This window comes from Trichosurus vulpecula, chromosome 5, assembly GCF_011100635.1.
Source record: "Trichosurus vulpecula isolate mTriVul1 chromosome 5, mTriVul1.pri, whole genome shotgun sequence".
NCBI classification, from domain to species: Eukaryota; Metazoa; Chordata; class Mammalia; order Diprotodontia; family Phalangeridae; genus Trichosurus; species Trichosurus vulpecula.
In genome coordinates, this window is record NC_050577.1 from 210,335,132 (window position 1) to 210,479,310 (window position 144,179).

Here is a 144,179-nt window from a genome sequence, read left to right on the forward strand (position 1 = left end):
CCACCCCCCCCCCCCAGCTCTACAAAGTAATCCTTTGGTAAATTAATCAGTATGGCACTGAATAAACAAATTAATTAGTATTGTCATTTTTATTATATTGGCTTGGCCTACTCATGAGTAATGAATATTTTTCTAATTCTTTATAACTGTCTTTATTTGCATAATGAGTACTTTGTAACTACATTTACATAGTTCCTGTGTGTCTCTTGGCATGTAGACTGACAAGTGTCCTTATGATAAGTTTTTACTGATATTGGACAGACTTTGAGAGAGAGTAGAGGATAGGTCCTGGTGTGCTACTGAACAACAACAGCAACAACATTGCTAGTCACCTCCACTTAGCCTGTGTGACTATCATTAAAGTAGGTGAGCCAAGTATTATTCTCCTTATTTTAAATAGGAGAAAGCTGAGGCTCATAAAAAGGAAGTTACATGCTAAACGTCATATAATTAGTAAGTGTTAGATGTAATACTCAAACTTACATCTCTTGTGAATGAATTTGAAAGAATTTATTAAGCACTTAATATGTGCCAGGCACTGTGCCAAGTACTGGGGATACAAATACAAGCAATAAAGTTCCTGTCTTCAAGGAACTTTATATTAAATAGGAGGCTATAACAAATATAAGGAGTTGTTTTGAACATGAAAATCCAAGGGAATGGTAATTGAAATCACAGGGAATTATTTGACATGCCATTTCCAGGAATGGTAGTGTTGATTTGACTACTGTTCTGCAAGTTATAGTTGGAAAGGGATAAAGATGGGAGGAAGATTGCATAGCATGGAGCTATCCACAAAGCAGTATGGTAGACCTAAGTCTGGCCAATATAAGGTTAATATTCATCAACCAGAAGTCCATGTTCCTAGAGGTGGGAGCTTGAGTTCTAGATTAAAGGTGGAAGCTGGCATGCAGCATAGCATGGAGATTAACAGTAAGTGACGTGGTAAATTCTCTTGTAAAACTCCCATCCTCTTTCCACTAAACCAACTTCTATGCTACCTTTCCATTAAAGATGAACATTTTATCTTATCATTTCAACATCTCCTATTCCCTGTCCTATTTTCCAGAAAAGGCAGTGAATGGAGGGGCAGTAGTGGAAAGACTGAATAAGAAGTCAAGAAGACTCAAGTTCAAGATTTTTCTAACTCATACTAGCTACCTTACCATGGGCAAATAACCTAACCTTTCAGTGCCCTAGGCAACTGTCATGGGTCTAGACCCCACTCCTCAAAAAAGAAAAAAAAAATTAAAAGAGTAAAAAGAGAGAAATATATACCTTAAATTTGTACAGTTCTTTGCAGACTTTTGAAGTACTTTCCCAACAATACTAGTAGGTTGACACAACATTTCGCATTTTACAGGTAAGGAGACTGGGGCTGAAGATATTAAATAATCTACAGGCATAGTCACTGGTCCATTAAAATGGGAGGAACACAGATGCTGGGATTCAAGCCAATGGCAAAGTGATATTTGAAATAAATTACTCAAATATTTTTAATATGATACCATTTCTTGCTTATAGCTTTATACCTATACTTTGGAAGGATTTCACTTAATCAATGGAACAAATTAATAAGAGAGAATTGGAAATAACTGAATGTAATAACCCAGTGCTCAACAAATACTAAAACATAAATGATGTAGCATTTGATAAGAACTCCTGTGAAATTCCAAAAGCAGACTGGTGGAAAATTGGTCTAACCATATTCTACATTATAGCCATAATAACCATATTCTTTTAACTGTATTCCACATTAAGTTCCACATGCACATGTGATATGAATATTAAAGATTATAGCATAAAATAGAAGAGAAACAGATCATATATCATGCACAGCTGTGTAAAGGGGGTGAATTACTAATCAAACAAAAGATAGAGATGATCAAAAAATACAAAATGCTAACTTTGATTACATGCAAATGCAAATCTTTTGCATGAACTGAATTCATACAACTAGAATGAAAATGAAAATATTTGATTGAGAAAAACCTACATCTGATGTCTTTGATAAAAGCCTGCTATCCTACACACACACACACACACACACACACACACACACACACCTATTGTCAACCTGAAAGTTTGGCTAAAGGAGGCAAACAGACGAGGTGATTATAAATTCATATTGTTTATTCCCTTAAAGCTAGCAGATATGTGCTGTATGGAGCCAAAACACAAGTTCTGACTGTCTGACAAAAGAATGAACAAGTTTAAATACATTTCAGGACAATCACAAGTCAGGATGTTTGTGTATCTCAGACTTGTCGTCTCCGAATGTCTTACAAATTGACAAGATAATCGACAAAGTAGTGTCAATTGGAAATTACATCCCAGGATGTCTGTGTCTCCCCTACACAAGCATACATCCCTAGGATACCAAGATAAGAGAAGTCCCACTATTCTGCACAAACAGGAAGAATGATCCTTGTCAACCTTATCTGATCTTTAAAGTTGCTGACACAGGAAATGGCATTTTTAGAGCAAAGCAAAGCAGTCTGATTGATTAGTTCAGGCTTTGGATCTTATTGGGGGTTCAAATCATCTGAAGTGATTGTCAGTACACACACACACACACACACAGACAGCTAATAATATTCAAGATGAAAAGACATTTCATAATAGATAGGTAGTCAAAGGATATGGGAGAAAACATTTCTAAAAAGAATTGCAAATTATTTACAACCATACAAAAGAATAGTTTAAATTGCAAATAATAAGAAAAATGAACATTAAAACATTTACAAGATTTCACCTCACACCAAGCAAATCAAGAAGGATGATCAAAGATGGTAACAGTCAATGTTGGAGAGATTGTAGAAAGGATAGGCACACTAAGACATTGTTGGTGGAGCTGGGAATTGGTACAACCATTCTGGAAAGCAATCTGAAATCAATCAATCAATCAATAAACATAAGTGGCTATCATATGCTGGGCACTGTGCTAAGTGTCAGGGAAACAAAAAGAGGCAAAAGACAACCCCTGCCCTCAAAGAGCTTACAATCTAATGGGGGAGACAACATGCAAATAAATAAACACAAAGCAAGCTATATACAGTATTGGAAATTCTTAACAGAAGGAAGGAACTGGATTTAAGAAGGATTGGTATTTCAGTTGGGACTTAAAGGAAGCCAAAGAGATTGGAGTGAAGAAGGGAGAGCATTCCAGGCAGAGCGATAGCCAGAGAGAATGCCTGGAGCCAAAAGGTAGTGTCTTGTTCATGGAACAGCTAGGAGGCCAGTGTTACTGGACTGAAGAGTACATGTCAGGGAGTAAGGTATAAAAATACTTTATTATGTTATATTATATTATGTACAATATAATGAATATAATACTTATTTAATCAACATTACTTAATGTAATCTTTTTTCCACTCCAAAAAAAAGCTCTTTTTTCAAAACCAAATTTGAGAATATCTCACTAGTCCGTCTGAATTAGTACCACAGAACAGGAATATTCTAAGGGGAATAGTATTACCTTTATTTCTTAATTCTAAGGGGAATAGGAAGGGAATATATTATGAAGGACTTCGAATGCCAAATATAATATTTTGCATTTGTTCCTGGAAGACTTTCAAGAGAGAGAGAGGTCATACCCTTCTAGACTCTCTTCAAATCCCTGAAGAGAAATTAAAGACTCCAGGAAGAAGTCCACATGTAGAGAATGTCCCTATTCCTAGCTTACTACACTAGACACTTTGGGGATTTTTCCCTTTGGGTGAAATTGGGAAATATCTCTTTTGGTTGAGCTGAGCTATTTCTCTTGCAATGGGAAAGTTCATTCATTCCATGTGTTGTTCAATATATATTCTCATATGTATATTTCTATGATCTCTATTTTACTGTTGATATAGAAAAATAGTTTTATTTGCTATTTGCTGTGTGTTCATTGTGGAACTGACAGTTTAACTGAAAATTTATCTCTCCAAATATTTTAGAGAACACTAAACCCTAAACTCTCTAAATATTTTTATCAGCAAGGAAAGGAATCAAGCCTTGGACATATAGGTTGGGATACTCCATTAGGGGATAGCAATCAGGAGTGCAGCTTGAACTTCAGAATTATTTCTCCTAGAGTAATAATATTTAAGGGAACAGATAATTCTAGCCCAGGACCCTGCAGTATTTATATGATCAAAGATCTTCCCTACCCATACAATAGGCCTCAGGTGGGGCTAGGTGGGAAAGCTTGATTATACTTGTTTGTAAGTAGGCCTAAAGCCTCTACTTACCAGGTACTAAGCAATTTGGGCGTGAAGCCCTCAGGGCCCTAAGGGGAGTTGCTAAGACCAGAGCCAAAGGTATGTGCACTGAGTTCTAGTCAATCATGAATTCAGTCAATCAGAGATCTGAGTTCTAGCTAGGCTGGCTAGGACTGCACATAAAGAGAGCCCAGAACTGAGAGCAGCAGAATCTGCAAAGAGCTACAGGAATCAGAATTCAGTCCAAGGAGAAGGAGCAGGAACTTGGAGTTGACTGAGCTGTAGAGACAGCGCAGAGCAGAGAGTGGAAACCAGGGGACTGCAGAGACCAGAGAACTGAGGGAGAGAGAGAACATAGGCAAGAAGTTAGGATTCATGAGTGTTTACAGGGAAGGCCCCAGCATGGGGGAAGGTTATAGAATGACTTCGTTCCTTGCCGTAATACTATTATAATTTCCTTGCTGCTACATTGAGGTAGGCTTACTGGTTTTGAAATATAATTAATGCTATATCGAATTGGAGTAGCTGGTCTTGGGATTGGATCCTCTGGCATCTAAATAAATGTTATACTTCCTCTGCCTTCTACCTAGAGAGTTTTTCATACTTTGCAATCTGAACCATACAGGTATGTTCATGGTCATCCTTGAGGTCATGAATCTTGCCTTACTGCTACAGACCCTTGTCTCTGAAGAGAGCAGACTGGCCAGCCTCTGCCCTTCCCCTTCACACCCAACCTCTTGCTTGCCCTCCTGGCAGGAATCAGACTTCTTTGGAGAAGGGTGGAAGTAGAAGATTCTAGAGATGTCTATTTCTACCTATCTTACAACCATGTCTAAAAAGACCCATGTAAACAGACTTAACCTAGACAGGCAGGACTTAACGTGGAATACAGTTAAAAGAATATGGTTATTATGGCTATAATGTAGAATATGGTTAGACCAATTTTCCACCAGTCTGCTTTTGGAATTTCACAGGAGTTCTTATCAAATAGGGAATTGCTAGATCATTTATGTTTTAGTATTTGTTGAGCACTGGGTTATTACATTCAATTATTTCCAATTCTTTCTCATTAATTTGTTCCATTGATTAAGTGAAATCCTTCCAAAGTATAGGTATAAAGCTATAAGCATGAAATGACATCATATTAAAAATATTTGAGTAATTTATTTCAAATATCATTTAATTTATAATAAATAATGAGGTACCCTGGACAGCACTTTTTGTATGTGTTAAATAGTTTTTAAGTGGATTTTTATAGATATTTTAAAATATCTACTGTAGCATGTGCTTTGGCTCCACTCTCTCAAATCCAAGACTGCAATATCTGCCCTCAGGGTTTTAGAACATCTTGTGGGGGTTTTGAATTCTTTTTTAATGAATTTTTCAATCAACCAATAAACTTGATGAGATAACAGAGAAACAAATATTTGGTGGCATCTGAATGACATCTTTGCATGAGTGTATGGGCATGCACCGCAGAACCTTGTTGAGTAGGCATGTGAGCAGAAGGAATTCCTCTGCTACTTACTGAGGCCTCCAAGACTGTGACTGACTGAGATGAAAGAATACAGAGTTCTGCCAGAAAATCTGCCCCTCTAGTCTACAAAATGAGCCCTCATATACCAGCAGCAGTGAGACTTGCTGCATAAGAACATGCTTACCCAAGTGACATGAGGAAGAAGTTCCTAGAACTCATGTTCCTGGCTGCCTTCTTCCTTTTTATTTCCTTTTTTTTTTTTTTTTTTTTTTTTACCATGAGTCTGCAATAGGGAACTGGCTAGTAGGTCCCCTCAACCCAAAATATTGCTGCAAGAAGGACAATGAAAAAGTTCATACAGAAGTGGAAGGCAAGGGCAGATGTGTACCTACTCAGTTCATATTGTCAGTGAACTCCAATTCCTGCATTAGAGGAGGGATCACATTTTTAATTCCCTAGACAACATGATCACAGAATCTTGGTTTCTAGTCAGAGAAAGGAGATTTCTTCAGTAGAGCCTCCAGTTCAAAAGCTCAGCAAATCAGTGGAATTTCTTGATTCGGTGTGCTTCTTGGAAAAAGACTTTCCTATGCAGTGTTCTACTTGGAAAGCAAAGCCACTGAAGGTCTGATGGTAAGAGAGTTGGTTTGTCAGCAGTCCCCAAAATAATGTTTACTTTCTAGAGAGAAATCTAAACCACGGTATAATACAATGAGAGTGGAGTTCTATTCAGAACTCTGAATGAAAGAGGGACTAATGGAATGTACCCTGGGGGAAAGACCGGAGGCAGCATGTGCCATGTAAGTCAAATTTCCACTACTAATTTGACCAGTATCTCTCCTCAGACTGATGGAGACTGCCCAGGACTATGAATCCAAGAGTCTTGGGAACAGAAGAGTTCCCTAAACCACTTGATATGCTTCTAGCTCAGCTCCTGAAGCCATCATTGAGGAGAGAAATGCATGGGGGAAAGCAGCTACCTGCCTCATCACCAGCATCAACAACTTGCTGACTAACTGCAACCAATAGGCATATAGACACAAGAGCCCTGGAAGTGGCAGTGCCACTCAGATCACTGGTCTTGCTTTCACGGGCATCATATTGGGGAGCAACTCCTGTGAAGAGGGGGCCAGCTATCACCACCAATTGACAACCAACTACTACCCAGAGTGAAGGCAAGCCAGCCTACTGAAGAATCAAGGCACCTGAGGGAGAGAGAGTGAAGGAGCAACTCAAATCATCACCATTAACTTGACCACTTTCACTTCAGGCTCTGATGGCAATGGCAGAGGATTCTGACCCAAAGAGCCTTGGGAATACCAATGCTTCCAGCCTAGTGACTTTAGTCATTATCCCAAGAAGCAGTCCCTGGGAAGATGAAGCCTAGCCACTGCTTCTGTAGGTGCTACAGCAACAGCTATTGAGGACACAGGAAAAAAAAAGGTTCTTGCTACCAAAGTCCTTAGCATTGTCAAATGATTCAATATCAAAAATTGAGATGATTTTATCAGTGGAAATGAGATGAAAGAAGAGGCATTACCACCTGCTTTTGCAGATGTGAAAGCAACATTTTACACCCTAAGGACCATAAATTTCAACCTGACTTGCAGCTTAAACCTCTTATATGTTCTCTCTTTTTCTCATTAGAATGTGAGTTTCTTGAGAGAAAAGATTGTGTAGCTTTTTTCTTTGTATCTCTAGCACTTATCACAGTGCTTTACACATAGTAAGTACTTAATAAATGCTTCATTCATTCTTTCTAAAAAGTCTACACATTCTCAAGTTTCTCCAAAGCATTTCCATTTCACATCATTATGACTCTCCAAAAAGGAGTGTCTTCTGTTTCTCCAGTCCCTCCACATGGGAAGATATAGTCAGAATTATTCTTTCAATGTGCTAGTTCTTGTTACATGCAGGGACTGGGGACTTCTTTTAAGCACTTTTTTGAGTACTGCATTTGGAGATACTGCTAGAAGAAATTCAAGTATGAGCAACAATATTTTGGAGTATATGCAGATTTTCTTCTTATCCATGGGTTCCTCAGGGTAAAAGTTCAGTAATGGAGTTTCTGGTTCAAAGAGCATGGGCATTTAGTCCCTTTATTTGAAAAATTCCAAATTGCTTCCCCAAATAGCTGTACCACTGCACAGCTCCACCAACAACAGTGACTATCCTTCCATAATCTCTCTAATATTGTTGCCATTTTTGTCATTTTAGCTAACTTGTAGGGTGTGAGGTGAAACCTCAGAGTTGTTTTGATTTGCAATTCTCTTATTTGTGGTTTGGAACATTTTTCATGTGGTTGTGAATATTTTGCAATTCTTCTTTTGAAAATTATTTATTCATATCATTTGACTATCTATTAAATAATAGCTATCAATCTTAGTCATATTTACTAATTGTTTATACATCTTGGATATCAAACCCTTATCAGAGAAATTTGATACAAAGATTTCCCCCCATTTGACTAGCTCCCTTCTTATCCCAGATACAGTAATTCTGTCTGTGCAGAAGCTTTTTAGTTTCAATAAATCAGTCATCTTTTTTGTTTGTTTATTTTGTAATTACTTTTGTCTCTTGTTTGGCTAAGAATACATCTTCTTTCCCTTGCTGTGAGAAGCATATGATCTGTTTGTTTTCCAATTTTTAAAATATTATAATCTTTAACAGTAGGGCTGTATATCCTTTAAGAATGCATTGTAGAATATGGTGTAAGATGTTGCTCTAAGCTTAATTTCTGCCAGACTGTTCTGCAGTTTTCCTAGCTGTTTTTATTAAATAAGGAATTTTCTTCTAAGTAATTTATGTTTTCCACTTTATTAAACTCTGGGTTATCGTGTTCTATTGTTTCTTAATCTTCTTTGTCCAATCTGTTCTATTGATCTATCTCTCTGTTCTTTAACAAATACCAGATGGTTTTGATGACTGCTGCTTGAGGTTTGGAGGTACTACTTTCTCTTCATCCCTACTTATTTTCACCACTTCTCTTGACAAACTAGATCTTTTATAAGTAACTTACTCTCAAATTAAGAGTGGATTTTGGCAGGGAATCCATATTCTAAAAATACTTTTTCCATAACACTTCAGTAACAGTAGATACGTTTTAGTTTCTGTTTTAGCAGTATGTGTGTGCATCCCTGATGAAATGATCAATTACTACTGAGATATGATTCATATTTTTACTATTTTCTTCCAGGGATAGAAAATCAATGCAAGCAATTTTCAAAGGCTTGCTGATACTTATGTGCTCCAAATATGCAGCATAGTTTCTACAACTTTTATTTGCTGCATCCCACAAGGATGCCATAAAATAGACCTTCACTGCTCCTTTTCTTTTACTCTGGCTCCAAAATTTGGGCCTAATGGTATTTGTTTGCTTTGTACTTTTTATCCTCAGTATCCAGCACCTTAGGTGATCCTCATTAGACCTAAGAGTTCAAGCCATGGTGATCTTGGAACCAGGAATGCAGGCAGGATGGTGCAGCTAACCAATCTGCCATAGAAGCCCTAAGAAGCCAGGGTACTTGGCACTTGAATATGAGGAAGATTTTGGACTTGGAAATAGGACTATACTCTATAGAAACTGAGCTATCTATGAACCTAATAATCCTCTTCACATCCCCAGAGACTGAGCTGGTATAAGATGTGGAGGATTATGCCTCCCACATGTTGGAGGTAGTATCTTTGTATACTTTTTGAAGTAAGCATATTCCTTTTTAAATGTTCTGTGTTAAATGGGTAAATTTTTTCTTATGTTTTCTGGCAAAAACCACACCCACAGGTAGCCCCCCCACCCTTGGGCTATTTCCCAGTGAACTCTGGGTAAGACACCTGCGCAATAGATACAAAAAGTGCATGTTCCTTTAAGAACTGACCACTCCTTAATCACGCCTTAAACACTCCCTAATCTTACCCCAAAACACCTAATTGACAGGTTTCATCCCTAAATCTTGTACTTAAACTTTCCCTGTAGCCCTGTATGGTTGCAGGTTCCCTAAGAACTCTTGCCTGCTTTATTTATGTAAAACATAATAAATCTTTGCCTCCTTGACTTACAGAATGCTTGGGTCTGTGAATTCATTCTAGGTGACCTGGGAACTTTGGTTTGGGATTCCTACATCCCTGGGTTTCATTTCTCCCTCAATACCTCGGCCCTCACTTTTTTAGGTGTATATACATACACACAAAAACAACCTTAACCCATGTTATGTGTGATTGTCCTCTAGAAATTTCAATAGTGGTTGTTGGAGTAACATTTTAAACTTATTTTCTTATTTTAAAATGAAAATTTTAATCTGCTTCTTTAAGTGCATTTTTGTCTCTAGATACAGCTTTTAAAATGTTTGCAAGTTTATTAACATATTACCCATAATGCCAGGATAATATTTATTTAACTCAACAGCAACAAATTTCTAATGGTAAAAAAAAAAGGATTTTGACCATCATTTAAAATGAAATAAAAATTGTTTTGGAAGTGATCTTAACATAATTTCTCCATAGGAAGACTGATGGATCAAATGGTCTTACTTCTGTTTGTTTCATAGAGAATGCCAAAAAGTCATTGTCCTCTTTGAGTAAGTATTAAATTCTAGAAAACTTTCTCTTCAGGCTACCAACATCCTATTAATATTTTTCATAGCCAGCTACAGATAGCAAGGTATTTGAATATTTAAGCATATTTCTATACTATTACTGCCAAGTAGGAAGCAGACTGTCAGCTTCATCTCATCAGAAAAGACTTTCTGTTCCAAGGGCTCATGGAAGGTTCTCATTATTATTCTTACTTGGACTGAATTTTAAAACCAGGCTTTAAAATGAGGGTTTTGCAAGACATGTTGCAGTTCTGGATATAATCCTTTAGATTTTGTTCTTGTTATTTTTTTTAACTTGGATATTCTCAGATTCAAGGGCAGTGAATTAAATGGAAAGGCTACCAATACCACGGAATAGTTGTTGTTTTGGTACATTCACCTTGTAGTGATTTATTAAGAAAGGCTGAATAAAACTGATTAAAATGCATAAACGGTTCTGAACAGTAAACAACCATTTCTAAGAATGGAAAAATAGGACTTACATGCTGTGCATGGAAATTGCCCTCAACAATTTGGCCTATTGTTGTGTAAGTAGGAAGTCAAAAGTTGTCTGTAATCAAATTTGAAGTTTCCCATCATTTATAAAGGCAATATAATTACTTGGGCAAATATTTCATTTTGCTGCAACTCAGAATATCATCCTGACAATTCTCAGAGAAAGTAAGTGTGTCTTTGGATTGTCCTAGAAAGAAAAAAAATTAGATGGAAGGCCACAGAGGTTTTTTTTTTCTTTTTAAAATTCAAACCAATCAAATCAGAAATAACATCTGAATGGGAAAAATATAAGTGTACAAAGAGTTTGAAATGATTCTTTTTTGTGTTCCATTATAGTAGGGAAAAAAAGTCTATGTGTGGGTGAATCAAAGAATTCTTTTTTTTGAATAACTTTTTTCAATTATTTATTTATTTTCTCCTGCCTACCTTTCAGTCACTGAAGAGAAAGAGAGAGTGAGAGAGACAGAGAAATATATAAAGAGGCAGAGACAGAGGGAGAAGGAGACAGAGACAGAGAATGAGAGACAGAGAGATAGAGATGGAGGGAGGAAGGAAAGAAGGAAAAATAGAAAGAATTTTTGAATAATATAATAATCACAGTCAAACAAAACAAATTCCCATATACGCCTTTTCCAAGAATGTATTTCTTATTCTACATGATGTCCATCATCTCTCTACATTGCCAGTCCTCTGTAATCATGTTTGATCTTTATATTGATTGGTTTTAAGTCTTTCAGAATTGTTCATTTTTACAATTTTGGTGTTATGGTATAATTCGTCCTGTTTTTTTTTAAATTGACTAGTTAATTGCATAATAAGTGTGCTAAATTAAAGACAAAAACAGAGGAAAAATAAAACTAAAATTCAAAAGACAACTGAGATATGATTTGTAAGTGGAAAAGGATAAAATTAAAATAACAACTATATAATAAAAGGGAAAATGAAATATTGTCAGTATACAAAGAGGATTGCAGTAACTTGTAGCAGATCTAGCCTAAATTGAGAAACAAGCTATTGGAGATACACAAAAATTAATGGGAAGATCCAAGTTTAAAAAAATTTTTCACAAAAAGCTAAGAATATTAGTGGATGTTAATTAGTTAGCCAGAATTAATTTCCTTTTAGAAAGGGTATATTTACTAAGAAGTTAGTATGAAACATTCCTCATCCTCACCAAACTGTGATAATCTCCCACCAGTACATTTAGAATCAAAGGGAAAGTAAGCTCAAGGTCAGAGAATACATGGCAGAGGGATCACTCACATCTTCTAGAAATTCATTTTCTAGAATCTTCAAGATGTTATCTTTAGGTTTGGGGTAACTTTTCTCTTGGGTTCTTTGTAGAGCTTTGGATTAGCTTTCCTCATCTTGTCTAGTCTGCTCTCAGCTACTTATGCAGAGAATTCTGTTAGTTTCTCTGGTGACTCTTCTGTCTTTTTCTTGGCTCCATTTACTGCCTTAAAAACATGCACATGTCCCCCATCCTGAAAAAACCCTCACTTGCTCCCTCCACCCCTTCTAACCATCATCCCATAACCATTTGTGGCCAACCTTGAAAAGGTGTTTATATATCCTATAATATGTGCCTCCACTTTGGCTACTCTCACTCTTCTTTCTTATTCTCCCTCATTTTCTTCCCTTTGCAATCTGGCTTCTGATCCCATCATTTCACTGAAACTTGTTGTCTCAAAGTAACCAATGACTTCTTAATTGTGAAATCCAGTTGTCTTTTCTCAATCCCCAGTGTCCCCAACATTCATTAGCCATTGATACTGTTAATCACCCTCTCCTCCTTGATATTCTAGGTTTTTGAAGTACCACTCTCTCCTATTTCTCTTCCTACCTATTTTACCTACTTGATAGCTCCTTTTCTGTCTCCTTTGTTGGATCCTCATCCAGATCATGCCCTATAACCATAGGTATCATACCTGGGCCCTCTTGTCTTCTCCCTCTATACTACTTCAGTTCACATGGATTTAATTACCATCTTTATGCTGAAGACTTTCGAATCTACTTATCATGCCTCAACTTCTCTGGCTGATCTCCAGTACCACATCTCCAGCTGCTTTTCAGATACCTCTAGATTGTCCAGCAGACATCTTAAACACAATCTGTCTAAAATTGAATTCATTATCTCTCCCCCTAACTGTCCTGCCCCCTTCTACCTTCCCTATCACTGTAAAGCTCAACACTATCCTCTCATTAATAATGGGACTTATAAAGGGAGGCAATATGGGAAGAAAAGGGAAAGATGGACAAGCACTTTGTCAAAAGTAAAGGGGACAATCCCCTTTGACAACACTTTGACAAAATCAAAATGAGTTTCCTCCCATTTAATTTCTCCTTTAAGAATTCAGATGCTATGTACAGCCTATATCTGAAAGCATACCATCTTGAAGAGGGGGATTGGGAGGAAGGGGGAAAAATTTAGAACTCATAATCTTATAAACCTGAAAATTAAAAATAAATAAATAATTTAAAAGAGGATTTTCTTTTTTTGTTTGTTCAATGGAGGAAGGGGAGTAGTGGGAAAGGGAAAAGAAAGTATTGTTAACTGAAAAAATAATGAAATTAGATTTAAGCATCAAACAAAAACAAAAGAATTTGGATGCTACACCACTTGGTGCATAGATGTTTAGTATTGCCAATACTTCAATGTCTATAGTGCCTTTTCCCAAGATGTAGTTTCCTTCCTTATCTCTTTTAATTAGATCTATTTTGGCTTTTGCTTTGCCTGAGATCAGGAGCATTACTCTTGCTTTCTTTTTTTTTAACTTCAGCTAAAGCATAATAGATTCTGCTCCAACCTTTTACCTTCACTCTGTGTGTGTCTCTCTCTGACTCAGATGTGTTTCTTGTAAACAACATATTGTAGGATTCTGGTTTTCAATTGACTCTCCTATCCACTTCTGTTTTATAGGTTAGTTTATCCCATTCACATTCACAGTTATGATTACTAGCTGTGTATTTCCCTCCATCTTATTTTTCTCCTGTTTATACTTTTCTTTCTCAGCTTTCCCTCATCACCTCTCTCTTGTTCCTCTTCACCAGTGTTTTCCTTCTGATAACCACCTCCTTCGATCTGCTCTGCCTTGTGTCAGCCCTTCCCTTTTTCTTGTCTCCTTCCCCTACTACTTCCCTATAGGGTAAATAGATTTCTATACCCAACTGAGCATCTATGTTATTCTCTCTTTGAGTCAAATTTGATGGGAGTAAGGTTAAGTGATGCTCACCCCCCTCCCTTTTTATCTTCCACTGTAATAGGTCTTTTGTGTCTCTTCACATGAGATAATTTACCCCTTTCTACCTCTCCCTTTCCTCTTTTCCTAGTAAAATCCTTTTTTTCACCCTTTAATTTTTTTATATCATCTGATTGAAGTAAACTTATACCCATACCCTCATTCCATGTATACTCCTAACTGCCCTAATATTGATACAGTTTTTAAGTTACAAGTATCATCTCCCTGTGTAGTGCTGTAAACAATTTAACTTTTTTGAATAATTTATGTTTTCTTTTTCCTGTTTACCTTTTGTGCTTCTCTTGAACCTTGTATTTGAAAATAGAATTTTCTGTTTAGCTCTGGTCTTTTCATCATGAGTGTTTGAAAAAACTCTATTTTATTGAAAATCCGTTTTCCCCTGAAGGATTATGCTCAGTTTTGCTCAGTAAGTGATTATTGGTTGTAATCCAAGCTCCTTTGCCTTTTGGAACATCATGTTTTAAGACATTCAGACCTTTAATGTAGAAGCTCCTAAATTCTGTGTAAGCCTGACTGTGGTTCCTTTATATTTGAATTATTCCTTTCTGCCTGCTTGGAGTATTTCCTCCTTGATCTGGGAGCTCCGAAAGTTGGCTATAATATTCCTGGAAGTTTTCATTTTGGTATCTCTTTCAGGAGGTGATTGGTGGGTTCTTTCGATTTCTATTTTACCCTCTGGTTCTAGCATATCAGGGTAGTTTTTCTTGATAAATTTCTTGAAATATGCTTTGAGGGTTATTTTTTTTTTGATCATGGCTTTTGGGTAGTCTAATAATTCTTAAATTATCTCTCCTGGATCTATTTTCCAGGTCAGTTTTTTTTTCTCAATGAGATACTTCACATTTTCTTCTTTTTTTATTCTTTTGATTTTGTTTGATTGATACTTGATGTCTCATGGAGTCAATAGCTTTCACTTGCCAAATTCTAATTTTTAAGGAATTATTTTCTTCAGTGAGCTTTTGTATCTCCTTTTCCATTTAACCACTTCTACTTTTTAAGAAGTTGTTTTCTTGAGTGAATTTTTGTACATCTTTTCCCATTTTTGTGCTTCCCTTACCAAGCTGTTGATTCTTTTTTTCATGATTCTCTTGCATAACTCTCATTTCTTTTCTCAATTTTTCTTCTACCTCTCTTATTTGATTTTAAAATCTTTTTTGACCTCCTCTAGGAATTCTTTTTGTGTCTGAGACCAATTCATAGTTGTCTTTGAGGCTTCACATGTAGACATTTTGACATTATTATCCTCTTCTGAGTTTGTGTTTTGATCTCTGTCACTATAGTAGTTTTCTATAGTCAGGTTTTTTTTATTTGTTTGTTTTTGTTTATTTTCCAGCTTATTTTGTGACTTTTAAAGTTGAGCTCTGCTTCTGGGGTACGGGGGCCACTTTTCCAAGCTTCTTGCATCAGAGGTTGGGGGCCTAGCTAGTCATCTTTTATGCCAGGGGCTAGAAGCCTCACAGCTGGCCTGCTGTGCCACTGGCCTGCTATACTGGGGTTGCATGGCCTTAATTGCTGGTCTGTGCTTGGGCTAGGGGCCTTCCATTGATCTATTCTGGCACTGCCTGCACTGGGCTGTGTTCCCCTTTTACCCAAGTGAGACAGACCTTTCCTGCAATGTTTCTAAGTTTCCCTGGGCTGGGAAACAATTTCTCCCTGTACTTTTGTGGGTTATGCTATTCCCCAACTCATTTTGAGGCATGATTTAAAATTGTTTGGAGGGGAATTTGGGAGAACTCAGGAAAATGCTTGCCTTTTCTCTGCCATCTTGGCTCCAGCCTCCAGTAGGAGTTATATTTTTAACTAAATGGGGTAGGGGAGGGGATTTTGAAATCCAAAATGATAAATTTGATGACTCAAAACTGAAAAGCACAGATAACATTAGTATATCTAGGATAAAAAGCAAAGTGGTCAAATGGGAAAATCTTTGTATCAAATTTCTTTGATAAGGGTTTATCTAAGTGTGTGTGTGTGTGTGTGTGTGTGTGTGTGTGTGTGTGTGACAGAGAGAGAGAGAGGAGAGAGAGACTAGTAGCCATTCCCCAATAAATTGTCAAAGGATATGAACAGTTCTCAAAAAAACAAAAAATAAAAAGCAATTACAAAGTGTTTACAACTACATGAAAAATGTTCCAAATCACTAATAAAGATGAATGCAAATTCAAATAATTTTGAGGTTTCTCCTCACACCCTGCAAATTGGCAAAAATAACCAAAAATTTCAACAGGTGGAGCTTTGAAGTGGTGCAACTATTTTGGAAAGCAATTTAGAATTTTGGAAATAATGGGACTTAAATGCCCATACCCTTTGAACCTAAGGCTACATTACCAGGTTTATACCCCAAGGAAGCCATCAATAAGAAATAAGTCCACATTTATTCCCAAATATTTATAGCAACAATTTTTGTGATAGCTAATAATTGGAAACAAAGTAGCTACCCACCAATTGGGGAATGGCTAAACAAATCGTGGTATATGAATGTAATGAAATGTTATTGTGTTATAAGAAATTAAATGTGTGATGAATATAGAGAGCATGGAGAGACCTATATAAATTGATGTAAAGTGAAGTAAGCAGAGCCAGGACAAAGCCAAATACATCAAGGATAACAATGTAAATGGAAAGAACAGCTACACACCAAATAAAAAATCAAAAGTAAATATAACAAAATTATAAAGATCAAGAGGAATTTTAATGAAGAGATATGAGATGATACTCCCTACCTATCCCTTCACGAAGGTGAGTGATCCATAGGTTTTATACATTGAACACATTTTATGACTTTTTCCAATATATCAATCAGTTGTACTGAATATTTTTTCTCTCCTCTCAAAACACTATTCATCATATGGGATACTATGGTGATGTAAGAAACAGAAAATATCCATAAAAATCTTTCAAAAAACAATTTTCTGGCAGACAAAAATTTGCCCCAAATGAACCAAGAGGTGAACAAAAAAGCCATATCATTTTATCCCAGTTACCAGTTATGAGAAATATTAGGGGCATCAGAACTCAGTTAGTACATGTTCAGTGTTAGGAAGTACTAGAAAGTCATTAAACAGTTAACAAATGCAGGTTTTCTAGCTCTAATACAAGAAGGATTGCAGTGAAGATACAGAAGATACTTAGCTTCTATAGACTGCATCTCCTTCATCTCCATATGGAAACAAATATGGTCAGCAGGGTATGGTGCTTCACCTGATCTTCAGACAGCTGCCAATTTGGAGGGGGACCTGTTTCTCCAGAGGTGTGACTTTCCAAAAATTTATTTTTAGTTTTCAACATTCACTTCCATAAGATTTTGAGTTTTTAATTTTCTCCCCCTCCCTGTATCTCCTCCTCCCCAAGACAGTGTGCAATCTGATACAGGCTTTACATATACATTCATATTAAACATATTTTCATATTAATCATGTTGTGAAGAAAAATTAGAATCAATGGGAGAAACCATGAGAAAGAAGAAACAACAATAACAAAAAAAGAGAGCAAAGAGTATTCTTTGATCTGCATTCAGATTCCATGGTTCTTTTTCTGGATGTTGACAGCATTTTCCATTATGAGTGTTAGAGCTGTCTTAGATCTTTGCATTGCTGAGAAGAGCTAAGTCTATCAAAGTCAGTCATTGCACAATGCTGCTGTTACAGTGTACAATGTTCTCCTGGTTCTACTCACTTCTCTTAGCATCAGTTCATGTAAATCTTTCCAGGTTTTTCTGAAGTCTGCCTGCTCATCATTTCTTATGGAACAATAGTATTCCATTGCACTCATATACCACAACTTGTTCAGCCATTCCCCAACTGATGGGCATCCCCTCAATTTCTAATTCTTGGCCACCAGAAAAAGAGCTGTTACAAAGATTTTTGTGCATGTGGGGCCTTTTCCCATATTTATGATTTCTTTGAGATATAGACCTAGAAGTGGCATTGTTAGGTCAAAGGGCATGCACATTTTTATACTCTTTGGGCATAGTTCCAAATTGCTCTACAGAAGGGTTAAATCAGTTTACAACTCCACCAACCATGCATTAGTGTTCCAATTTTCCCACATCTTCTCCAGCATTTATCGTTTTCCTATTTTATTATATCAGTCAATCTGATAGGTATGTGGTGGTACCTCAGAGTTGTTTTGATTTACATTTCTTTAATCAATAGTGATTTAGAGCATTTTTCATATGACTATAGAGAGCTTTAATTTCTTCATCTAAAAACTGTTCATATCCTTTGACCATTTATGAACTGGGGAATGACTTTGATTCTTATAAACTTGACTCAGTTCTCTGTATAATTTATAAATGAGTCCTTTATTAGAGATACTGGTTGTAAAAATTGTTTCCCAGCTTTCTGCTTCCCTTCTAATCTTGGTTGCATTGGCTTTGTTTGTGCAAAACTTTTCAATTTAATGTAATCAAAATTATCCATTTTGCATTTTATAATGTTCTCTATCTCTTTAAGGGTGGCACTTTTTGTGATATTAATTGACTGGGTAGCTGTGCCATTGGAGACAGGGCTAATCAGGTCCCAAGAACAGGTTTGTTCATTTCAAGGGAAAAATAATCCCTAATGTAAGGAAATGTGAGAACACTGGTCCTATCATCAGCCCTTATGACTTTGTAAGACTACTGTTTCTGGGTCTCACTGTTCATTAATATCATGCTAAGTGGAACTTTTGATAGGCACCAAGAGGTGGTGAAAATAAATGACCACTAATCTTCTGAAACTTCCTTAACCTGACCACTTATCATACAAAGGGTTACTCACTGCTCACTGGATCCTAGTTGCGATCGCATGACACAGGGTCATACAATTCCCCTTCATTCAGTTGTCAATTGTGGATTAGATGACGGAAGATCACCCTTCCAACAAGATATAGAGAGATTATGAGGTTTCTATTGCTAAAGGGAAATGAAACATTCAAGCTCATGCTTGCCTGGTGCCCTCAGTTGTTAGATACCTTCACAGAAAGGTGGTAATTATGCTTGAGATTGAGATCTTTGGTCCGGGCCTTGGAACACTGCCTCTTCTGTTACCCAAGTGGGTGCCCATTTAAAAGTACTTGACTCCTGAGGAACACCATTTTGCCTAATGGACCCATGGCATGATGAGACATAAATAGAATTTATCAGCCACTAACCTGGTGTATTATGAGGGCAGAGTTTATAATTTCAAAGAGGATCATATATATGTCTGAAAGGTTTGGAACCACCGGATATAAGGAATTCTCAAAGTAGGAGGCAGAAGAATTAAAGCATGTATTTAAACTCCAGAGTAACAGACCCACAAACCACCATCCCCATTTTGATATTTGGATCAAAAGCCTCCAGGCCCAATAAGTCCGCCTTACAAGAGCAACCAGGAGGCCACAGAGAAGCATGATGATATAAAGCAAAATCATATATATGCTTCCCCTCCATGGTAAAAAGATTACCCTCTGGCCTCAAGTCCTTGCTCAGCACTCCTCGATCCACACGTAGGTCAGCTCTGCTACCGGCAGCTCCTGCTTCAGCTTTGGCTGTAGCTGTAGCTGTGTCTGGCTCCAACAGAAGCTGTTTTTAACCATCTGGCTAGCAGTTTCTGTGGGGGTGTAAGGTACGGTGGGGAAAGCACAGGTTCTTTCAATCTGCTTAAGCAAGGTGAAGGGGTTGACTGGGAAAGCACAGGTTCTTTCGATCAGCTTAAGCAAGGGAAGCAAGGAGAAGGGGCTGACAAGCTTACTCCAATCCAACATACAAACAGCATTCAGTTAGTTCAGGGGAAAAAGTCAAACTATTCAAGGGCACTTGTTGACTAAGTGCTAAGGAGCCCATTTTTGGTTACCAACACACCTGGTAACAGGGAATGCTTTAGAGACTGGGGGTCCTGGAAAATCCTTCTAATAGGCAGAGTTCCTGGTTGCATGGCTAGCAAGTGAGAGAAACTTAAAGTTGAAGGAAAGAAGATCTTAATTTATAATAATTCTTGTGCAGTAGCCATAGGTTTGGCCAAGTGGTCTTGGGTCTGGAGAGTACAGCATGATCAAAGGCCCCTTTTGGAGTTAGGACCAATGGAGGAATTTTCCCACTGCATTTGTGGTGCATGTCGCCACCCATCTGAATGTCCATATTGGAGCTTTCACAAGTATAGCAGAGGTTGGGAAGTGGGTCCATTGACAGAATGAACATTGGAGTTGTAATGTAATGTTGTGCTAGGCACAGGACTCTGCTTTTGTGCCAGTAGGATCACATATCTGACCCAAATAGTCACCTACCTATCTCCAAGTGGAAAAATGGTTCTCATTTCAGGTCAAGAGGTTTGCCTCCTCCTAATAGCTGCACCATTATGCACCCAATTGCCCACATCAGGCATCCAACATCTTAGAAGGCTTGTCTATGATAAATCTGTACCATGCTTGGAAGGGGAGCATCAATCTATCTCTGGGATCCAGTCTCTAAGAACGGTTAACTGATAATAATGGACTGCATTTGGATGTAGTTTGAGTTAGCCTCTCTAGTCTATCTTTATTCCTTTCCCAGCACAGAGTTTTCTTGGCCTCAAAGTCCTTGCCCCTTCAGAGAGCTCCATAGACCTTGAAGGAATAGCTCAGGTCCCCTTTATACATCAGGCTTCCTTTCCTCTGGGATAATTTAAACAACTCCTTCCCAGAATGGGCTTGGGGACCAAGGGGTGGTATTATTGCTTTCTGGGCAGTTAGGTGGTACAGTCGATAGAGTGCCTTGCTTGGAGTCAGGAAGACTCATCTTTCTGAGGTCAAGTCTGACTTCAGACATGTAATAGCTCTGTGATCCTGGGCAAGTCACTTAAATCTTTTTGTCTCAGTTTCCTTATCTGTAAAACGAGCTAGAGAAGGAAATGTCAAACTACTCCAATATCTTTGCCAGGAAAACCCCAAATGGGGTCATGAAGAGTCAGATATGGCTGAAATGACTAAATAACAATATCTAATTTCTAAAAATATCTAATAATTTCTAATATCATGGGGAAAGTAAAATTATTATCATGTAATGATGATAAGTGAATATATGTTTACTTGGAATACCAGGGATCTCCTGGTTAACTTGGTGTTAATTCCAAGACCCTGGATAGGAGGGAGGATTTGGTCTTTACCCCCTGCAGAAGGAAGAATTAGCCCATCTACATAGGATCACTACCCAAATATTGAATGGGTGGTGGTTTGAGGAGAATCTTTTTTTTTTTTTTAACTATTTATTTATTTATTTATTTTTTTCCTTTATTTATTTTTAGTTTACCACACACGGTTCTACATAGTTTTGAGTTCCAGTTTTTCTCCCCTCCCTCCCCCCTCCCTCCCCAAGACGGCATGAAGTCTCATATAACTGTCATGTATAACTTCGCATTGAATTATTTTATGCTCTAGTCAAGTCGTGGAGAAGAATTTTGACCAATGGAATGAATCATGAGAAAGAAGAAACAGAACCAAAAAAACAAAACAAACAAAAAAAAAACCCCAAAACCAAAAACAAAAGAGAAGCAGAAAAGGCGAGCATGTAGTGTGCCTCAGTCTGTATTCAAACTTCGCAGTTCTTTCTCTGAATGAAGATAGCATTCTCCATCGTGAGTCCCCTGGAGTTGTCCTTGCCCCTTTAGGTTGCTGAGAGAAGCGCAGTATGTCAGGGTTGGTCCTCACGGAATCCACATATCTGTGGCTGTGCACAACGTTCTCCTGGCTCTGCTCCGCTCACTCAGCATTATGTCGTGTAGGTTTTTCCAGGTTGTTATGAAGTCTGCATCATCCCCATTTCTTATGGCACAATAGTATTCCATCACCTTCATATACCACAGCTTGTTCAGCCATTCCCCAATTGATGGGCATCCCTTTGCTTTCCAATTCTTGGCTACCACAAAGAGAGCTGCTATAAATATTCTTGTACATATGGGTCCTTTTCCCGCTTGCGTGATTTCTTTGGGATACAACCCTAGAAGTGGTATTACTGGGTCAAAGGGTATGAACATTTCTATAGCCCTTTGGGCATAGTTCCACACCGCCCTCCAAAATGGCTGGATCAGCTCGCAACTCCACCAGCAATGCAACAATGTTCCAATTTCCCCACATCCTTTCCAGCATTTATCATTCTCCTGATTTGTTATTTTAGCCAATCTGACAGGAGAGATGTGGTATCTAAGAGTTGTTTTGATTTGCATTTCTCTAATCAGCAGCGATCCAGAGCATTTTTCCATATGCCTGTAGATAGCTTTAATTTCTTCCTCTGAAAACTGCCTGTTCATATCCTTTGACCATTTCTCAATTGGGGAATGGCTTGTATTCCTATATATTTGGCTTAGCTCCCTGTATATTTTAGAAATGAGGCCTTTATCAGAGATACTAGTTGCAAAGATTTTCTCCCAATTTTCTGCTTCCCTCTTGAGGAGAATCTTAATATCAACTATGTCCTCTTAGCTACTTTACTGCAGATGATCCAGATGTGTGATGAATTGCTGACTGTGTCAGAAGTGTCTTTATCTGTGCAGTGGCCCTGAAGTTCTTAGTGGTCCTCTTGCCTTATATTTCACTGCCTCATTATCTCTTGTGCCTTCCCTTCCCCCTGCCCCACAACATACAATCCAACATATCTAATTTTTTGCCAAGGCCTGTTTTCACTTTTGCTTCATCTCTCACGTATGCTCCCTTATCTCCTTTGATACTACCACCATTCTGGTGCAGGCCATCATCACAACAGCCTGATGGATCTGCCTGCCTCAGGTCTCTCTTCAGTCCAATCCATCTTCAATTCAGTCACTAAAAGAGCAGATTTTCCTAAAGAGAAGGTTGGACCATGTCACTCACCTACTCAATAAACTCAAGGTAATCCTTGTCACTTCCAGGATCAAATATAAAATCTTCTGGCACTCAAAGCCTTTCATAACCTAGCTCCCTCATACATTCCCAGTCTTCTTATACCTTACACTCTGCCACATACTCTCTGATCCAGTGACACCAACCTTCTGGGTGTTTTCAACAAGACATTCCATCTTTCAGCTCCTGGCATTTTCTCTAGCTGTCTCCTATGCCTGGACATATAGGAATGTGGGCTAAATCAATGAACAAGAGGAGGACAGAATATAGTCCTAAAGTGCTCGTGCATTTTCCTCAAAATTTTTAGTATTCTCAGGTTGAATTTTGGATTGGACCAAGCAGCGAAACAGTTACAAATGATCAATGAATAAGTAATGACAAAGTAACAGAATGGCCTAGGAGAAAACTGGAAGGGCTCCCAGCTTTAGAAGAGAAAGTTAATAAAAGTGACAGCCAATATGGGATTCAGAGCACAGAGATGAATAATTAAACAGACATCTCAAGTCAGTACACATACAAAAACCCCAAAACAAGCAAAACAAGGTAACAATAACAAAAACATAGATCTTGGCAGAAAAGACATAAGCAGAAAAGTAAGATAATAAGTGCAAGATACTTGCAAGACCTAGAATGAAGACAGGATGATAAATGCCTTTCAGAGGTGATTCAGAACTTTTAGAATCTATTTTGAAGATCCAAGGTGATTTGGAGGTTGGAGAAATGGAGAAATATTTGAGAAAAAAGTAAATTAAATACAGATTCATTGATAAAGTATCATTTAAAAACCTTTGAATATATTCTGACCCTTGGCATGAAGCTTTTACCTTTAAGAGGATTTCCTTCTGTACAGACTTTGGCGAAGCTTCTATATTCTGTTCAGGTTTTTATGTTCAAGTCAAACTGAAACTTGTAGAGTAGAGGAAAACTCCCAGCCTGTTTAACATAGTGATTTGGGGAAATTTATTCCCCTTTATGCTCCAATATGGAGATAAAACAATTCTTTATATGGTTGTACTTCTCAGTACCATAAATTTAGGAATGGAACAGCCTTTTGGGTCATCTAGTCCAGTTTTCTCATTTTATAGGTGAGGAAACAGACATGGAAATGTTAAGTGATCTGCCAAAAGTCACAAAGGTGACCAAAATTATCTTGGCAAAGCCACCTGAGTGTAATATAAAACCTAATCCCACCACTCAGAAATCAGGATTAGAAAAATATTTAAACCAAAGAAATATCTTTTAATGGTGCTTTTAGATTTTATGGCAGGAAAATATTTTGGGACAGAGAATTCTTTTGGGTCATTTAAGCTAGCACTACATAGGAAGCAATTGTACTAACTTCATGGAGACTCAGAATGTTGGAAAGCCCTTTCAATGTTCAGTGGGGTTCTCCCTCCAAAAGAGCATGTTATTATATTATCTATTTGCTTCTGGTGACCAAATTGGGAAATTGAGGGGCGAGGGGAGGAGCGGAAAATGCCTCATTCTGCTCTTACCAGTACAATAGGTCTGTGGAAAGAGTGGTTCACAATGGATCAAAAATTAAGGAGGCAGCTTTCTATAATGAATACTGCAGAATTTCCTTGATTTAAAGTTGTAGTCATAATTGTAGACTAGAATGAGGATCTGAGGAGGAGGTACTTTGTTTATCAATGGGGAATGATCCCCTTGATTTAAAACTCTGATCCTTAATAAGTCAGTTAGATTGAAATGAGAGTTTAATTTTCTCTCATGATCTCCTCAGTTCAAAATTGACCCTGCCTTTTGAAAAGGGACACCAACTACATTGACTTTCAGATAAGGAAGACCTTTGGAATGTAGGAAATAAGATATTATTATGCTTTTGGGGAGCAGGCCAGAATTGTTGTAAGAGCACGAAACTCAACAGAAGCAGAAATAAGAGGACTTTAAGACATATATCTTCTGGGATTCATCTTGATCTTGTCATCTTTTCTTTCAGCTGTAAACATAAAAGTAGAAGCTCCTCTGCCACTTGTTCAGGAGAGCAGAATCTCTAAGCTTATGTTTTATCTGCCTCTCCTACCTATGTAAGATGAAACACTAGGGAGCCTGGTGGTTCTTCAACTTCTCTGTAAGTGGTGGTAGATAGAAAGATATTCTTTGGTAAGTAAAGGAGTTAGCATTGGTCTTTATCTCCTTTTCCTTTTTTCTTCTTTCTTTTAGGAGGTGGGAAGTCCTTGTGTTAAGATAGGCCCAAATGAGCACAGAGAAGTAATTCTGTGAGGTTCCCATTGGAACTGCTCAAGACATTCAAGTGGATAATAACTGATCCTTTCACTGACTCCAGAGACTTTTCAGAAGTTTAGATGTCAGCAAGTGTAGACATTGATTGGCTGAGAACAGGGTAGGGGGCTACATCAGTTTAAAAGGAGAGAAAACTTTCAATTTCACTCTGGAGAAATATAACTTTTTTTCTGCTGGAACAACTAGTGAGAGGTGTGTGAATGGCCCCTATGGAGAAGACCTAACGAAAGCCCCAGGTTTCTTTACCCCAACTCTTCCCCACCCTTACCTAGCAGAAATAATGGCTGTTAATAGATGGCAGCTATACTACATGTACTAACCTAAAGCAACCTTTAAATGCCTCTTTTACTTTGTGTCTGTTTATGTCTCATAAGTGAGAAATCCTGAGTTGGACATTCCTAGTGTTCATGGCAGCCTCCCAAATTCCCATCATACGGAGTGACTGATTCCCTCAATAGGAAGCAGGAGCAATTTCCTACATTAGAGAAGATGACCACTGACAGAAAAAGGAACCCAAGCTCTGAATTAGCTGGCCCTTTGGAGTTTTCTGAGCCATCAGTGTAGTAGACTACCTGGGAACAGTGACACTGGCAGCAGACAGCAGAGCCCTGGTACAGGGGAACAATTCTCAGATCAGTACAGGAGACAATAGGCCTTGGAATAGGGGAGTAGCAGATAGAAGAGCACAGGAAGGCAGAAATCTACCCCTGGCATAGAAGCAAAGTGGAAATACTTCAATGCTTTGGATCAAGAACAAGGGGGCCATGGCAGTACCCATGGCAGTGCATGGTCTGACTAGATAGTCAACATTCGGAACCTGGAATATGCTGCTAACACTCAGTCCTCAGCACAGGGTTATTTCTAAGCCCCAGTGTAGAGGAGCATTGCTTAGACATTGGCATCAGAGGGCATTTTTTTGCTCTTGACACAAGGGGGCAGTTCTGGACATTGGCACATGGGGACATTGGTAGCAGGCAGCACCCAGGAAGAGCAGGCAGCTCAGGATCTCAGTGGAATGGGTTTCAGCAAAATGGGCCCAATAGTAGCCAATTGTGTATTGTAGTCTGGAACTGATAAAATTCTACTTTGCTGCCTGAAAAATCTTCTCAGAAAGGATTTGGAGGACCAAGGAATAGAATGGTTGGGAGATGTATTGTTTTCTAGAAACAAGAAGGAGGTGAAACTCAACCTAGCCCTTAAGGAAGAAGAGCAATCTCTCATCAGAGATCTCTTTAGGGGTAAATAGTTGGTATTCTTTCTTGCCATGGGGCTCACGGGGGGAGGGAGTTCCTAGCAAGTGAACAGAGGAACATCGAATGGGTGGTTGTAAGAATGATTCTCAGTGTTTATCCTAGAATGGGAATAGGGTGCGTAAAAAAAGGATAATGACTTCTTGACTACATGTGATCCTGACCTACGATGAGGATCAGTGACTATAACAGAAGTGACATTTCTAGGGCCACTGCCCTGATGTTTCAGGTGTTACTGCTGCTCATGGTCACTTCTTTACATCAAGACTCACTGTATGCTGCAAAAATTCTACATTATGGATGTCATGGATGTCATATGGATGAGATCACTAATATTTGGGACTTAATACTTCTAAAGGTAGAAGGTAAAGCCTGAGATTTCTGCTTCTTGTTCTATAGATTCTTTCAATCATTCAGGCGCTTGCTACATTATTCATTGCCAATTGCTATCTCTCTTTGTTCATCTTTTGGCTTAACTAAGCTCCTCTTTCAGTGCTGCCATGGAGCACTTGGTAGGCTTCTCACATACCTGGGATTAGGGTTGTCTAGCAATGACTCTAAAGTCACTAAAAGTGGTGGAAGTTTCTTTAGAAGATATTTAAGATTTTGCCTCCAAGGGGTGGAGTATGATAGGAGCAATATCTACTAGGGTTTCTGCCATGTAGGATAGGTTTGTTTTTACTAAGGCCCTGTCATGTAAGCTGGGGTAGCTTTTCCTGAAGCCCTATGCTTTAGAACCAGGGGGTGGGGAACCTGTGGCCTCAAGGCCACATAGACCCTCGAGGTCCGCAAGCATGGCCCTTTGACTGAATCTAAACCTGCAGTCTAGCCCATTTAGGATAGGCAAGTTTTTCCCTAAAAAGGACAGTCCTTGATAGTTAATTGGTTCAGTGGGCTAGAGCACAAACTACTGAAGTGACTTCCTGGTGGCCTAAGTACATTAGAAGGAGAACAACTCCTAAGAGTTGCTTGCTCAGTCTTGACTGGCTCCCCAACATGGCCAACACAGAGTCAGGGAAGTTACATTCAATAAATCAATGATGTTTCCTTGCTGAATATCTTTTCCATATTATGTATAAGTAAACTTGTCATTAATTTCTAGATGGTCTGTGAATGTCTTAATTCATTCTAATATCAAACCTAAACTAAGCCTGAACCAGGTCTGGACTACTTAGGCAAGAGAGGCATTACTGGAAGCCATTAGTCTTTAAAAAATAGTTTTGGATGTTTTAGAGGACTGCAAGTGCAATATGAAAAAATATGATTTATCAGGTTAGATAAGAGTATAATAGGGTGAATTTAAAACTGTTGGAATGCAAGAAATATAAGAATCATAACTGTGAATGGGAATGGGATGAACTCTCCTATAAAACAGAAGCAGATCGCAGAATGGATTAAAAACCATAATCCCATAATATGTTGTTTATAAGAAATACATTTGAAACAGAGGGATACACACAGGGTAAAAAGTAAAAGGCTGGAGTAGAATATATTATGCTTCAGCTGAAATAAAAAAAAGCAGGGGCAGTAATCCAAATCTCAGACAAAGCAAAAGCAAAAATAGACCTAATCAAAAGAGATAAGGAAGGACACTATATCCTGCTAAATGGCACCATAGGCAATGAAGTAATATCATTACTAAACATATATGCATCAAGTGGTATAGCATCCAGATTCTTAGAGGAGAAGTTAAGAGAGTTACAGGAAGAATTAGACAGCAAAATATACTAATGGAGGACCTCAATCTCCCCCTCTCTGAACTTGATGAATCTAACCTCAAAATAAATGAGAAAGAAGTTAAGGAGGTGAATAGAATTTTAGAGAAAGTGTATATGATAGACCTATGGAGAAAATTGAATGGGGATAGAAAGGAATATACCTTTTTCCTCAGTGGTACATGGCACATACACAAAAGTTGACCATATACTAGGGAATAAAAACCTCACGATCCAGTGCAGAGAGGCAGAAATGGTAATGCATCACAGATCATAATGCAATAAAAACTATATGTAATAAAGGGCCATGGAAAGATAAACTAAAAATTAATTGGAAACTAAATAATCTAATCCTAAAGAACAAATGGGTCAAATAACAAATCATAGAAACAATCAACAATCTATAACTTCTTTCAAGGGAATGACAACAATGAGACAAAATACCAAAACTTAAGGGATGCAGCAAAAGCAGTTCTTAGGGGAAGTTTTATATCTCTGAATGCTTACACGAATAAAATAATGATAAATGAATTGGACATGGAACTGAAAAACCTGGAAAAAGAAAAAATTAAAAATCCCCAATTAAATATCAAATCAGAAATACTGAAGAGCAAAGGAAAGATTAACAAAACTGAAATTGAGAAAACTACTGAACTAATAAATAAAACTAAGAGCTGGTTTTATGAAAAAAAAAACCATAGAATTTGATAAACCTTTGGCTAATTTGATTAAAAAAACCAAATTACCAGTATCAAAAATTAAAAGGGTGAATACACCACTAACAAGGAGGAAATTAAAACAATAATTAGGAATTATTTTGCCCAGTTGTGTTGCCATAAATTTGGCAATCTTAGTGAAATGGATTAATATTTACAAAAATATAAATTGCCCAGATTAACAGAAAAGGAAGTAAAATAATCCCATCTCAGCAAAAGAAATTGAGCAAACCATCAATGAACTCCCTAGGAAAAACTGGCCAGGGCCAGATGGATTTACAAGCAAATTCTACTAAACATTTAAAGAACAATTAATTTCAATACTATATAGACTATTTGGGAAAATTGGTGAAGACGGAGTCTTCTTTTTATGATACAAATTCTTTTTATGATACAAATATGTTACTGATACCTAAAGATGGAAAAGCCAAAACAGAGAAAGAAAATTATAGGCCAATTTACCTAATCAATATAGATGCAAAAATTTTAAATAAAATATTAACAAAAAGATTTCACCAACCTATCATGAGAATAATGCACTTTGATCAGGTAGGATTTATACCAGGAATGTAGAGCTGGTTCAATATTAGGAAAACTATCAGCATAATTGATCATATCAACAACAAAACTAACAGAAACCATATGATTATCTCAATAGATGCAGGAAAAGCTTTTGACAAAACACAACACCCATTCCTATTAAAAACATTAGAGATCATAGGAATAAATGGAGTATTCCTTAAAATGATAAGTAGCATCTACCTGAAGCCATCAGCAAGTGTATATGTAATGGAAATGAGCTAGATGCAATTCCAGTAAGATTGGGGGTGAAACAAGGATGTCCGTTATCACCACTGTTATTCATTATGGTACTAGAAATGTTAGCTTTAGCAATAAGAGCAGAAATAGAAATTGAAGGAATTAGAATAGGCAATGAAGTAACTAAGTTATCACTCTTTGCATATGATATGATGATATACTTAGAGAATGAAGTAAAAAACTACTTGAAATAATAAACAACTTTAGCAAGGTTGCAGGATATGAAATAAACCTACATAAATCATTTGCATTTCTTTTACTAACAAAGCCCAACAGCAAGAGATAGAAAGAGAAATTCCATTTAAAGTTACAGTAGACATTATAAAATATTTGAGAATCTACCTGCCAAAATAAACCTGGGAACTATATGAACACAATTACAAAACACTTTTCATACAAATAAAGTCAGATCGAAATAACTGGAAAAACACCAGTTGCTCATGGGTAGGCCGATCTAATATAATAAAATGACAATTCTACCTAGCTGAATTACTTATTCAGTGCCATACCAATCAAACTACCAAAACATTATTTTATAGAGATAGAAAAAATAATTCAAAATTCACCTGAAAGAACAAAATGTCCAGAATATCAATGGAATTAATGAAAAGAAATGCAAGGGAAGGTGGCCTACCCATACCAGATCTTGAATTGTATTTTAAAGCAGCAATCATCAAAACTACTTGGTACTGGCTAAGCAATAGAGGAGGAGATCAGTGGAATAAGTGAGGTACACAAGACACAGTAGTCAATGATTATTGCAGTCTACTGTTTGATAAACCCAAAGACCCCAGCTTCTGGGATAAGAACTCACTATTTGGCAAAAAACTGCTGGGAAAACTGGAAAATAGTACGGCAGAAACTGGGCATAGACCAACATCTGACATTGTATATCAAAATCAAATGCAAATGGGTACATGATTTAGATATAAAGGCTGATACTATAAACAAATTAGGGGAGCAAGGAATAGTTTATCTGTCAAATTTATGGAGAATTTATATCTGAACAAGAAATGGAGAACGTTATGAAATGCAAAATGGATAATTTTGATTACATTAAATTGAAAAGTTTTTGCAGAAACAAAGCCAATGCAACCAAGATTAAGAGGCAAGCAGAAAACTGGCAAAGAATTTTTACAACTAGTGTCTCTGGTACAGGCCTCATTTCTAAAATGTATAGAAAACTGAGTCAAATTTACAGAATATAAATCATTCCCCAATTGATAAATGGTCAAAGGATTTGAACAGGCAGTTTTCAGAGGAAGAAATTAAAGCTATCTATAGTCATATGAAAAAATGCTCTAAATCACTATTGATTAGAGAGATACAAATCAAAACAACTCCGAGATACCACATTACACCTATTAGATTGGCTAACATGACAAAACAGGAAAATGACAAATTTTGGAGAAGATATGGAAAAGTTGGAACACTAATTCATTGTTGATGGAGCTGTGAGCTGATCCAACCATTCTGGAAAGCAATTTGGAACTATGCCCAAAGAGGTATAAAACTGTGCTTACCCTTTGACCAAGCAATACCACTTCTTGGGCTGTATTCCAAAGAGATCACAAAAATGGGAAAAGGACCCACATGTACAAAAATATTTATAGCAGCTCTCTTTGTGGCGGGCAAGAACTGGAAAATGAGGGGAATCCCATCAACTGGGGAATGGCTGAACAAGTTGTGGTGTATGAATGTAATGGAATACTCTTGTACTATAAAAAATGAGGAGCAGGCAGACTTCAGAAAAACCTGGAAAGACATATATGAACTGATGCTGAGTGAGATGTGAGCAGAACAAGGAGAACTTTGTACTCAGTAACAGCCACAGCATGTGATGACTGATTTTGATAGACTTAGCCCTTCTCAGCAATACAAGGATCTAAAACAATTCCTCAGGATTCATGATGGAAAATACCATCCACATCCAGAGAAAGAACTATGGAATCTGAATGCAGAGTGAAGCAGACTATTTTCTTTTTTTGTTTGTTTTGTTTTGGTTTTGTTTCTCATGGTTTCTCCCATTCATTTTAATTCTTCTATACAACATGACTAATGTGAAAATATATTTTATAGGAATGTATATGTAGAGCCTATATTACATTGCAGGCTATCTTGGGGAGAGGGGGGAATTTAAAACTTATGGAAGTGAATATTGAAAACTAAAAATAAATAACTAAAAAATAAAAAATAAGTGACTTAATAAGATTAAATAGTTTACATTCCTACATGGGAAGATCATATTTGTACCTCATAAGACCTTTCTCATTATTGGGGTAGTTAGAAGGAGTATATAATAAGAAAGAGGGTACAGGTGTGAGCTGAATATGAAAGGATGATATCTAAAAAATGAAATTAAGGAATGAGAGAAGAATGTAAGGGAGGGCAAGGAGCGGAGGGGAAGGGAGATGAGAGGTGAGGAGAGGAGAGGAGAAGAAAACTTGAAATAGCAATGAGAAGAAAAAAGAAATTGAAGGAATCAGAATGAACAATGAGGTAATAAAATTTTCTCTTTTTGCAGATGATATGATGATATACTTGGAAAATCCTAGAGATTCAACTAAGAAGTTAGTAGAAACAATTAACAATTTTTAAAAAGTAGTAGGATATACATAAACCCACATAATCATCAACATTTCTACATATCACCAACAAAACCCTGTGAGAAGAGATAGAGATATTTCATTTAAAATAACTGTAGATAATAAAAAATATTTGGGAGTATGCCTGCCAAGACAAACCCAGGAACTATATGAACATAATTATAAAGCACCTTTTACACAAATAATGTCTGATTTAAATAATAGGAGAAATATAAATTGTGCATAGGTGGCTTAGCCAATATAATAAAATGACAATTCTACCTGCTTATTCAGAGCCATCTAATAAAATTACCAAAAATTTATTTTATTGATGTGGAAAAAATTCATTTGGAAGAACAAAAGGTTAAGAATATCAAAGAAATTAGTGAAAGAAAATGTAATGGAAGGAGTTCTAGCAGTGCCAGATCTTAAACTGTATTATGAAGTGGTAATTATCAAAACTGTCTGGTACTGGCTAAGAAATGGAATGGTGGAGGAGTGAAATAGAGTAGATATATGATACACAGTAGCAAATGATTATAGTGATCCTGTTTGATAAATGTACAGATTTAAGCTTTTGGGATAAGAATTCACTATTTGACAATAATTGAGAAAACAAGGAAAGCAGTCTGGCAGAAATTAGGTATAGACCAATGTTACACCATTTATAAAGATAAGGCCAAATGGATATATGACCTAGACACAAAATGAGGTATTATAAGTAAATTAGAAGAACATGGAACATATTACCTCTCAGATTTATGGGTAGAAGAATTGATGAATAAACAAGAGATGGAGAACATTGTGAGATGTAAACAGATAATTTTCATTAATTAAATTAAAAGGGGTTTGTACAAATAAAGTCAAATGTAGCCAAGATTAGAAGGAAGCAGAAAATTGGGGAAGTTTTTTTATAGTTTCTCAGATAAAAGCTTCATTATCTCAAATATATAGAGAACTTATAAGAATATGAGTCATTCTCCAATCAATGGATGGTCAAAGGATATGAACAGGCAGTTTTTGGATGGGAAATTCAAAGCTATATATAGTTATATAAAAATACTCTAAATTATTATTGATTAGAGAAATGCAAATTAAAACAACTTTGAGATATCTCACATTTATCAGTTTGATTAAAATGATAGAAGGAGAAAATGACAAATGTTTGAGGGCTTGAAGAAAAATTGGGACACAATACACTGTTGTTGGAACTGTGAAATCCAACCATTTTTTAGAGAGCAATCTGGAATTATGCCCAAGGAGTTGGAAAACTGCGTACACCCTTTGACTCAGCAATGCCACTACTAGGTTTGTTTCCCAAGGTGATCAGAGAAAAGGAAAAGAATCTATATGTTCTAAAATATTTATAGCAGCTCTCTTTGTGGTGGCAAAGAACTGGAAATTGAGGGGACATCCATCAAGTGAGGAATGGCTGAATAAGTTGTGGTATGTGATTGTGAAGGAATATTAATGTGCTATAAGAAATGTGGTTGTGGTTTGTCCTTCATTCCCGAAGAGGACCATGACATCAGGGAGATGATGACATGACTTGCAACTGACTTTGATTGGAGTGAGGGAGGGCTGTGCAAAATCAGCAGCCTCACTTTCTCCCCCAGAGTCATCTGGGTCCAGTGGCCAGATTCTGTAAGAAATGACAAGAAGTTTGGTTTTAGAAAATCATGGAAAGACTTGCAGAAAATAATGAAGAGTGAAAGGAATAGAACGAAGAGAAAGATATATACAGTAACAGCAATATTGTTTCAAGAGTAACTGTGAATAACTAAGCTATTTTGAGTTATATGAATATTCAAATCAAGTACAAAGGACCTATGAAGGAAGATGTTATCTACCACCAGAGAAAGAACTGATATGTGGAAGTATATATTATATGATTTCTCTCTTACATATACACACGGGCACACACGCACACACACATGTGCCTGTGCCTATGCATGTGCATGTGTGTATGTGTGTGTGTATCTCTGTCAAATGTTGGCCTTCTCTAGTTCAGGACTGGGAGGGATAGAGGGAAATAGCTTGGAACTCAAAATGTAACAAGAAATAAAATAAATATTTAGAAAAAGAAAAAATAATAGGGAAGTATGGAAAAGAAGAGGGTTTTTTCTTCGGTAAATTCAGTAAATTTCTTCAGCAAATTCTTCAGCAAATTATCTTTTGAACATTTTGAGTTTGAGATGCCCATAGGAATCTTAAAGTTAGAGATAATGTAGGCACTGTTAGGCAGTTGGTAATGTGCCACAAACTCTGTTTTGATATAAAAATGTGGATAGAATTGTCCATTGATACCATAAGAGCTGATGAGATTACCAAATAAGATTGCACAGAATGTAAAGAGAAGGGAACCAGAGACTTAAATCAACACACATTAGTAGGTGCAGCCTGGATGAAGAACCAGTAAAAGAGTAAGTATCAATCAGAAAGGTACAAAGAAAATAAGCAGAGAGCAATGTCACAAACCAGAGAACTTCCAGAGGAGAGGGCAATCAATTGTGTTAAATGATAGAAAATGGTCAAGAAGGATGAAGACTGAAAAAAGGGCCATTTGATTGGGCAATTAAGAGATCATTGGTAACTACAATAGCAAAAAAAAAAACCTGATTAAGGGTGAAATTTATTTTTAAACTATGCCAGAATGTAAAAGAGGCCCTCTTAAAGTTGTATTGCAGTTGGAGGATCACCAATGACACGTATAAGAGCATGTTTTATAATTTTCTTCATTTATTCGCCTGGCCTCACATGACTGCCTGATAGTACTAGATTAAATAAGTGTCTTTAGTTTTCAAAGTGAAGAAATGACAAATATAACCCTTCCAAAGTAATACAACAGTCTTCATTTTTCTATGAGGAGAAAACAACAAACTTTCCAACCTCACTTTTGTCTGCTGTTCTAGTAATGCCTCTCTCCGATCATAAATTTGAGAAGTTTGTGAACAAGCCCAATCCAAGAAGCTCTGCCTTCATCAGCTCTTTAGTTTAGAAAGTCAGCACTTCTAGGGCAAAGGCACTAGCCAACTTTCAAGATAGCTACTACAAATAACATTTGAAACATACCCAGAAATGAACCACAGGAAGCCAAAAGACTCTATAGTAGGGTAGAGTGGACAGGAGTGGTGGGGGTGGTGGAGAGACCAGCTTCTTCTCTAAATGAAAGATTGTTGTTGTTTGCCCTTCGTTCTCAAAGGAAAGCTCTTCAAGGATGAGAAAATTCAAATAGTAGTGCGTTTTAAAAAGCACTTTTTTTTCCTGTGGGGTCCAAACAAAGCAGTTCCCTTACAAAGGTTCCTTGGCAATTGAAACTTTTACAAATCATTAAAGATTCTTTTCTATTATAACTTTCCCAGTCCCCACATTGTGTCTGTACTCTGTGCTAGGAGTTTTCCCAAAATGGGCAGCGCCAGAGAACATAGTCTGGCTCTAAGACATAGCTCCATGCAGGCTCAGCACCAGAAACTTTACTTGGGGTTAGGACATACTGTTCTGTCTCTGTTCTCTCCCGGGCGAAAAGTCGCAAAATCAGCGTTTGTCAAACTCACTGTGTAGAGTGTAGCACTTTCTCATTTTGTTTCCCCTCATCCCATTCCCAACTCTTTCTTCTCCTCCTCTTCCTCTTGTACAGACTCTTGGAACCAAATCTTATTGTTGGCTGGATCTACAATTTTGTAGAGTGACATTTTTATAGATGGGTGCTACACATCTTCCAGTCCACAAGGGAAAAAAAACAAACAAATCTTGTTTAACATAGAAAATGAGAGACACCCTCCAAGTCCTTAGAGTTATTTCCACACTGCCTGAGAAACCTGACGCTTTGCTCCTCCCTTCTTAAAAAAAAAATAAGTCAACCCAAATAAATAATAATGATTCGTTTCCCCAACCGCCTCTTCCCATGGTCCTTAGTCCCCTCTCCCTCTTTCTCCACCCTCTGTGCTCGCTTTAGTTCCATGGGAGGCTGTGGCAAGAGAGCAGAAGGTAGCTGCAGAGTCTTAGACCAAGTCCAGCTGCAGCTGCCCGGCGCCAGCAAAGAGTGGAGCAGAAGAAAGTGTGGAAAAGACTGAATTGCGTGCGTGCCTGCCTGCTCTTCTTCACTATGCTTCCCAGTGCTTTATCTGCCCGCACTGGAGTGCACTGGGATATACTGGGCTCCCCTGCACTACTAGACACAACTCCAGGCTTTGGGAACCTGGGAAAGAGTTTCCTAATTGAGAACTTGCTGCGAGCCAGCAATGACTCTTCACAGTGTCTTCCAGCTCCTTTTCCCTTAGCTCGGTCAGTAGCAGCAGCCACTGACACCGCGGCGGAAATCCTGGAGCATCCCCTCTCATCCAACCTCGTAGCCCTCAAGTTGTGCCCAGGAGCAGAACAACGTACTTATCGGACTCATTGGGCTTTTCAAGTGCTTAACTCTTCGACTGACTGCAGTCAGCTGCCAGGCCAAGCTCTCGGAGATCAAGGTGGCGCTTTCCAATTTGCTGTGCCAGGTGAGCCCTCTCCTTCCCTGCAGTGTAGAGGCTGGAGAAACTGCAGCTCCGGGGGCGCGGAGTTTCTGTTACTACTGCTCTTAATTTGTATTGATTGGAGAGGACATCAGCTTTAGTGTAGTTGCCACCTAAAGGGGTCATGGAGGAAGGAACAAAACGTTTTTCTCTTTTCCGGAGCTCTCCTTTTTCCGTCCTTTTTATAAATTAACTAGCGATCAGGCACACTTTAATTCTGACCTTTTGGGGTGTTCTGATGTGTCTCTGCGCTAGTAGAAGGGGGCTGGGACAGAGTGAGACGTAGGCTTTCCATAGAAAGCTAGCTCGGGTTGGTACTCGCTGATTTTTGTGGCTTGGTGGTCCGGCTAGCAGACACCGTTTAGCGTTCTCTATCTGTTTGGTTGTGTGTGTGTGTGTGTGTGTGTGTGTGGCTGTGCGCGCCCTGGATCGAAGCTGTGTTTCTGGAAACGCTTGTCATTGTAGCACGGAATTTTTTCATATAGACTCTCTCTCTCTCTCTCTCTCTCTCTCTCTCTCTCTCTCTCTCTCTCTCTCTCTCTCAACTCTCTCTCTCTCTCTCTCTCTCTCTCTCTCTCTCTCTCTCTCTCTCTCTCTGTCCCTGTGTCTCGGTCTTTGTCTCTCTGTCTCTGTGTCTATGTCTCTGTCTGTCTGTCTCTTTCTCTCTCCGTTTTAACTCTCAGTGAGCTTAGTTGGAGGTGGGGAGAAACATTTTAAGTTCCAATCCAAGTAGGAAGTTTTCCCGCAGAGTTTAAAAATAACTCCCCTCAGAATCATCTTTGTGATGGATGTTTCCAACCTCATTATCTATTAACGGAACCAAAAGAAAAGAGTAGACTATCTTCCCCACCCCCCACTCCCACCTCCGCCCTAGTTTGTGAAGACATTAGAGAGATCCAGATCCGGGTGATAAAGAGTGATTTTGGAAGTAGGGAGATAACTTTATAACCATAATAGACCATATACACATTGAACTACCTAGATTTTTAAAAATGGAAACAATATGCACTAATCATCAATCCTTTCGCTGTTTCTTTTCTGAACTTATTTAATAAAGTCTTCTGCGGACCCTATTGTGGCTACGAGCTCCTAGAGCAAATTTTATGTTAATGACTTCATGTAATTTTGGTGAAAACGTAACCATTTCTTTCAGTTTAAAGTGGTTATTGATGGAACGGGGACAGATATCAAGTTCCAAAGCCAATCTCTTCTTTACGCCAACGATAAAATTCTAATTAATCAATTTTGTCCCTTGGAAGGTAAGGGGATGACGATTCAGGTAACAGTGTCGTTTTCGTTGGTTTTAAAGGTCACTAGTCAGCTTCAGTATCGATCAGGGTATTTGCTACAAGGGTTTCTTCGCCCTCTCTTTTCTTCTAAAGGAAGAGAAAAAATACTTGTGAAATGAAAACAAAATTTTATATAAAAAAGACATGTATAAAATAGTCAGGGGAAGAGTAATCTACCCATTATGAACCTTGCATATGAAAACAGCAGATAATTAACATTCAGAATCTCTTTTGGATAATTTGGCCTGTAAACATTCTTGACTACTAATTAAAGTATTTGTAAATTAATCCTGCCCAGGTGTGGTTATACAATGGCCACACAAACTCCTTCTTCGAGGAAATAATTTTTTAAAAATGTGTTAAGTTTAACGAATGCTATAAATATGTACATATTTAAAAAAACTAAAACCATTTCCAATATGCATATCAAAACACTAAGTTGGCTAGGACATTTCCTGGAACTATTTAAATGGTAAGATAAGAGCAACAAATCTTTTTTTTCACATTAAAATTTTAAAATATTAGCTTTATGTGTATTTGAAAATGTGTTCCCTTCATTATTACTTAATATGTTATTAGAAACTTCTTGATGAAACTCGAAAAGGAATAAAAAACTAACGGTGAACGTAAGCAATGTTGGTTACACATTTATACTGTTTTAAATCACAGGGTAGACAGAGAGGAGGATGATTTCCTGAAAATCTTGCAAACTTTATTAGAGAATAAACAGATTTTTTCTACTTGTTAATTTTATAGAACTTTTGTTAGAATAAAAATAGGATTTAGGTAGCATTTTGAAGTTTACTTATTTTAGTGTATTATATAAACCTATAATTTTCACTTTAGCTAAGAAACAGGCCAAATAATTTTAGTTAATACATAGAAATTAGAAAGGGATATACATTGATATTGCATATATATTATACAAGTGATTGATAGGCTATGCTTCAGCTATCTGAATTTTGATTGAAAAAATTTATTATTCTTTTAAAGAATTACTAAATTAAGTAGGAGCACCAATTTTTTTTATTTAAATGTTTGTATATATTGCTTAGTTTTTAATTTTTCTTAAATTTTTAAAAAATAAATGTCGAATATACCATTCCCAAAGCTTTAAAAGATGGACATATCCTAGAAAATTTTTTTTTAAATCAAAATCAATCTATTGAATCAGGGACACAGAACACACTGTAGAACAGAAGATATTTCTAGTCACTGATTGTTTAACATTATTTGAGCAATTCAAATTATTTTCATTGTGAGGATTAGTTAAAGCTTTATGTCATGCATAATGTTGCAGAGATTGAAAAATTCTGCAGTTTACTAATAAGATGATTGAATTAGGTCAGGTTCATATTTTATATGAGATTACCTAGAGAATGATTAAAATAAGCTTTACAAATCTACTATAATAAAGCAAGTGAATAAAGAAAGGGATGTGACAGTATATGAGTGTACACACGGATTTAATTAAAAAAAAGTTTTCTTTATTTCTACCATAAGACTTCTCAGTAGTTGTGCCCATTTAATATATCACAGGATAACAAATCAAACCATGTGCATATTTTATGCTATTCTCTTCTCTCCAGTCCCTTGCACGCTATTCTATGGAATTTCTTGCCTTGACATATCTCAGCCATGCGTTATTCCCACCATCCACTGTCTTCATTCCTTCTTATGTGATATCATTAGTCCTCTTCTGAAACGAAGGATGAACAACAACTCATCTGCTACTAAATGAAACTGGAGAAAATCTTGAAATTGTGTTAATTCTTCTACAAATTTATTACATAATGTAAACTGGGTTTCTTACTGGGGCAAGGCAATCTGTTACACCTCCCCAGTTTATTGGCTATCCTGTAGTTGCTTTTTCAGACCTTTTTAACCTTTCTGAAAGCACCCTGACTTTCTCAGCTGAGAAAGGAAAGAGGGAGAGGAATAAGCATTTATGTAACATGTACTCTGTGTCAGGCACTGTGCTATTACAAATATCATCTCATTTGATCCTTACAACAACCATGTGAGGTATGTGTTATTACTATGCCCATTTGACAGCTGAGGAAGTCAACACAACTATAGGTTAAGTGATTTGCCCAGGGTTACACAGTTGGTAAGTATCTGATGCCAGATTTGAACTGTCTTTCTTACTCCAGGCCCAGTGTTCTATCCACTGTGCCACCAGCTGCCTCTGAGAACCTTACCTCATTTTTCACTTAAAAAAAGGAGAATATTTGCTGAAAATTCCCTCTTATCTCCTTCTCATCTCACATTGTTCAGATGTCTTCCACCATCTTTTTTACACCTGCCTCACATAAAGAGGTGCTTCTTTCTCCTTGACAAGGAGCCTCTCTACATGTACAAGTGATCCAATTCTGGTCTGTCTTCCAGAAGATGACCTTCTCTATCATCCTTCTTGTCATTTCTCTTCAGTATCCCTCTGTCTTTCCTACTGTTTACAAACACACTTGTCTCTTCCATCTTCCCCAAATCCTTACTTTATCTATCTATCCCAGATAGCTATCGTACTATATCTTTCTTTCATAGCTAAACTCCTCGAAAGGGCAATTTATAATTAGTGCCTTGAATTCTTTTCCTATCAACTCATCATTCAACTGAAATTGCTCTCTCCAAATTTACCAATTATTTTTCAGTTGCCAAATCCAATGAACCTTTTCTTAATCATTCTTCTTAGCCTCTCTGCAGTGGTTGACCCTATTAAATACCCTCTTCTCTTTGATATTTTCTTCTCTCTTCTTGCTGCTGCTCTCTTAGTTCTCTGAGGTTCTCCATATGTCTGACCACTACTTCTCATTCACTTTGCTGGATCTTCAGCCAGGTCATGCCCAATAACAGTGCCTTCTCAAGTTCTCTTCTGAGCCCTTTTCTCTTCTCTTTCTATACTATTTCATTTGGTGATTTCATCAGCTCCCATAGATTCAGTTATCATCTCTATGCAGATGATCCTGGCATCTTTTTGTCCAGCACTCTCCTCTTTGCTGATCTTCAGCTTCACATCTTCAAGTGTGTATTGGATCTATTTAACTGGGATGTCCCCTAGTTAAACTCAATAGGTCCAAACCTGAACTCGTGATCTTTTCCCAAAACTCTTCCCTGTTCCTAAGTTTCATGTATCTAATGTGTTGCAAAAGTTTTTTGATTTTGCCTTCATTACATCTCTCCCCTTCTCTCGTCTGACACTGCTACCACCTTGCTATAGGCCTAGACTATTGTAATAGCCTTCTGATTGTTTTTTCTGCCTCAAGTTGCCTTCAACTCTTTTCATTCAGCTATCAAATAAATATTCCTGAAACACAGATCTGACCATGTCTCACTCATCTTCAGGAAATTCCTCTGGCTGTCCATTACCTCCAGGATCAAATAAAAAATTTTATTTGGCTTTGAAGGCCTTTCATTATCAGATACTTTCTGCTTTCCACTTTTCTTACACTTTATTTCACTTGCAATGACATTGGACTTGCTGTTCGGTCCACAAGACACTCCATCTCCCTACTCCTGGCATTTTCACTGGTTGTTCTCTATGTCTGGATGCTCTTCATTGTTATCTCTTTCCCTGGTTTCCTTAACATCTTTAAAGTTTCAGCATTCTAGCTTCTGCAAGAAGTTTTTCTCATCCCTCCGTAGTAACCTCTCTTTAAGATTATTTCTAATTGATTCTGTATATATCTTGTGTGTATATAGTTTGTGTCTTGTCTTCCCCATTATACTGTGAGTTCTTAAGGCCGCATAGATAATAAACAACAGGACCAGGAGTTTAATCTTGACCCTACAGACCATAAATCCAGCCTCCTTCCAACTTTATCTGCCAGCCTCTGATCTATGCAACTGCAGTAGTGGTATGAAAGATTGGGTCAATCTTATTGCCTTGCATGTGTATATGCCGCAAAGATAGATATTTCTATTGTTTAGTTTCTGTTGTTTGAACTCTCTTATGGATTTATGTTGACAAAATGAATCCAAGAAATCTTTTGGTTAGACTAGGAGTAGGCAAGCTGTTGCCTTGAGGCCACATGTGGCCCTCTAGGTCCTCAAGTGTGGCCCTTTGACTGAATCCAAACTTCACAGAACAAATCCCCTTAATAAAAGGATTTGGTCTGTAAAACTTGGTTTCAGTCAAAAGGCTGCACCCAAGGACTTAGAGGGCTATGTGTGGCCTCAAGGTTCCTGTAATGGCAAGCAAAGTGGGACTTTTCACTATTTTTTCTTTTGGAGTACTTCTTGGCACTAAAGCAATCAAGTGCCTTTGATTGAGCCTTGCCTTTGATTGAATCAAGAGTCTTTGATTACCTGTTTAAGCCACAAGGAAGACTAAGTCACATGAGTTTGAATCACATGGTAGTGACACCCTCTGACCCTGAATAAGTGTATATATACTCTGAGGTTAGCTTTTTGCTTTCTCACTCATTGGAAAAGTGTTTGTGTGATTTGGCCAGAGGAGATTCTGGGTAGCCATTAAGGAGCCCCCCAGCTTTGAAAACCTAGATATTGGTGCTATATATGTATTGGTATGGACAGACAGTTAGAAGCCCTGTCAGCTGATTTGTGTTATTTGCTCTGTTTATATAATTTCTGCTTTTAATTTCTATTTGTGTTTTCTCTGGAGTTCAGGATGCTGGCTTTTCCCCCTGAACTAAATGAATGATAATGTATGTTTAATTACAGTGAGAGTGTAAACCCCTTAAAGTTGCTTTCCTTAGAAAAGCAGAACAAAGAACCTGTGCTAGCAGCCTACCTATGTGCTGATGTTATTGGCCTTATACCTCCACAGCAGCTGCTAGTAACATTATTCTTATACTTCCCCACCCCTGGGTTATGATAATTCCGTTAACACACAGAGAGCTACCCTTATAACTTATATTGTAGAAAGAAGAGTGGATTAGGGGTTTCACATACTCAATGAATGTGAAATGTAAAAGACCTTAGATATAATCTATTTTTATTTATAAAATGAGGAAACTGAAACCTAGACATGTGATCCTGGATAAATCTTTTAGTTCCCCTCAGTTTCCTCATCTTTAAAATGAGGAGATTGGATTAGATAAACTGTAGGGTCCTGTCAGTTAAATCTATGATTCTCTGGCCTGGTTAGTAAATGGTACACTTATCGCTTGAACTCAATACATCTATAATATTATATTTGCCATTCGTTTCTAGGGCTACATCTGCCTCTCACTAATTTTATGACTTGGAAAAGTCACTTTTCTGAGACTTAGTTTCAGTCAACAAGCATTTAAGTACTTATCTATGCATAAGGTAATGCCTTAAGCAATGGGGTTATAAAGAAAGGAAAATTGAGGTCTTCACCCTTAGTGGGGGAGCACAACATGCAAATAACTATTATACATACAAAATAATATAGAGTATAAATAGAAATTAATCTTCAAGGGAGGCATTAGAAATGGGAGGGACTTGGAAAGGTTTCTTGAGGAAGTTGGGATATGAGTTGAGTCTTGCAGGCCAGGGAAGCTAGGAGGCAGAGATATGTAAGGAGAACATTTCAAGACTAGGGAACAGCCAGTTAAAAACACAGAATGTCATACACAAGGAATAGCAAATAGGCCATTATGATGATTTCCAGGTATAATATTCCAGTTCAATTTAATATTTAACTAAAATAAATTTAAAAATTTTGACTAAAATTTTCATGTATACATCTACACATACTCAAACACACACATATTTTCTTGTTGTTCAGTCATTTCAGTTGTGTCTGACTCTTCATGACCCCTTTTAGGGTTTTCTTGGCAGAGATAGTAGAGTGGTTTGCCATTTCCTTCTCGGCCTCATTTTACAGATAAGACCAACAGGGTTAAGTGACTTGCCGAAGATCACACAGCCAGAAAATATCTGAGGCTGGATTTGTACTCACAAAGATGATTCTTCCTAACTCCAGGCCCAGCACTCTAACCACTGTACCACCTACAGGTGTGTATATGTATATATACATATATACACCACATGTGTGTGCATGTGTGTTTTGGTGACCTGATTCTACATGTATTTCTTCTTTCAAAAAACAAAAAACAAAAAAACAAAACCAAGAATATAGAAGCTACCTAAGCGTTGGTGAATTGGAAACTTTTATATACTAAAATCTATCTTTAGAAGTTCTATGACGAATGATAAAAAAAAAGTACCATGCTCCCTTATGGAGTTTATTGATGGATAAAACCCCACATGTGACTTCTATTTTTAAAATTTTTCAAATTTATTTTTTATTTTTAGTTTACAACACTCAGTTCCACAAGTTTTGGTGTTCCAAATTTTCTTCCCCTTCCTCTACTACCCCCTCCCCCAAGATGGCATGTAACCGGATATAGGTTCTACATATACTTTCACATTAAACTTATTTACACATTAGTCAAGTTGTAAAGAAGAATTATAACCAATGGAAAGAATCATGAAAAAGAAGAAACAAAACCAAAAAAGAAGGGGAAAAAAGAGACAAATAGTTTGCCTCAATCTGCATTCAGACTCCATAGTTCTTTCTCTGGACCACATGCGACTTTTAAAAAATTGGTGTTCTTGTTTTGTTTGTTGATCCTTGTCATGCCTCTGTGAAGCCTAAAGGTTCCTGAGTAATGCTACCTACCTGAAGACATTATTTTAACTACTCTTGCATGCTGTAAAAATATGGAGACATATATCTTTTTGCTTTTTCATCTATTCAAATAAACAAACGAAAGTAGACATGAAATTTCGGGAAGAAAAGATCTGGATTGTAGATTATATGGATGGGAATAGTGTAAGGAGCCAGAAAGGTAGGAAAGGACCAGATTGTGAAGGGCTTTAAAGCCTAACAGAGAATTTTATATAATCCTGGCAATAACAGGGAGCCATTGGAACTGATTATGTCAGCATTGGGGGGGGCGCTGGTTTCCTACACTTTAGGAAAATTGCTTTGGCAGCTGAGTAGAAGTTGAATTGGCATGAGGAGAGATTCCTTTCCTGTCTTAAGTAAAGATAAATTTGGAGGGGAAAAAAAAGAACTCTAGCAGAAATATCAAAAAACTCTTACTAAGCAGAAGCGGCTCCTGGACCTCATGAAGAGATATTCTAGACTACAGAAATCATAAATTTGTTGGGAAATATCTCTTCATCAAAGAGACCGGCCCGAGTTTGGTAATTATTGGCACTGATACATTACAGTTTCTCTGCTTTAACCTAAAAGCAGTTGCAATTCAAATTTAAATGGAACAATAGTCATGTATAGCTTTATATTAGTTAAATTAGGAATACTTTGAGGTTCTTTGGAATGAAATATGCTCTATACTTATATTGAAGTCAAATATGAAATTTCCACCCAAAAAGTCTTCCTCTTTTGCAAAAGGACAATGTAATTCCCCCTTTCCTCCATCACACTTTACTTTTCCTGCTGTAGCATCCCATGGCTGACATACATAATTTGGCTCCCTTTAAGGTGTATTTCAAAGTTACTTAAAGTTCCTAGGATGATTTTTACCCCAATTTCTTTTTAGCTTAGTATGGGCATCAGGCAAACCTTTCCTTAATTGCAATGATTTTTTGCTTTCATGATGTGAATGTAGACCTTTAATGTCAAATAAATCTAGTTCAGTTTGTTATTCCTATGAAAACTGAGATTGCCAATGTCTTAAGAATGACAGAAAGAAAAAAAAATCCTAATTTTTGCATCAGAATACTTGTTGGATGTTTGTGCAACTCTATATTAATTTTATTGTTTCTCACAAAATTTTTAAAGACATTCAGTTTTTGCCTTAACACAGAGACATAATTATTAACCTGTTTCCATTTCAATTATTTAGTTCCAGTTTTAGTAATGTTTCCATTTTTAATGAAATCTTTTAATTTTAATTTAAATATTTGACATGGCGATAAAGTTGGTTTTACTTTTAAGAATATTGTCGATTTTGATGGCTAGTTATTACTTGCAATAATTCAGAGACAACTTTTGGAGATGTTATATGATTGGTCAATTTGGGCATTTATTTTCTTTCTGAAATAAAAGATGAAAAACCTTCAGATGAAAAAACTCTTAAAACAGTTAATCTTTTGGCAGTTTTCTATTTTCCTTTCATTTAATCCTAAATTACTACCATAGATATGTACATGCATATATAACAAAATATATGTAAAGTATGTACACATGCATATATTTACATATATGAGTTATATGCATATTCACAATGACATATAAGCATATCTAGACTTGTCATTTCTTTGGTAACCTCCTCTACCAATGCAGATTAGCACCTTTTCTGCAATTTTCAGGCTTAGAAGTTCCTTATGTCACCTAGTAATTTAATGACTTCCCCGAGGTCTTTCATATGCTATGATAGCTTCTTCTTTATAAATATCCAAAATACCCTCTAGAGTGGTGATTCACAAACTATTTTTATCACACTTATTGATTTATAACTAATTACACATATGGTATGTTCATTATGAAAAATATACAAAAATACATTTTAGATGATGAGATAAAGATGAATTAAGTAATATTTTAAAATAATTTTTACTTTGTAGTACAAAAATCTTTTTTCTCTCACAAAAATTGTAATTTCTTCTTAGTAATGTATTGAATATGTGTCACTATTTGTCAAAAATCTAGTTCTTATATTTTGTGAAATGGTGTGTTGCTAATGTGATCAAAGATCTTCCCCAGCCATTTAGTAGGCCTCAGGGGGAGCTAGTTAAGGGAAGCTTGATTAGGAGAGGCCTGTTTGTAGGAAGGCCCATTTGCTAAGTAGGTGCTAAGCCCCAGGGCCCTAAACAAGACATATATGCCCTGTGGGTAGCCATTAAGCTCAGACTAGAGAGCTTTGAGGAGAAGAAGAAGATGATGAAGAAGAGAGAACTGGAAGGGCTCTGAGAACTCCAGAGGCTTTCAGAACTATGGGAGGAGGGGACACAGGCAAGCAGACAGTTAGGATTCCTGAGTGAGTGTTTATGGGAAGGCCTTAGCAGAAGGGAAGGTTATAGGATGGCTTTGCTCTTTGCTGTGATACTGTCTTTTAATCTCTTTGCTGTTACATTGAGGTGGATTTACTGGTTTTGGGATACAATTACTGCTATGTCCAATTGGGGTTATTGGTTTTGGGATTTGATCCTCTGGTGTCTGAATAAATATTTTACTTCTTCTGCCTTCTATACAGAGAGTCTCTTATACTTTGCAATTCCTAACCATACAGGCATATACATGGTCACCATCGATATCGTGAATCTTGCCTTACTGATACAAATGGTAATTTGAAAATCTGCTTCCAAGTTCAGTTTAATTCAATATTTGATCTTAAAGGCAGTGGATAAAAACAATACATCATAAAGATACATAAATCTTAATGGAAGTTTCCAAGAAATCTGATGTATTTGGATTGAGGTGGAGAAAATCATCATCAGATCGTAGATTTAAAAACTGGGAGTGGTTTCAGAAGCCATCTAATCTGATCTCTTCATCTTACATATGAAGAATTTAGACCCAGAGAGTTCAAAAATCACACAATTAATAGATTTGTGTAAGTAATGGAGCCATGATTTTAATCCAGTTCCTCTGATTGCAATGTCAGTGTTTTTTCCACTGCCTCTTCCCAAGTGGAAGAGTTAAGAAAATTGTATACTTTACTACCTGGTGCATGTATGTGTGTGTGTGTATGTGTGTATGTGTGGATATTCAACACTGTTTGCTTTCCTGTTCTCCATCCTATTCCATTTGCTGCTGCTATAGTCCTTACTCTCATGGAGTTTGCATTTGTAGAACCCCAATTTTAATTGTGAACCCCAAAACCAGAGTTTGTTCTAAGAAAGAGACAAATGATTAGGTCAAATTCATGTTTTTATTTCTCTCAAGCTGGCTTGACATTCATTGCATGGGAGTTCAGTCCAAAACTGGGCCCTGCTAAAGGGGCTAGTTCAGAACTGGTTTGATTTGGGATTTGGAGGTACAGGGTTATATGCCCTTCAAAGACTAGATGTTCCTAAGGGGATCTATCAACTCTGACTGGTCAACACACTGAGAGGTGGGCTATATTAAAATGAGGTCTTGAGTACATTACTTAGGTCACTTAATCTTGGTCAATAGGGACTGATATCACCCACCATTATTCTATTGTCAGAGGAAATACTTGTTCTATAAGAACCCCCCCATCATATCAGACTACTCTCACTCTTGGGCTATCTAGGCAGAAGAATCTATTTCCACTTAAACCTAAGAAGATTAAAATCAATTCAGGCCTGAGCTGGAATTTGACCAGGATAAGAAGATTCAATGCCATTTCATCATTAGTAATGTAATGTAAAGGAGAGACTTAATTTGTAAGGGGAGGTGTGAGAAATAATCGTCTTACCAAGCATTCCACCTGGCCATGAGTGAATTTAGAAAAAAAGATTTTTATTTCATGTCATGGTGACTTGGCCTTTAACCCCTTGTGAAAAAGGGTTACTTCGTAGGTGCAAGCTCACCTCAAGACAATTATAAAATTCTTTTATAATCGTCCTGATTCAAATTTTCCACCCCACATCTCATTGGTCATCATTTCAGAGTTCACAGCCTAACTGAACACCTAAACTCCACCCCTGATTACATCTTCTCATTTCCACATTTCAATCCCTCCCCCCTTTTCATGCTCATATACGTTATTCTTTATTTAATAAAGAAAATGCCAAGCCAAAAAATCCTTTTAGTCTCCTCCCCATTTGTCTGCATCAGATAGCATGAGGAAGGACTTTTCTCAATTGCTAAGAGAATTGACAAACGTTTGAAGATTTGATTCCAGGATATCCATGATAAAAAGTAGAAGAATCTGGGTTAATGGATCTCATCTTTTGTGATTGACACTCAGCCGGCAGTTCTTTTGATATGCAGAAAAAGACCTCAGAACAAAGAAAAGGAATCTGCTCTTAGATATGCTGATTATCAGGTGGCCAGCATCCCCCCACTCTACAAGCAGTTTTATTAGCCATCAAAATGCCTTCAAATACTGTTCCATATCATTTCTGTGGAAACAAAATTCAATCATCCCTTACAGAGGGGATGTGGGGAAACTTTGAGTCTCCAAGACAATTATTACTAAGATTTAAAATCATTTTTCACGCATTCTAATTGGAGTATATAACACATACAAAGATCATTGACAGTGGGTTATTATCTAGGAGAGGGGTGAGGAACTAGGTCACATGTGGCCCTGAGGCTGCAGGCTCCTCACCCTTAGTAGGTAATCAGAGATTGTGAGTGGAGTCATAAGGTAGAATATTTGATTTTTCCAATAGAAGTATTGCTTTATCTTAAAAGAAAAGAAAGGAAGGAAGGAGTGGGGAAGGAGAATGTGGTACAGAGTCAGAGTAGGTCAGATAGAAGGATGCTCAGGGTAGGTTGGTCCTGATATTTAGTGGATAGACATCTGCTGACACGTGTGGGATATGTGAATCATGGTCTCCATTCAGCTAGATACAGTAAATTTTCACTCATCAGCAAGGAGAGTTTGGACTTTGGGTAGAGCTCAGGCAATTGAGTGGATTAACTTCCCACCCTCCACCAAATTAATCTTTTCAGCTAGAGATTCCTGCAGATTTAAAAGAATCAGTATTTTTATTAATATTAAGTACAAAGAAAGCAGACATAGAGCTAATTTTGCCAGAGCATTAAGAATTTTCTTATTCTCTTTGAAATTCTCTTGAATGACTGATTGAATGAATGAATGAAAAAACATTTATTAAGTATTTACTATACGCCAGACACTATGCTAAGTGTTTAGGAAACCATTAAAAAGCAAGCCAGAAAGTTCCATTTGTTAGTGCTTGGCTGGAAAATGGCTTGGTGGCCTTGAAAGTAGGAATAGATATAGTGAAATCTCACCAGTAAGATTCCAGGGTTCCAGGGATGGGGTATAAGCTCTGGGCAGAGGAAAATATCTTTTTTTTTTTTGATGTGCATAAATTTAGGCGTTTTAGGAGGAGATCATAAGTGCTGAATGGAATTGAAATATCATTTAATTGCAGAATCAAAGTTGAAAGGGACCTCAAGAAATCTAGTCAAACTGGTACTTGAACAACAACCACCTCTCCTAAAAGTTTTGACTTGACATACCTGTTAAATGGTCATCCTACTGATGGGGTACAGGCCGAGAGACCTTTTCTTCCTAACCCCCAAAAAAGCCAATTTGTCTTTAGAAATTCTCCTTGACTCTTTCCTGCTTGATTCGGTTTTAGCTTGAGGCTATAGCCTCGCATTCTTATTAGGCCTAGATCTCTCCCTCTATTGTTACTTTAGACATGCATGCCTTCAGTTACTTCCCAACCTTGACATTCCTTCAGAAACTTCCTGCCCTTGATCCCATTCTCTTGGATCCTGGACTCTGGCTCTACCTTATCTTCCTTAGACTTCCCCTCAGGACCATCCCAAAAGCCCCCCACCAGTCACCCCAGACAACCCCTCAATCTTTCCCACAATCTTTTATGTATTTAAATCCCATCCTGCCTTCACAAGGCGCTCAGATTCTTTAGGAGTCTAGCCTATGGCGGGGCTGCTGGAGGATCTGGCCAGTGTAGCTGGTCCCTAATAAACTTTGTCTTTTTCTTTGGCTAAGAAGGCTTGAGTCGAATTCTTTCGGCAGGACCCGGTGCGTCAATACTTTGGGGTGTCAAGCACCCCTCCACCTTTCATCTCTTCACTACCTTTGCATAAAGATCACCTTCTTTGGAATTCCACTTAGGGATATCTCTAATCCCAACTGTTGGGAAGCTTTTTTCTTACATCAAACCTAAATTTGTTTCTTTCTAAACTTCACACACTGCTCCCACTTTTTCCCTCTGGGTCCAAACAGTAAGTCTAGTCCTTCTTCCATAGGATAGCCCTTCAAAAAATGATGACAATTATCATATTCCCCCAAAGTCTTGTCTCCTCCAGGCTAAACATTCCTATATGATCCTCATGTAGCATGAATTCAAGATCCTTCACTATTCTGGTTGCCCTTCTTTGGATACTCTCCAGCTTACTAATGTCTTTACTTAAATGGCACCAAGAACTTAACACAATATTCCAGATGTAGTGTTGTACCAGAAGCAAGCGAGACACACCACAGAGTATAAGTTTTAAGTGGAGAATTTATTAGCCGGCGGCCATCGGGGTACAGCACCACAAATCAATGGCAAATGTGTTGGGGTGATGGCTTGGCTTATATGGGATATGGGGGTACAGAGTAGGGGGGAAGAGGAACAAAGGTCCTGGCTGATCAAAAGATTCAATCAGGTTATCGTACTAGCGGGATAATCTCATTTACATTCCTTGGTGGAGTCACGGAGTCCCAGGGATATCTCCCAGGAAGGGTCTGTCAAGTTATCTCTCAGTGGGATGGTCCTATCTATTGAGATTCCTTGGTGGAGTCATGGAGTCCCAGGGGGTTTGCTAAATGCCAAAGATATCTGAGTCCATTCTTTCTGGGGGGGCTTGTCAGTAGCTAGGGGTTACTCAGGGGTTCCTAATTTTCCTTGTATTACATAGTTTGTCCAAGAAAAAATATAGCATCTCCCTCATTCCTGAAAACTTTTCCTCTCCTCGTGTAGCCCAAATCAGATTATCTTTTCTGTAACAAACTTTTGACTCATTGGTCTTGAAAGGGTAGAGAATATGGACTTTTGCTGATTGAAAAAAAAAAAAAACTCCACCAGAATTTAATTTAAAAAAAATACCAGATGGGAAAGGCCAGGAAATCCAATCTGAAAAAAGCCTGGGGAATTATCTAGTCTTTTCCATACTGTATTTTTAAAAACTAAATTCTTTTTTTTTTTCAATCAGCAAAAATCCATATCCTTTCCCCCTAAAACAAATAGAGATAGTCAAGTAAAACAGACCTCTATATTGGCCATATCCAAGGGAAAAAGAGTCTTATTCTGTGCAGTGTCTGTGTAATCACATCTTTGAAACTACACTTTCATACTGGGACGAAATGAAGCAGGTCACTGAATATTAAACAAAGGGGGAGGTTGACTTTGACCTAACACAGCAAGGATATGTAACAAAGATACAGTGCCACTTAGCTTCTTTAGCTTCAGTCCCCCTCATCTCCATCTGGAAACATATCTGGTTATTTAGTCATCAGAATCTGACAACTCACATGGCCTCAGGCACCCACCAAGTCTGAGAGACCCCAACAATAACAGGAAGTTGCAACAGGGAAGCTGTGGCAACTCAGGTTGTATAAGAAGGTGGAAACTGCATCAGGATCAGGGAAACTATGTCAGGAAACTACTGATTCTCACAGAGTCTTTATCAAGTCTCTTTCAAATGGTGGGTATCATGAGCCCTTTGGAATGATGGTTGATCATGATCAGAGTTCCCAAATCTTTCAAAATAGTTTGTCTTTACATTATTGTTGCCATTATAAAAACTGTTCTCTTGGTTCTATTCACTTCATGCTGTATCCGTTCATACCGTTCTTCCTAGGTTTCTTTGAAACCATCCCCTCCATTATTTCATATATCATAATAGTATCTCATCACATTTCTATATCATAACCTATTCAGCCATTCCTCAATCAATGGGCATCCCCTTAGTTTCCAACTCTTTGTTGTTAATCCAATCCAATAAATTAACATTTATTAAGCACCTACTATGTGCCAGGCACTGTGCTAAGCTCCAGGCATACATTTAATAGAAAGAAAGATAGTCCTTGCAATCAAAGAGCTTACAATCTAATGGGGGGAGACAAACCACAAAATGAGGCAGGAAAGCAGGGGGAAGAAAACAAGACTGCCTGCTGCATGAGCATTTCATTCCATGTAAATGAAACCAGGCAGAGCAGCAGATGTAAAGTGGAGTGAGTTGAGAGTCCAGTTTCTGCCCTCTATAAAGAAAGGCATTGTAAGGCATTTGTAAAAAGTGCTACAAATATTTTTGTACATGTTTAGTTAAAGTTTGTTTAGCGTAGTACTAATGCCTCCCTTAATCTACCTTCCTTCTAAATCCCCCTTTTCCCTTTCCGTCCTGTTTTCTTGTTATGTTTTGTGAAATGTAGTTTTATACTCTACTGTTTGCAAATTCTTCCTTTCTCTGACCAGTTCAGAAGAGAATGAAATTTTCAAGTGTCAACTGCTGTCTCTCCCACCCCATTCTCTTTGTTGGTATAGACTTGTGCACCTCAATTTTGTGAGATAATTTTCCCTAACTCTCGTCTCTCCTCCTCAGTGTATCCCTCTTTTTCTTTTTCTATTCTTCATTTATGATTAAGACATAAAAGAACCACTTTCAGACTTCCTGTCTAATTTGACACTTTCCCATACTAGAGTATGAACAGTTTATTCTTATTTAGTTCCCTCATGATTGTGTGAGAAATAATTCATTTGAACCCCCTACTCTATTCTAATCAGTATTAATCAGTTTGATAGGATTCCATAGGGATAGTGATTATAAGTTCTGTATATTAGAGCAGTGAACTGCTGGTTGTAAGTTCACTTGCTTAATCATAGGAAGCTAACTAGACACCCTCCACCCTTGTTTCTTAGCCCAGAGTGGCGGAAGTGATTCAATTACATGGAAAGTCCTCCAACTTATTTTTGTATCTTCAGACCACTCTGTCTTGTCCAACATGAGCAGGTGACCATCTTATGACCATCTTATGACCACTTAGTTAGTGGAGATGCCCCATGTTTTGCCCATCTTGAGATGCCTGCTGACATACTATTTCTAGCTGATGCATAATTTTTTAGCCCTCAAAGCAAGGTCTATCAACCAATGGGGTTATGTATTTTGTGTAGCTCCTCTAGAGTGTTCAAGTATCAAATCTGGTATTAAGCCTTATAAAAATGCAGCCCTGGAAGAAGAGGACATCTCAGATCATGAGGAAGATCTGAGGACCACTTCATTAGAGAGACCATGGACCCTTTTATGAAATGCCGTTGGTTCAGAGCTTTGTCTCAGTGGTTTTTCTTACAGATCAGGCAATTAAAATCTCCACAATTGCTTGCTCCTGTTTATCTTTTTTATGTTTCCATGCAGTTTTGATTTCTTCATCAGGAATGCTTGGAAATCCTTTGTTTGATTCAAGGTCTAATTTTACCCTGTAGATTAAGTTATTCTTGGTTATAATCCTATATCTTTTGCTTTCTAGAATATCATTATTTCAAGCTGTATGCTCCTTCATAGCGGTGTATGCTAAATTGTTTGTGAACCTGACTGTAGTTCTTTCTTTCTGGCTACATGAAGTATTTTTTCTTTGATGGAAACTCTGGATTTTGGCTATAATGATCTTGAGAGTTTTCATTTTGGGGTATCTTTCAGTCAGTGATGGGAGGATTCCCCCTCTTTCTACTTTGCCCCCTGGTTCTAAGAAATGTGGTCAATTTTCTTTTATGAATTCTTGAAATATGATGTGTAGGTTTATTTTATTTTATTTTATTTTGGTCATGGTTTTCAGGTAGCTCAGTGATTCTTAATAATCTCCCCTCTATCAGTTTACCAAGTTTTGTTTTTGTTTTTGTTTTTGCTGTGAGATGCCTTATATTTTCTCATATTTTTCAGTCTTTTGGACTTTGTTTTAATATTTCCTGTTGTCTTGTGGAGTCATTGGCTTCTATTTAGTTCACTCTAATTTTCAGGGAGTTTGTTGCTTGGGCAAGGTTTTGTACTTCTTGTTTCAAGCTGTTAATTACCTTTCCAATTCTTTCTTCGATAGTTCTCATTTCTTTTCCATTTTTTTCCTTTATTGCTCTCATTTTACAGAGAAAAACTTTTTTGTTTTTACTCTTGCTTTATCTGTTCCAAAAATTGTACTAGAATTTTTTGCCCAAGCTGAGATTTCTTTGAGGCTTTGCTTATTGAATTTTATAGGTTTCTCTTTTTATGGGCTTCTGTCTTGAGCTTCCTGGTCACCTAATGGGTTTTCAAAAGTGTGATCCCTTTTTGTTTGTTCATTCTTCCAGTCAACTTCTTGACTTTAGACTTTGTTAGGGCCAAGCTCTATGCACTTCTGGAAGGAAGGTCTGGACTTGGCCTATTGTTGCTTTCTTGACAGCGTTGAATGTTTTGTTATTCTAGAATCTCAGGGACAATTCAGAGGAGGAACCTGAAAGCTTTCAGTGCTCTCAAAGTGATGTGATCCAGGGCACAATCTGATCATTGAACCATGACCCACTCCCCTCTGAGATCTATCAGTTCCAGATCTGGATTTGGTTCTGAGCAACAGGCCTGTTTCCACCATTAGGAGTTTCTGTAGACTGCTACTTTACTCAGCTACCATCAACCAGCTGGGAAGTGGTACTGGTTCAGAGTGATAGAGTGGTAGGTTTCCTTTGGATCTGGGCTTCCTGTCCTGGTTTTTCCTTTGCAGGCTTTAGGCTGGGCTTAGAAGCTAGAACTGAGATACTGCTCTATTTCTGGGGTCTGAGCCACACAGCTGCTGATTGGCATTCAAAGCCCTTCATGATCTAGCCCTCTCCTTTCCAGTATTCTTATACCTTACTCCGCCCACCATGTACTTTTTGATATAGTGAGATTGGCTTCGTGGCTGTTCCACAAACAAGAATCTCTTGGCTCCTGACATTTTCTCTGGCTGTCCCCCATGCTTGGAATGCTCTTCCTCATCATGTCTACCTGCTGGCTTTTCTGGCTGCCTTCAACTCCTAGTTTAAAATGTAATCTTATACAGGAAGCCTTTCCTCCTTCCTCTTAATTCTGGTGCCTTCCCTCTTTTGATTGTTTCCTACTTATCCTGGATATAACTTGTTTGTACATATTTGTTTGCTTGTTGCCTCCCCCATTAGATTGTGAGCTCCTTTTGCCTCTTTTTTTAACCCCCTGTGCTCAGCATTGTGCCTGCACGTTGTATGTGCTTAATTAATGTTTATTGACTGACTGACTGAATTCAGTTGAAAAGCTTATCAAATTCAACTTACTTACTCCAGGCAAGTTAAATAAAACAATGGTAGGCAGCTGAGCTTTTTCCTCCCAGATTTAGGCATTCAAGACAGTCTTAAGGATATTGTAAAGATTGACTATCAGGAAATTAACACAATAATTACATTACCTATTATGCCATATTTATTATGTTATATTATAAATATATCATATTAATTAAATTACTTTAACATAATAACAATTATTATTATATTGCTTAATAATAATAGTTCTTTACTTGACCAGTTATAATTAAAGGTTATTTAACATTGTCATACTCACTCAAACATTTTCCTGTTCAAATGATTTCATTCCTTGGAAGGTTCTTTTGGTCACCTCTCTGAACACTGCTTCTATTTGCTCTAAAAATTAGTTTGAACTTATTTGGCTTTCCCTCTGATATCCATTCTCTAGAAATTCAGAATGACATATTTAAATATGTTTATGATTTATTCTCTTTTGACATTCAAATACCTCTAATCCAACCTTGCTATTTTAATCTTTGAATGGAAGTAGCTATCAGAAAGTACTTAATAAGGGGGGGGGCAGAGCCAAGATGGCAGCTGGAAAGCAGGGACTAGCATGAGCTCCCCACTGAGTCCCTCCAAAAACCTATAAAAAATGGTTCTGAACCAATTCTAGAACTGCAGAACCCACAAAACAGCAGAGGGAAGCAGGGCTCCAGCCCAGGACAGCCTGGATGGTCTCTGGGTGAGGTCTATCCCACACGGAGCTGGGAGCTGGGAGCTGGGAGTGGAGCAGAGCCGAGCCCAGTGTGAGCCACGCGGACCCACCAGACCAGGAGCTGGGCGGAATGTGCCCTACCACCCTGAATCAGTGAACTGCAGCAGTTACCAGACTTCTCAACCCACAAACACCAAAGACAGCAGAGAAGGTTAGTGGGAAAAGCTGCGGGAGTGGAAGGAGTTCGCGGTTTGCTACCAGCCCCGTGGGGCAGCTACAGCTGTTGTTGCTCTGGGCCCCAGGCCCACCTGGTGGGAGGAATTAAGTGGCAGATCAGAGCAGGAGTGCACAGCCTGCTGAAGATCTAAGCCCAGTCCAGGTTGGGGGTTATTGGGGAAGGAGGAGTACTGGTGTGGCAGAGCTGGCACCTCCCCCCCAAACGTGGAACATAGAACTCTGTAATCTACAAGCAGTCATACCCCACTGAAAAACTCAAGGGTCAAGTTAGTTGGTTGGGAATATGGCCAGGCAGCGAAAAGACACCCAGATTCAGCCTCAGACTTTGCATTCTTTCTTTGGTGACAAAGAAGACCAAAAGAAGACCTAAAGAAGTCAACAAAGTGCAAGAGCCTACACCAAAAGCCTCCAAGAAAAACATGAACTGGTCCCAGGCCACGGAAGAGCTCAAAAAGGATTTGGAAAAGCAAGTTAGAGAAGTAGAGGAAAAATTGGGAAGAGAAATGAGAAGGATGTGAGAAAACCATGAAAAACAAATCAATGACTTGCTAAAGGAGACCCCAAAAATACTGAAAAATATGCTGAAGAAAACAACACCTTAAAAAATAGACTAACCCAAATGGCAAAAGAGCTCCAAAAAGCCAATGAGGAGAAGAATGCCTTGAAAGGCAGAATTAGCCAAATGGAAAAGGAGGTCCAAAAGACCACTGAAGAAAATACTACCTTAAAAATTAGATTGGAGCAAGTGGAAGCTAGTGACTTTATGACAAATCAAGATATTATAAAACAGAACCAAAGGAATGAAAAAGTGGAAGACAATGTGAAATATCTCATTGGAAAAACCCCGACCTGGAAAATAGATCCAGGAGAGATAATTTAAAAATTATTAGACTACCTGAAAGCCATGATCAAAAAAAGAGCCTAGAATATCATCTTTCAAGAAATTATCAAGGAGAACTGCCCTGATATTCTAGAGCGACAGGGCAAAATAGAAATGGAAAGAATCTACTGATAGCCTCTTCAAATAGATCCCAAAAAGAAATCTCCTGGGAATATTGTCGCCAAATTCCAGAGCTCCCGGATCAAGGAGAAAATATTGCAAGCAGCCAGAAAGAAACAATTTGAGTATTGTGGAAACACAATCAGAATAATCTAAGATCTGGCAGCTTCTACATTAAGAGATCAAAGGGCTTGGAATATGATATTCTGGAGATCAATAGAGCTGGGATTAAAACCTAGAATCACCTACCCAGCAAAACTGAGTATCATGCTCCAAGGCAAAATATGGATTTTCAATAAAATAGAGGACTTTCAAGCTTTCTCAGTGAAAAGACCAGAGCTGAATAGAAAATTTGACTTTCAAACACAAGAATCAAGAGAAGCATGTAAAGGTAAACAAGAAAGAGAAATCATAATGGACTTACTAAAGTTGAAATCTTTTGTTTACATTCCTACATAGAAAGAGGATGTGTATGATTCATGAGACCTCAATATCATAGTAGCTGAAAGGAATATGCACATATATATATATGTTTATGTGTATATATATATAAGTGAATGTGCATGTATGCATAGATGTATGTGTGTATATATATATATAGAGAGAGAGAGAGAGAGAGACAGCAGACACAGGATGAGTTGAAGATGAAGGGAAGATATCTAAAAGAAATAAAATCTAATTAAGGGATGAGAGAGGAATATATTGAGAGAGGGAGATAAGGAGAGATAGAATGGGGTGGATTATCTCGCATAAAGGTGGCAAGAGGAAGCAGTTCTGTGGGAGGAGGGGAGAGGGCAGGTGAGGGGGGAATGAGTGAATCTTGCTCTCACAAATTTGGCCTGAGGAGGGAATACCATACATACTCAATTGGGTATCTTATCCCACAGGAAAGAAGAGGGAAGAAGATAAAAAAAGGGGGGGATGATGGAAGTGAGGGCAGATGGGGGTGGAGGTAATCAAAAACAAACACTTTGGAAAGGGGACAGGGTCAAAGGAGAAAATTCAATAAAGGGGGATGGGTTGGGAAGGAGCAAAATATAGTTAGTCTTTTACAACATGAGTATTGTGGAAGGGTTATACATAATGATACACATGTGGCCTGTGTTGAATTGCTTGACTTCTTAGGGAGGGTGCGTGGGAAGGGAAGAGGGGAGAGAATTTGGAGCTTAAAGTTTTAAAAACAGATGTTCAAAAACAAAAAAAAAATTTTTGCATGCAACTAGAAAATAAGATACACAGGCAATGGGACATAGAAATTTATCTTGCCCTACAAGAAAGGAAGGGAAAAGGGGATGGGAGGGGAGTGGGGTTACAGAAGGGAGGGCTGAATGGGTAACAGGGCTACCAGAATATACGTCATCTTGGAGTGGGGGGGAGGGTAGAAATGGGGAGAAAATTTGTAATTCAAACTCTTGTGAAAATCGATGCTGAAAACTAAATATGTTAAATAAATAAATTTTAAAAAATTTAAAAAAAGTACTTAATAGCATCAGTCTATTGATGTCAAATGTGGTAAAGAACATGAAAATATCTAGCTTGACAAAATCTTAGAATGAATAAACTGTTTATTTTGAGAGCAAGTTAAAGCTAATTTTTTCATGTCAGTCAAAACATAAGGATAAAAAAATTAAAATTCCTGTTAAGTATCTCTGCTACTACTACTACTACTACTACTACTACTACTACTACTACTACTACCACCACCTACCATTTAGATAATGTTTTATTATGTCCAAAGCACTTTACAAATATAACTTCATTTTATCCTCACAATAACCCTGGGGGTGAGTTCTATTATTATATCTGGGTATTTGGTCTACATGATGACATGTCGTTTTTTGAACATTTTCATTTCTTGTGTCTACAAGGCTAGTAATTTTTAACTTTTCATTATGTTGTTTTGGTATATTGTTCTATTTTCAATTTTTGGTTGTTAGTTCATAGAATCATACCTTTATTGATTGTCTAAACTGAAAAAAGTGATGAAAAAAGTGTAAATAATTCAGGTTAAACTTAAAGAAATCTGTCATTCTTGGTTTTTTTCTTCAGAGAACCAGGTTTTAAACTTTCACCAGCACAACCCCAGATTCATACCTCTAACTGTAGTTTTAAAATTCATTTTATGTGCAGCGGACTTTAAATTCTTTATTTTAATTTTTTCCCATTTAGAAAAAAGTGAATTGTTTCCAAGTATTTGAAAATACTTTATAATTTTAAAAATCTATTTCAGTTAAATTTTTTTTGTTTTGTTTTTTGGCAGGGCAATTGGGGTTAAGTGACTTGCTAGTACACACACAGCTAGTACATGTGTCAAGTGTTTGAGGTTGGATTTGAACTCAGGTCCTCCTGACTCCAGGGCCCGTGCTCTACTCACTGCACCACCTAGCTGCCCCTCAGTTAAATATTTTGATATCACTTCTGAGTGACTACTTTCTAGACCCAGTCAACACTATCACAATCACTAACTCAAACAGACTGTCCCTTGAGTAATGTAAAAGTGAAAGCTCCTTTTAAAAATGGTATGCTTAAGAGCTTAAGAAAGACTTTAATACTAAAATAAGAGAGGCTGAGGACAAATTAGAAAAAAAAGAGTAATATAAGAAAATTATGAAAAGGAAGTCAACCAATTGGAAAAAGAGATCCAAAAATGAAAACAACTCCTTAAAGCTTAGAACTAGGCAAGAGGAAGATAGTAATCTTATAAGGCACTAAGAAATAATAAAGCAAAATCAAAAGAATGAAAAAATAGAAGAGAATGTGAAACATCCCATTAGTAAAACAACTCACCTGTAAAGCAGATCAAGGAGAGACAATATCAGAAATGTTGGACTACCTGAAATTTATGATAAAAGACAATGTAGATATTATACTCCAATAAATTATTAAGGAAAATTAGTCTGAAGTTTTGGAACTAAAGGGTAAAATAGAAATTGGAAAAAATTCACCCATCATTAACTGAAAGAGATCCCAAGATGAAAACTTGCAGGAAAATTACAGTTAAGTTTCAAAGTTCCCAGGTTAAGGGATTATAAGCAACTAGAAAGAAACAATTTAAATATGGTAGAGTAACAGGATAACTCAAGATTTAGCATTTTCTGCATTAAAGACTGAAGGGCATGGGGCATGATATTCTGAAGAGTAAAGAAGCTGGGTATGCAAACAAGAATAACTTACAGAGCAAAGGTGAGTGTAATTCTGTTTTGGAAAAAATGGAAATTTAACGAATTAAAAGACTTTCAGGTATTTGTGAGGAAAAGACCAGAATGGAATGGAAAATTTTACCTAAAAGAATCAGGAGAAACATAAGAAGGCAAACATGAAAGACCAATTATAAGAGATTAATAAGGTCAAACTGTTTACTTCTTATATGGGATCTATCTACATAGATAGAAAATTTCGGGTTGAATTGAAAATGATGGAATGATTCTAAAACATAAAATTGAGTAGGGAGAGGTAAAATGGAGCATTTATTTCAGACAAACAAGATACAAATGGAAGAGTTGCTACAGTGGAAGGTAGGATTTGCTGGAGGTGTGGTAGTGCTAGAACCTTATTTTCATCAGAACTGCCTTAAAGAGGGAATAACGTATACATCTAGAAGGGTAAAGTCCTCTTAACTTACAGAGAAATAGGAAGGTGAAGGTAAAGGATAAGTGAGGGACTCAGAAGGGCATAAACATAAAGAAATAAGAGTGCAAAGGGATAAGATAAGGGAGGGACTCAGAAGGGTGTGCAGAGCAAGAAATAAAAGGATAAAGGGAGAGGATAAAGTACGGACTCTTAGAAGGCTGGGTAGATTAAGGAATAGGAGGGCAAAAGGAGAGAGTAATGGAGAGATTCTTAGAAGAGGTGCAAATTAGGGAGACAGTAGTCAGAAGTAAATGAGATGTCTGAGGAGTGATAGGGTAAAAAGAGAGGTGAGGATAAAGAAAAAAAGAAATGGAGGGAAATACACAACTAATAATTTTGACTTTGAATGTGAATGGGATAAACTCACCCATAGAATAGAAAAGGATAGCAGAATGGAGCGAAACCCAGAACCAAGAAATATGTTGTTTACAAGAAAAACATTTAAAAATGAGAGATACATACAGAAAAAAAATAAAAGGCTGGAGTAGCAGGGGTGGCAATTATGATTTCATACAAAGTTAAAACTAAAATAGATTTAATCAAAAGAAATAAACAGGGAAATTACATTATGATAAAAGGTACCATAGATAAAGAAGTAATAAACCTACATGCACTAAATGCTATAGCATCCAAATTTCTAAAGGAAAAAGTTAAATGAATTATACAAGATTATAATAGTGGGGGACTTCAAACTTCCCCTCTCAGATCTTGATAAATCTAACCAAAAAATAAATAAGAAAGAAGTTAAAGAGATAAATAGAATTTTGGATAATCTAGATACAATACATATCTGGAGAGAACTGAATGAAAATAGAAAATAATACACCTTTTTCTCAGTTGTATAAGGCATCTTTACAAAAATTGACCATACATTAGGGCATAAAAACTTTATAAGTTAAATGCAAGAAAGCAAAAATATTAAACACATCCTTTTCAGATCATGATGCAATAAAATTATATTTAATAAGGGAACATGGAAACAGATAAAAATTAATTGGAGACTAAATAATATAATCTTAAAGAATGGCTGGGTTAAAGAAAAAGACATAGAAACAACAAATAATTTTATTAAAGAGAATGATACTGAGACAAAACACAAAAAAAAACCCTATGGAATGCAGCAAAAGCAGTAATATGATACCTCTAAATGCTTGCATCAGTGAAATAGAGGAAGAGCAGAGCAATGAATTGGATATTAAATTAAAAACTAGAAAAAGAACAAATCAAAAATCCCTAATTAAATATCAAATTAGAAATCCTAAAAATTAAAGGTGAGATTAATAAAACTGTGGAAAAGTTGGGGGGTCCCCACCCTGACACCAGGCAGGAACACCAAGACATCTCTCCAGGAGAGCCAATCCCCCAGAAAAGGCACAAACATCGGGCCTTGATGAGCAGAGCAATGAATTGGATATTCAATTAAAAACTAGAAAAAGAACAAATCAAAAATCCCTAATGAAATATCAAATTAGAAATCCTAAAAATTAAAGGTGAGATTAATAAAACTGAATGTAAGACAAACATTGAATTAATAAAACTAGGAGTTGGTTTTATGAAAAAGCCAATAAAATAGGTAAACCGTTGGCAAATATGATTTTAAAAAAGAGAGAAGAAAACCAAATAAATAGTATAAAAATAAAATGGATGCATATTCCACTAATGGAGACAAAATCAAAGACATTATTAGGAATTATTTTGCCCAATTATATGGCAATCAATTTAACAATTTAAGTGAAATAGAAGGAAATTTACAAAAATATAAACTGCCTAGATTAACAGAAGAGGAAATAAAATGGTTAAATAAACCAATTTTAGAAAGAGAAATTGAACAGTCCATAAATGAGCTCCCTAAGAAAAATAGTATCAGGACCAGATGGATTTACAAATGAATTCCACCAAACATTTAAAGATCAGCTAATTCCAATATTAAAAAAAAAACATTTGGAACAATAGACAAAGGAGTTCTACCAAACTCCTTTTGTGAAACAAATATGTTGCTGATACTTAAACCAAGAAGAACAAAAACAAAAAAAAATTGTAGGCCAATTTTGTTAACAAATACATATGCAAATATCCCAAATAAAAAACTAGCTAGGAGACTACTACCATATATTACAAAGATTATACGTTGTGACCAAATGTGATTTATACCAGGAATGCAGGGATGGTTTAACATAAGGAAAACTACTAACATAATTGATCATATCAGTAACAAATACAAGAAAAAATGTGTGACTGTATGGATAGATGTAGAAAAAGCTTTTGACAAAAACACAACATTCATTCCTATTAAAAACAATTGAAAACATAGGAATAAATGAATTTTTCCTTAAAATGATAAGAAACATCTGTCTAAAGTCACCAGCAGGCACTGTTTGTAATGGGAATAAGCTAGAAGCCTTCCCAATAAAATCAGGAGCAAAGCAAGGATGCCCACTAACACCAATACTATTTGATATTGTATTAGAAATACTAGCAATAGCAGTAAAATTGAAGGAATCAGAATGAGCAATGAACTAGTTGAAACAATTAATAATTTTGGCAGAAAGGTATATGTGTATGTGCATATATCATATATGTGCATATATATATATATATATGTATGTAGGAACTGGCAATATTCTGTAGCATAACTATCTGTTGTTGAAATAATAGAAATGTCTCATGATAGAATTTGAGCACAGAAGTGATTTAACTCATGTTAAATGTTTCTGAATCCTCAAACTTTAATTTTTGTTTATAGCAAATATACAATCCATGCAAATTATTCCCTAAGAAAATCAGTCTGTTCAGTTGTAAAAATTTTTCTGCTCTTGCCCAATTAACTGAAGTTAAATCTTGCCTAAATAAATGAAGATCTAGTCTTAGTGATCTTCTTTTATCCCCTTTTGGGGAAGGGGGGTAGGGTGCAGAAAGGAATGGCAGTTATAAAGGCAGGGGAGACTACACTAAAGAATATTTGACAGATTTTTTTATATGGCCAGCACTGAAAAATTAGTATAATCTGCTTTAAAAATCACATATAGCTCTAAATCACTATTGATTAGAGAAATGCAAATTAAAGCAACTGAGGTACCACTTCATACCTATCAAATTGGCTAATATGACAAAAAAGGAAAATAATAAATGTTGGAGGGGATATGTGATAATTGGGACACAAAAGCATTGTTGATGGAGCTGTGAACTAATTCAACCCTTCTGGAAAGCAATTTGGAACTATATCCAAAGGTTTATAGCTGTATACACTTTTTGATCTTATAATACCATTACTACGTCTGCATCCCAAAGAGATGAAAAAAAATAGGGTTAAGACCTATTTGTGCAAAACTATTTATAGCAGCTCTTTTTGTGGTGGCAAAGAATTGGAAATTGAGGGGATGCCCATCAATTGAGGAATGGCTGAACACATTGTGGTATATAATTGTAATGGAATACTGTTGTGCTATAAGAAATTATGAGCAGGCCAATTTCAGAAAAAAATTGGAAAGATTTACACAGACTGGTGCAAAGTGAAAGGAGAAGAAGCAGGAGACCATTTTACACAGTAACAGCAACATTGTACAGTGATCATCTGTGAATGACTTAGCTATTCTCAACAATACAATGATCCCAGACAATTCCAAAGGACTCATGGTGAAAAATATTATCGACATTCAGAGAAAGAACTTAAGGAATCTGAATTCAGATTGAAGCATATTATATTTCACTGTATTTATTTTTGTGTTTTTATTTTGGTCTGTTTTCTTTCACAACATGACTAATATGGGAATATGTTCTGCATGATTGCACATAAAAAAATCTATATCAAATTGCTTACTGTGTCTGGGAAGGGCAAGGGGAGAGAAGGAGAGAGAGAATTGGGACTCAAAAATTTTAAAAAATAAATGTTAAAAATTGTCTTTACATGCAATTCAGAAAATAAAATATTTCAAGTAAAGTAAAATAAAAATCACATATAGCACAGTTGGTATAATTTTTGTTGTTGTTGTTGTTGGTTTATGCTAATTATTTGTGAGATTTCCCTGCTTAGCCTTTCCAGCTAACATGATCTGTGTTCAATTCATACAGATTTATAGAAAACCTTTTTCAGTTTTTCTCTTCTTAAAGGAAAAAAATGCCAACCAACATTGCAGCTATACTTTTAATTTTCTATGGAATGTTAATTCTGAAATTCATTGAAATGTCTGATTAGAAAGTGTAAAATAATGAATCACATTTTGCTCTTATACATATATCATCCATCTTCATATAACTAACATATAAGGGCTATCCTTTAGGACACCAGAATATAATTTGTGATCTTAAATCGAAGTGAATGAACTTATACTTAAGCCACTACATTATTTCTAAGAATAGTTTCTAATAGCAACTTGTTCCTTGTACTGGTGTCATCTACTAGGCTTCACCTTCTATACATCTGCATTTGTCTTCATCTTAAGAAAATCAAGATTAAAATAGACATTTTATGATTTGATTGTACAATCAGCAAACACTCGTGACTGATAGTTGACAGTTCTAGTCTAATATCATGTTACAAAGCACAAGTTTATTTTTTAAGTAATTAACATTAAATAATTAACATATAATTAACATCCCATTTCATTTGACAACATATCGGGTTGTTGAGGGTTCAACTATTGTCATTTTCAACCCAAGATAAGTGCTAGCCACTTCCTACCCTAAGTTTCCTTATCTATGAATGGAGGTAGAGGGATATGAATGTGTCATGTGTCACATTATAATTCAGTTTAAATATTTCCAAAAATAATGTTACCTCTTTTGAATCAATGGCTGAAAATGTAAACAAATAATAGCCCAAAGTTTTAAAAACACAAGTGTTATATATGCTATATTTTCAAGTGATTTGGTTTCTATATGTTTTTTCTCAAGCAAAATAGCTTTATTAATTCATAGATACTAACATATTGCTAATGTAATCAGAAATATTTGATATGTATTTCTTACTCACTGAGATATAAAATACTGTGTTATAATGTTGGTAACCATGGAATCTGACTATATATTTTAAATAGCTTCCTATAAATACATAGCAAAATATTTTATTTTTTTTAAACCTGTGTCTATACATGTAGCAAACATTATTTCCTGATTTTCAGGGTATCCAGAACATGTTATATTAATAAATATGACTACATGATTGAGGGTATGTTATATGTGTGTATGTATGTTCATTGTTTCATAATGTATTTTAATTCAACCTGCAAAGTCCATGAAACCTTGCTAACATAATCTAGTAAATATATTTGACAGATCATTTGGCTAATCATGCCTTTAATATTAAAGGATTGCTATTTGATGAGAAAAAATGGGGTTCAGAAGGCACTATTTAGTGACTTTTAAGCAACTGGCATTTTGTCTAAAATAAATGTATAACCAATGAGATTGATGTTTTATCTGCAGCTTCTTCCAAACTTTTTTTTCTGAGATCCCCACAATTCTACTCAACTTGCTGCGGTGGGTCCTGTCAGCACCCTGTGTCCCCTACTGCTTTACCCAGTAAGTTTTTATGCTTCATCAGTAATGCTTGAGTTATTCTGTAAACCAAAACAGCAGGATTTAATGTGTTCTAGAAAACTAATTGGTAATGCAATGTCAAGGAGCTAATTTCTCAGTAAAAATCACAGCACCCATTCAGGAGGTTTCCAAGGTTTCATGGTGTGTCACAGACACACTGTGCAATTGTGCAAGGTTTCTAATGGCACAAAGTCCTGGAACTCTGCTAGCCAAGTAAAACTGTCTAGTTTTGATCTAATATTAAACATCTCTAATGAATCAACTTGGCTATTACTGAAATGTATAGCAATAATATTAATAAATTAAATGAAAATGAAGGTATGGAGAAAGCATAAGCTGGGTATAAATATTTGATCCTCTTAAATTATGATTTAGAAAATTGTGATTTATGAAAAGTATTTATATTGAATAAATTTTTTTCTGTAAGGAATTAAATGCTTCTCATGCTTTCAAAAGAAAAAAATGTAACAGTGACCTTTTAAGAGCTATTTTGAAAAGCATTTGGTCCAATACTCGGAAAAAATACTTTGATATTTTAAGATAACTTTTTTTTTCCCATGTGAACTGCTAAAGTCTCTGACTAAAGCTAAACTTGATCTTGAAATGTATAGGTAAGTTAAAGTTCACCATTAGGGAATTTTTAAGTTTATAATTAAGGAAGACTGGTGTTGTTTACATTATTATCTTGGTATCTCAAGAAAACACTGGACCATATATTTCTCTTTGTATCTCATCACGCTTATATGAAGTATTTTCTCAAGTGAAAAGTGAGATCAAAGTTCAGTTTTTCTAAAGCATATTGTTATATCACATTTTAATGTAGACATATGCTAATTATGAAGATGTGGTTTATGAATATGACTGGATAGCAGTTGCTAAACAGAATGATTCCTGACAAGTGAGGCAGCAAATGCTGGCAATTTAATGAGCTGAAAGTTTCTGAGCACCTATTTAAGAGTTTGACACTTTCCCACAGAGCATTTGACATGGTCCAGGCTCAATAACAATGGCAGAGAGAACCATGACTAATCATCATTTTTGCTTTACTCATCCACATGTGACCTCATCACAATTTTTCACTATGCAGATGAACTTTAGGAGCTGTTTCATATAGAAAAAAGTTTGGTAAGGGTCAACAGCCCTTTTGTATGGTCATAAAGCAATATTCTGTGTGCCAGTCTTTTCTCCTGTCTCACATTTCAGATGAATTTCTGTACATTTAAAGTACTTGACTGAAAAAAGCAGAGTGAATGAAACTGACTTTTATGGACTCATTCTAGCTCATCTTTCCATACAACCCTGTCTACCTGAAAAGAGATTTACTGGATGACCTGAGTGTACACAGGGACTTTCTGAATACTTAGGGTCCATAATCAACTGAGGGGATTGTTTGTTAATCAGGATAATACATTATTACTTTGGAAGTGACCTATTAGTTGCCCACTTAAATACATGTCTTCAATTGGAAAAAAATTAGAAACTACGATTTAACCTCTTTATTTACTCCTTTAAGGTGGTCTTCCATGCAAATAAATGAAAACTGTTACACATCTTAGACTTAGAATGACATTTATCGGCATATATAAGAGTATTGGAAAGACTTTAGGAAAAAAAATCTTCAAAATCAAATATTTGTTGCTAAATCAATGATAATATCAGTGTGTAATTAAATCTTCTGGAGTGTAATATAAACTGGAGAAAGATAAAAAGAAATTCCAAATTAACTTCATTTAACTTAACTGCATATTTTTCTTTTTCATGTTAGTCTCTTTGGCAAAGTGAAGCAAATATATAAGCATATTTTCAAACACTCAACACAATTAAATGTTATGTACTTCACATTTATAGGTGATGTTATTCGAGCCATTGAGCTATTTGTACCATCTGGGGATTTTTCTATTCTGTCCTGTATTTTTATTTTTTGTCCTATATCCCTATTTTCTAAACATATTCTGTCCTTTATTCTTGACTATTACATCTTGACTAGAACTCATTTTTTATCTCCCATATATTTCCTAGTCCAACTGACTCTTGCAGATAAAGAACCAAGAATGTTGCATATGATTTACAAATCCCCTTCATTATGAGATAGAAGTAAACTGAAGTATTAAGTTTCAGATTAGACTCACAGTGCAAAGATTCATAAATAAAGTGCTTTATATCTGAATGATCAGGATGTCTCATCATCACTTCACAATACTAATTTTACCCTTTTTCACTTCTTTCTCTGTACTATGACTTCTGATCCCTCAACCTCTCAAATCTCTCCCAGGCCATCTCCTCTCCACTTGCCACTCTCTACTCTTTTCCTTCTTTTGACACCTTGGTGAACCAATTCAATTTTACATTGTCTTCTCCAATCCCTAACCCACTTATCATATCACTAATTTGTACCCTGCTCAGCCTCAGCCTTAGAAAACTCCTACCACCCACTGTCTTTGATCCTACACACATGCTGCCGAAAGAAAGTAGAGAAAATCAAGCAATGGCTCTGGCTGAGTCCACCAAAACTTATGTTACACAACCTCAACTGGGCCCTGACTGGTGCTAGGGAATCCTACTATACCTACCTCATTAACTCATTATTCTCTTCTCCATAGTGGCTCTTCTAATCCTTTTCTTCTTTCCTCAAACCTCCCACGACTCTACCTCTCCTCAACCTCTTAGCTGAGAACCTTCCTTATATTTTACAAAAAAAAAAAAAATTGAAGCCATTCATTGGGAGCTTACTCTGTTCCTTTCTTCCTCATATCATATTCATATACCTTCAGCCACTGTCTCTTCCTTTACTTGCATCTCACATAAAGAGGTGGCCTTACTACTTATCAAAGCTCACCCTCCTGTTTACATAAGCAATCCAATCCATCTGAGCTCCCCCAACAGATTGCCCCCTTTGTCATTCCAATTAATCACTTTTCTTTAGTCTCTCCTTTTATACTGGCTCCTTCCCTACTGCCTAAAAACATGCTTATGTATCCTCTGTCCTGAAAAACCCTCACTTGAACCTTTTATCCCCTCTAACTATCATCCTATATCTAGTCTTCCCTTTGTGGCTAAATTCCTCGAAAAGGCTGTCTCCACTTTCTCTACTCAATCTCTTCTTAGCCCCTTCTGATCTCATCATTTCATGAAAACTTTTCTCTCCAAAGTTACCCATCATCTCTTAATTGCTAAATGCCTTTTCCTCAATCTTCATTCTCCTTAACCTCTCTGCAGCCTTTGATACTATTGGTCACTTTCTCTTCCTTGATACTTTCTTCTTTGTAGTTTTCTGGAACACCACTCTGTTAGAACAATCTGGCTAGCAGCTGCTGTGGGAGGTGAAAGACCAACACAAGCCCAACAACAAGGATGCTGCCAGCACAGCTTCTTTTGATCTGCTTTACTAAGGAAAGCAATGTTAAGGGGTTAACAATCTTATTTCAATCCAACATACCAATATCATTCACTTAGTTCAGGGGGAAAAGCCAGCACCCTGAACTTCAGAGCAAATACAAACAAATTACAAACAGATATTATAAACAGACCAAATACAATTCATAGTTACCAAGTTATCAATATCTGGGTGAGCCGGGAGGCTCTTAGAGGGTCTGCCCAGACTCCTGTGCCTCCTGGAGTGAGAACCTCTCAAAATAGCTCTGTTCTCTCTTTTTATACACTCTTTAGCCATCATCAAAGGTTATCTGAGCGACCAGAACTTAGGCTTCTACTATTGGCTCTGTTCATAGCAACTCCCCTTAGGATCCTGAGGGCTTCACACCCACATAGGCTTAGCACCTAGTAGATAGGGGTTTAGGCCTATGGCTTTGCACCTGGTAAGGCTCCATCAAAGACACTTAATTTATCATTCTAAAACAGTAAAAAAGTCCCAGCTTAATTGATATTACACACTCTCTCCTGGTTCTCCTCCTACCTATCAAATTATTCCTTCTCAGTCTCCTTTGCTGAATCCTCATCCAGATCATGCCCTCTAACTGTCGGTATCCCACAGGGTTCTGTCCTGGGTCCTCTTCTCATCTCCTTCTACTTTACTTGGTGATCTCATTAACTTCCATGCATTTAATTACCATCTCTATGCTGTTAATTCCCAAATTCTACCTATCCTGCCTTATCCTCTGTGCTCTCCTCTCATCTATCTCTAACGGCCTTCAGACATCTTGACTTGAATATCCAGTAGATATTTCAAATTTAACATGTCTAAAATGGAACTCATTATCTTTCCCTCAAATCCTGTCCCCTTCCTAACTTCCCTATTACTGTCTAAGGCACTATCATTCCCTCAGTCATTCAGGTTCACAACCTAGGTGTTAGCCTCAATTCATCACTCTCATCTCACCCCCATATCCAATCTATTGCAAAGGCCTGTTGATTTCCTCCTTATAACATTTCTCCAATATGCCCCCTTATTTCCTCCAACACTGTCACCTCTCAGATATAGTCCCTCATCACCTCACACTTAGACTATTATAGTAGACCCTTGGTGGGTCTGCCTGCTTTAAGTCTCTTTCCACTCCAATTCATCCTCTGTTCAGCTACTACAGTGATTTTTCCTAATGTGCAGATTGAACCATGTTCCCTTCTACTCAATAAACTCCAATATCTCCCTTAAAGGAGTGATAGAAAGTGCTCTGTTTGGCATTCAAAACCCTTTATAATGTAACCCTCTCCTACTTTTCCAGTCTGCTTACATCCCACTCTCCACCATCAACTCTGATCAAGTGACCCTTCCTGGTCAGTTTCACAAAAAAGACACTCCATCTGTTGGCTTCAGTCTTATTTTCTGGCTGTCCTCCATACCTGGAATGCTTTCCCTCCTCACGTATACCTGCTGGCTTCGCTGGCTTACTTTAAGTCCCAGTTAAAATCTCATTTTCTATAGGAAAGCTTTCACTCTTCCTCTTAATTCTAATGCCTTCTTTCTTTTGACTATTTCCTATTTATCTCTCACTCTCACCTGCGGGTCCAAGAAGCTGTAGCATGTGGCCACACCATGGCAAATCTGCCACTTGAGCTAAACCAGGCTGGGAGTAACTGAGGGGTCTCAAAGCCTTTTGTGGAAGGCTTCCCATGGTAGAATAGGCAGATGAATGTTCCAGTGCCTGAAACAGGTGCTTTGTTGCTCTTAGAGCTTGGTCAGATATTGAAGATTCCAAGGTCATCCACTGCATCCCAGGCCATCACCAGTCCTCTTGATTTTTGTCTTGCCACTGGACTTCAGTGACTCTGGAAGAGAGAGTGATCCTAATGACTGTGCAACTCTGACTCTTAAATCCATTTCATGTGTAAGTGAAGACATCACCCATTATGTGATGTCATTGGTCCCCTTTGAAGATGAAGGATAAACATCATTTCTTATATATCCTAGATATAACTTGTTTGTACATATTGTTCACTTGTTGTCTTTAAGGACAGGGACTGTCTTTTGCCTCTTTCTGTATTCCCAGTGCCTGGCCAAATGTCTGGAACATAGGTGCTTTTAAGATGCCTAGTGACTAATTGACTGATATACTCATCCATTATGGGCATGACAGCCAATATGAGCAATATGGATATTGCATCCCTAGAATAATGATGCCTAAAAATTCACCTGGAATATATTATGGGAGTTCATCTATGATAAGTTTACCCTCCATTTTTCCATTGATTAAAGTTTGCCTGTTGGCCTACCATGAACAACAAATCACAAGCTCTTAATTGATTTTTCTTGGTGGGAGGGGAGAGGAATAAGTCTTGCTTTTATGAGTTTGATTTTTTAAAATTTATTTATTTTTAGTTTTTGACATTTAGTTTTATAAGATTTTGAGTTCTAAATTTTTCTCCCCTCTCCCTCATCAAGATGTTTGATAGAGGCTATACATGTACAATCATATTAAACATTGTTTTAACAACCCAGCTAGCAGCTTCTGTGGGGGCGTAAGATCCCCAGAGAGCCAGCACCCAGGAGGCTGCCAGGACACCAGGAAAGCACAGGTTCTTTTTATCTGCTTAAACAAGGAAAGCACGGTGAAGGGGTTGACCAGCTTACTTTAATCCAGCATTCAGTTAGCATACAGACAACATTCATTTAGTTCAAGGGAAAATGCCAGCATTCAGTTAGCATTCAGTTAGTTCAGGGGAGCAAAGAGACAAGCATCAAGAGACAGACCAAATACAATTTCATTCACTTACTTCAGGGGAAAAAACCAGTACCCTGAGGTTCAGAACATTCATTTAGTTCGGGGGAAAAGAACCAGAATCCCGAACCTCAGAATCAAAATACAAACAAATTACAAATACCAATAGACAGACCCAATACAATTCATAGTTACCAATATCTGGGCTCGGCCCGAGAGCAAGGGCTGGCCCAGAGTCATGCTCCCCACCACTGCTGCGCCAACCGGAAAAGGAAAGAGAGCTCTTCAAGCTGTCCTCTCCCCTCTTATAGAGTTTTTGACATCATCAAGTGCCATCTGAATGACCAGGGCCATTTGGTTCTTGAGTTGGCCCCTCCCCCTAGCATAGACTAGGTTAACACCCAATAGGGCATGGCTCTGGAGTTAACACCTCCCCTCAGCCAGCCCCATGACTCATCACACAGGAAGTTCTCTGCTTCCTGGCAGGGTCTTCTGGGCTTCCTGTCCCAGAAGAGGAGCAGCAGACCCAGCAAGGCCCAATGAGGTAAACTGAGCCACCCAAAGAAAACAAAGGCCATTCTGGTTACAAACATATTTCCACATTTGTCATATTGTGGAAGAAGAATCATAGCAAAAGGGAAAAACCAAGAGAAAGAAAAAACAACAAAAAAGAGAAAAGAGTATGCTTCAACCTACATTCAGACTCCATAGTTCTTTCTCTGGATGTGGATAGCGTTTTCTACCATGAGTCTTTTGGAGCTGTTTTATATCATTGCATTGCTCAGAAGAGCTAAGTGTAACAAAGGTAGTCATCACACATTGTTGCTGTTACTGTGTACAATGTTCTCCTGGTTCTGCTCACTTCACATGCAAGTCTTTCTAGGCTTTTCTGAAATCTGCCTGCCCGATTTCTTATGGTACTTCATTACATTCATATAGCACATAGCCATTCCCCAATTGATGGACATCCCCTCAATTTCTAATTCTTTGCTACCACAAAAAGAGCTGCTATGAATATTTTTGTACATGTGGGTCCTTTTCCCCTTTTTTATGATCTATGAGTTCAATTTTTTTAAAAAATAGCCTAGACCTAGTAGAAAGGGGTGACTTCAAACCTTCATCTGTCTTGCCCTTATGTTGTAGGGATCCATTGGGAAATTCCAGGTGTCCTATGTGTTGCTGCAACCAAAGGGAAAATTTCTATTTGAATTTCCATTTGGAATGCTCCATGTATTGTAGGCTCCCTTGGAGAAATTTCAGGTGTCCTTTCTGTGACTGGGACCCAGAAGAATATTTATCACCATCACTACTACCTTCAGGACTGAACTCAGGCTGTGTGTGTGTCTACAGCAAAGAGATTTCAGAAAACCTTGGAGTAGAAGAGGTTGAGTGGCCCAGCCTCATCCTTCCACCACTACCACCTACTCCAACAGTTTTATATTGTTATATAAGCACTCAAACAAGGAAATTTGTTTTCTCACTTGAAGGTGTGAAGGTAAGTAGACAACTTCTAGTACGTTCAAAACTTCAATCCCCACAGAGAGCCCCACATGTTTTGAAGGTTCTATAGAGACCAGTTTTTTTTTTCCAGAGAGGCAAGGGAAGACTTGATTTTCTTTACACCTTTCTTAATATCTAATAGTGATGACAACAATAACAACAATAGTATTTATAGGGCACTTTAAGCTTTGCAAAGTACTTTACAAATATATAATTTAATCCCCACAGCAATCCTGAAAGGTAGGTGTTTTTGTTAGTCCCATTTTACAAATGAGAAAACTGAGGCAAGCAGAGGTTAAGTGATTTACAATGTTAATTTCTGGATTGTTTGTAAACTGTTCCATGTGAGCTTTGCAAAGAAAAAAAATCACAGTTGATTTTCTAGGAACAAGAAATGCTTAACTGGCAGGGGTGAGGGGTTTAGAAGAAAGAGAATATTTGGTTTGCCCCCAATTCAGCTGATATAGTCATAGGATTTAATCACACGTGACATGGTGTTAATGTATTAACAAGGTATTAATATCCTGTTAACATTATAGGAAGTGGGAAGCTCTCTCCCTCTCCCTCCCTCCCTCTCTCTCTGTCTCTTTTTTTCTCTCTCTCTCTCATCTGATTGAATCTGGAGGGAGCAGAACAATGAATGGCTATTCCCTCATGGTACCCTTAAAACAAAATCAGGCAGTTCTGGTGGTGATTTCCGAATAAAAACACTTTGTGGAGTGTGCTGGGAGTTGTTCCCTACAGCAAGGGAGAAGGGAAACTTCTCTCCCCATTATCAATCAACCATGGCCTCTAAGTAGTGGAGCTACTTGCCCACAAAGAGAAAACCCATCCACCAGTTGAAGAGCTGGTTCAAGGATGTTTGAGGCATAGTTGAGGGAGCAAAGGAAAAAACTCTCCAATAAAACATGGATATAAAAATGCAGTCATTTGAGGTCTGAAGGAGTTTAAAGGAACTGATCTGTTGGCAACAGAAAAGAAAGTAAATAATGGAGTTGACAGCCACTCCCCTGAGAAATGAAAGTCAAGCTACAAAGAAGAGCCCAGTTGAGTGACTCACCCAGCAGAAACTCTGAATCCAAGGGGGAAACTTCAAGAGTGCTCAACAAGAAGAGAAAGGAGAGCAAGGCCTGGCAGTTCTGGAGGCATAAATTGCTTTGGCCACATGTGTTCTCAACATATGTGACTCATTTCCATTGTCCTCTTAATCTATACACTATCTTCTCATGGATACTATTTGTGGAAGAGTATGCTCCAGGAATTCTGGTGTGCAGAGGAAAGTTTTTAGTTACTCTTCATACTGTACCATCTTAGTAAAATGCCTTTGCTAAGAGCTAATTGTGGCTATTGGCTGGCTATTGAAGGGAAGTATATCCATGAAATCTTTAGCTTTAATTTTAGGAATACAGCTGCAGAGGTTATACCCTGTAATTTGGGAGTAGTAGTCATCTTTTGGGGACCCAGTGCTATTTACAAGTACAAGTTAAAGTTGAGAGAATAACCCAGAGTGGATGCTACATAAATATCAGTGCTTTCTTCCAAATTATTAATAAACAGACATAATTAGGACTGTGTCCCCAAAACTAAAACTTAATGTAACAGTTTTAAAGAATTGCTTATGATGTCACTGGGGAAATGTATGTAAGTATGTAAGTGTAGCAAAGGTATGTGTGGCACAGAGTGCTAGACCAATCATAGACTTATTCTCTCCAAGCTAAACATTAATATTCAGCAAAAGTGGTGGCTCCAACACAAGACAACTACCAGAAGACTTAATATCAACAGACTGGAGTACTTCTTTGAACATGAACAGTTCATTGCTAATGTGGAGGGAAAGTTGAGTTAACACATGGTTGGCAACAGTGGAGCAGAAAAGGAGTTGGCAGTTCTTAGAGATTTGGTGTATAGTGTTACATTTACTCATCTAGGCCAGAACACTTGCAAACATCAAGATTGGTTTGATGAAAATGATGGGTAACTTCAGAAGTTGCTAAACGAAAAACTAGAACTCCACAGAATTTACTAGCAGGATGATTCATTTCAAAGAAGGAAGCATTTAACTCCATCAAAAGTAAAGTGCAAGTGAAGCTTAGGGAGATGAGGTTCTTGCCTCAGTAAGAAGGCAGGTGAAATTCAGTTTTATGCTGATAGTAACAATCCAAAGTCTTTTTATGATGCCTTGAAGGCTATTTTGACTACTCAGTGCTGATGTAGCCACATTGATTAGTGACAAGGACTTCCATAGTGTTCTCAATGAAACATAACCAATCAATGCTGAAGCCATTGACCATACAGTTCAGGTTGAAGTCAATCTCTCTCTAGCAAACCTTCCAACTGAAGAAGTTTTGAATGCCATGTGGCAAAGCGCCTGGCACTGATTCTATTCCAGCTGAGATTTACAAGACAGGGGTCCACTGCTCATATAAAATTTTCCAGATTATATGGCAAGAGGAGGTTATCCCCCAGGAATTCAAGGATGCCTCCACTGTCCATCCCTATAAAGTAAAGGCAAATAGATTGTTCTGTGACAATGATAGGAGGTTCTCCTTCTTAGTTATTGCCAGTAAGATTTCAGAGACCACTTTAATAGGCTGATTCTTCACCTTGAAGATGGTCATCTACCTGAGAGTCAGTGTGTCTTCAGAAAGGGCTGAGGAATGATTGATATGGTGTTTGCTGTTTGACAACTCTAGGAGAAATGCCCAGAACAGAGATCTGTGCACAACATTTGTTGATCTAACCAAGGCCTTTGATACTGTCACTTGTGAAAGCTTATGGAAAATTATGGCAAAATTTGATTTCCTGCTGTTCGTCAGTATTGTACATCAGTTTCATGATGGCATGTTTACACAGGTTCTAGATAATGGTTGATGCTGTCATGCTTTCTCAATCACCCATGGAATGAAGTAGGGCTGTGTGCTTGCTCCCATGCTTTTTAGTACATTGTTTTCAGCAATGTTGTCAGATACCTTCAATGAGGACAAAAACAGCATCAAGGTCAGCTACCACACTGATGGTAAATTCTTCAACTTGAAAAGACCACAAGCCAAGACCAAAGTGGAGGGAGTGTTGGTGCATGATTTTCTGCTTGTAGATGATTGTGCACTCAATACAGCCTCTGAAGCTGAGATGCAACAAAGTATGGATCAATTCTCTGCTGATGGTAAATTATTTAACTTGAAAATGCTACAAGCCAAGACTAAAGTAGAGGGAGAGTTGGTGCATAATTTTTTTTCACAGATGATTGTGTACTCTGTAGCTTCTGAGGCTGAAATGCAACAATATATGGATTAGAGTGTGTTACTTATCTCAACTCTTAGCTTGTTGAGGGCTGTAATGAGAACACAGGTATCCCTGCTCCTGCCATCTTAGTCACTGCTTAACCTACTAACCACCACGCATGAGTGTATCTCTATCTGTGCTGGCCGAGCTGGTGTCCAGATTGGCAATGCCTGCTGGGAGTTGTACTGCCTGGAGCATGGTATTGAGCCTGATGAGCAGATGCCAAGGGACCAGAGCATTGGGGGAGGAGATGACTCCTTCAACACCTTCTTCAGTAAAAGAGGAGCTGGCAAACATGTCCCCAGAGCAGTGTTTGTAGATCTGGAAACAACCGCCACTGATGAAGTTTGTACTGGAACCTACCACCATCCTGAACAACTGATCACTGGCAAGGAAGATTTTGCCAATAACTATGCCTGTGGGCACTGCACTATTGGCAAGGAAATCATCAGCTTGGTTCTAGATAGAATTTGGAAGCTGGCAGACCAGTGCACAGGTCTTCAAGCCTTCTTGGTTTTCCACAACTTTGGGGGTGGGACTGGCTCAGGTTTCTCTCTGCTGATGAAATGTCTGTCTGTTGATTATGGCAAGAAGTCCAAGCTGGAGTTCTCCATTTACATAGCCCCTCAGGTTTCCATAACTGTGGTGGAGCCCTATAACTCCATTCTGACAACTGACAGCACCCTGGAGCACTCTGATTGTGCCTTCATGGTAGACAATGAGGCCTTCTGTGATATCTGTCACAGAAGCTTTGACATTGACCAACCTACACTAATCTGAATTGCCTCATTAGCCAAATTGTGTCCTCCATCACTGCCACTCTCCAATTTGATGGTGCCCTAAATGTTAATCTGACAGAATTCCAGACCAACCTGGTGCCCTATCCCTGTTTCCATTTCCCTCTAGCCACTTATGCCCCAGTCATCTCTGCTGAGAAAGCCTACCATGAGCCTGCCAGCCAGATAGTGAAATGCCACCCTCGCCTTGGTAAATACATGGCTTGCTTCCTGCTCTGCCATGGTGATGTGGTTCCCAAAGATGTCGATGCTGCTATTGCCACCATCAAGACAAAGTGTAGCATCCAGTTTGTGGATTGTGCCCAACTGGCTTCAAGGTTGGCATCAATTACCAGCCTCCCACTGTGGTTCCCGGCCAAGGTACGGTGGATGGTGTGCATGTTAAGCAACCTACAGCCATTGCTGAGGCCTGAGCTCTCCTGGACCACAAATTTGATATGATGTATGCTAAGCATGCTTTTGTCCATTGGTATGTGGGGGAGGGCATGGAGGAAGGAGAGTCCTCTGAGGCACAGGAGGATATGGTTGCCCTGGAGAAAGATTATGAGGAGGTTGGTGTGGATTCTGTTGAAGGAGAGGGTGAAGAGGAAGGAGAAGAGTACTAGGTACCCCTGCCATAAAACTCTGCAGCATGTCACATCCAGAACTCGTCAGCTTAAACACACTTAGCTTATCTGTTACCTAAGCAACTGTTGGGAAGGTACCATGATAGTATGAAGGCACACTATCAAAACTATGATCGTGCCTAGATTTTTCATTTGTCTCTGTAAAAAAATTTCCATCATGTCTATGAAATTAACGGTTTTAAGGAAAAATGCAAAAAAAAAAAAGTATGGATCAATTCTCTGCTACTTGTGCTAATTTTGGCCCAACAATTAACACCAAGAAAACACAAGTTCTCTACCAGCCAGCACCACACTGTCCATACGTGGAACTGTCAGTTACAGCCAATGGGAAATTCTGAATGCTGTGGAGATGTTCACTTACCTTGACAGTGCACTTTCCAGGGATGTCTACATAGATTCTGAGGTTGATGCATGCCTTGCCAGAACTAGCTCAGTGCTTGGGAGATTATGAAGGAAAGTGTGGGAGAGAAGAGGCATTAGACTACCTACCAAACTGAAGGTCTACAGAGCCACTGTGCTTACATCTTTGTTGTATGCCTGTGAAATCTGGACAGTCTACCAGTGCCATGCTTCCATTTGAATTGTCTTAGGAAGATTCTGAAGATCACTTAGCAAGATAAGCTAACAGACACTGAGGTCCTTTCTTGAGCTGAACTGCCATGCTTTCATACCGTACTGCAGAGAGCACAGCTCTGATGGGCCAGACACATTGCTTGAATTATATTTGTTCAATTTGGTTTTTGCTCAAATTACATTTGTTCAACAATTAAGTGTACATTTACCTAAAAGATTTTCATGGAGAACTCACACAAGGGAAGTTCTCACACAGAGGTCAGAAGAAATGATACAAAATACTCTCAAAGTCTCTCTGAAGAACTCTGTAAGACATGGGAGATTGGCATGAAACCACCCAGCGTGTCATGCCCACATCAAAGAATTGCAATAGCTCAAAAGAAATGTGAGATGTGCAAATTTAGTGACATCTCCATTCCAGATGTTCATATGGACTCTCTGTACCTGACCTGTGGTAGGGCCTTCCAAGATCATAGTGATCTGATCAGCCACAGTCAGATACACTGTACCTTGACCCTAACATAGTGTTGTCATTTTGGTTCTCTTCCAGAACAACAGACAACAACCAACAAGAGGATTCTTCCTATTTCTACTTTACATTTTGGTTCTAAGAGATCTGGGCAGTGTCCTCTCAAGATTTCTTGAAATATGGCTTCTGGACTCTTTTCTTATGGCCATGGCTTTCATGGCTTTTCACTAATTCTTAAATTATCTCTTATCTATCTGCTTTCCAGGTCAGTTGTTTTTGCTATGGGCTATCTTATATTTTCTACTTTTTCTATTCTTTTGACTTTGTTCTTAATATTTCTTGTCTCATAGAATCATTGAATTCTACTTGGTACATTGTAATTTTTGTGGAATTGGTTGCTTCAGCATGGTTTTGTACCTCTTGTACTTAATTACTTTTCCTATTCTTTCTTCCATAGTTCTCATTTCTTTTCCAATTTTTTTTCCCTAGGGCTCTCATTTCACTTATAGAAACATTTTTAACTCTTAAGAACACCCTCTTTCTTCCCTTATTCTAGCTGAATTTGTAACTAAACTGTGTTTTCATTTGAAACTTTGTTTGTAGGTATTGCATTTATTCGCTTCTCGGTTTTGGTTTTAGGCATCCCAGGCTCCTTAACAGCTCTTTATTGAGGATGCCTTTTTTTTGGTTGTATTTTATTTACTCACTAATTCTAGGCTCTACTTGAGGGTATATCAGGACCTTTTTTTGGGTCCTGATACTAGGGTTCTATTGCTGACTTCTCTAGTTATTGAGTACTGTGTACGTCAAAGGTCTTTTTGTCTGTTCTTGGGTGAAATCTGACCACTGTCCTCCTGGCCTGAGCTTTGCAAGCTCCCAGTCAGTTTGAGTGTGACCAACACAGTTGCAGGATTGCCCTGGTTGAAGCTTCTGACCGAAGCCCCTTTCAGCTAACTGAAAGGAGCTTCCTCCTGATCCTGCTCTCTCACAGCTATACAGTTTCAGGTTCTGGTTATCCTGGATCTTTGGTTCTTTGACTCTTTATGCTTGCCCTGTTACATAGCTATAGGCCCAGACTCAGTCTACACTGGCATTGTCACCCAGCTCCCAGGTCAGAGTGACATAGCTTACTGGCTCATTTCTGTTCCTGTTCCTGCCGGGCACACAACTGCAGGCCTAATTCATGTTCCTTGTCTGGTTTATAGACAATAGGCCCCAGTCTAGTCTCAGTGCTATAAGGCTCGATATGGGCCTTCCTGGTTGAATCTTCTTCCCAGTGCCACTGGCTTCTAGTTCTCTCACCATGTTGGCTGGGTTGAAAAAAAAATGACTCACCCCTGGATTTGGACTTTGGATTTTCTCTTCATTACCCAGTCATCCATTTTTCTTGGTACAGTAGATAGAGTCCTGGTCCTGGAGTCAGGAAGACCTGAGTTCAAATCCAGCTTCAGATACTTACTAGCTTTGTGACTCAGGGCAAGTCACTAAATCTCTATTGTTTTCAGTTGTCTCATCTGTAAATAGGGTCATAATAGCACCTCCCTCTAATGGTTGTGAGGATCAAATGAGATAATAATTGTAAAGTGCTTAGCACAGTATCTGCCACATGGTAAGCACTATGTAAATGTTATATTATTATTATCATCATTATCGTTTGTTGGGGTTGTTGTGAGGGAGAGCTAAGCTGTACTGCTTCATTTTACTCCACCATCTTTTCCAGGCTTTTATCCTTTCCTTTAAAAAGTGCAATTCTTTTCTTTAAATCCTATTCCTCCATAGATGCTTCCAGCAGATGACCCCTCACAACCTGTTTTACAGAAAGGACTTCCTTGGGTATCCTTAATCCTGGATTGTAGAGGTGAGGTACTAGAAGATGTGGGAAGGAATGGAATCTAGGCTAATACTAGAGAGATGATGGAGGAGAGAATAATTTTCCTCTGATAGTGCATAAAAAGATAAAGGATGTAGAATCACAGATTTAAAGCAAGAAGCTAACTTAGAAATCTTCTAGTACAATCCTCTCATTTTACAGTCAGGAAACCAAGGCCTAGAGAGCTTAACTGATTTGCCCAAGGTCAAACTGGTTGTAGGCCTTTCCTCTTTAGCACCTCTACTTTCTTCTTCTATATGGCCTTCTCACCTCTACTTTTATGGATACTCAGTTTTCTTCTATCACCCTCCTACAGAAGCTGCCCTCTTATTGGCTTTTTGCTTGCCAAATCCATTGACCTTTCTTCACTCCACATGATTGGCATTTCACATTGTTGATATCTTCTTACAATTCTCTCCTTGGACTTGCACAATACTATAGTTTTTCCTTTACTTTCTCCTAAACTTTAACTGAGAGTCTATCCCAAATCTCATATTATTGGCCTTCTGCTTGTCTCTTTAAATTGTATATCTTTCAATAAGTTCACCAACTTTCAAGGCTGCTTCTTGCTTCAGTCTCATTTCAGATTCCTGTGGTACATAGACTCTAAGTAAGTCATTTTAGTTACAGCATAATATAATAGAAAGTGCACTAGATTTGGAGTAAAAAAAAAACCCCAACAACAAAAAAATCTGGCTTCAAATATAGGATCTGCCACTAGTACTATCTGTGTGATTTTGAACAAGCTTCCTCATATGTAAATTGAGAGAGTTGAATTGGTTGATCTTTAAGGTCTCTTTGAGTTCTAAATCCTACAAGACTACATTTAATAAGTGACTATGGTCCTTATTATTTAACTTGAAGAGTCTAAATTGATATTTATTCCTCAACTCTCATGTAATGCTTGAAATAAACTAAATACTTATTCTAGATTACACTAAATTCAGCTTATACCTTGTGTTTCCCCTAGGAGAGGATACCATGTTGCCTCTACTGACACAGGACTCCAATTCCAAAGCACCAAGAGGAATTTTAAGAAGAGCTGTATTTTCTGATGACCAGAGAAAATCTCTGGAGAAAATGTTTCAGAAGCAGAAGTATATCAACAAAACAGACAGAAAGAAACTCTCTATCAGTTTGGGACTAAAGGAGTCACAGGTACTAATGGATAAAGTATTCACAGACTTTTATCTTTTCTCTTGGACTTGCATTTTATCTTCATTTGCCTGGGACTTTAGCCATTGGCATTTAATAAATGCTTGTCAAACGATGAGCACAATTGAATCTCCATTAATTTTAGCTCAATCAACCAACCAATAAAATCAATCAAAAACATTTATTAAGCACTTACTATGTGCCAGACACTGTGCTAAATACTAGAGATACAAAAATATTCATATTGTGTACTGTTGTTTGTATTTGAAAATTAGTCTGTTTGCAGATATGGCCAACTTTTGGTAATGGGCTCCTTGGTTCTACCCTAATAAATAATGATACACTTCAGGTTATACAAGACTATAGAGTTTGTCTCTGTTTTTAGATAAAACTGTGTTCCAGTGGACTTTAGTTTTACTGTTTTCCTCCTTCTTTTTCATGATCTAAATCTAGATCTAAATCAAGATCAAGTCTAAAAATGGTGTGTGTGTGTGTGTGTGTGTGTGTGTGCTCACATACCATTTATTAATGTCTTTAACAAAGGGGCAAATCACTTAATTTACCAAGTTTTCAGTTTCCAAATGAAGGAGTTAGACTAGATGATGTCCAAGTTCTGACAAACTCTGAATCCTATGGTCTTGATTTATTCTGTTTATCTCAAATATAGGTCTTTTATCTATATTTTTAGCTGAGTTGGCCTTTCAGTTAAGTTTTGAATGGCTCTTAGTGACTTTAAAACTTAGGAGAAGTTGATTAGATTAGATAAAGCATTTGATTGCTATGTGCCAGACATTTTGCTAAGACTGGGAATATAAGAAAAAGAAAAAGAGAGACAGTCCCTATCTTCAAGAAACTTACATTCTAATGGGGGAAGACAACAGTATAAGGGAGCTAAAAAGATATAATGGTGGTGAGGAGAAAGATATTCACTCAGGATAAGGCATAAAAGTCCATAGAGTCAGGACTGTAACAGGTTAGAAGTGAGTATGGCTGGCTTGGGCACTTCTCAAATTTGAGATTCCAGGAAGAAGCTTACTAGTTGGAGAAGAGGGCTGCGGGGTTGAAATTATCTCCAGAGTAAGATGACACAAAGGAAAGGTGAAAAGAGTTTGAAACTCATAAGCAAGCCTGGTCTGAAGTGAAGATAGCTTTCTTATCTACAAATGGGATAGTTTCAGTATATCTGCTTTAATTTATGTAAAACTTTCTTTAACCCATTAATCTTTATTTTGTCCTATGTTTTTACCTCTGTATTTATGAAGATGCATAGAGAAAATGATGGTTCATCACAACAACCCTCCCCCTCCCCACCACACAATTAAGTAAACCATTTTTTAAAAAAAGTTTATAGTCTTGGGGATCTCTTCTCTTTTTGCTATATACCATCTCACTTTCTGATCTCAGCTGTCATAGGTTTAATTATCATCTCTTTGCAGATAAGTTCCATGTGTATATCTAGTCCCAGTCTTTCTGCTGAGCTAGAATATTACATTACTAAATGACTCTCAAGACAGCTCAAAATAGATGCTCTGCAGGCATTTCAAACTCAACATATCTAACATAGAAGTTTCCCTCAAAACCTTCCCCTCTTCTGTACTCTAATATGAGAAAACCACTGGTAATGGCAAGTAAAGTGGGACTTTTTGTTGTCTTTTGTTTTGGAGTATTGTAAAGGCAATCAGCAAATAAAAAGGTCTTCTCTTCCCCCAACCCCACCCCTCATTTGAATAGGCTTCAGGTGGGGCTCCAGGTGGGGCCAATGAAGGGAGGTCTGATTATATCTTCTCTCCCAAGTAGGCCCAAAACCCCTAGCTACTAGATGCTAAGCCTATGTGGGCATGAAGTCCCCAGGGTCCTAGGAGAGTTGCTAAGACCAGAGCCAATAGTAGGCGCCTGAGTTCTGGTTACTCAAATGATGTTGTAGTCGATTGGATGATGTCTAACAACTGTATAGAAACAGAGAACACAGCTTGGAGATTGAGACGTGGTGGAAGCAGGCAAGGAGGAGTGGCGGAAACAGAGCCAGCAGAAGCTGGAAGCAGAAGAAGCCGAACCAGCAGGCACTACTGAGAGCAGGACTGACCTGAGTGCAGACCAGAGAGTGCTGAGCAAGGGCTTGAAGCCAGTGGGTAATCTTCTTATTGGAGGGCCCTAGCATTGGGGGAAGTACCAGTATGATTTGGCTTACTGCTATAATGTTTCTCTGTAACCTCCTGCCTACTATTGTGAGGTGGACTTATTGGGCCTAGAAGGTTTTGGCCAGGATATCGAATTGGGGACATTGGTCCATGGGTCTGCTACTTTGGAGCTTGAATAAATGCTTTAATTCCTCTGCCTTCTACTTAGAGAATTCCTTATATCCCGTGATCCTGAACCATTCAGGCACATTCATGATTTTCTTTGAAATCATGAATTCCGCCTTTATGTTATAAGTACTTCTCAGAACTAAGGCAATCAAGTGCCTTTGAGTCTTGCCTTTGTTTCAATCAAGAGTTTTTGATTGAATCGTGAGTCTTTGATGACCTCCTTAAGTCATAGAAAGGCTTAGGCCACATGGGTTTGAGTCATATGGTTGTGACGCCCTCTGACCCTGAAGAAGTATATATATACTCTGAAGTTAGCATTTTGCTTGGGGCTCACTCACTGGAAGAGTGTTGTATGATTTGACCAGATGAGACTCTGGGTAGCTATGATGGAGACCCCTGGGTTTGAACAACCCAGATGTTGGTGCTTCTCTCTCTGGTAACTATGTATGCAATGTCTTAGACAGACAGCTAGAAGCCTGTCTGCTGATTTGTGTTATTTTGCTCTGTTTATATAATTTCTGCTTATAATTTCTGTTTGTGTTTTCTCTGAAGTCCAGGGTTCTGGCTTTTCCCCCTGAACTAAGTGAATGATACATGTATGTTTAATTAAAGTAAGATTGCTAACCCCTTAAAGTTGCTTTCCTTAGAAAAGCAGATCAAAGAACTTGTGCTAGCTGCCTTCCTATGTGCTGGTGTTACACCCCTACAGCAGCTGCTAGCAACATTATTGTTATAATACTATCCTCTCAGTCATCTAGACTAACTTATTCCTGGTGTTATCCTCAACTCCTCACTCTTAATAATGCCATATACTCAATCTGTTGCCAAGGCTTTTTCCTTCTACCTTCACATTGTATCTTAGATATTTCTCCTTTAGTCCATTCATACAGCTACCACCCTTTTGAAAGTGCTTAACACCTCATGCCTGGTCTATTACAATAGCATTATATTTTGTGTCCTTGCCCCAAGTATTTCCTCCATTCAGCTGGCAAAATGATTTTCAAAAATCACAGGTCTGACAATGTTATCGTCTTACTCAATGAACTCCATCGGCTCCCTATTACTTAAAGAACAAAAGACCTAAGCACTCTGGCAATTAAGCTCTTTATATCCTGACCCCTTACTACTTTTCCAGTCTTTTCTTTCCTCTATACACTCTACTATCTAGCTGTACTGGCCCACTTGTAGGTCCTGAGATATGACACTTTTGTTTCCCTGTCTTTGAACTGGCTCTCCCTCAGGCCTGGAATGCTCTGTCTCCTTACCTCTGCTTCTAGGTTTCCCTGTATTATTTCAAAACTCAGCTCTTTTTGTCTGCCTATCATGTTCCTCCCAAATTCCAGTGCCTTCGCCTCTCAGATTACCTTTTACTTATTCTGTATTTTGTATGTACCTATTTATATGTTGCTTCCTTCATAAGAATGTGTACTTTTTGTGGGCAGAGATTGTATTTGCTTTTATAGTCTGATTTAGTATAGAAAATACATGCTACCCTTAATGAATGTAATCTCTGACCTTGGAAGGTAAGCAGGGTAGAGCCTAGACAGTACTTGAATGGGAATATTGGGTACCTAGGCTTTATTTTTGATTTGGAGAATAGTATCATGGTATATTGGAAAGAGAATTGGTTTTGGAGCCAGAAGTCCCAGATTGAAACTCACCACTGTCACTTGTGACCTATGTGACCTTGCACAAATGAATTTCACCTCTTTGGCCTGTTTCCTCATCTATAATATGAGGGAATTGGACTATACAGTTTTAAAGCTACTTTCTGCCTTTAAATCTATAACTTTATTATTCTTAGATACTAGGTACTAGGGTTAGGAAATCTCATCTTCAAGCCCCAGCTCTACCTTTGAGTAACTGCGAAATCATGGGGAGATCACTTAACTTCTCTGTACCTAGTTTCCTCATTCACAGATACGGGCAACAATGTTTTCTTAAGATATCTCATGGGATATTTGTGAAAATAAAAAGAGATAATAAAATGAATAAATATTCATTGAGCACCTATTGTGTATAAGGAGACATTGTGCCAGATACTGGAGAAGAATAATAGTTGGCATTTATATAATATTTTGAGGTTTGCAAAGTGTTTTATTGTCCTCAGAACAACCTAGGTATCTCAGGTATTATTATCATCTTCAATACACAAGTGGAGAAACTGAGCCTGATTAGTTAAGTGGCTTGTCCATGGCCATAGGGCTATTAAGTATCAGAGATGAGATATGAACTCTGGTCTTCCTTACTCTATGTCTAACACTCTAAACACAATATGAGTTTAATAAAAGCACAAGACAACAATATAAGTTCAGTTGTTTCAGTCATGTCTGGCTCTTTGTGACTCCATTTTGGGTTTCTTGGCAAAGTTACTAGAGTAGTTTGCCATTTCCTTCTCCAGGTCATTTTACAGATGAGGAAACTGAAGCAAATAGGATTAACAGACTTAGCCAGGGTCATACAGCTAGTGTCTGAGGCCAGATTTGTACTAGGAACATGAGTCTTGACTTCAAGTCCAGCATTCTAGCCACTCTACCACCTAGCTGCCATATGAGTGGATACAAGATAATATATAAATAATTTTTAAACCAATAATAGTCATAGTTATATGATATCAGAGCAATATTTATAATCATCATAAACTTAAATATGTCTTTGAATCCACTAGAATACTTAAATATAGAAATTAGAGGTCTTAAAAACATCTGTGCTGTGAATAGAAAAGCTATACATGATTCAGGAGTTAGGGTCTGATTACTACTGGTATTGTCTAATAATAGCTATGATTACTGTTGGTTTCACTTCTGAGGTAATCACTCTTCCACTGTACTTTCTGTAATACATGCTCTGCAGGTAAAAAACTTGCCTTCATCTTATATCTTTTCCTTTCCCACTCCTTTCATATTCTCTCTCTCCCTGAGACCTGGCTCCCTTTTGATCACACAGCTTCCCTGGCCACCCTTTGTAGCACTGGTTGACTTTTTATTCATACCTTCTTTCCCTTCTCCTTCCCTTTCCACTTCCCCTGCTAACTCAGTGGTTATTGTGGAAATATTGGAATAATCTTTGCTACCCATTACTACTATTTAGACTCTGATTTTTCCACCATTACTCATCATCCTGATCATTTGAGGTTCCCCCAATCCATGTCTACCACTTAATCAAATCTACTATTACCTGTTGTTTATTGACCTCTAGGACCCTTCCTACCTTTCCTCAATGAGTTCAGTGCCTGGTTCAGTTTCTCTTTCCTCCTCAACTACTTCCTTCCTACTAGGAACTTCAATATACACACTCCTTCAAACACCTTCACCTCCTAGTTACTCAACTTGCTCATTTCCTGTGACTTCCAACACCTCCACCCTCCCTTAGCTGCACACAGAGATGGTCATACTCTTGATCTTGCTATCATTCATAAATGCTCTGCTTACATATTTATGAACTCTGTATTCCCTTATTTGATCATGACCTGTTGATATTACACCTATCCTTCAAAACCTCCCCTTTGCAGTGCCAAACTTATCACTCCAGCAATAGCTACTTTTTCCTCCCTTCCTTATCTTGACCCCTCAGTGAAAGAATTCAATTCTTTGCTGTCCTCTTCACTTGAAACTCTTACCCTCTCATCTTTGCCTTATCAAGACTCATCCCTAGTTTACTCCCATCATTCTCTGCTTTCACTGCAACTTATGTGCTGCGAAGTGAACTGGATAAAGTCAAGAAACTGCTGCCTGGATCTACTGCAAATTTATGTTATGTAATAGCAACTGGGCCCTCATTATGGCAAGTGTAATCCTTTTATGCTTCCATAACTGACTCACTACCCCACCCACCACAGTGATTTTTCCAAACCTTTAAGCCTCTTGGGCTTCTCCATTCCCCTACCCACTCAGGTAAGAACTTTGCTTACATATTTCACTGAAAAAATTGAGTCTATTACCCAGAGCTTCCTCTTCTCCCCACCCTCCTCAACTCACATATCTCAAATACCTCCTGCTACTATCTTTTCTTTCACCTCCAACACAATGATATGGCTTTCTTGCCAAAGCAAACAGGTCTACATACAGAAGTAATAACATTCCATTCTGTGTTCTCCAGCAGATTGCTCCCTCTGTCATCCCCACTTATGTTCAGTCTCCACTTCTGTTCCTCCCACTCTTTTCTTAACTCTCTATACCTTCTGGCTTCAACATTCAATCAAAACTCCAAAGTTACTAATGATCTCTTCATTGCCAAACTCTTTTCTCAATCCTCATCCTTCTTGACCTCTCTGCAGCCTTTGACACGGTCAGTCACCTCCTCTTCCTCTTTCTCCTTCTCCTTTTTCTCCCTCTCCCTCTTTCTTCTCCTTCTTCCTTTTCCTCTTCCTTCCTCTCTCTAGATTTTTTTAGATAATCCTCTTTCCTGGTTCTCCTCTTATCTATCTGATTGCTCTTTCTATCTCTGGACCTTCACTCAGGTTGAGCCCACTAACTTTAGGTGCTTCACTGGGCCCTTTTCTCTTTTCCCTCTATACTATATATAGTATACTATAGTATACTATACTATATATCTATACTATATCTATACTAGTATATACTATACTTGATCATCTCATCAGCTCCCATGGATTCAATTATTATCTCTATGTTAATGATTGAGATCTATTTGTTCATCCTTAACCTCTCTGCTGACCTCTAGTCTCACATCTACAGCTGCCTATTAGACGTCTCAAACTGGATGTCCTGTAGATTTCTTAAACACAATATGTACAATATTGAACTCATCTTTCCCCCAAAACTGTCCCTCTTCCATACTTTGTCATCCAGACTCACAGCCTAGGTGTCATTCTCAACTCATCACTCTTTCTGACCTCTCCTCCCCAAGCCCCCGCCCCACCACAGCCAATCTGTTACCATGCCTGTTGATTTTGCCCTCATAACATCTCTCATATATGCTCCCTTCTCTCCCCTTCCATGATCTTGGTACAAACTCTTAATTACCTCACACCTGAACTATTACAATAGCCTGCTTGTTGATCCCCCTGCTTCAAGTATCTCCTCACTCTAGTTCATCTTCCATTTTTAGCCAAATTACACTTCCTAAAGTGACTGTCACCCCCCTCCCACAAAAAAAGAAAGATTCACTTCCAAGTTGTTGTTGTTGTTTAGTTGTTTTCAGTCATGTCCTACTCTTCATGATCCCTTTTGGGGTTTTCTTGGTAAATGTACAGGAGTGGTTTGCCCTTCTCCAGCTCATTTTACAGATGAGGAAACAGGCAAATAGGCTTAAGTGACTTGCCCAAGGCCACATAGCTAGTAAGTGTCTGAGGCTGGATTTGAACTCAGGTCTTTCTGACTCCAGACCCAGCACTCTATGATACACTGCACCACCTAGCTGCCCAAGATGAAATATAAAATCTTTTGTTTGGTGTTCAAAGCCCTTTGTAACCCCTCCCTCCTAAAAACTTTTAAGTCTTTTTACATTTTATTCTCTCCCTCCCACATGCGCTGAGATCCAGTGACACTTGTCTCTTTTTTGTGCCTTGAACAAGGCATCCCTCTCTACTCTGGGCATTTTCCCTTGTTGTCTCTCATACCTAGAACACTCTCCCTTCTTATCTCAGTCTCCTCACATTTCTGACTTCCATCAAGTCCCAAATAAAATTGTTCCTTCTAGGATCGGGATGCCTTTCTTGACCCCTAATGCCTTTCTTCTGAGATTATCTACAATTTATAATGTATATATCTTACTGTACATAGTTGTTTGAATATAGTCTCCCCAAAGAGCCTGTGAACTCTTTGAAAGCATGGACTATCTTTTGCCTTTTTCTTGTTTCCTTAGTATTTATAGCACAGTATCTAGTACATATTGATCACTTAAATGAAAATGTATTGATTAATTGACTAGTCTGTGAAGACTAATTTGAAGGAAAAGTCTCTTCATGTGTCTTAAATTCAATAACTTAATTTTATGTATTTCTAACAATCACTTACAAAATATAAGGATGCAAAGTTGAAGGATAACAGAGTCCTTGCCCTCAAGGAGTATGCATTGGGTGAGAGTAGGGAAAGAGGGAATAAGACATATACAAAAACAAATATGATAACAAGACAGGATGTGATTAGGGCAAGGGAGAGCTCTAGACAAGATATTATAAGAAAAAAATCTGAAGAGAATGAGATTACTTTGTTAGAGTAAATCAGGGAATATATCAATATATCAAATAAATTGATACTAAAGTAAGAAAAGATCCCATTGTTGAGGAAGTGGATTTCAGAATCTGTTCTGCATGGAAGTTAGAAAGAGCAGTAAGAGCAGCTAGTACTCCAATTTGCCTAGAACATGGTAAAGACTGTAAGGGTATATCTAATTTGGCTTTCAAGTAGGTTATGGAGGCCCTTAATAACAAGTCTAAGCCATTTCTATTTTATCTTTTAGGGAATAAAGGGCCATTAAAGGTTCTGAGTAGAGGAGTGGCACAGTCATATCTGTGCAATAGGAAGATTTTGGAAGCTATCTGAAAAATTGATAGACTGGAGACAGCACACTTAAGAAGCCACTACGGTAGAACAGGAAAGAAGTAATAAGGGTCTGAACTATGTTGGTAGTCATGCATGTGGAGAGAAGGTACTGGCTCTGGAGTTAAAGAAACTGGGTTCAAATTCTACCTCTGACACTTTCTTCTTGTCTTGAGTATGTCACTTAACCTTCTTCATCTGTAAAATGAAAGGCTTGGACTATTTGGCCTATGGAGTCTCTTCAATCTCTTTGGAAGATATGTAGACTTAAAATTGGCAAAACTTGGCAATTGATTGGATGGGGTGAAGGAGAAATTTCCAACTTGGTAATTTCCCTTTCTGACCATAATCTCCTATTCTTTTTTTCTATTTTCCTCCCTCTGCTTCCTACCATGATTTTAATCCTTCCTACCTTCTAATTTTCCCTTTTCATCAGCCCTCATCATTTGTGTCCCTACCCAACTTTCCTGTTTTTTTTAGGTAACTTTATTTCATCAGTGTAGGAAACTCACAACAAAGAAACTTCCTCCACCAATGCAAATCAGCAACTTTAAAACAGAGAATCATAAATACAGGATTAAAAGTCATTTTATAGATGAAGAAACTAAGGCCCAGATGTTATTGTGGTTGAATTGTTTCAATTGTGACCTGCTCTCTGTGATCCCATTTGGAATTTTCTTGGCAAAGATACTAGAGTGGCTTGCCATTTCCTTCTCCAGCTCATTTTACAGGTGAAGAACTAAAGCAAATAGGGATATGTGATTTGTCCAAGATCACACAGCTAGTAAATGTCTGAAGTTAAATTTGGACTTGAATTGTCCTGACTCCAGGACTGGGGTTTTATTCACTGACCCATCTAGCTGCCCCAAGTCCCAGGTAGATTAAATCTACCCAAAATAAATCTACCCAGGTAGATTAAACTAAACCCAAGATCATATGATGCCAAGTTTAGTACTTCTTCCTCTGCTTCAACTTGTCTAAAACTTATAACACTAGACTTGGGCACTGAGAAGTTAAGTGACTTGTCATTGGTCCCCTCACTAGTGCATGGCAGAGGGACTTGAATATAGTTCTTCTTATTCCAAGACTAGCATTCTATCCATTAAGCTACATTTACTTCCTTTCTACAAGTTCTTAACCATGGGTATAATTCACTTTCTGCTTTCTTTCCTTCTACTCTCCATCCTCAATTGTCACACATTGTTAGAGAAAGTAAAGAAGTAATCAAATTGGAGCAACTAAAAAATGATGGCAGCTTTACGGTTCAGTGGATAGAGCATTGTGCCTCCAGTCAGGATGACTAGAATTCAAATTCAAGTTCAAATTCAGCCTCAGATACTTACTAGCTGTGTCACTCTGGGCAAGCCATTTAAACTTTGTTTGCCTTAATCCACCAGTTCCCCTCTCAGCAAAAGAGTTTAACCTCATTTACTGGCATTGATGAAATCATGCAATGGAGGCTCCCTCAAATTCCCTTCCCTCTTTTACTTCAAAATTTCCCTATATCTTTGCTCATGGTCTCTTCTTTACCTCCTGTTAATATGTTCAAAATGGAACTCATAATTTTCCTTAAACTCTTCCTTCTTTCAAATTTTCCTATTACTGTTGAGGGTACCATTATCTTCTAGTTGCCCAGATATACACTCTAGTGTTGTATTTAACTCCTCACTTACCACATGTTCAATCTGTTTCCAAGTCTCATTATTTCTACCTTCAGAACATCTCTTCTATGTTACCTTCTCTTTAATCACACAGCCACCACACTGGTGCAAGCTGTCATCACCTCACACTTGGACTATTGCAATAGCTTTCTGGTTGTTTTCCCTGCCTTAAGTCTCTCCCCACTTGTATTAGCAAGCACCCTAGCTCACCCAGAATGGCCTGCTAGCACAGGTCCTTTGATTTGCTTTTCTAAAGGAAAGACAGCTCAAAAGGGGTTAACAATCCTACTTTAATTAAAGATATGTAAGTAAAGAAGGTAAAGGTCAGCACCCTGAACATGAGGAAGATACAAGCAGAGTGAAATTAGCACAGAGATCCAATAGACAGGGCTCCAACTGTCTTACCAGAGTAATACATCACCAGACCAGGGGAGCACTAACATCTGAGTTCACAAAGCTGGGGGGTTCCTTAACAATGGCTACCAGAGTCTTGTCTGGCCAGACCACATAGACCTCAGGCAAATATTCTTCCCATGAGTGAGCCCCAAAGCAAAATCTAACCTCAGAATATATATGCACTTTTGGCTAATAGGCTCAGAGCCAGAAGGCATCACAACCCTCATGACTCAGTGCTTAATTAGCTTAATACCAAAAGGTGTGAAAGCCTTCCTGCAAGCAAGCCTTCCTCTTAGCAAACTTCCCCTAAGGAAGCTTCCCCTTAGGCAAGTTCCTCCCTCAACGGGCTCTATGTGACACAGGTTGTATCATAGCTGTAAACTGGGTTGGAGCTCAAAGCAGCAAGACATCCATATTAATTTCTCTCTGCTTTATTTTCTCCACATTCAGGGTGCTGACCTTTCCCCTGAACTAGTGAATGACCTTTACCTTTTTTACTTACATATCTTTAATTAAAGTAAGATTGTTAACCCCTTTGAAGCTGTCTTTCCTTTAGAAAAGCAGATCAAAGAACCTGTGCTAGCAGGCCATCCTGGGTGAGCTAGGGTACTTATTAATACGTTTGGTGTAGTCAGCAGGATCTGCAAAGACTAAAGGAAAGTATGGGGTTTTGTGGGCCTGGGATAGTTTTGCTTTTTGTCAGCAATCTGAGAGAAACTGAATGAGCAACCATATCTGGAGTGGTTTTCTGGGTGCTCAGAGCAGGGCCCCTGGGAGATAACCTCTCCTTCCCCTTCCCTACCCTACTAGCATTCCTGAAGAGACAGGCAGGAGCAGCAGCTCTTGGAGGAAATCATGCTTGCGGGAGGTGGGGATGGCCAGAGCTAGAGCCAGGGTTCAAGTGGAGTAGCTCTGCTTCAAACTGTGCTGGAGGGGTGGAGGCTCTGGAAGTGTGCCCAGAACCCAGACCTGAGTGTCCTCTCCCCATGTAAGGCTGGGGAAGGATGAGCTGCCCTGGAGTTGGGGTGGATTCCAGTCAGAGATAGAAGCTGGGGGCATGAGTCCCTAGAGCCTGTGTGTGGCTCTGTGATGTGAGACATGGAGTGAGAGCAAAGAACTGCCTGCATGTGAACCCAGGCAGGAGCCAGAGCCGTTGGCCCTTGGACCTGCAGGAAGAGAAACCCCAGACCTTGGAACTCAGCTCCGGGGCAAGATAGAAATTTTGCCGCAAGGCAGGAATGCTAAGTTTGCTCTCTTGCTGTGTTCCCCTGGGATGGTTTGGGATCCAGGGGTGTGGAGTTGCTATGGTGGGATTGGGGAAGTGCCATTGCCCCTGGGGACCCACCCTGTTGGCTTTGTGTCCCAGCTGTCCCTCAGCACTTGGAATTGGGGGCTGGAGCAGTGTTGGGACTTGGACTTTTTGGCATGCATGCACCTGAGATCGCCAGGTGGAAGCCTGCAATGGTGGTGTGGGGAGAAGGACACACCCCCAAGAGGACTTGTACTTGCACATTTTTGCTTTGGATTGAGGGTGTTATAACCTACTGTGATCTAGGGGTGGATCACTGTTCTCTGCTGCCCCTGAGGATATGTTGTGCTAGGAAAGACCCTGGCCTGAGATCCCCTGATTATATAAACAAGGATTTTGAAATGTTATATACTTTGTGTTTGTTTAATGCCATGTGGCCACCCTGGTAATAAGTTGCTATGTATTTTGCAGATGTGAAGCTCATGATGTGTGAGGGTGTTTTTTTGGGGGGAGTTATGCTGTACTTATTTCTTAAGAGATGTTAATGCCTATCCAGATACAAGTTGCCCCTAAAGTCCCATCAGTCTATGTAATGAACATGTAAGATCTTGGAGCCCAATATAAGGTTAATGGAATATAAGATCTTCCCCATTCATAAACAGGCCTATGTGACCACATGTGTTCCCTTTCTTTTTACCTTGGAACAGAGACCATGTTCCCAGATCTAAAGGTATAAAGGTATGGGTATTTCAACTATGGGTATCTTGCTGATTTGAGCTCCAGCCCATTTCTAGCTGTGATACACCCTGAGTCACATAGAGCCCACTGAGGGAGGAACTTGCCTGAGGGGAAGCTTGCTTAGGGGAAGTTTATTAAGAGGAAGGTTTGCTTGCAGGAAGGCTTTCACACCTTTTGGTATTAAGCTAATTAAGCACTGAGTCATGAGGGTTGTGATGCCTTCTGGCTCTGAGCCTATTAGCCAAAAGTGCATATATATTCTGAGGTTAGATTTTGCTTTGGGGCTCACTCATGGGAAGAATATTTGCCTGAGGTCTTTGTGGTCTGGCCAGAGAAGGCTCTGCATAGCCATTGTTAAGGAACCCCCCAGCTTTGTGAACTCAGATGTTGGTACTCCCCGGGTCTGGTGATGTATTACTCTGGTAAGACAGTTGGAGCCCTGTCTATTGGATCTCTGTGCTAATTTCTCTCTGCTTGTATCTTCTCCATGTTCAGGGTGCTGACCTTTACCCTGAATTAGTGAATGACCTTTACCTTCTTTACTTACATATCTTTAATTAAAGTAGGATTGTTAACCCCTTTTGAGCTGTCTTTCCTTTAGAAAAGCAGATCAAAGGACCTGTGCTAGCAGACAATCCTGGGTATGCTAGGGTGCTTGCCAATACACCATTCCAGTCCATTTTCCACTATGCTATAAAAGTGATCTTCTTAAAGCCATAGGTCTGGCCATGTTACTTTCTCTTTCAATAAACTCCAGTAGCTGTCTATTATTTCCAAGATCAAATATAAAATGCTCAGTTTGGGATTTAAAGCCCTTCATGATGTGCTCCCTACCTATTTTTACAGTCTTCTTAAATTTTCTTTTCTCAGTCTTTTTTGTGGTCCAGCAATAGTGGCTTTCTTGATGTATTTCACATATTGAATCTCCTGACTCTGTTCATTTTCACTGGCTGTCCTCCTTGTCTATTAATACTTTCTCTCCTTACCTTTTCCTCTTGACCCTTCACAAGACCCAGCTCAAATCTTACTTCCTGTGAGAGATTTCTCCCCTTCCCTTCCCTCTCCCAACTAGTCTTATTTCTACCTGTTTTCATGTTGTCTCCTTCAGAGTGTGAGGTCCTTGCAGGGAGGGACTCTGTTTTTACAAACTTAATACTAGAACTTAGAGCAGTGACTGACTTAATAAATATTAAGTGATTAATAAATGCTGGTTGACTTGAACCAGAAGAAAAGATATGAGTTTCTTTTTCCCTCTTCTGAGCTTTATACTTGTGTCATTGATCCCATTCCTTGTTTTTTCTCAAAGTCCTTGCTTCATCAGTCACCTTTCTTACAGTTTTAATCTTTTTTTATTCATTGGCTTCCTTTTTCTGTTGTTTCCAAATTTGTTCAGCCTCCTCTATCCTAAAAAGAAATACTTTTCCAATCCTACTGCCATCTTGAGTTACTATCCTCTCTTTCTTCTTCCCTTCATTGTCAACTTCTCTGAAGAGTAATATCACAAGCTGACATTTAAATGGCACTTTACAAACCACTTTACATACATCTCCTTATATTCTGTTTTGTCTTCTTTATCATTCATTCCCTGAATCTCTTTTGACCTTGCTTCTAACCTACACCATTTGGCTGAAACTGCTCTCTCAAAAGTTTCCTATCACAGATCTAAGGCCTTTTCTTCTATTATCCTCTTGAACCTTTCTTTGATTCGACACTATTGATCTTTTCCTTGAAGCTCTATTCCCCTAGGTGACACTTCGCTTTTTATCTACTCTTCCTCCTCTTCTAATGCACTAAACGTTGGCATTTCCCAATGCCCTGCTCTTGGCTTCTCTTTTTCTATACTATTTCTGTTGGCAGTCTCATACATTCCTGTGATTTCAACTGTCGATTTTAAGTGTCTGACAATCAAATCTACTTTTGTACCTCTGACCTCCTATCTGAGCTCCAGATCCTTATTTTTGACCATTTTCAATTGATAAATATCTCAACCTGGATGTCCAGGTGGCACCTCAAATTCAACAAATCTAACACTAAATTTATTATCTTATACTTGAGATATAGCATATGCATAGCTCTTTGCAAACTTAAAGTACTATATAAAATTATCTGTTATTACTACACATAAAACATACTCTTCTCTTTCTGACTATATTGTTTTTGCTAATGCCTCACTTTTTACATTCAACCAGTTATTAATTCCTTTCAGCAGTATCCCTTGGATCCTTTCCCTTTTCTTCATTCTCACAGTCCCATAATTCAGGCCTTTAACACTTTTTTGCATGATCTATTGGAGCAGTCATTTAACTAGTCTCACTACTTTTAGTCACTCCCCATAAATATAGTTTTCTACATATGACTACCAGGTTAAACTTCCTAAAGTATAAATTTCATCATAACACACCCATTTCAAAAATTTTTAACACTATCCAAAATCTACCAAATAAAGGTCAAACTCTTTTTTGGGGAGATTCAAATTCCTTTTATGATTGGGTCTCAGTGACCTTCAAGTTATATCTGTGACTTTCCAGTCATGATTCCTACTTTAATCTCACCTGTGTACCATATGCATATACCCATGTAAATGGTCAGGGCTGATTGAAGTTTCTTGAACATATCATGGACTTTTCTCTTTCTGTGATTGCACTTATTTATACTATTCCCTTTGCCCTCAACTTTACCTGTCTAGTTTCTCCTAAATCTTAGCCTCCCATTACAATGCTATCTCTTTCAAGAATTCTCCTCCTATCATTCTAGGAAAAAATAACTTCCCCAGCTGCACATGAACACTTACCATCTCCTGCCCCCCACCCCCACCACTTATTGTACTTTCACTTTCTACTCTGTATAACAGTTACTTATATACCTGTCTTTTAAAAAAAAATTTAATCTGTTAACTCTGTGAAGGCAAGAAGTAGACCTTAACATCTTTCTGTGTTCTTCGAATATATACCGCCAAGGAATTCCTTCTCAATGCAGGTCTGTGACTTCCTTGCAATTTATAATCTTAGTTCCATTGAGCACTGAGAGGTTTAAGTGATTTGTCCAGGTCACAAGCCAGGCTATGTCAGATGCAGGCCTTGGACTGAAGTCTTCCTAGCTTCATGGCAACCCTCTAGCTGTAGTATCTCCATTGCACTATTAGTTAAATACTATGTTATAGAATACTGTCCTCTCAGAGAGATTGATGATAGACTATTACTTTAGGGGAATTTTCCTCTTGTTCTTAAGAGAAATATTTGATTGAGATTTTCTTTCTAGTAACTTTAAAACTTCATACTGTTGAAAGATCTTAATTTAAAATATTTGGAATTTAGAATATTAGGATAAAAAGAGGCATATGATATGAGTGGGGAAACAATCTAGACTTGAAGACCAGAGAGGACTGGAATTGCATCTTGCCTCTAACACTTAAAAGCTGTGCTTTTATTGACAAGCCATGTTGCTCTGAATCTCAGTTTATCATCTGTAAAATTCAGACAATAATTCATGCAGTATCCCCCACAGAAGACTGATGTGAGGAACACATGAGAAAATATAAATCAAGCACTTTGTAAATCTTAAACATTTTAAAATAAGTTGTTATTATTCGGAAGAAAATAAAATGAATCATCTCTCAGAGAACAGGAAATTAAAGGATTTTCCTGAGTAGCAATATTAAACTGACATTCAAAGACATGGGTGGTAAGGAAAAGAAATATTTTAAATATAAAGAGAGAATTAACTTCTAGAGGACAGCTATCAGGGCATCCTTATGAGCTAATTTACTTGTCTTAGTTTAATATTATAATCACTTATTATTGACTGAGTCCCAATTTTACTACTTACTTCTAGGAGAAAGTCAGGCACTTTCAGAAATTGCAATAGCCTCCTTAAAGGGTTAGGACCTCCTTTTGTACATTATAGAAGACTAAGAAGTCCATTAAAATTATTAATTATTATATTAATAAAGTTTTCATTGGAAGAGAATTGGCCTCAATGAATTCCTGTTGAATTAGTATATCTACCAAATGTTATTTGTGGTCTAAAATTGTGTGGTCTCTAAGTGTGTCTGACTTTCTTTTAGGCTGTAATCTATATTCCCATGTATGTATGTATGTATGTATCTATCTATCCACATGTATCCATGTATCTCCAGGGATATGTGCTGTGTACAGGTTTTCCAGGTCTTTGCTGGGTACTAATTATATATAATACTAACATTTTATGAAAAGTACCTATAAAAAATCACAATGCCAGGTTCAGCTATTCTTTTTAAATCATCTTTGGCAGAGGTAGAGGAAAGAAAACAATTGGGTAAAACTATAAGACCAATTACTTGTTCAATTATTTTTACAAATAGGTGAAAATTTGGTTTCAAAATAGAAGAATGAAATGGCGAAACTGCAAAGAAAAAGAAGTACTTTCCAACCAGTATATCAAGGAAGAAAGTTTTCAAGAGAATCAAGCTTCAAGATCTACTCTAGGCTTCACATCCCCTTGTCCCAGAATATGGAAAGTATCTCAACAGCACCCAAGTTCAAGATGGAGGGAAATTTCACCAGAGCCTTCAGAAAGACTAAACTATGAAAATTCATTGCAGCTACTTCCACAAGCAAATTCCTATCATTCATTGTATTTGTATTCTGAAGCAGACACTAGAGAGAAGGGAATTACTGCAGCCATATGAAAAATAATTGAAAACTATGCATTGATTACAAAAGCAGAAACTTGAAACCAATACTCTTTTTAAGCTAACAATATTGGAATACTAAAACCAATTAGTTTGTATATCACCAGTGTTTAAGCTTTTAACACCACTGGGGAAAAAATGTGAGAACTGGTATTATAAGAAGTATTTTCCATAATCCATTTTTCTCTCATTTTGTCACTGTTTTTATGCTAAATTTGTAGTTGAAATTGCAAGGAAATATAAGTGCAAAATGAAACCCAAATTTGACTTTGTTTTATTTCACTGCTTCATATGTGTACATAAGTATATGTGTATGTACTTATATACTTCAATACTTGGAATTAAATCAATGTGGGAACTTCCTTTACCAATGCAGATCACAACTCATCTGTAGTTTATTTGATTTTCTTTTATAGTTGTTGTAGCTGATCTGATGATAAGCCTCTAATAAATTAGCTAGGTTGATGCATGGACAAAAGGTATGCATTCAATCACCAGGTCTATATTCAAAGCCTTTCCAATTTTGTAGCACCTGCTAATATTTATTCACCTCAAAAACCAGGTGTTGGAGTGAGACTTTAATTGAGAGTCTATATGTACATCCTTTTATATATTTATAGGGATATATTTATATTTATAGCACTGTGTCTATCTATATGTATTAACATGCGTACACATTTCTCTATGTAGCTATATGTTTATATAGATGTGTACACAAATATTTGCATATAAACACACATAGGGTAATAGGATCATGAATTAGGACCTGGAACAGACCTTAGCAGTCTTCCAGTCAAACCCCTTCATTTTACAGATTAAGAAATTGAAGCCCAGAGGGGTTATCAGTCAAGAAGCATTTATTAAGTGCTTATTATGGTCCAGGCATTGTGTTGAGTTCTGAAGATATAAAGAAAGGAAAAAAACCATGATCCCTGCACTCAAGGAACTATATTCTAAATGGGGAGACAATGTGCAAACAACTATAAACTGTGGTGAGTAAATGCAATATAGTCCATGCACGATCAGTTTATTAACAGTGCTAGACAGTGAGTCATACTGGATACCTCAGTAAGGCCAATGACCCCAATGAAAAGGGGTGGATACTTTTTATTGGCATGCAGGAAATGGAGGGGCATCTGGGTAGTTTTGGAATATTAAAATTGGCTATACTAGGGAAAATGGGTGGCATTTAGGTGTGGCTAATCATGTCCCTCTCTGACAATTAATGAATTTTAATTACTTTATAGGACTCACCTCCTGTAATCTTGGCTAGGAAACCAGAACCATTGGGTTTGTTGTCTCCTTGGGGGATATCTAACCTCCTCTAATTGTGCAAAGAGAGGGATGGACTTTTATTTTGGGGGGATGGCACCAGGTTAAGCTGGTTGGGGCTTACAGACAACAAGAAGATGTCCCAGGGGCTAATTGCATGAGTGACAACATTCCCTTTCAACCATACCCTTAAAGTAACCAGGAGGAAAAATTGCATTTCTGAGCAAGGTGAGTTCAGGCAGATACAGACTCAATTATAAAATTCAATACATCACAAAAATCAATTACATTGTAAAATCAATACAATAGAAACCAGAAGTATTATTAATTTTAATCTTTTCACAATGCATAGGAGATACACTATAAATAGAAGGTAATCTTAAAGGGAAGGAACAAAGAATAGGCAGGCTGGGGGTGGAGTGGGGAGTGAAGAGGTCTCTTGTAGAAGGTGGAATTTGAGCTGAGTTTTGAAGGAAGCCAGCAGACAGTGGTGAGGAGGGAGAACATTCTAAACATGAAATGGAAAGGCATGGAATTCAGAGATGGAGTGCTGTGTATGAGGAACAGCAAAAAGGCCAGAATCGCTAAATTGCTGACTATGAGAAGTGAAGTAAAGTATAAGAATGTCAGAAAGATGGGAAAGGGGCAAATTGTAGAGGCTTTAAAAGCTAAATAGGATTTTGTATTTGATATTGGAGGTAATAGTCACTAGGTTTTATTGAGTAGGTAGGTGATATGGTTAAACCTGTTCTTTTAGAAGATCTCTTTGACAGGATGGAAAACAGTGGAGAAATGCTTGAGGCAGGAAGAACAATTAGAAGTCTATTGTGATAGCCTAAATGCGAGATGATGAAGGCCTGAATCTGGGTGGTTGCTATAATAATGAATTATGTTTTTGAACATATTGAGTTTGAGATGTCTTAAGGACATCCAATTTAAAATGTCTAAGTGGAATTTTAGATAATTTAGACATTAAAATGTCCAAGAGGTAAGACTGGAGCTAAGGAAAGAGGTTAGATCTGCATAGAAATAATAATTTAACCTATGGGATGTGAAGGGCTTACCAAGCCAACTTATTGAGGAAGAGGAGAAGAAAGCCATGGACAGACTCTTGAGGTACACCTGTAGTTAGTGGACTTGACCTGTACATAGAAAGGCCCAGCCATGGAGACTGAGGAGCATTCATACAGGTTTGAAGTGAAAGAGGAGAAAGTAGTGTCATGAAAACTTTAGACAAGAGGGAACAACCAGGAGAAGAAGGTGACTGATATTGTTAGAGGTTGCAGAGATGTCAAAGATGAGGAATGAGAAAAGGCCATTAGATTTGTCAATTAAGAGGTCACTAGTAATTATGGAAAGAAGTTTCACTTGAAAGATGTGGTTGGAAGCCAGATTACTAGAAAGTTAAATAGAAAGTAAGAAGTACAGAAGATGAGGCACTCATGGGAGAGAGTTTTCTCAAGGAATTTAGCCACAAGAAGGAGAGATATAGGATGAAAATTATTAAGAATGGAAGGATCATTTGATCCTGACTCTTTTTGTAAGGATGGGGGAGATATGATTTTTTGTAGGCTGATAGAAAGCAGCTATTAGATAGGGAGAGACAGAAGATTACTGAGAATAGATATGATAGAGGGTCCAATCTGCTGGAGAAGGTAGGATGTAATGGGTTCAAGGGCACATATTTTAATAAGGAGAAGGGTGGAAGGGATGAAGAAGGAGAAAGGAAGTAAGACACCTGAGTGATGTGAAATGAGGAGAAAAGGAGAAGAAGGACCTTTTAGTGTTTGGTCTCTTTTTGTTTATTATTTGTTTGTGATGTATGAGTCAAGGTCTTCTGGAGAAAGAGTGAGGTGAGGTATGTAATGGAGGATTGAGGAGGAAATAAAAGGTTTGAAATAGCTTTGGTAAGTGAGATAGCAAATCAATTGGAGAAGCGTAAAAGGATTGCCTTGATGCAGTTAAGGCCTAGTTGAGACTATGTAACCTAATTTGTAGTGATTTCTCATGGTTTCATGATTTTCTCCAGCTCCATTTAAGATTTTAAAGTTACGGTAAACAATATAAAATATTTGGGAGTCTACCTGCCAAGACAAACCCAGGAATTTTATGAACACAGTTACAAAACACATTTCACACAAGTAAAGTCAGATCTTAGCAATTGGAAAAATATCTAAAAATGAAAAAATGAAATATAATAACTCTGATTAGCAATCTTACTCTAATGATCCAACATTAAATAAATACAAAACATTCCTGTTGCACAACTGACAAATTCAGATAATTTCCTTAGATATCATGGATTTTACCCACTTTTCAACTTAGTTACTTTGCATTTTAATATGGTAACCTCCAGGAGGATAGAAACTGGCTTATTCTTTTTATCAAGTACAACATGTTGCACAGTACCATGCATAAGTAAGTAGTCAACAAATATTTCTTTAATGAATTAATGAATGAGTGACATCCATATTTGAATATCCTCTACATAAGATGAACCTAAACTAAAGAAAGCAAGTGGCATTACAGTTTCTTAACATACTCCCACTAGATTTTGAAACAAGTTGCTTGCTTTAACTCCTGTTTAGTTTACAAGGTATATTCTTAACTTTCATTCAGGTACAGTCTCTGTGTGTGTCACATTTTTATATATGACTTGTTGCCTACCCCCTTACCTACCCTTCAAGGGATTTTTACTCTAAACATACATGGAATCTTTATCCTGCTTGTGACCTGACTCCAAAGAGCCTTTGGGTTTATGCTTTCTGTCCTATCACCACTACGCTGGATATGACCAAATGTAGATCATCTCAAAAGTGAGTATTTTCTATAAAGGTAGAATACTAAGTTACTCAGGATATATAATATATGTCAATATGTCAGTAATGTTGACATCAGACATAGGTCAATTATTTTTTTTCCTTTACTACAGAAAAATACTTAAGATAGAAAGGACTCCTGAACCTACATTAATGAACACAGAAACATAAGGCATCATACATATTATACTCTTTCAAATGGAAAATATAGCTTTGTGGGATTGTTGAGCAACTACCAAAATCCTTATGTTATGGTCAGCTAGGGTATGGCTTGGGTTTTTTTGGGTGTTTAAACTGCAACATCTGCCTGGCTATCAATCTCCTCCAAGAAATGACATTATTGTAGAAATCTACCCCTGGCAGGTCACGCTTTATTCACAAACTTTCAATCTCCCAGTCTCATGAAGTTGCCTCTAGTACTAGAAATATGTGTTGATTGGGATTCCTGGAAGAAACAGAAGGCAGAAATCTGAGGACTCAGGCTCATATAGGCAAGCATATATTCATTTTCTTGTAGCTGCCATCACTTCCGGCAATAGGAAAGGGAGAGAAAGCCCTCCAGCCACCCCATGGAAGTTCAAAGGAGAGTAAGAACTGGAAGAGGTGGAACTGGTTCTCCAACACTCCTCTAAAGATCTACCAAATGAGTGGCACCTCCTAACTCTGTGGCTAATCATCTTCAATGCAGTCCCCATTACTAGTGACCCATCATCAAATCCACGAGGCAAGTTGCTCAAAAAAGAGCCAGGGTGCATGATCCACTTCAAGAATCACTCTTGTTATACCCTTTCCTCTAATTAAATATCTGATCTCCCCAGCCAGATTAACTTAGGTGCTTTTGGCACATTTGTCTATGTCCCTAATTCAAAAGTGTTCTGAGAAAGAGTTCTTGTGGGGCTTTAGTTGAGCTGTGAAAGAAATTGAGATAGAGATGAAGAGGGAGAGTATTCCAGGCATGGGGCGCAGCCAGTGAAAACGCTCAGAGTTGAAAGATGAAGGGTCATATCTGAGGAACAGTGAGGAGGCCATTGCCACTGAATTACAGAGTACATGAATTTCCAAATAGAAATCTAGACAAAAACAATTCTCCAATAAGTCCCTACAAATATACAGGATGCCACAATTTCTCTAGTTGAAAAACTAGGGCAAATAAAAAAAAAAAAACTAGGGCAAATCAAAACAAAAAAAAAAACCTAAACTAGAGCATCCAATTTGAAGTCCAGACTCACTCTTTCTTCAGCATAATTAGGCCAGATAGAAAAGAAAAAGAAAAGGAGCAGAATAAATTTAGATGAACCTGGAAGAATGTGGAGTTCCCAGAAAGAGACAAAGAACTTGGGCTTGATGAAAATCAAAAAACTATGTTCCATGGTATATATATATATACATATATATATATATATAAATTTAATGATGATCAACTACAAAAGACTATTTTTTTTAAATTAAGATTTTTATTTTTAGTTTACAACACTCAGTTCTGCCTGATTTTGAGTTCCAGATTTTCTTCTTCCCTTTCCCCCCTCCTTCCCCAGATGGCATGAAGTCTGATATATCTTCTACATGTAACTTCGCATTAAACTTATTTACACAATAGTCAAGTTGTAAAGAAGAATTATGACAGTGGAATGAATCACGAGAAAGAAGAAACAAATACACAAAAATAAAAAGAAAAGAGAAAAAAAAGGAGAGCAAATAGTTTGCCTCAATCTGCATTCAGACTCCATAGTTCTTTCTCTGGATGTAGACAGCTCTCTCTCCATCATGAGTCCTTTGGAGTTGTCTTTGAACCTTGTATTGCTGAGAAGAGCGAAGTCTATCAAGGTTAGTCATCACAGAATCAATATATTTGTGGTTGTGTATAATGTTCTCCTAGTTCTGCTCCATTCACTCAGCATTATATCATGTAGGTTTTTACAGGTTATTATGTAGTCTGTATGTTCCCATTTCTTACAGCACAATAGTATTCCATTACATTCATATACCACAACTTGTTCAGCCATTCCGCAATTGATGGGCATCCCCTTGATTTCCAGTTCTTTGCTGCTACAAAAAGAACCGCTATAAATATTTTTGTACATACAGGTCCTTTTCCCATTTGTGTGATCTCTTTGGCATACAGCCCTAGAAGTGGTATTGCTGGGTCAAAGGGTATGAAGATTTTTATAGCCCTTTGGGCAGGGTTCCAAATTGCTCTGAAGAATGGCTGGATCAATCCACAACTCCACCAGCAATGTAACAGTGTTCCAATTTTCCCACATCCTCTCCAGCATTTATCATTTTCCTGTTTTGTCATTTTAGCCAATATGACAGGAGAGATGTGGTACCTAAGAGTTGTTTTGATTTGCATTTCTCTAATCAGTAGTGATTTTGAGCATTTTTTCATATGCCTATAGATATCTTTAGTTTCTTCCTCTGAAAACTGCCTGTTCATATCTTTGACCATTTCTCAATTGGGGAATGACTTATATTCCTATAAATTTGGATCAGTTCCCTGTATATTTTAGAGATGAGGCCTTTATCAGAGACACTAGTTGTAAAGATTTTCTCCCAGTTTTCTGCTTCCCTCCTAATCTTTGTTGCATTGATTTTTTTTATACAAAAACTTTTCAGAGACTATTCTGGGAAGATGGTGGAGTAGGTCAGAAAATTCCAGGCTCTCAAGATTTTCCCCCATAAAAGAGTTAAAATAGTACCTTAGGGTGAACAAAGTGGTTTGGAGACAAAGAAGAATAGGGGCACAACCAGGATCTTCCAGGGACAGTCCAAGATCTGAAGAAGAATCCCAGGCCTGAGTTTGGTCCCTACAAGTAGTAAATACCTACAGGCTTGGTTCTGTTTTAACAACAAGCAGCAAGACCTGGGATTAGTTGGTTAGAGAGGTTGCCTCCACCCCAGCCACTGGAACTTTTTATCCCAGGATAGTGAAGAGAGTCATGTGTTTGAGTCCAGGAAGATTAAGGGAACCTCTCCTGACTAGGAATGCCAGACCCAGCTGTGCTTCGAGGAGCAGTAGGGGTGAGAAGGAACCAGCACATGCCTGGTGAGTGCAGAAGCAGTGGGGCAGAAAGCCCCTGGCTGTGGGCACTTACAGGAGTTTGGAAGTTTGGCTTTGGTTCCAGGCTAGAGAGAACTGAAGATCTGGGGTATGAGGTAACATTTCCCATACCTCAGGGCTAGAGGGGAGTATAAAAATCAAGTTATTAACATACACACACACACAAAATTCATAGTCAAGGGAGAAAGAATCCAAACATAGAAACCTATTATAGGAATAGAGATGACTGGGGTTCATCTTCAGAGGAGGATATTGAAGTAAAGAAATCCCCAAAGAGCAATGTTAAATGGTCACTTGCCCAAAAAGAATTTATAGAAGATCTTTAAAAAAGACTTTAAAAATCAAATGACAGAAATGAAGGAAAAACTAAAAAAATAATAGTAATAATCCAAGAAAAACAAGAAAGTTATGAAAGGAAAGTCAACCAATTAGAAAAGGAGATCCAGAATCTCCAGAAGGAAAAATGACACCTTGAAAATTAGAATTGGGCAAAGCGAAGCCAGTGAAATTATAAGAGATCAAGAAATAATTAAACAAAACATGAATAATGAAAAAATAGAGGAGAAAGTGAAACATAAGAAAAACAACAGATTTGGAGAATAGATCAAGAAGAGAAAATAGAAAAATAATTAGAGTAACTGAAAGTTATAATCAAAAAAAGAGTCTTGATACAATAATACGAGAAATAATTAAAGAAAAAATCCTGAAGCATTAGAACAAGGCAGGGAAGTATAAATAGAGAGTATCCATTGAACACCACTTAGAAGAGAACCTATGAGGGAAACTCGTAGGAATATCAGTCAAATTCCAAAATCCCCAGGTAAGATATTAAAAGCATCAAGATTAAAACAATTTAAATATGATGGCGCCACAATTAGAATTACAAAAGACCTAGCAGCAGAGACATTAAAGGATCCCAGGTCTTGGAACACAATATAGGGGCAGTGGAGGTGGGGCAGCTACAACTGCTGTTGCTTCTGGCCCCAGGCCCACCTGGTGGGAGGAATTAAGTGGTGGATCAGAGCAGGAGTGCACAGCCTGCTGAAGATCTAAGCCCAGTCCGGGTTGGGGGTTCTTGGGGAAGGAGGAGTGTTGGTGTGGCAGAGCTGGCGCATCCTCCCCAAACGTGGAACATAGAACTCTTTAGTCTACAAGCAGTCATACCCCACTGAAAAACTCAAGGTTCAAGTTAGTTGGTTGGGAATATGGCCAGGCAGCGAAAACACACTCAGATTCAGTCTCAGACTGTGGATTCTTTCTTTGGTGACAAAGAAGACCAAAACATACAGCCTAAAGAAGTCAACAAAGTGCAAGAGCCTACACCAAAAGCCTCCAAGAAAAACATGAACTGGTCCCAGGCCATGGAAGAGCTCAAAAAGGATTTGGAAAAGCAAGTTAGAGAAGTAGAGGAAAAATTGGGAAGAGAAATGAGAAGGATGTGAGAAAACCATGAAAAACAAGTCAATGACTTGCTAAAGGAGACCCAAAAAAATAATGAAGAAAATAATACCTTTAAATACAGACTAACTCAAATGGCAAAAGAGCTCCAAAAAGCCAATGAGGAGAAGAATGCCTTGAAAGGCAGAACTAGCCAAATGGAAAAGGAGGTCCAAAAGACTACTGAAGAAAATATTACCTTAAAAATTAGATTGGAGCAAGTGGAAGCTAGTGGCTTTATGAGAAATCAAATATTATAAAACAGAACTAAAGAAATGAAGAAGTGGAAGACAATGTGAAATATCTCATTGGAAAAACCACTGACCTAGAAAATAGATCCAGGAGAGATAATTTAAAAATTATTGGACTACCTGAAAGCCATGATCAACAAAAGAGCCCTAGATATCACCTTTCAAGAAATTATCAAGGAGAACTACCCTGATATTCTAGAGTCACAGGGCAAAATAGAAATTGAAAGAATCCATTGATCGCCTCCTCAAATAGATCCCAAAAAGAAATCTTCTAGGAATATTGTCGCCAAATTCCAGAGCTCCCAGATCAAGAAGAAAATACTGCAAGCAGCCAGAAAGAAACAATTTGAGTACTGTGGAAACCCAATCAGAATAACCCAAGATCTGGCAGCTTCTATATTAAAAGATCGAAATGGCTTGGAATACGATATTCTGGAGGTCAATGGAGCTAGGATTAAAATCAAGAATCATCTACCCAGCAAAACTGAGTATCATGCTCCAAGGCAAAATATGGATTTTCAATAAAATAGAGGACTTTCAAGCTTTCTCAGTGAAAAGACCAGAGCTGAATAGAAAATTTGACTTTCAAACACAAGAATCAAGAGAAGCATGTAAAGGTAAACAAGAAAGAGAAATCATAATGGACTTACTAAAGTTGAACTGTTTTGTTTACATTCCTACATGGAAAGATGATGTGTATGATTCATGAGACCTCAGTATTAGGGTAGCTAAAGGGAATATGCATATATATATACATATATATATATATATATATGTTTATGCATATATATAAGTGAATGTGTATGTATGTATATATGTATGCGTATATATATATATATATGTAAAGAGAGGGGGGGGACACAGGGTGAGTTGAAGATGAAGGGAAGATATCTAAAAGAAATAAAATCAAATTAAGCGATGAAAGGAATATATTGAGAGAGGGAGATAGCAAGAGATAGAATGGGGTGGATTATCTCACATAAAAGTGGCAAGAGGAAGCAGTTCTGTGGGAGGAGGGGAGAGGGCAGGTGGGGGGGGGAATGAGTGAATCTTGCTCTCATCAAATTTGGCCTGAGTAGGGAATACCATACATACTCAATTGGGTATCTTACCCCATGGGAAAGAAGAGGGAAGAAGATAAAAAAGGGGGGGATGATGGAGGGGAGGGCAGATGGGGGTGGAGGTAATCAAAAACAAACACTTTGGAAAGGGGACAGGGTCAAAGGAGAAAATTCAATAAAGGGGGATGGGTTGGGAAGGAGCAAAATATAGTTAGTCTTACACAACATGAGTATTGTGGAAGGGTTATACATAATGATACACATGTGGCCTATGTTGAATTGCTTGACTTCTTAGGGAGGGTGGGTGGGAAGGGAAGAGGGGAGAGAATTTGGAGCTTAAAGTTTTAAAAACAGATGTTCAAAAACAAAAAAAAATTTTGCATGCAACTAGAAAATAAGATACACAGGCAATGTGGTGTAGAAATTTATCTTGCCCTACAAGAAAGGAAGGGAAAAGGGGATGGGAGGGGAGTGGGGTGACAGAAGGGAGGGCTGACTGGGGAACAGGGCAACCAGAATATACACCATCTTGGAGTGGGGGGGAGGGTAGAAATGGGGAGAAAATTTGTAATTCAAACTCTTGTGAAAATCAATGCTGAAAACTAAATATGTTAAATAAATAAATTTAAAATAAAAAAAAAGAATTTCATGCTGCCTACATAACATCCATTGAGATTGGAAGGTTTTAACATAAAGGAATTGAAGTTCTTTCCCAGTGCTTGATTTCTCTTCCCATTTGCACCAGGAGAAAATTAGATTTATGTTTGTCTAATATGAAAAAGAAGACCTACCACTTTATTGGTAACATTCTCCTTCTCTGTTATGATTTCACAGCATGCTTCTGCATTAAGGGAGAGGCTGTGCACCCTTCTAAAAATAGTACTTTTTTATTACTTTCCCTTCTCCATCTTGAATTACTCCACACCATGAATGGAAGGAGCTTAAAGAAGAAGTTATATTCTTAAGAGCAGATTAAGTTTTGTCCTGATAATCTGCTTCTTGTTTATTTCCAGGGAGAAATAGGTGAATAAACTTAAATCTGGTGGCTTCTTACTCGGATTCTTACACAACAAACCATGTTCCTAGAGAAATGGAAATAGAGAGGGGGCGGTGCCAAGATGGCGGCCCGAAAGCAGGGACTTGCCTGAGCTCCCCGCCAAGTCCCTCCAAAAACCTATAAAAAATGGCTCTGAACAAATTCTAGAACTGCAGAACCCACAAAATAGCAGACGGAAGCAGGGCTCCAGCCCAGGAGAACCTACATGGCTGCTGGGTGAGGTCTACCATGCATGGAGTTACTATTGTGAAAAATGATTTTTCTTAGTAATCGTTATCTTGGAAACTGAGAGTTTCACTCCATCCCCCTTTCTTCCAAAGTTCAGTTTCTTCTTCAGAAGGACATTAAGATCTAATCTAAATTGGTCTATTCTTGCATTCTTGTTCCTTGGGTTGCCCAGACAGGTCTGGGGAAATGTTGATTGCTCCCTTTTGTCAAGACTGATGATAAGGAAATTGATGTCTCTTTGACCAAGATGAGGTAACCTAAATCAACTACCTCAAGACTTACATTTTAACATAGTTGACTTCTTGGTGTGTTGACCAATCAGAGTTGATTGGCACCTTCTGGGAACACCTACTCTTTGAAAGGCACATAACTCTCTACCTCCAACCCCCAAATTGAGCCAGTTCTGGACTGGCCCCCTTAGGGGGGCCCACTTCTGGACTGTAACTTTCATGCAGTGCATGCATGTTGCCGGCTTGAGAGAAATTAAAAATGTGGACACAAACTAATTTTATTTGTCTCTGTCTTAGAACAAACTCTGGGAGGTTGACATGATACAGGTCATTAGAGAGGCCATTGTACAGGCTCTGGTGGAGATTATATCTAAACAACCCTGGGTATTTCAAAAGTGTTTCTACTATGTGTAACAACAATTTTACTTGCAGCTACTGTGGAGGTATAAGGCCAATAATACCAGCACACAGGAGGGCTGATAGCACAGGTTCTTTGATCTGCTTTTCTAAAGGAAAGCAACTTTAAGTGGTTAACAATCTTACTTTAATTAAACATACATATATCATTCACTTAGTTCAGGAGAAAAAGTCAGCACCCTGAACTTCAGAGAAAATACAAACAGAAATTACAAACAGAGAAAATAACACAAATCAACAGACAGACTTCTAGCTGTCTGACCATAGCAATACATACATAATTACCAAAGGGAGAAGCACTAACATCTGTGTTTTAAAAGCCAGGGAGCTCCTTAACAGCTACCCAGAGTCTCATCTGGCCAAATCACTGTTTCAACAATCTGGCTAGCAGCTGTTGTGAGGGTGAAAGACCAACACAAGCCCAACAACAAGCACGCTACCAGCATGCTGCAAAAGCCCAGGTTACTTTGATCTGCTTTACTAAGGAAAGCAACGTTAAGGGGTTAACAAGCTTACTTTAATTCAGCATACAAATACGATTCACTTAGTTCAGGGGGAAAAGCCAGCACCTTGAACGTCAGAGCAAAATACAAACAAATTACAGACATTGACAGACAGACCAAATACAATTCATAGTTACCAACATCTAAGTTCAGCCCGGGAGCTCATAACAAGGGCTGGCCCAGAGTCCCTCGCACCACCACTGCTGTGGGTAAGAGCTCCGAAAAAGAGAAAGTCAATCCCTGGTTTTATATCTTTTTCAGGGTCAAGGGTGAGTCACACATTTGACTCACTCATGTGACCTAAAATCATCACAAAGAGGTGACTTAAACCCACGTGATTTAAAAGCCTCTGATGTCCCAAACATGTCACTCAAACTCATGTGTAAACTGGGCCCTCCCCTGAGGCAAGGAAGTCATTCACCAAGGACTCTCAATCTAATCAAGGAAATAAAGGCTAAACTCTTCAAGGGCACTTGGTTGAACTGAGTGCTAAGAGCCCATTTTGTTTACCAACACAATCACATGGACACATTTCCAATGAGTGAGCCCCAAAGCAAAATGTTAAGCTTGGAGTATATATACTGTTTCCAATCGATGACTCTTGATTTAACCAAAGACTCTTCATTCAAGCAAAGGCAAGACTCAATGAAGGGCATTTGATTGCCTTAGTGCTGAGAAGCACTCCAAAAGAAAAAACAACAAAAGAAAAAACAACAAAAAGTCCCACTTTATTTGCCATTACACTGTGGAAGGAACAAAAGGATGTTAGAAATCAAAAGGGGAATGGCAGTAAGGGTTCCTTAAGGAAAAATAATGCAGGAAGAGGGAGAGGCAAGGGTTATAGATCTCAAAGATAGATTTTCTTTTAAGTTGAATAATCTTTCTATTGATAGATTATCCAAGTAGAAATTTAACAACTGCTGACTAACTGAAGTGGAAATGAATTTTATTATAACTGAATAAACCACCAGCTAGTGGGTAACTTTACTTCCAGCTTCATTCTCGTCTTTAAAATCCTCCCTGTGAACTATTAGGGACAAGATCAACTAGTCAGATTTTAGGATTCCTTGCTCTCTGATCATATTCTGTACCCTACAAATTGCCCACCCCAATCAGACCAATGTTTCTAAAACCGTAAAAATAAGTTTTTGTCCTTTAAATGCTCACTTTGATCAAAGTTTTTCTATCATAACCTTAAATGTGATCACTTTAGAATTTCAGAGATTTGTGTTTAAAATGTATATTACCACAAAAACAAACACTTTCGAAAGGGGACAGGGTCAAGGGAGAACATTCAATAAAGGGGAATGGGTTGGGAAGGAGCAAAATATAGTTAGTCTTTCACAACCTGAGTATTGTGGAAGGGTTATACATAATGATACACATGTGGCATATGTTGATTTGCTTGACTTCATAGGGAGGGTGGGTGGGAAGGGAAGAGGGTAGAGAATTTGGAACTCAAAGTTTTAAAAACAGATGTTCAAAAACAAACAAAAATGTTTTTGCATGCAACAAGAAAATAAGATACACAGGCAATGGGGCGTAAAAATTTATCTTGCCCTACAAGAAAGGAAGGGAAAAGGGGATGGAAGGGGAGTGGGGTGACAGAGGGGAGCGCTGACTGGGGAACAGGGCAACCAGAATATATGCCATCTTGGAGTGGGGGGGAGGGTAGAAATGGGGAGAAAATTTGTAATCGAAACTCTTGTGAAAATCAATGCTGAAAACTAAATATGTTAAATAAATTTAAAAATAAAAATAAGAAAAATTTAAAAAATTAAAAAATAGGAAATTTTAAAAAAGAAATAAAAAAAAGAAATAAAAAATGTATATTACCATTGTAAAAACTGCTTGTCTTAAAAGGTTTTTTTTTGTAATTATTTAAAATAAATCAAACTTCTTCTGGGATTAGGAGTGGGCAGTACAGATTCTCTCTCTCTTTTGGGAGAATGAAAGAGGTTTGGAACTCTTTCATCTAGTAGATAACACCTAATTTCAGCTAATCAGGCAATAGATTATAATTTCGATAGGTAAACTAATGAAGAAAATTACCTGGGTTGAAATGAACTTTAAAGCTTTAGAAGGTTTAACAATAATATGTGCAGTCTGAGATATGGTTGAAAAGTAAAGGAAAGTTGTGTAGTCTGAGTAATAGGTTTGGGAGATTTGGAAAGGGAAAAAAGACTGCAGGAAAAATATGGAATGTAGATAAGGTTTGGGGACAAATGGGGGCCCTGTACACATTAGGTGGGCAGCAGCAAGGACACATGCTCCAAACCCCTATTGTACCTGAACAGTTGTTCTGGGCACCCATGTGCCAGCTTTAGATGGTCTAAGCATGTTGAGTGGGTATGGATAAGTTTGACTTTTGTATAAGTAGTGTCAAACTCTAAAAATAAATGACCAAAGAGCCACAGAGGTTATGCAACAACTGTTAACTTCTGAAAATACCAAAGAGCTCATAGATGTTGTAGAACAACTGTCAAACAATGAAAAATAAAGTAAAATAAAACTAAAGAGCTCACGGAAGTTATAGGCAAAAAGACTTCTTTATTCTGTTGGAGGAGTGAAACTAGACATGCATGCTGGGATCTTCTATAGGAGGAGACCCAAAATAGCAAGGCTAAGCCATGCCACATATATAAATATATATTTATAGTAGTGGTTAGACAAAGAAACAGGAGTAAGCTATAATTGAGACAATGAGGAGTAACAGCAACAATGAGGCAAGTTTGATTCATGGTACAGCTTCCTGACTGGACCAGGGTTCCTACAGGTGCTTGTCTGAGCTCAGGGACTACTTGGGGCTGGCTTGAGCTAATTTTGTGATTTAGTTGCAGCAGAATTCATCCAGAGGGTAAGCACAAAGGATTGTTGTTATGTCAAATTTGGGGCATAGCTTGCTTGCTGGGCATTAGCTCTGGAAAACAGGGTGTCTTCTGATAGTAAAAAGAGAACAGTGAAAGGAGAGGAGTATTCTTGGCCTGGGGATCTTGACAGTAGAAAGATTGAGAATGAAAATTTTGTAGCTTGATTTGGAAGTCAATATAGACAGTTGTAGAGGGTTAGGAGAAATTTGACAAGCAAAGTGTTCCTAAGTGTAAAAATTAAAATCTCTTACATACTATCACTTTTAAAATCTTTGGCAGTAGATTAGCTGGAAATAGTGAATCCCATAATATGAAATAATTAGAATAAATGGCTCTTGTGTGAAATATAATATTAAATAATTGAAATTATAAATTAAGTTTCTATATGATACCAATTGGAAAATAGGTCTAGGTCTAGTGGTATTAATTCTGGTCCCATTTTAGATTAATTATGCTATATCAGGATTATTTTTTTGCTATATCATTATTATATATTTATGTATAATATAATTATTATGCCATATCAATATAATTATTATGTTATATCAGGAAACTTGGTAGCCATTTGATTTTAGGTCATTACCTCAGTTAGGTGATTTGTAATATGCATAAAGATAATGCCTAACATTAATTTGATAATTTATTGTATTAGATATTTACTATTAGATTATTTATTAGATAATTCATTGTATTAGAAATTTTGTTAGAAAAGTGAACTCTTCTTTAATTCTTTTGGGTTATAGATTTAATTGTTAAAAGACATGTAAAAATGTAAAAAAAAAACACTCTTTAGAAAAATAGGCAAAGGGAATAATGTTTTTCTGTGAAGTTGGCATAGCAAGAACCCTTCTAAAACATCCTCATCTATGAAAGATAGAACCCTAAAATCTTACTAGACATGTCAACAATTTAAAGTAACATTGCTTTTGTGGCACACTGGCATCTGAGCAGGGTGTCAATATTTTAAGACTTCAAGATCTAGCCACATGCTCAGGTTAAAGTATAATGATTTGATTTTATATAAGAAGTAGAAATTACAAAGGAAAAGATTTTCATTTCTATTAAAAAATTCAGTCTCCAACCTTTGGACCATGCTGTCCTAAGAATGAGTTTCAGACTTTAGTTTCTGAATAAGGTTAGATAAGTATCTGATTAATTCTGCCTACCCACCTTTCAGGATGGTCTGTAGGAAGCCTATATTATAAATCTAACACTAAATACATTTTGGTTATGGCAAAAAAGTATTGGTTAAGTACTTGTCTAATATTTGAAACTTGTTAACACCAACATAGAAAAATAGATTCTTGTAATTTGAACGTTGTTAAGTCATACATTCAGTGTTAAAATATTATTCTGTTTTATACAGAAAATTTAAATTTCTTCTGTTTTCATCTGATAAGATTTTGAAATGGTTATGTTTGTTTCAAATCTTTGGATGGTGTTATAAGTTCTATAATGCTTAAACTTAAGAGCTACAGAAGTGAAAATACCTACTACCCGTACCTAGAATGGGAACGTTCACAGATGAGTTTATGCAAATTTCATTTAAATTTGTTTGGAATGATTTTCTCTGTAAAGTGATTTAGAGATTGATTCAACTGAATTGAGGTACCTTGATTAAAAATGAGTTTTGCTTTATGTTTCGAATCCATAATATTTTTTTTGACATTGTGCAGATATACTGATAGGATCACAGCTTCTTTCTAATCTAAATGTTGCTTCATTATGAATTTAACTGTTAAAAAAAGAAAAAGGAGAAAATGTTTGCCAACCATTAATATTCTGAATTACTTACCCATAGTAAAAAGGAATTTTCATCTAAAACTATTTGGTTATCACTTATGGAAAATTGTAAAATTCTGTAAGGTTAAGTTACCGTAAGGTTAAGTTATTAGAGATTATTTGACACAAGGCCACTCTAGCTGGTTTTTTTCCTCTTTTGGCATTGCTTCACTTAGAAAACTGAATTTCTTCCCCCACTGCAAACACTTTTTGACTGGGGGTGGTGATAATTAGGAATTTATTTTGTTTATGGTATTTTGGAATTTATTTATGGTATTTAGGACATTCTTTAACCAATTTACTCTCAATAAACTTTACTTCTAAAGATGTATTTTTGTTTTAAGGGTTGAATAAGGGATGAATATCAGTTTGGAGGTTTACAGTTATCATATATTCATTATAACTTACAGCTATTATATATTATTTCATTAGGTTCTAATAATTGTCTTTTTATGTCAGGATAAATTTTAAGCTGTTTTTGAGAAAGAGAAGTACTGGTAGAAAGGAAAGTTAAGGAAAAATCTTTTGTGTAATTTTTAGAAGACCTGATAAATTTTATTTGCTAGCTAATATACTGTGACAACTTGACAGTATTTATAACAATTGTGTCCAGTCCTGCTATGATTAGTGAGACTTTACTGTTTGAGGTGAAATCTTTTTTGGGACCCTGAATAGCCTTTTTGAGCTTTATTCTTCTGTTTGTTGTGCCTTTGGGTCAAGCCTAAATGAGCACTTCAAGAAAAATGCCAGCAGCTTACCGGGAGTGTCTTCTGAGATTTAAGACCAGTGGATATCTGTCCCTTGGAATAATATGGGAGGACAACCTTAGGAAGGCTAAGGTTGGACTCTCTTAATTAATTTTCAGCAAGACATCAGCCCACATGGCTTCATGTACTTGGCTGCTTACAGTTATTGTGAGCCTTGAGGATTAGTATTTATGTGTGATATTTATGTCCTTGATTCTTCCTCTAAGAGCAAATCCCTCTAAGGCAAAATAAATTGTGATATTTTTATGATGAATCTCTTATTGTTTTCCATCTGAGATTATAGTCAAGGATATATGATCCTTAATAACTGAATTCACCCAAAGCTATGATTATTGGAACTTACTATTTAAGACCTTCCTCAAGGAATGCTATTAGCATGATGGTCCATGATGCCAGCAACCCAAGGGGGTTGATATCCATGCACTGCAGGTGGAGTTCTCATGGGAAAGATTGGGAGAACAACTTTTGTCATGGGCTGAGGTAGGATTTGACTTACTCAATTTCCCCAGTATGACACATCCTACTATTTAAGCCTGGCTCAATGCAATTAACTATATGACTCTAGCCTGGAAATTACATCAAGAATGGGGGACATTTCTTTATACAATTGTTAGAAGTGTGCAATTCTTTTGGAAACCACTTTGGATCACAGATTTTATAGGTGATATTTGACAAATTATTTCCACATTCTCCAGTTTTTTCTCTTATCATCATAGGTTTTGTTCTCTAAAAACCAAAAATTTTAGTCACACTTGTTTATTTTATCATTTATGCTCTCTTCTATTTTTTGTTAAGCATTATTCTGCTCTTTTACTTTTTAACATTGTTGTTATTTATATTATAGTCTCTGCTATAAGAAATCGGTCTTTTAATTTGTCTAATTTTTTTTTCCTAATTTCTTTCCAGTTTTATTAAGAATTTTTTTTTGTTAAAACAAGAGTCTTTTTTAAGCAATGTATATTCTTGGGTTTATAAAATACTTTGGATTGTATCCATTTAAAAATTTTTAAAGATTATATTTTATTTTTTCAATCAGCAAAAAATGAAACAAAACCTTCTTTACTTTCTACTCCAACCCTCAACTGAGAATGAAAAAAAAAATAAAACCTCTGAAACAAGCATGTGGAGTCAAGCAAAATAGATTTTTACATTAGCCATTTCCAAAAATATCTCATTTTGCATTTGGAGTCCTTTACCTCTCTGCCAAGCATGTTTTATGGCCCTCTGAACTCATGGTTGGTCATTAATAAGAGTTTAATTCTTTCAAATTTTTCTCCTTACCATAATGGGGTCATTGTTAAAAATGGTTCTCCTTGTTCTATTCTTGTTCTCCCTATATCAGTTCCAACAAGTCTTTTCAGGTTTCTCTGAAACCATCCTTTTTATCATTTCTTACAGTATAATAGTGTTGTGTCATATTTATACTTTTAAACATTTAAAACTTAATCTATTCCCCAATTGATGGGTACACTCTCAGAATCCTATTCTTTGCCTTCTCCAAAAGAGCCACATTTTTCAATATGCCTAGAGTTAATTTTACCTAGAACTAATCCTCGCTTAATCTACCCTCCCTCTAATTCCCCCATCTCCCTTTTCTTTCTCTACTTTTTCCCTGTTGAGAAAAAGTCATTTCTGTAGTCAATTGTGTATGTATTGTATTCTTCCCTTCTTTGACCAATTCAGATGAGAGTGAAGTTGAAGTGTAAACTGCTGCTCACAAAACCCTCTTCCTTGTTTTTATAGATATCTACTTGTACACCTTCATTACATGAATTAATTTTCTAATCTTTCTTTACCTTTGAAACTTCCTGTCTATTCCTCTTCCTCTCTTGCCATTCTTCTCTTAAGATCATGAAGATGTCACTGTTTCCAGGACTTGTCTAACTAGGCTCCCTCTGTAACCCCTGATGTTGATAGAGTTCAGAGAAGACATATAGTCATGTCCCCATAATAGAATATAAGCAGCTTATCTAAACATTGCACACAGCATCAACAACATTGTGTGATGATCAACTATGAATGACTCAGCTCTTCTCAGCAACACAACGATCCAAGACAAGTATAAAAGACTCACAAAGGAAAATGCTACTCACATCCAGATACTCTGAATGCAGATTGAAGTATACTGTTTTCACTTTGTCCTTTTTCATGTTTTTTTTTCCCTTTTGATCTGTTTCTTCTTTCACAACTGTGACTAATACGGAAATATGTTTTGCATCACAGCACATGTATAACCTGTATCAAATTGCCTACTATTTTAGGAAGAGAGGAGGGAAAGGAGGGATGGAAAAATTTGGAACTCAAAATCTTGTAAAAATGAATATTGAAAATTGTCTTGACATGTAATTGGAAAAAATACTATTATTAAAAAAAGATAAGCTCCAAATGGATTCATGAACTAAATGTAAAGGGTGACATCATAAACAAATTAGGAGAGCAAGGAAGAAATTACCTTTCAGGTTGATGACTAAAAGAAGAATTCTTTACAGAACAACAAAAAAGTAGATTGATAGAAAGTAAAATGACAATTCTGATTATATAGAATTTAAATTTTTACACAAACAAAACCAATGCAGCTAAACTCAGAAGGGAAGCAGATAATGGTGAGAGGATCTTTCCAGTAAATTTCTCCAATAAATGTCTCATTTCCACAAAATTGATTCAAAAGATTAAAAACTATTTTCCAATTGATAAATGCATACGAAATAGCAGTTTTCTGAGGAAGAAATCCATGCTGACAATATCCACTATGAAAAAAATATTCCAAATCATTAATAATTTTAGAAATCAACAAGCATTTTTTTCAGTCAGGAATTGTGTGGAGATCACAAACTAATGGGAGAGAGAACATGCAACTAAAAAAACTAGGCATAAGAAAGATGTATGGAAGGCAAATTGGAGGTAATCTTAGAGGGAAGATCCTAGCATTAATTTCACATTTATCTGATTTGTAAAGTTGACAAAAAGGAAAAATAAGACATGTTGGAGAGGCTGTGGGAAAATAGGTATGTTAATATCAGTTGATCCAGTCATTATGAAAAGTTTCAGCTTAACATAAATCAAGTTTTCAACTCCAAAAACATTTACTATAACATATACTATTTTCCAGGCAATTCGTTAAAAACTAAGCATACAAAGAACAGAAGAAACACAATCTTTGACCTCAAGAAGCTTATATTATAGTGTCTCCTAAGGGAGACAATATGTAAACAGCTCAGTAAATGCAGTCAGTGGAAGGTAGTCTGAGAGAGTGTCATAAGTGAAATTCAACAAAAGTAGACTGAGGCACATTTTCTCTGAGTAAAATAACATTGTATTACTAGGAGCATTACCTGCCAATAGAATGGGTCTACGGCTGCCTCAGTTTTAGCCAAACACCCTGAGATGAAGATTTAAATCATTTTTATAAAGTTAGAACAAAGGTCAGAATAGAGTAGGTGACATCATAGGGTTGAGGAAAACATGACTGATTATATAACTGAGGCATGAAGAACGACATGATTAGTTGGAAGTTGGCAATAAGGGTCTAGCAACAACCTCCTCTTCCCCTCTTGTGACTAAGAAATGTTCATTGCTTGAGTCCACCTGCAAGGTTAAAGATAGTGACCCAGTCTCTGGATAGCAAAGGAGACACCTTTGAAGGATAGGTAATGGTGTAAAGATACTGGACCAGACTACCTGGTGTCCCACAATATTCCACAAGAATAGTAGAATTCTGTGAGGCAAGAATAGAATAGTGATAAATAGCAGAGCTGGATCTCTAAAATTAACTCACTACAGACCAACTGAATTTCGGCACTAAGTTCAGAGACAAAGATGCATGACTAAGGCAGATACAGGACAAAATCTATTAACTGAAAATAGGATCAGTAAAAATGATACAGAATCAATTTAATTGGGCAGCTTGGTGGCACAGTGAGTACAGCACCGGCCCTGCAGTCAGGAGGATCTGAATTCAAACCCAGCCTCAGACACTTGACACACTTACTAGCTGTGTGACCTCGGGCAAGTCACTTAACCCCAATTGCCCTGCTTTCCCCCCTCAAATCAATTTAATCTTCTCAGAAAGTAAGACATTAGCAGCTTGGGGAACTAGGAAAAGCCTTATGGGTGTGTAGGATTTGAGTAGAGTATTGATGGATAATAAATGGTAGAGGTTGGGGATAAAGAATTTCAGGCATAGGAGTTACAGCTAGCACAAAGGCATAGAGACAGGAGATAGGGTGTTGTGTTTGAGAAACTACAAGTAGGCTTTTGTTGCCAGAAAGTAGAATGCATAGAGAAGAATAAAGAGCACAATGGCTAAATGGAGTCAAGAGGATTCCACTTTAGGGCATGCCAAAGTCATCCCCTTGGCCTTTCCCCAGGGACATATATCCATCTGTCCACAGTTCTCAGACTGTGTCACATGCCATTTTCTACTATTGGCTTCATGACAATTCAAATGATCATCCCCGTAATCAAAACTCGAAATAATAGTAAATTATAGTACCAAAAGTTTTTACCTCAAATAGCAAAATTTCACTAACCACAACTTATGGGTTGAATATTCCTAATTTTCTCATGTTCCCTTAAGAGTTACATTTCATTTATCCTTTACTTATAAATTAAAACTAACTTTAAAGTCATAGATTTAGTGCTAGGGAGAAGTAGAGTAGCTTAAACTATTTCCCTGAAAAATGCTGTATTTTATTTCAATTATTCTTGTCATGATTGCATTGGTAACATGGTTTAAAAAGAGAACAGTCTTCCATATTATCATCAAACATGCTAGCTCTTATACTTAGATCCACTATATATGTATTCATTACATATAACATTTGTAATATTACATATGTATAATGCTACATATAAAATTATAGTCATTATGTGACTGAGCCATGAATGCAGAATTGAGTCAAAGGCTTTGTGGTAATCACTTAAGGCAAAGTAAAAGTCAAAGCAATTTTGGATAACTTGTACAATAATCAATGAATTGATAATGAATTGCTCTTTACATCCCTGGTGCTTTTTTTGCTACATCTTCTCTGCTCCTCAACCAATATATTTTTAATGTATTTGTGTATATTTTGAGCAGTACAAGTAGCTAGGTACCATAACAGACAGAGAGTGCCAGACACAGAATTAGGAGTCCAAATCCTGTATGATCCTGGTAACTTATGTAATCTTTGTCAGTCTCAGTTCCCTCATCTGTAAAATGGGCATAATAATGTCATCTACCTCCTAGGACTGTTGTAAGAATCAAACAAGGAAACATATGTAAAGTTCTTTGCAAACCTTAAAGCCCTATGAACATGCTAGCTATTACTACAAGCTATGAATGTTTTATATCAAATGCAAAAACTTATATTTGGCCTATACTTTGAGGGATTACTGCTTTCATCCTTTGGTAATAATGTGTGGTGCCTTCTGTTTAGAAAAAACATATATTAGGCTTGCTTCTAAGAATAAACTAGTGAAGTAAAATATTTGATCAAATAATTAGGGCTTTTAAATGAACCTGCACTGTCCACTCTCACAGAGAACTAATTTCTTTCAGTCATCTTCCTTGACATCACTCTTCTTTTGTTTGTTATTTCTGATAAATAAGTTTTTCCTTTGTTTTGTAATAAATATGCCCTAGGATCACTACCTAAGAGTTGGGTCAACTATATTTCCCTTTTGGTGTTCTAGGAAGACCCTTGATGTACTGGAGTATCTTTGTCTCTTGCCATTGGCTTAATCCACCATTCTGGGTGAGTTCCTTGCTGTTAGTTGCCAGTGACTTATGTGAGTTCATTTAACCAGTTAATATCAATTAGATTTTACAAAGAGATATTTATTTTGAAGATGTGTGGGAAATGATGTAAGGAGTTTTTTTTTTTCCTACAGGATTAAAAGTATTCCTCCCAGCTTTAGCAGAATGTAAGTTAGGTGACTGGTTCTAATCAGAGTTGTGATCTAGCAGAATCAGACTTCTGATCAGGGGAGGGGTTAGACACTTGGGCACATGCTTAACCAGCTGTTTGAGAGGGGCATGCCATGGGCAGTTCAGGGGGTTGCACCTGGCCAATGAAGAGCCAGATGGGAGATTTGAATTGGGAGCCAATAAAAGGGCTGGCATTTGTCTGAGCCCTTTTACTCTCCTATACTTTGTTCAGAGGATGTACCCATTTATTCCGAAAGAATAAATGTAAAATATAACGAAAACCTTCCTGGCTTTCCAATGAGTATTGTTTATTCCTAGACTAAGTATGTTTCTAACAATTTGGGATCTTGTCGGTGGGATTTATACCATCTGAAGAAGGAAAATTCACTGTGGAGAAAGGGAGGCACCCTCACTGATTTCCAGTGGGCCTGAGTATCTGCAGGTTGGAGTTTCCCTTCTTCAGACTGCTAAGTTCCTGGGACAATTTTTTGGAGTCGTCAGAAGCCCAGGAATGTGAATAAAGAAATTGAATGAGAACATGAAACTGGATCCTGGAGATAGCATAAGTCAGGTTCCTGAGCAACAGCAGGAAAAAATCTGGGATCTACATAGTGCTTTGTCATGTCTCAGATACTAGGTTGATAAGTCAGGTTTGCCTAGAATGGGAAGAGCTAATTTAAAAAAGGTACCAAGGTGGAGAATGGAGTTTCTCCAAGCATTTTATCCACGAAAACCCACTGATTTTCTGGCTAACTAGGGAAATGGTGAGTTAACCCAGGATAAAGGAGCTAGACTTTCTTCCTCTTTATCTCCCCTCCTTCTCCTTCCCTGCCTACTTGGGCAGTCTCAGAGGATCAAGCAGACAGGAGAAAGAGAGAGATAATACTTGAAAGTTGAAGGCAGATCAGAGAGAGGAAGATTGATTTGCATTTAAAACCGTTCTACGCCTCACATAAAGGAGGAGGTTTGTGTGGGAGGACACAACAGAAAGGTGATTTGGAGATTTGAAGAGTGAAGTGTGTTAATGCTTAAGATAGGTCTGAATTCAAATTCTAAATTGTTCATGTGCAATGTCTTCTCTAATGTCTTGTCTATGTGTTTGAGAAAAGCTTTATGTTTCATGTTTCTGTAAGGAAAAAATTCAAAATGAAGCTTTGGGAAGGTTTTGAGGCTTGGAGGGGCTAATTGGTAAAACAGAAGATCTCAGGCAGGCTGCCAGAGAAAGAAAATTGAGGTTGGGGGAAGGAAATTTAGCTCTTTTTAGTATGCAAGTTGTTAGACATTTAATTTAACTTCTAGTTTTTAAGGTACAAAAGAAGATGGATGAAACTGTAAGTATAATTTTTTTTACATTTATTTGAAATGTCTGAGGTAGTCTGAGTGGAGATTAGGAAAGAAAGAGGGTGAAGTTGGAGTGAGAATATGGAGGGTAGAGTAGAAATATGAATGGTTTGACCTGGGTGTGGGGCAGCAGCAAACCCATGTGCTCTCAGCCACTTCTTCATCTTTCTTTAGATGACTTGGGGACTTTAAAGAGTACAAGGAAATTAAGTGAAAATGAAAATTTGCAGCCTGATTTGTTAACCAACAGAGAAAGTTATGGAAAGTTAGAAGGAATCATGTCTATCCACATTTCAAGATGATCTGGAGGCTTTATTAAAAACTGGGTTAGTGGGACAGAGCCAAGATGGTAGCAGGAAAGCAGGGACTCAGGCTTTCCCACAAATCCCTGCAAACACCTGTGAAAAATGTCTCTAAACAAATTCTAGAGCTACAGAACCCATGAAATAACAGAGGGAAGCAGGTCTCCAGCCCAAGACAGCCTGGATGGTCACTGGGAAGGGTCTATCACACCATGCTGGGAGAGGAGTGCAGCCCAGCAGGGGCTGCACCAGGAAAGACCAGGCACTGAGGAGATTGGGCAGAGCAAGCTGTAGCAGTTACCAGACTTCTCAACCCACAAATGCCAAAGACAACTTAGCAGGTCAGTGGGAAAACTGCTGGGTCTGTGTGAGAGAAGTGTGCAATTGGCCCCAGCCCTGGGGGTGATGGAGATGGTGCAGTGCAGCAGTGGCAGCATCAGGAAGATCCTGTGGCTGCTTCCAGAGCTCCAGCTGTGGTTGCTTCTGGTCCCAGGCCCAGTGGGAGGAATCAAGCCACAGATCAGACTGGGAGTGCAGGGAGCACATTGCTGGTGCAGAGGCAGGGTTCTCTTGCTTTGCCCTGCTTGCATCTGGGTCACAATCCTGGTTGGTGGTTCATGGGGGAGGAGGAATGCTAGTGTGGCAGAGCTTGCTGTGTAGAAGTAGCTCTAAAAACAGCAGTGCAATGACCCAAAGCTTGGGACAAAGCACTCAGCATTCTGAATCCAGTCATATCCTGACAAAAACCTAAAAGGTCAAGCAGTTGGCTGGGAAGACGGCCAGGCAGCAAAAGACTCAGATTATTGAATCTTTTTCTGGTGACAAAGAAGATCAAAACATACAGCCAGAAGAAGTCAACAAAGTCAAAGAGCTCACATCAAAAGCCTCCAAGAAAAATATGAATTGGGCTCAGGTCATGGAAAAGCTCAAAAAGGATTTGGAAAAGCAAGTGAGAGAAGTAGAGGAAAACTTGGGAAGATAAATGAGAGTGATGCAAGAAAATCATGAAAAACAAGCCAATGACTTGCTAAAGGAGATCCAAAAAAATACTGAGGAAAATAACACCTTAAAAAGTAGACTAACCCAAATGGCAAAAGAACTCCAAAAAGCCAATGAGGAGAAGAATGCCTTAAAAGGCAGAACCAGCCAAATAGAAAATGAGGTCCAAAAGACCACTGAAGAAAGTATCACCCTAAAAATTAGATTGGAGCAAGTGGAAGCTGGTGACTTTATGGGAAATCAAGAAATTATAAAACACAACCAAAAGATGAAAAAATGGAAGACAATGTGAAATATCTCATTGGAAACACTACTGACCTGGAGAATAGATCCAGGAGAAATAACTTAAATATTTATACTTAACTTAAATATTTAGGTAGTCCAATAGGACTACCTAAAAGCCATGATCAGAAAAAAGAGCCTAGACATCATCTTTCAAGAAATTATCAAGGAAAACTGCCCTGATATTCTAGAACCAGAGGGTAAAATAGAAATTGAAAGAATCCACCAATCACCTCTTGAAAAAGATCCCAAGAAGAAAACTCCTAGGAATGTTACAGCCAAATATCAGAGTTCCCAGGTCAAGGAGAAAATATTGCAAGCAACTAGAAAGAAACAATTTAAGTATTGTGGAAACACAATCAGGATAATACAAGATCTAGCAGCTTCTATATTAAGGGATCAAAGGGCTTGGAATATGACATTTTGGAGTTCAAAGGAGCTAGGATTAAAACCAAGAATCACCTACCCAGCAAAAATGAGTATAACACTCCAGGACAAAATATGGATTTCCAATAAAATAGAGGACTTCCAAGCATTCTTGAAAAAGAAAAGACCAGAGCTGAAGAGAAAATTTGACTTTGAAATACAAGAATCAAGAGAAGCATGAAAAGGTAAATGAGAAAGAGAAATCACAAGGGACTTACTAAAGAACTGTTTTGTTTACATTACTACATGGAAAGATGATATTTGTAACTCATGAAACCTTTCTAAGTATAAGGGTAGTCAAAGGGAATATACATACATACATACATACATACATATACATATGCATACACAAAGGGTACAGGGTGAGTTGACTGTGAAGGGATGATATCTAAAAATAAGTAAATAAATACAATTAAGGGGTGAGAGAGAAATATATTGGGAGAAGGAGAAGGGGAGAGAAAGAATGTGATAAATTATCTCACATAAAAATGGCAAGAAAAAGCAGTTCTATTGGAAGGGAAGAGGGGTCAGATGAAAGAGAATGGCTCTCATCAGACTTCCCTTAAGGAGGGAATAACATACACACTCAATTGGGTATCTTACTCTATAGGAAAGTAGGGGAGAAGGGGATAAGAGAGAGGGGATATAGAAGGGAGGGCAGATCAGAGGAGGAGGTAATCAAAAGCAAACATTTTTGAAAAGTAACAGGATCAAGGGGATAAAATTGAATAAAGGGGGGCAGGATAGGATGGAGGGAAATATAGTTAGTCTTTTACAACATGACTGTTATGGAAGTATTTTGCATAATGATACATGTGTGGCCTATGTTGAATTGCTTACCTTCTCAAGGAGGGTGGGTGGGGAGGGAAGAAAGGAGAGAATTTGGAACTCAAAGTTCTAAAAACAAATACTCAAAAAAAGTTGGGTTTTTTACATGCAATTGGGAAATAAGATATACAAGCAATGGGGTATAGAAATCTATCTTGTCCTACAAGAAAGTAAGGGGAAATGGGATACGGTGGGAGGAATGGGATGACAGAAGGGAGGGCAGACTGGGGAATCAGAATACATGCCATCTTGGGGTGGAGGGAGGGTAGAAATGGGGAGAAAATTGTAACTCAAAATCTTGTGGAATTCAATGTTGAAAACTAAAAAATATTAAATAAAGAAATAGAAAGAGAAAAAAAGAAAAATACTCAATTAAAATGGGCATTAACTATGGTAAAGATATTGATTACCATGATTTGTAATTATTCAATTAATTATTAAACTCCAAAAATTTCTGCTTGGAAGGGAAGCAGCCACACCTTGTTCAAATTCCTTAGGCCTTTGGTCTTGGCTAAGCCCTTTAGGTAATCTAATACAAAACTTTTTGTAAAACATTTTCTGAAGAATGGGACTAAGGAGTTGAAATGTCTAGGGTGGCTTTTTATTATTTCTGGAGTCTCAGAAAAGAGATAGCACTTCAGTTTTTTTTTTTAAGGAAGTAGAAGCAGGGCTGTACAGTGCTGGGAATATATAGCTAAATAAAATATATTTAAAGGAATATATAAACACCAGGATGTACCTGAAATGTTTACATATTTTTATTTGGTAGTGTCTGGCCATACCTGATGGATTTGTGGTGGTTTTTAAATACTGAAAGTTGTAGGCTTATTTTTAAATTTTATTGTATTTTAAAAACTCTCTTAGGTTGTAAAATTTGAGAAACCATTGTTAGGTAAAAATGGTATTAAAGCAATTTTAATCTCGATTTTGTTATATATGAATTGATCTTTTAAAATGGTGTGATAAAAATGTGATAGTGTGAAACTGTTATATTTGGTTATAAACAAGTAATAATATTATAGCAGATTTTCCATTTGAAGTCTTGACTATTTACGAAAAAATATGCATATACATATATGTGTGTGTGTATATATGTACATATGTGTATAAATTATATATGTGTATATATATGTGTGTGTGTGTGTGTGTGTGTGTGTGTGTGTATGTGTTTGTGTATACGCATACATATATTGGTTTAGGGTGTTAGTTTCCATCTTTTGGTGATGAAATGAATGACTCCTTGAGCAGGGAGATTTGGAAATGTATTCACCTAAATTGATAATGGGTTGTTTAAAAAGCAATTTCTCTTACCTAAACGTTGTTAAGAATTGTACTGTACCATTGATGTAACTTAAGAAATTATAAACTTCCAAGTTAAGTTTTTATCTAAACAGAAGCTTCAGTTAAAATTGTTTTGCTATAAATCAAGTTTTTACAAAAGTATGTTTGTGAAAGGAAAATTGGTAATTATGTAAAGGCCTTGTTTGGGATCTCCTCTTGTAATTTCTGTCAATTCAGAATAAATTTTAAACAGTTTTTAAAAAAAGAACAGGGAAAGAAAGGATACTGAGTGAATTTTGAAGGCCTGGAAAACTTTGTTATTGTGATAAGGCTAGTTTAATGGGAACTGAACTCCCTTTCCAAGGTAAACACTTTTTGGTACTTAGGAATTGGTGATGGCTTTGGGAATTTGTTAATGAATCTCAATGTTTAAAGGTTTATTTTTGCTTTAAGGAGGAGAGAGATGCCTATCATTTTAGAGTTGTCCAACTGATTTTCTCTATGAGAACCTATCATTTTAGAGAAGAAATGTTCTGTAAAACCTTTTGTATAATTTGTTGTAATAACTTGATATTGAAAGTTATATTCAAACCCACTGTAAATTTTATGAGTCTCTGAGTGGGACACAGATGTCTGGAAGATACACTTACAAAGGAGGTTAAGAGATTCAGGACAGGATGAGGAAGGTGATCGTACAAGATAAGGGAGACAGGGGTGTTTTATGACTCAGGATGGGGGGAGAGACAGGAAGTTGTTTGGAAGGAGACTTGGGGATGCCTTCAGGTCAAAAAGTCGGGACTGCTAAAGTTTTTTTTTTGAAACAACATATTTACAGTCTCTTCTTTCCCTTCCCCCAGTTCCCTCCCCACTCCTTAGTCTAGATAATAAGAGAGAGCTTTACCTCCTGCCCCCGACCTGGCATAAGGGAAGGAGGAGGGGCAGCAGCTACACAGAGGGTCCCTCAGGTAATAACCCTGGGTCTCTGGGGATGGAAAAGGCTAGAAAGAAGCATGCCTCAGACTTGGGTAAACTTGCTTTGTTTAAATTGGTAAACTTTTTTTATGGAGTGACTAAACAAGCGAGGAACTTGATTAGCTGAGAATTTGCTAATGATTTCTAGTAACCGATTTAGGACAGATTTTAAAACTAGAATTTGAGATGTGAGTTCTCATAAAGTTTTACACAATGAAAATATATGAAATCTTGCTGTTTTCAAGCAAATAATTGAGTAAATTGGTACTATTGTATAGTCATATAAAAGGTAGACTCCCTGGAATAAGAATATTCTTTCTGAATGTTATGGGAATAATTACGTAAAGGAAAGGAAATAAAGATACAAATGCAATGTTGAATCATTATCCCATAGACTAAGGCTGGCATTTAAAGTTTTAGTGTGTATCTATATGGAATAAGGTCCTTACATGTTTCAAAATGATGTAAGAGCAATTGGGTATTAATACCATTGACTAAATTAATTACCGGAACTAAATCAGAAACATCTTCAGTTTGAGGAAAAGAATTTCTGTGTAAGTTTCTTAGAGGGAGATAACTTGTAGAATACATTTGCATTGATGGGAAAAGTTAAAAATTTCTGTTTTGATTTGAATTCATTTCATGACCTAAAACACAAGATAAAGTTAGTGTTTGAACCTATCATATTTATATGGTTCAAATCTTGAAGTATATATCATTAGAAACTTGGGAAATATATGCAAATGTATTAGAGCAATAACTTATGATCTTAATGGGAAAATTTTATAAACAACTGTAAAAATGCACGCAGGCTATTTAAGGCTCATTTTAAAGATGTTCCTTAACCAATGTGAGATTATAGACATATCTTAAACTGCTTCTTGGAATTTGCTATTGAAGACCTAATGGGACTTTTAATTGACTGTTTTTCTGAGTCTAACTCCAGGTATGGATAACAAGAAAGGCTGTCTGAGCCATTGTTCCATGATATCCACAACCCTGAGGTACAGGTATAGATTGCAGACATGATGATCTCATAGAAAGGTTGGGGAAATAGCCATTCAGCCTGAGCTGAGGCAGGATTTTTCTGACTTGATTCCTCAACTGAACCCTGGCAGACTTTAAGCCTGGCTCAATGCAGTTTGCAGTTTGACATAACTTATGCCTGGAGTTTACATGAAGTTGTGGAAATATTGTTCCCTTACTATAAGTTAAGTCCGTAATCTCTTAGTGGCAAATTTCTATAATCAAAAAGTTTTGTAATAATAACAACAAATCTATTAAATAATTGATTCTAAAACATCTTAGTTTGCTCTAAGATTGAGCATATAGGCTTAGGATTTTAGCTCAAACAACTGGCTATTTAGACTTGATATCTGTTACTAGTATGGATACACACACACACACACACGCACACACACACACAAATATGTATATATTCCTGCATAAGTTAGGGTTCTTTGTATTGGCAATTAAGTTGGGACTTTCTTACTCTTTTAGAATGATTAATTAAGTGTCTTTGATTGAGCCTTACTAGGTGCAAAGCCCCAGGCCCAAACCCCTATCTACTAGGTGCTAAGCCTATGTGGGCATGAAGCCCTGAGGGTCCTGAGGGGAGTTACTAAGATCAGAGCCTATAGTAGAAGCCTGAGTTCTGGTTGCTCAGATGATGTTTGATGATGGCTAAAGAGTGTAGAAAAAGAGAACAGAGCTATTTGCTTGAAACTCTCACTCCCGGAGGCACAGGACACTGGGCAGCTGCTCTAAGAGCCTCCTGGCCAAACTCAGATGTTGATGCTTTTTGGTAACTATGAATTGTGATTTGGTCTGTTTCTAATGTATGTTTGTATTTGTATTTGCTCTGAAGTTCAGGTTGCTGTCTTTTCCTCCTGAACTAAGTGAGGTTATATGTACATGTTGGATTAAAATAAGATTATTAACCCCTTAGCATTACTTTCCTTCATAAAGTATATCAAAAGAACCTGTGCTGGCAGCATTCTTGTTGTTGGGCTTCTGTTGGTTTTTCACCCCCACAACAGCTGCTAGCCAAATTGTTGCAATATTCTTTAATTCTTTATAATAGTATGGAGACAATTAGGTCAAGGTCAAGTGAGAATATTGTTTTGTTACTTAGTTAATATTATACTTATTATACTTGGCTCAAGTTTTGTCACAGTTAGCTACTGTTAAAAGAAGAAAAGAAATTTATTTTCTAAATGCCTTAAAAGAAATATGGCATGAGTAGAAGTTTATGGCTTAATATGTACTGTGTTAAAAATTGATTACTTAATGTGTTTGTGTATGTACTGGAACCTGTTATTAATTCCTTAGTGAAGTCTCAACCTCCTGATGCAGGAATTAATACTGGATTAATGTAAAATATAAGAAACTAGGTTCTAATGCGAATCTCTTAAACATGACAATTGGCCAACATTCCAATTTTGGTTTTGTAAGAATGATAAGAGTATAAGGTTTAGGAATGGTAATTTAAATTGTGCCAAGGTTACTTTTGTAGAAGAGTAGACAAAAAGAAATCGGGATTCTAGAAGACAAGAAGAAGAAGATGCTGAGATGCTGTGCTAGAGATAGCTAGAACACATGCCAAGGACCAGAGGACTTCATTGGATGATGTTCCCTGCCAGACAGCTGTATGAGAGGAGACTTATGGATCTTAAAGGGACAATTGCATTGTTGTTTTCTTTTGTGTCTCTATCTCTGTATTTTTTTATCTCCTCCCATTTTGATTTGTCAATGTGTTGATCAACCTTTCCCCCTTCCCTTCCTATATTTACTTAAAGAGGAGATGGATAAGGGGAAGACTTCATATGAATAAGGGGAAGAATTCATATGAGAAAGAGAGTAAGGGGGTATTAGAGATGTGGAAACAAAAATTTGAATAAAAGAAAAGAGGGAGAATTGTGAGAAATGATGGGAGGAGTTTTGTTTCTGCAGGATTAAAAGTATTCCTCTCAGCTTTAACAGAATGTAAGTCAGGTGGTTTTAATCAGAGTTCTGATCTAGCAGAATCAGACTTCTGGTCAGGGGAGGGGTTAGATGCTTATGCACATGCTTAACCAGCTGTTTGAGAGGGGCATGCCATGGGCAGTTCAGGGCCAATGGAGAGACACTCCAGAGATTTGAATTGGAAGCCAATAAAAGGGCTGGCATTTGTCTGAGTTCTTGTGCTCTCCTGTACTCTGTTCAGGGGATGTACCCGTTTATTCATAAAGAATAAATGTAAAATATAATGAAAACCTTCCTGCCTTTCCAATGAGTATAGTTTATTCCTAGTCTATGTATATTTTTAAAAGGTGTATCCATAAAAAAGTATAACCATTCCCTCCATTCAAAACTTTGAGAACACATTCTCTCTTATACTACCTCAGTCTATGGAGAGCATGAGTTTAGACTTAATGAAGGTTCTACATAGCATCATTAACACCAAGTTGATGTCCCAATATGGCACTGCTGATGAATGTATCCTTGTCTCAGTTACTGCTGGGTTGCATCCTGAAAGTGAATCTATGTCATAGATGCTGGGCTAGCTTTAATACAATGCCTTGCATGAACTTGACAATGAGATTCCCAAATGCCCAGAATCTTGAACTCCAGGATGCCTCACTCTCTTGACCTCTTTAAATTTATAAAATTGTAGCCTTCAGAGTATTTTCTCCTAAAATAAAGGCATAGGGGTGTGAGTTACTCAACTTAGGAAAAATATGTTATTATGGGGACACATTTGCTTCAGATGGCCTACAATATTGTCTCTCACTCTATCATCTAGAAGGAAAAAGTTAGCTGAGAAAAAGTCAAATCAAGACAGAGGAGGATGAGGCTGATTAAAGCCTTTGGAGGGCACCCTTAGTTCCAATTCCACAACTACAATCAAAGAAGCTGATAATCAATGCATGTGAGGCTGACCAGAGCCAGTTGCAGAATGTTTCCACATACTCCAAAGAGTCTTCAAGGTACTGTCTTATCTAATTTCTTTTCCTCTCAAGCCTCTATAATATAATTTTTACTTAATGTTATGCCAAATGCCCATCTTTTGTCTTGTATGGTTAAGCTAACATTTTCAGAGCCTGTTGCCCTGGACTTCATCTTGAGCTCCATTGTCCTTCAGAATACATTATTCCATTTCCTTTTAAGTTTTCTAGTGGTTACACAATGGTCTCTATTCTAATGCCCTTTCCTTTATATTTCAAGTTCTTTCTCCTGATTGCTTGCAGAACTTGTTTCTAAATTGAATTGTTAAATTTAACCATTATATGTCTTGGAGTTTACAGGGGAGCTGTGAATTCTTTGTATTTGAATTTCATTTTCTATGTTCAGAAGTTCTGTGCAATTCTCTTCCTTCATTTCCTTCATTAAGGTATTATGGTCTCATAATTCTCACTTCTCTTTAACACCACTCAGGAACAGTATGTTGTGGTTACATGTTCTGAAATTCCACAAGATCCTCTGTTTCATAAAGTTTTAGATAATTTTCCTTTCTTTTATAGTGTTTGCTCATAGATGCCTGAACTCATTTACTAGCTCAGAAGGGCATATTACTTATGTTGTTACTATTTTCTTGTTAATTTATGTCCAAGGTTTTTGAGTTTTCTTCTTCCTGATATCTGTGGTAATTTCAGTCATGCCCCAACCCCCTTATTTTCCTTATAACTCACTTTTCTGACTCCATCTCCTCTGATTATGGTTTCCTTGGGGGCAGGATCTCAAAACATCTCAATCTCTTGCCACACTGGAGAAACCTAGGGCTCTGCCCCAACTGATTGTGGGTAGTCAGAACTGGCCGCAGATGTATGCTATGTTTTTCCCTTAGGCTTTGTACCACTCCCCATCCTTCCCCATACACACACAGTGTATTTTCTTGGTTATCTGTCCTGTTCTCTCAGTTCCTTAGTTCTATGGCTTGGAATTGACAGTTTAAAGCTTTGTGACAGTGGTACTTTTGGGATGTAGACCCTGGCAGGCTTTTGCTTATGAAGGGTTATGGCCAAGTTGACTGTCCTAGCCCAAGCAAACTTTTGCTGCTTGGAGCCGGAATCTCCACAGTACTGGAAAGAGGGAGAGAAGGGAGGGAAGATGAGATTAGGGGTAAGTTTTGCTGTAATCTTGTGTCATGTCCTTGGGTCAGCTAAGGCAGCTTCACTGCCAGTAGGATAGAAAGTGTGAGAAAGGTATTGAGTGAGTCCAAGGTTAGTAAGCATCAGATCTTGGAGCCACAGGTGAGAGTTGAGTGGAACAGGTGGTTGCTAACTTGGAGGGAAAGTTGAGCCAACACACAGTTGGCAACAGTGGAGCAGAAAAGGAGTAGGCAACTTTCAGAGATTTAGTCTATAGCACTGCATTTGCTCATCTGGGTCAGAACACTTGCAAACACCAAGACTGATTTGATGAAAATGAACGGGAAATTCAGAAGCTGTAAAATGAAAAACAGCAACTTTGCAGGGTTTACCAGCAGGATGGCTCATCTATCTCTAAGAAGGCAGCATTTAATTCCATCAAAAGTGAAGTACAAGCAAAGCTTAGAGGGAGTGGGATTCTTGGCTCAATAAGAAGGCTGATGAAATTTAGTTTTGTGCTGATAGTCATAACTCAAAGTGCTTTTATGATGCCCTGAAGGCTACTTATGGGCCAAAGACCTATGGTGCATCTCAACTACTCAGTTCTGATGGAGCCACATTGATTAGCGATGAAGACATGATCCTGGAGAGATGGACTGAACACTTCCATAGTGTTCTCAACAAACCATCATCAATCAATGTTGAAACCATTGACCATTTATCTCAGGTTGAAGTCAATCCCTCCCTAGCTGAAGCTCCAACTAAAGAAGAGGTTCTGAAGGCCATTAGGCTCTTTTCATGTGGCAAAGCACCTGGCACTGATTATATTCCAGCTGAGATTTACAAGGTAGGGGATCCATTGCTCATACAAAAGCTGACTAAAATTTTCAGGGTTATATGGCAAGAGGAGGTTATCCTCCAGAAGTTCAAGGATATCTCCATTGTCCATCTCTATAAAGGTAAAAGAAATAGATTGTCCTGTGACAATCACAGGAGGAGTCTCTCTGTTAGTCATTGCTGGCAAGATTCTTGCCAGAGTCCTCTTTAATAGGTTTATCCTTTACCTGGAAGATGGTCATCTTCCTGAAAGCCAGCGTGGCTTCAGAAAGGGCCTAGGAACAATTAATATGGTGTTTGTGTTTGAGAACTCCAGGAGAAATGCCAGGAGCATTTGTACAACATTTGTACATCTGACTAAGGCCTTTGATACTGTTAGTCATGAGGGCTTTTGGAAAATTATGTCAAAATTTGGTTGCCCAGAAAAGTTCATCCATATTGTACATCAATTTCATGACGGCATAGTTGCCTGAGTTCTAGACAATGGATGATGCTTGGATGCCTTCCCAGTCATCAGTGGAGTGAAACAAGGCTGTGTGCTTGCTCCCATGCCTTTTAGCATGTTGTTACATGCTTTCAGTGAAGATGAATATGGCTTCAAGGTCAGCTACCACATTGATGGTAAATTCTTCAACTTGAAAAGGCTACAAGCCAAGACCAAAGTGGAGAGAATGTTGGTGCATGATTTTCTGTTTGCAGATGATTGTCTACTCAATGCAGCCTCTGAAGCTGAGATGCAACAAAGTATGGATCAATTCTCTGCTGCTTGTGTTAATTTTGGCCTAATAATTAACACCAAGAAAACACAGGTGCTCCATCAGCCACCACCACACCATCCATACATGGAACCATCAGTTCCAACAAATGGAGAAGTTTTGAATCCTGTGGATAAGTTCACTTACCTTGATAGTGTACCTTCCAGGGATGTACACATTGTGTGAGTTCTCCATAAAATAGTCTTTTTTGGCAAGCATACATTTTGCATTGGAACAATGTGGGGTTGACGCACACATTGCCAGAGCTAGCTCAGTGTTTGGGAGGTTCTGGAGGAAAGTATGGGAGAGAAGAGCTTTTAGACTGATTACCAAACTGAAGATCTACAGAGCTGTGGTACTGACTTCATTGTTGCATGCCTATGAAACCTGAACAGTCTACCAGTGCCATGCCAGGAAACTGAATCACTTCCATTTGAATTGTCTTAGGAAGATTCTGAAGATCACCTGGCAGGATAAGGTACCAGACACTGAGGTCCTTACTGGAACTAAACTGCCAAGCATTCAAACTCTTCTTCAGAGAGCTCAATTCTGATGGGCTAGCCATGTGGTTCCAATGCAAAATATATGCTTGCCAAAAAGACTATTTTATGGAGAACTCACACAGGCATTCCACATGGTGGTCAGAAGAAAAGATACAAGTACACTCTCGAGGTCTCTCTCAAGAACTTTGGAATTCATTGTGTGACATGGGAGACATTGGCACAGGATGGCTCAACATGGCATTCCCACATCAGAGAAGGTGCTGTGGTCTATGAGTAAAGCAGAATTGAAACAGCCCAAAGGAAATACAGGATGTGCAAATTTGGAGTATCCACCCCAAATGTTCACATGGACTATTTGTGCTGAACCTGTGATATAGCACTCTGAGCTTGTATTGGCTTGCTCAGCCACAGTCGGACACATTGAATCTTGACTCAAGCATAATTACGTCATTTTGGTTCTCTTCGAGAACAAAGGACAACAACCAACCAAGCATCAGTTCATGACTTTTTAAAACTTCCTTTTGGATTCTGGATCTCCTAGACTACAGAGATAGACAAAGTCACTTTTTCTTTAGCACAAGATTTCTCATTTGGAGAGGTTTGAGAAATCATGGGATTCAGAGAAAATGTCTAGTTTTCTTGTTGCTCACATGATCCAGGCTTAATATCAAACTATCATTTTGTTCTTTGCAGTGCAAATAATTGATATGGTGCTGCCATTGAGTTATTGTGCTGGAGAAGATTGTTGATAGTCCTCTGTCAGCAAGGAGGTCAAATCTGTGAATACGTAAAGATATTAATTCAGGGTAGTCTCTGGAAAGTCAAATATTGAAGCAGAAGCTTAAATACTTTGGCCACATAATTATAAGACAGGATTTACTGGAGAAAACCCTGATGTTGGAAAAGATGGAAGGCAAAAAAGGGAAAAGGGGACAGCAGAGGATGAGATAGATAGTATCATGGATACAATAAACATGAACTTGGACAGGCTTTGAGACACAGTGGAGGATAGAACAGCCTGGTGTGCTATGGTTCATGGGGTCACAAAGGGTAGGACACGACTGAACAAGAAAAACAACATTTAGATGAACATTTAAAAGAGGGAATTCAAAGTAAGTATCAGAGAAGCTTTAATTCAATGAAAGATATGGAGGCTAAAGAAGGAATAAATGAGTATAATGCTCATAAATCAAAAGAGTTAAGATCTAGAATAGACAAGGAATTAAAATAACTTTTTAAGAAAAAGGTGCAGCATAAAATTTAAAATTAACAAACAAAACAGGTTGAAAGGGAGGAGAGGAAAGGCATTTTACATGAGAACTTAACTGAGAAAAAATAAAAGAGGGGAAGAATTAGTAAAATAGATAAAAGGAAGAAAAAAAGAATTTTTATTTTAATTTATGGAATAAAACAGGCATTTCCATCACATAGTACAGTAAAAAAAATATGATTGTACATGAAAGTGCAAATCTACTATGCACAACCTGCTATTCCACTCAAATATACAACAAAATCATCATGTAAATTCCATTTTTCCTTCCCTCTTCTCCCCCTCCCCCAGAGATGACTACCATTAAACACCAATAGGTACACACACACACACACATATATAATATGTAAAATTGTTCTATACATACTCCTATTTATCAGTTCTTGTAGAGACATAACAATGCAATACTAATTGGTTAAAGAACAAATCACAGAAACAATAATTATGTGAAAGAAAATGATAATGACGAAAAAACATGCCAAAATTTCTGGGATGCAATCAAAATAGTCTTCAGGAAAAAAATTCTATCCCCACCCAACATGCTAACAACAAGATTCATTTATTTTAAAAAAAGATTAATGAACTGAATATGCATTTCAAAAAATTAGAAAGTCAACAAATAAACCCAAAATAAATAGAGAAATAAAGGAATTAAAAATTAGAGGAGAAATAAACTAGAATCTAAAAAATTCCCTATAAAATGATAAAATTAAAAGTTGTTTTAAGAAATAAAATTGATAAACCAATCTGATTTTAAAAATGTCAAAAAATCAAATCAATAGTAAATTAACAAAGTGATATCACAACAAAACAAGAAATAAAGAGAATGGGCAAAACCCAATATGTATAGTTACATTCTACCAAAATTAAGAACACAAAAGAAATGGAAGAATATGTTAAAAAATGTAAAATATCTAAACTAACAGAAGAGACATCTTATGTAATACCATCATAGAAAAAAGAACTAAAATTAGCTGTGATGGATTGTTGCTGTTGTTTACTCATTCAGTTATGTCCAATTTTTCATGACGCCATTTTTTGGGAGGTTTTCTTGGCAAAGATACTGGGGTGGTTTGTCATTATCTTCTAATGGATTAAGACAAACAGAGGTTAAGTGTCCTGCCCAAAGTCATACAGCTATCAAGTATCTGAGCCCAGATTTGAACTCAGGTCATCCTGACTCCACTGAGGTACTTAGCTATCTCTTGCTATAATGGAACTAGCAAAGAAAAAAAAAAACCTCCTAGTCCAGATGGATTCACAGAAGAAATTTATCAGAGCTTTAAAGAATAATTAGCACCAATATTATAAATATTATTCTTAAAAACTGAGAAAGAAATCACCCTACTAGACTCCTTTTATGAGACATATATAGTCTTGATGCCCAAGTCAGGGAAAGATAAAGCATTGGAGAACTATTGATCAATATTATTTATGAATATCAGTTCAATTAAATTATTTTTTTGTCAGACAGACTTCAGTAATTCATCCAAGAAATCATTCTTTATGACCAAGCTGGAGCTATACCAGGGATTCAGGGATGTTTGAATATTAAGAAAACAATCAACATAATCCTATTTTTTTAAAACTCCAAACCACATGGTTATCTCAATAGATACAGAAAAGGACTTTGACAAAGCACAGTACTCATTTATGCTAAAAACCTTACAGAGTAGATGCGTATGGGGAACTTTATAATATCGTAAAAATATGTATATCTAAAACCACTATGCAATTTGGATACGCTAGGAACTTTTCCAAAAAATAAGTAAAACAAAGAAGCCCACTCTCTCCACTGTTATTTGATAAAGTTCAGAAATACTAGTAATAGCAATGACAAAAGAAAGAAATTAAAAGAATAAAAGTAGCTAAAGAAGAGACAAAACTATCCCTATTTTCTGATTACATTGGTTACTTAGAAAATTCTGAAGAATCAGCAAAGATACTATTCAAAACGAAGTAAAGTTGCAGGCTACAAAACACATTTTTAAAAATGAGCAGCATTTTGATATGATAATAATGAAGGGACAATAATAGAAATGGGAAATCCCATTTCAAATAAATACAAAACTCATAAAACATTTGGAAATCAATCTATCAAAGAAGGCAAAATAGTCATATAGATTCAACTGCAAAATAAATATTAAGAACAAATATCAAGAACAATTTAAATAGCTAGAGAAATATTTACTACTTATATAGCTAGGACAATTTAATTTTAAAAAAAGGCAATAGTAACTACCAAAGGTAATTTAAAGTTTTAATGTCAATCAAATCATCAAAGGGAAACTTTAAAGAACTCTAAAAATCATAACAAAATTCATTTGGAAAAAATAAAATGTTTAGATTATCATGGTAAATAATGAAAAAAGATACGAATGAGAGAGGAATAGAACTTATAGATCTCAAATTACATTATAAAGTAGCAGCCCTTAGAGTGGTGCTTTTTAAAAGATAGATCAGTAGAACAGACTAGACAGGAGAGAATCTGAAATCACAGAAGGCAACAGTCAAATGTTTAATAAGCCTGAAAACAGAAATTACTTAGGAAAGAAATCCTATTTAAGTAAAAGCTGCTGGGAAAATTGGAAAGCAGACTTATAGAAATGAGGCTTGAATCAACATGTTATGCCACATTCTATAATACATTCTAAATGGCTATGTGATTCATTAATATTAATATTAGTTAAATATTAATATTAAAGTCATTCCCATAAAAATCAGAAGAGAAATAGATCATATATATTTTACACCTAAGAATAGGAGATATATTCCTTGCACAACAAGGGATAGCAGCAACTATAAAAGATAAAATAGATAACTTTGATTACATGAAACTGAAAAGTTCTTTCACAAACAAAATTAATGCATTTAGGATAAGAAAGTAAATGCTGATTGGGTAGACAAAACTCTTTGTATTATATTTATCTGTTTGGTGTCCAAGACATATAAATAATACTGTATCTCTATATGAACATATATCGGTATATAACAATATTTTAACAGATTATAATAATTAACAATATAACAATTAACCTATGTATGTATATAATATATGTGTGTATGTACATATATATTCAGCTAGCTATGCAACTAGGTTCTGTAGTCACTTTAATCTGCATCTGCCTCAGTTTCTTAACCTGTAAAATAGGGATAATAATGATGCTTACCTCCCAGTGTTGTGACAATCAAACAAGATTATATTTGTAAAGTGCTTAGTAGTGTCTGGCACTTAATAAATTCTTATTCCCTTCCTGATATAGAAAAATTATTCACCAACAGATAAATGGTTAAAGGACATAAGCAAACAGTTCTTAAAAGAACTGCGAACTATTAAGCGTTAGATAAAGGAATGCTCCAAATCACTAATAATAAAAGAAATCCAAATCAAAACAACCCTTAGGTTTCAATTTACACTCTGCTAACTGATAGAGATAACAAAATACAGAAGTTGTCAATGTTGGAGGAGTTGTGAGAAGATAGATACCCTAGTGCATTGTAATGAATATAACCATTTAGGAAAGTAATTTGGAAATATGCAATCAAAGTGCCTAAATGTCCATACTGTTTGATCCAGATTTTCTTGGGGCTTTTACCCCAGGAAGGATATTGGTAAGGAGTAATTCTCCATACACACAAAATTTTTTATAGCAACACTTTTGGTGATAGTAAATAATTTTACTTGTTTACTTTGTAAAAATTTTGCAAAAACTTATAAACACAATAGTTAAAGAAATTGTCATGGATTAATATAATGGAATATCGTGCTCTAGAAACTGATGAATATGATGAATACAGAGAAACAAAGATCTACATGAACTCATAGAGAATGAATTAAGAATATAGAAGAAAACAATACAATGATTACAGCAATATAAACAGGAAGAAAAATCACATGCAAAAAAAACAAAAATTGAATTTGCAAAGTTATAAGAACAAGCATGGTTTCAAAGGAGAAATATGAGACCTTCCCTCCCCTATCGTTTTAGTAGTGGTATTCCATTCATATGGTTGATTGTGCATATTTTCAGAATTTTGACCCACATTAAGCAGTTTTGCTGATCTCTCTCTCTCTCTTTTGTTTTATAAAATATGGGTTAGCTCTCTGGGAGTCAAAGGGGTAGGGTTATTGGGCATAATTTTAGTGGTATAAAAATCAAAAGACATCAATGAAAATATATTTTAAAAATGAAGTTGGGGATCTATTCCATACCTTTAATTTTGTAGAACATTCTAAATTATTTGAGAAGTTAGATTTAAAAAACAGCTAGAAGTTTATTTGCATAGGTAGGAGCTGAATCATTTATTCTTGGAGCAGGAGATCTTAAATTTGGCTTTATGTAGAAAGTAACAATTAATTTCTAAGGAGGAAAGTCTGTTCTAACTAGGAAATGTGTATTATTGGAAGACAGTCAATACTAACTACCTTAATTTTTGAATCCTGAAGAGAAATGTTGAATATTTTATATTCAAAAATATTTTTAAACACAGTAACATGACATGGTTTTTACTATTGAAGGAATAAAAGAAGCTATTTTATTATTTTAAAGAAGGAAAATAAAAATAATATGTGAATAATTTTTGAAAATTCAGAATTTCAGAGACAGAAATTACTTCTAGGTGTAACTATCAAAACTTTTAAATGTTAGGTAAGTGCTTGGGAATATCCTGAAATACAGCCATTATTTGCAGTGAATTAACTATGAGATTATAGAAAGATGAGCATAGGAATTTTTTTGACCTAATTTTTAGTTTGTGTATGTAACCTGTAGTTCAAAGATCATCTGCATAAGACTCTC

At 37.4% G+C, this 144,179-nt stretch overlaps 1 protein-coding gene and 1 pseudogene across 1 annotated transcript; both read left to right on the plus strand.

The window, feature by feature from the left end:
* Positions 1 to 36,224: 36,224 nt before the first annotated feature.
* Positions 36,225 to 100,929, plus strand: DBX2 (developing brain homeobox 2). The gene is made up of 4 exons (XM_036759707.1): positions 36,225 to 36,680; positions 66,838 to 66,933; positions 83,152 to 83,339; positions 100,526 to 100,929. Exons 1-4 carry the CDS (start codon positions 36,290 to 36,292, stop codon positions 100,850 to 100,852), a joined length of 1,002 nt encoding a protein of 333 aa, XP_036615602.1. The 5' UTR covers positions 36,225 to 36,289; the 3' UTR covers positions 100,853 to 100,929.
* LOC118850361 lies at positions 77,975 to 79,248 on the plus strand (annotated as a pseudogene).
* Positions 100,930 to 144,179: the final 43,250 nt, after the last annotated feature.

What these genes read in the sequence shown, in the direction of transcription:
- DBX2 (XM_036759707.1), top strand. Translation starts at nt 36,290, where the DNA reads ATGCTTCCCAGTGCTTTATCTGCCCGCACTGGAGTGCACTGGGATATA. An exon ending in TTTCCAATTTGCTGTGCCAG is followed by an intron (nt 36,681 to 66,837) that starts GTGAGCCCTCTC and finishes TTTTATCTGCAG; the next exon opens with CTTCTTCCAAACTTTTTTTT. An exon ending in TGGGACTAAAGGAGTCACAG is followed by an intron (nt 83,340 to 100,525) that starts GTACTAATGGAT and finishes TTTTACAAATAG; the next exon opens with GTGAAAATTTGGTTTCAAAA.